We start from the raw sequence: 144179 nt of genomic DNA on the forward strand, positions 1-144179 counted from the left end.
ATGATCAGACTGACTATATGATCAGACTGACATTAAGTCAATGACCTCGCGTTCAGCATTTAAGGTTGTTTTAACGAGCGGTGCGATATATCCAGCAGCAATGCTATTCACGAGTGTAGCACACGGTCATATGTATGTTTACATTTTTTCAAGCGATCATAAAGTCGCGGAAAGTCCATGTAGGACTCCGATGAGAAACCAAAACAAACCCATTTCTCTTTTTAACCCATCATGGAAATTTATAAATAAGGAAGTTGCTCGCGAATTTCTGCTCGGATTACGGTGCGGACGATCAAGCGACAAAGTGAATCGTGATGTCTTCAATTTTTTTTCTTTTCAAATTTGAGTCCTTTCAGAAGTCAGGTAATATCAGTCGCATCTTCACATATACGTAGAACTGTGGACATACAAAGATACCTTCAATCCCACTTACAGAAGAAGAAGAATTTCGGACATGAAAACACACGCCGCACAGCAGTAAATGTTGAAACAATGAAATAAATAAAATTACGGCTTGTTAAAAACTTTAAAGCTATTTATGCTATCATTTTTATGTGTTTTCCAGTAAAGTTAAGCGAACCTATCTTTTGAGTAAGAACCAACGATGGAGTGGCTATGAGTATTGCATTTTTAGGGTTCACTTGATGATATCCTACAGTCCACAAAATCATTGAAACATTTGGTGTTCAGCTTGTAATTGCAGTCTGAATGTCAAATATGTTGTTGTAAAAGGAAATAAATAATTCAGTTGCGACCGGCATTCACAATGTCAACAATAACATGATTGTATAGGTACGCGTATACAACATACATTCACCAGGTATGTCAACATATTTCAAGAAAAAAGGTTTTATATAACAAAGATAGTGAAAGCATCGTAAAACGTTGACAGCTGTTGTCACCTTCCGAGTAATAGTTCTCTTGACGACAGTAAATTGGTTATAAAATCCCTCAAATGTGATTTAATTTTTTTACAAGCAAGACTCAGCCCTGGAGGTCGAAGTTCAACCTTTCAGTAAAAGGCGGCGCTGCAACTACTGTCGACACAGGTGCAATATCACTGACAAAGTCAGCATTTGATCTATCGTAATGTTCAAAAAAAAAACCATTTCGGCAGAATTTTATGTGTCACGGTGCTTAATTCAATAAACGTTGCTCGCTGCAACATCAGTGGAGTTTATAGCGAATGCAAAATTGCGTTGCCTGGCATCATACAGGGACGACTTTTAACAGTTAAAGTTCCACTTCCCTATTCTTCACAATGTACTTAAAATCATATAAAAAAGATCTTCAAGACTTGCCTTGTAACCTAAATACTCTTCTTGAGAAAAACGTCTTGTACGTTCATCGAATCGGCTCACGGAGCATTGATTTTGGACGATCCTTTGGAGGGGATTGCCAAATATAATTGGGAAATCTGCAGTACGCGCGAGAACAGTCGACAAGTTCCACCTTGTTGCTGTTGCAAAAGAAGCGCACCTATCGCTAAAGATACTTTGGAAACTGCTTGCTCTGCCTCACATCTTGAAACATGAATAACAAATTTGGATAACTAATTCTTACCTCACCCTATTTCCCGACTGGTCGCAGGTACCCAGCACTGATGACAAAGCAGAGAGCTGTTGGGTGTGTACTAGCGTTCTGGTTACTCTCAATTATGGCCGGTTTCGCTCCCTTATTCGGATGGCGCAAGTCTGAGACGAGAAATATGGGAGTCTCGTTGGAGAGGACGTGTGGCTATGATATCTATATGACCTTTTCTTATATCATGTTCATGTGTATATTATGGTATGCTATTCCAGGTGAGTATAAAATCATAACGTCTCCATAGTGATAACCCATTGAGACCAGGGCATCCATCACAACTTCGCCCACATCTTACAAAAGCATGCAAGTTTGGCGACACTCAATATTATGGCATACAGCATTATAGTTATGAGCCCATTAAACGCAAATGTGTCCCAGAAACATCGACAAAAAGCGTGACCATTGGACTAATAACACTTCAATAATACTAATAATGAGTACAAAAGACCATTGCAGTCTTCTGCCGTTGCTCTTCGCTTTTGGTTCAGAAGTGTAGGGAAATGTGTCATACATACACATGCAATAATGTAAGTCTTTAGAAAGGATATAATATATATATATATATATATATATATATATATATATATATATATATATATATATATATATATATATATATATATATATATATATATATATATATATATATATATATATATATATATATATATATATAATATATATATATATATATGTACATAATCAATGCAACTCGGGTTTGATAAAGTTTCAATCTTTTTAACTCTTTCAATTTGCAATATGTATGTGAAATTCTCACATTAGGTAAACATGTATGAAGAAGTGCGTTATCAAATATTGCAGAGAAATATTTTGTGTTTATTTTGAATTTTTGCCGGTTATATGCATTAAAAATCTAAGTTTCACTTCCTAAGCTCTAGCGTAATGGACTAATGATATTTTAATAATATTAATAATGATGATTTATAATGAGAATTGTTTTCAGTAATCTACTGGCATAACTTTTTGGCATGTACAGATGTAGTGGGACCGCAGAAGATTATGCGATTGCAAAATGGTGCGAAGCATTTCTGGTTTTCGTATCGCACTTTATTCCACACTGACCCTCGATTTTCTTTTCTTTAACTTTGGATTTGAGAAAAATCTACAAAATAAAAGCTTGATTCAAATATGTTTTTACCACTCATATGTAGCTGCAGAACAGTGTGCAGAATGTAAGCTTTGTAAAATTCGAAAAAACAGAAATTGTGAATTTTTAGAAAGCCAAAGAAAACCTTGCGCGTCGGCACCCTGGCATTCAATAACAAGTTCCGTAGGGACGACGTCAGCTGTTCAAATGTATGATGAAAAGATTTGCAGTTTTAACCAGGTCTGGCCACCAAACAAAAATTAATAAGTGGAAGAACTAATTTTCGAAAAATGGAGTAGAAATGAGGATTTTGTTTAGTGAAAATCATGGACGCATTGAAACGGGGAGTTGTAGCATTTAAGAAATTCATTTTAGTAATGAGATAGCGATAAAATCTGGTCAGAATGAAAGGCAGACTTGTTGAAAAGGGAAAGAGTGTTCAAATTAGCGAGTTATGGAAGAAACATGGGAAAAGAGCAGGAAATGCCGGTAGACTGTTGGAGAATGAAATGGACAGGATAAGGTATTGTACAGCGGAAACGTTCAGCTTGTAATCTCCTCCATGCGTAAAGCATTAGCGACATAGACATAGATAAGTAACTTGACAGACCCACGATGAAATATGACGGGATTAGATTCAGTTTCTAAAAATGTACCACTATATCGCACCTTTATCTAAATCACCTTCTAAAATTAGGTGTTCAATGTTCCTTGAAGGCCCAATTTAAACGCTGGTGATATCTTTAGAGCGGTTTTAAGCATTTCAAAGTGACTGCCGCCGCAATTGACGCAGAAACTTTTACAACGCTTGTTGTGTGTATGTAAATCGAGCACTATTGTTTTGGATTAATTGCATGGAATGAAAAAGAGAAGTAACGTATACATGATTAATTTTGTCGTTGCTTTTTATCGTGTCAAATCCTTTACAACCTTATTTGCCCGAAAGTGACCATTAAATAACCAATGAAACCATTTCTGTGTCACAAGTCTTCTGAATGAAAGAAAGTACCACTTTTCAACTTACTAAACCTCCCCATAAAAGGTCTCAATTGCCAAATAAAGATTTGTTATTTATAAAACACGAGGAAAATAATGTGTTTCTTAAACAAAATCTATTGGACCAACACTAGGTTTGGCAATTATGTCAGTTTAAAGATACAATACTTTCCTGATCCTATGTTTATTTGGATTCATTTTAAAGCCCATGAAGTACATAATGTTTTTACCTTTACTTTTTACTTTTTCTCAAACAGCCCATGAAGTACATAATGTTTTTACCTTTACTTTTTACTTATTCTTGCTGTTCCGCTGTAGCGGCCATATTTGAATCATATATATCAATACATTTCAGATAATTTGTTTCTCTAGTTGCCAAAATTTGCGCCGTAAGGCCTTGTTTGTATTGTTGATTAGGAAAGTGGTTTAAAGTTTCTCTTAGGTTGAGCAAAAGTTAAAATTTTTCGGTTTCTAGGCGCGTGCTATCTTAAAATTGTATACTTCCATGTGTGAACCATATTTGTTTTTTAACCGGAGTTTACGAATTTATTTTTTTACAAGACTTGAATTCGCGATAACCAAGCAGCTCGCATACATGTCTTCATTGTTTTGTTGACGGGCGTCGTGTAGGTTTGGGATGGAACGTCTGGAAGTCATCACGCCACATTTTCAAGACACGCGCCTATTCTACCAGTCGTGGCGATGCTGTGCTGATGTTAAGTCTCTTGATGTGGTCTGGAAGTCTTTCACGACATGCAACAGTACTGGAGATATTCTGGCAAAGAGTTACTGCTTTCTTCTTTTGGGACCTTGAAATATTACACTCCCTCAAACGCCCCCCACCCTCCAAAAAAAAGGAATGTTCCGAGTCGACTTGGGTACAATTCGCTCCAGATAGCATTCGCCGGCCCGTGCTAAATGCAGCGTGTTGTAAAGAAATTTTGTGTATACCTGCCTGGGGCGGGTTTAGTGCATAATACATGTAATTGTGAGACAATGTAAAATTTGATTATATCTTAGAGCAACTATCGACCACACCGTTAGAGGGACCCCCAACAGAACAATATCGTCTTCATCAGTACAGAGGAATGTTTTCAAGCCATAACGTAATAAATGCACATAGATTCGTCTTATTTTTTTCTTTTTATTCTTCTTTATTTCAACTCATCTGTAAAGTTGCTCAATTTAGAATATTGTATATACGTTTTCATGCCAATGCATCATAGACTCTGATTTTTTAAATTATAAAATTGTTCATGTTTGTTCATTTTATCCAGTTACCATAATGTTGGTGCTCTATGGACTGATATTTTGCACGGCCAGCGAACAAGTCAAGAGGATACGCGAGATCCACCGAAGTGTAGAACACTTACACCGAATACCTACCGAGGTGAACAATCTCCCTGGCCAGTCCCTTGGAAAAACAGCGCCGCCGACGACAACGGTCGATCAAAGGAAAGCTGCAAAGGTGTTGTGCGTCACAATGGGATGTTTTCTGGTGTGTACGCTACCCGGACTGGTATGCATTTTCATTGATGATGTGACTGAGATGGGCGTGCCGAATATCGTGTCCAACATCACTATATTGATCGCTTTTCTGAACTCCGCTTTGAACCCGCTCTTGTACGGTATTGGAAACCGCCAAGTGAGGAGATCGATAAAGAAACTGCTATTTCGCAGGGCTAAGACAGCTGTGGCGTCTGCAAATGTGAGATCGTTTGTGCCGACCATTACTGCCGCAAATTGAAATGAATCAACAGTTACTTTGAGTGCAAGCGACAGCAGCTGATAGTGTGAGGCAATCCTAAAACCAGAAAATAAAACAAAATACAACAAAACAGAACAGGTATGTCCAAGTCGACCACAGACGGATTCTGAATAAATGAGAGATCAAATATTGACAGTTATTAAGTACCGTGTTCAGCTATTTTTGCTCGTTGGTAATAACAATATTGTTTGTACAAAATACACAAAAAGTGTGCATGCGCACCTGACCTGTGTACACGTCGACTGGAGACTTGACCAACTTAAATAGGATTCTGTGTACCATAGAAATGAGTTTGTTTGATTTAAACAGAAGCTGAAAGTAAGCTAGCATTTCGCTGGTTTCATAACACGAGTAATGAAGAATGAGAAAATCTCATTAGCTGGCTCCTTAATTTACATACACATAAGCTAAATTGATGATGTTTGGGGGGATGGAGAGAGTGAATGTTTTGGGACATGAAAAATGAAAAATATAATCAACAATTATTGTTATCACTTTACATGCCTCGGGAGTGGCCGAAATCACAACATCGAGCGCGCTCGAGTCACCGGCTTGGCACGCATATAGTAATATCTTTTCTGGTATAGACGGAGACAATACTACTGACACTACTCTATAGGAGAGGCGTGCAAAGTGGATGGATGTCGGACTTCGATGACAAGATGAGGCCACTGCCGATTCATGTCAATTGATAACGAAAAAATGTTGAAACAATTGTTTCATTCTTTATGCTTCTTAAACATTATTTACACTCCTAATATGCTTGTGCTCTCAGGTGATATAATAACTCATAAATCTTTTAATAGACAGACTGCGACGAAATATGCAAATTTACAAAGTGTTATTTATAACTTTGTTTCTGAGAATTTTTTACTCATTTCCTCTTCGACGACAATCTTGTTGAGTGTTGATAAAGTGTTGTCTAATTGACAGTGCAGTGTCGTGGCATGTTCCGCAATCATCGACGGTGAACGAACTCAACTTGAAGTTTGATACGGTTTTCTGTGCATCATTTATATTCTTGGTCTGATGAAGGAAACTACACAGACATATATAGTATACTGATTGATTATATATATATATATATATATATATATTATATATATATATATATATATATATATATATATATATATATATATATATATATATATATATATATATATATACATACATACAGGGTTCGAACTCACAGCGTACGGTACCCAGTCACCTAGCGGAGAAGCCACAGACAAAGTAGAGGGTAAATGGGGAGTCGGGAAATAGCTTACAGCTAGTCTAGCCAAAACTCGTCATGGTAATTTGTGAGATACTCAAAGTTAGTACAAGGAGGGCTCATAATAACAATAACAAATAGTTTTTTTTAAGGAAAAGAAGAAAAAGAGCTGAATTATATTAATTCATAATGTATCTGATATGGGTTCAAACACTACCGTAATACTCGAAGATAGGATGCACCAAAGCCTTGAATAGTTAATGTTACTGCATCCAGAAGACTGAAGGATTTTATTATCCCCTCCCATCTGTTTTACTTGGTTCTGTATGTGGCTATCAAAGTGAAGGTTCTTGTCAATTATTACACCAATGCCTTCCCATTTTTAACAACTTCAAATACAGCATTGGAGCAATCCTGTTCAGCGCATAGTATATGACTGAGGATTGTATACTTGTATCCTTGTTGTGTATCAATAAAACTTTGCATTTATCGTAATGAAATCTAAGTAGTCAGTTATAGCTCTATTGAACTGCAGGGCTGTTGAGGTCACTTTGAATCAAATCTGAACCTGCAGTTCTCTTTATCTCTTGGCAAATTTTTGTATCGTCCTCAAATAACAAGACATTTGATGAGACATAGGCTGGACGATAATTGATGAATACGACAAATAACTTAAGATACGGCCTAAGGTAGAGCCTCGATGAATGCTGCATATAACATCGTAGAGTAGCTTGACGCAGACTCGTTGTTTGCGGTCCTTTAACCCTTTCACCCCCGGTTCCCTGTGTACAGGTCCAACTTTACCATAGAAAACTATGGATTTGGGTCAAACTATGGTGGTGAAAGGGTTAAAATGTCCTCAATTCATGTGCATGTGAGATGACTGATCCCGTTATGGCCAAGTTTGCTGATGGGGACGTCTATTGAGCAACTTTGTCAAATGCCTTTATGAAGTCCATATAAACTTTGTTGATCATTCCTCCGTAATCTAGAATTTTAGTACAGCGATCTAACAGTTTTGACAATGGCAGCGTACGGTTGTAGAACGATTGCTGATAAAACCTAATGGTTGGTCACTGAATAAGTTATATATCCTCATATTGAAAACAATCCTGGTGCGAATCAATTTCTCAATAATCTTGCATACAATACTAGTCAGGCTGACAGGCCGGTAATTTGAAAGTGATTTCTTGTTCCCTTCCTTAAAAATCGCAGAATTTTAGCCTTTTTTCCATTCTCTGGATATTGTATCAGATATAAATGATATGATGAAGATAATATAATAGTGGTAAGTCGTTGACCTGTGCCAATTCACGCAGTACTTTAGGATGTATACCATCTAGCAGCGAGGATTTTGTTACACTGGCATCGAGAGTTAATAAAAGATTCCTCACTTCCTGTTGTGTGAGTCAACATATTCTGGTGCAGTGTCAACTGAAGGGGGAGTACTATCATCTTCAACGGTGAAAACACTACTGCAGACTTGAAGCCAGCCAATCTATCTGCATTGTTCCTGTCCCTATTTCCAATGTACTCACCATTCTCATTGAGTTCGGCAATTCTTTATTTAGCCTTTCTTTTGGAATTTTGTTCTCTACACTCTGTCTGTCTTGAGTGCAATTTTGACTTGCATGTGTATACAGCTCAAAAGTGGAGAAAAGTAGGCTGGAGTAGCGATACCATGTGAGATCCTAGATAAGAATGAAACGTGACATTTTCGGAAATGCCCTTTCGGGAAAGAACAGATTGTGTGTATAGCAGGAAAAGTGTTAAACTTTTACTTTTTTCCGGCCACTGTGATATAATTACCGGAGACGTCGTCTGGTAGTTTCAAATCCTTCTCACTACAGAAAACAAAACAAGAGCCGTGCAAAAATGAGAGTCCACCAAATCGTTTTTCATTGGCAGTTGAGGACTTTTTAAGTCAGTTGCACACGACCCTAAACTGCAAACACGGAGATAATCTTTAGTGTGGGCACATGGAATGTATCAGATCTCTATTAAACTCGACATATCTTTAAATTTCCCCTGATATTCTTTAACCGTACCAATTCAATGATGTCGCTTTTGTGTACTCCACAACAACATTTATTTCTTATGGGAAGACAATGAATTGAAGTTTCCAGTACATTTAAAACTCCTAATATTTTAAAAAATGATATATTACAATAAATACTTAAAATACAATGCCACAATGAGGGACACTTAGTAACACGTGTTCAAATGTACGACAGCGTGTTGAGTCCGTGATAGTTCCAATAAGTATGAACACCATTTCAGTTGTCTTTTGTATAATCGCATAGAGGCGGTCATTTCGCATCATCCACTCGCACGGATCAGTAAATTAATAAATTCAACATAAAAATGCCAAACTTTAAGGTCGATGGTCTTTAAAAACTACTTTCTGTTTGAAAATTACTGGCTGGATATATATATATATATATATATATATATATATATATATATATATATATATATATATTAATAAAGCTACTTAAAGCCCCATGAGCTGTAACTTTTACCTATTTTTACCTATTTTTTTTGTTCAGTAAAACATGTTTAAACGTCAATAAAATATGTTCAGTTCTTCCAAAATTATTTATTTCCGTAAAAATAAATCGTAAATTATCACCCCCACCGATGCACAAACGCTAAAAAATCAGCCGCGCAAAGCGTCAGATGTCAACAACGTTGTATTCCAGTCCGGACCAGAATGGACATTGGCAATATAAAATCGCTTGTTGTCGGCCTACGGTACGTGTTGTGATCCCAAACTCATTTGTGATTCTGTGTTATTTGGTAGGAAAATTAACATAAGTAAGTCATAATTGAAAACAAAAAAAAGAGAAAATGTCGAAAGTTACAGCTTATGGAGCTTTAAAACACAGGGATTCGTGAATGGCAAGAAAAAGACCGACAATCCTTATTTTGATATCAAATGAATTATATAATTAAGATTGCAAAAAACTTGCTGCTTTATCACACTCTCGCTTGGGCTATGCAGCGACCCAGTGGAACCACAGGGAAATCTGACTGAATAACAGTAAATAAGTAAATAAAAGACAGAAAGATAAAAAAAGAGAAAAAATGTCAAAAAAATTTAGGCAGAATAAACACAGACAGACAAGTAAACAAAAACAGACAAGTAAACAAGCAAACAAACAAACAAAACGACTGACAGATCAATTGTGAGAACTTCCATGAGACAGACTAGATTCACCTTGCTATGGACTGGTCCTCCTCTCTGGAGAACACACAGTTCACATGGTTTTATCATACAATGCTTAAGCACTGTGTATTTCCGTTTTCTATCTGGATTGAAAGCGAGGCTGCATCCACCCACGCTCAGTGTTCAGTTTTTGAGGACAGGCTCGTGTAGTGAACAACCACAATACATCGCCAAACCTCGGTGTCGCTGAGGGAATCTATGAAAACAATAGCTGTACTCGTAAAACAGCAAACAAGGAAACAAGCAGAAGGTCAGTATTACAGGATTGATTTACCCAACTTCAGATTATGCTGCCAAAAGATTTCCCAAGACAAAACCGCAATACTAATCTCAAACAACGTCGATGGACATATTTATATTGAAAGTGACGGATCACAGCAGCACCGACATTGAAGATGAAGAATCGAGTTTACTTACATCGGCATTCGAAGCTGACATTCTGGCGGATGGATATATGAATTTTCGACCGCAAACAATTTAAAGTGGAAGTCGATGTGAAGTCACATACCGAGGCGTATTGATACAGGCGTAATGCGAAGATTTCCCTTTTGAAAGAAACAGAGACAGTCCTGACTTTGAACTTTTTATTTGTAGAAGTTAGATAAAAGCCCAGCGTCAATCTACGAGATTTTGGCACCTAACCCACCACAAATTGCAACAGAATTTTTTTCTTCAGAATGCATTTTAGAGAGGTACCCAGAACAACATATTAAAAGTTTACTCGAATCCACCTTGGGGAAATATGCCTAATTTGCATAAATCAAATATGGCGGCCAACTATCCGACAAAATAACATAATTGGCCATATATCACATGTTAAACAAGCTATTTCAGTGATTTCAAAGTCTGACACTAGTTATTTGGCTCAGGGAGTCATTTTGGAGGTATAATGTTTCATATAGGCACTTCATTAATTTGCATAATTTCAATATGGTGGCCAGCATTCCTACAAAAGATATTTTCGGTCATATACCACGTATTAAACCAGCTATTTCAGTGATTTCAAAGTTAAAAGTATATTTGATTGGCATGGACAAACGATTTTTGAGATGCAGTGATTTGCATAGGTACTTCGTTAATTTGCATAAATCCAATATGGTGGTCAACATAACTACAAAGGACATTTTCTGTCATATACCACGTATTAACGCTTTGAGCGCCAGTCTATTTTTTTTAACTTTATAAAATGTACCACAGTCATTTTATCAGCTATTTTGCCAACATTTTGATAAAAAACTGTAGCTGATGAAAATGACATCCATTTGGTCCAAAATTATGAAAAAAAACGTACAGAAAGTTAACAGAAATTGGTAAAATATTGCATAAAATTTTGGTCAAAAAAGTACAGCAGTCAAAGGGTTAAACAAGCCATTTCAGTGATTTCAAAGTCTGACACTAGTTATTTGGCTCAGGGAATCATTTTGGAGGTATAATGTTTCATATAGGCACTTCATTAATTTGCATAATTTCAATATGGCGGCCAGCATTCCTACAAAAGATATTTTCGGTCATATACCATGTATTAAACCAGCTATTTCAGTGATTTCAAAGTTAAAAGTATATTTGTTTGGCATAGACAAAAGATTTTCAAGATTCAATTATTTGCATAGGTACTCCCTAATTTGCATAAATCAAATAGGGTGGCTACCGTACTTACAAAGGACATTTTCTGTCACATACCACGTATTAACCCTTTGAGCGCCTGTCTATTTTTGTTAACTTTATAAAATGTACTACAGTCATTTTTCTGCTATTTGCCAAAATTTTGATAAAACAACTTTAGCTGACGAAAAATGATATCCGTATGGTCCAAAATTATGGAAAAAAACGTACAGAAAAATTCACAGAAATTGGTAAAAATATTGCATTAAAATTTTGATGTAAAAATTACAGCAGTCAAAGGGTTAAACAAGCTTTTTCTATGATTTCAAAGTTAATAGTGTATTGCGTTTGCATGTAAAAACGATTTTTGGCTTGCAATGATTTACGTTTGCACTTTGTTAATTTGCATGAATCAAATAGGGCGGCCAATATACCTACAAAAGACATTTTCTGTCATATATCACATATTAAACAATCTATTTCAGCCGTTTTTTAAGTTTAAATATATTTCTTGAGCATAAAGGTACACATTTAGCGGTTCAATGTTTTTAAGAGACACTTTGATAAATTTCACAAATTAAATATGGCTACCAAATTAATACCCAAATAGCTTCTAATATAAATAGGGTTCTGGTAGAGTTTTTAGCAATAGGAGTATCATGAAAAAAACTGTTAGAAGGTACTGCACCCAAAAAGCGTATTGTGCTTCAAACGAAAATTGCAAATATTCATCCAATTTGATTAATTTGTTAACCCAAGATTAAAAATTGGTCAGGTCTACCTTTTAGCTTGGCAAGCAGTCGTAAGTTGCATGATATAGAAGTGTTAATGTATACAAATGTATTCACCCGATTTCCTGCTTCCCTTTTATCCCAATTTCAAGATTTCCAAAGCATTTAACTCCAGTCTGGCTTGGTCAAACTTTCTGAAATTTTCACATCATGTTCTTTAAGTGCTATATAACAAAACCACTATTTTGTTTTGCCATAAAATTCTTACATTTTGAATAAAGGCATTTTTATTTTGCTAATCATGATTTTAAGCACTTTTTTGAATGTCAGTCTTTCAACCCATGCCATACTAGAATGAGGATAGATAATGAAAAATAAAATTGCCGTTTTTTTCTACATATACTCTTGTTTCAAGTGAAGTATTACATTTTACAAAGTAGTTTCTATGGGTTTCCTTGTCATCTTAGACAAAAATTCCTTTGAAAAAAGTGTGTTGGCAATGTGCAGCTCCATCTTATGTCCTTGAACAATTATTTTTAAAATGTGGAAAATATACTGTAAATTTACTCACAATAACGATCAATTTAAGAATAAAACTTTATTTTACTAGGTGTCTATACCTGAATTTGTTAACATGCTCCATCAATATATTGAACTTTGAAAAGAGTGTTAAAGTGAATTTGGTAAAACTACAAAATTATCTGACATCCGAACGCATTAAAATACGTATATGTTGATGAGCTTTTACTATTGAGACGTAAGAGAGTCATGCAATTTTAATTATTTTGTGATTTTTCTATACATGACAACCGTTAATGATTGTTAGTCATCTAATAATAATCTCTATCTCTCTCTCTGAATATAACATTAGATTCATCTGTGTACGGCATTATTTGTGATTTTTATAGATGTTTTATAGTCTACAGTGTCAAAACATGTAATCTTTAATGGTTACTGTTTTTAAAAAGTCGTGTGCAAAATCCTTAGTTTTTAATTTAGACTGGGCCCCCTTCTTATGGACGAGTGCATCTTTGTACATCCCCTGCAGTAGGCAAGAATTCATCACATATAACAGCAAAATTACAATAAAAATAAACACAACAAAGATAATAAAAATGCAGAAACAAATAATAGTGTGATCAAAAAAAACAAATGACACAATACAGACAAATTAAAACTTAGCGCTGTTGCCAAACAATGTCAGACTCTTAAAAAACTTGATCAGCACACGAACTCACAGAAACTGAAAATTGCATGCTTAGTAAAGGCTTAAAATTAATTCAAACAGCTCATCAGCCCAACAGAATCCAACTTTTACACGATACAAACATAAACATCTGGAAAAATGACACTTGGAAAAACGACTCCTGGTGTACTTGTTTGTATTGTGTAATAGTTGGATTCTGTGTTTGGATTAATTATAAGCCTTTGCTAAAGCATGCAGTATTCAGTTTTTGTGAGTTTGCGTGTCCTTAAAGTTTTTATGAATTTGACATTGTTTGCAATAGTGCTAAGTTTTAATTTGTGCGTATTATGGCATTTTTTTCATGGTCATATAATTTTTCTGTTTTTTTAGCTTTGTTGTGTTTATTGTATTTTTGCTGTTAAATGTAATGACTTCTTGCCTATCATCAAGGGGGTCTTATAAAGATGCGCCAATCCATAAGAAAGGGGTTCAATCTAAATTAAAAACTTAAGATGTTGAACACGTCTTTTTTAACAGTAAACATTACAGATTACATTTTTGACACTGTACAGTGATAAATACCCATACAATTACAAAATGTCGTACACAGATGAACCCAATGTTATATTCAGGAAGAGAATATATTATTTGGAAGACTAACAATCATTAACAGTCATCTTATATAGAAAAATCAAAATTTTAAAATTAAATGTCCAAGGACTTAACAGTTTCTTCTTGATAGATTCCTAGAGCTAAAACCTATATCAAACCCTTATTTATATTAGAAGCTATCAATAAATGGGCATTAATATGGCAGCCATATTTAATTTATGCAAATTATCAAAGGGCCTTTGTGAAAATTGAACCACTGAAAGTGTTTCTTCATGTACAAGAAAATTATTAAAACTTCAAAATCACTGAAATAGCTTGTTTAAAGCGTGGTATATGACCGACAATGTCCTTTGTAGGAATGTTGGCCACCATATTGGATTTATGCAAATTAACAAAGTGCCAATGCAAATCATTGCATCTCAAAAATCGTTTGTTCATGCCATAGAAATATACTTTTAACTTTGGAATCACTGAAATTGCTTGTTTAATACATGGTATATGACCAAAATGTATTTTGTAGGAATGTTGGCCGCAATATTGGAATTATGCAAATTAGTGAAGTGCCTATATGAAACATTATACCTCCAAAATGACTCCCTGAGCCACATTACTAGTGTCAGACGTTGAAATCACTGAAATAGCTTGTTTAACATGTAATATATGGCCAATTATGTTATTTTGTCCGATGGTTGGCCGCCATATTTGATTTATGCAAATTAGGCATATTTCCCCAAGGTTGATTCGAGTAAACTTTAATATGTTGTTCTGGGTACCTCTCTAAAATGCATTCTGAAGAAAAAATTCTGTTGCAATTTGTGGTGGGTCTAACCCTATTTTGACTGGACTAAAAAGCACCCAGCGACAATCGTCGTCATGCACTGATACGATGGCTGTCAACTGGATAAGCCTCGTGGGTCTGGTGATCTCCGCCCCGTGCATCGTACTGAATATAATCGTGATGACAGCTCTATACCGCGACCGACATCTTCACACAATCACGCACATATTCATTTTTTCCCTGGCGATCGCTGACCTACTCGTCGGAGCGGTGAATGTGCCCGTATACGTCGTCGAGCAGAATAACGGCAATGGGACTTTCCTAGATTGCGTTGTCAGTCGTTCCTTCACGATGTTCTTCATTCTAGCATCGGTCGCCCATCTCCTGCTAATCGCCATCGACCGCTACATAGCAATAACTTTTCCCTTGAGGTGAGTAATGTCTCGGTGTTGGGTCGACGAAAAAGTTTTGAGCAGCTTTATTTTTTATGAAAGGTGTGTTTTTCCTCAAGCTTTACGTTAGCTATGTCTCTATACGTTTCTCTCTCATCCCACTCCTACAAAAATGTACGGCGTCATGACTTTATATCATATTTTCGACAATTAACGTCAAACAATCGACATGAAAACGACGCATAACAGAAATGTTTACATGCTTCCGGCCATTCTAACATGCAGCAAGTTTCACAGACGATAACTTCACATTTGAGAACTTCGCAGCTCATATCATTCGATCGACATTACGTGTAATGACAGAAACCAATGCCCTCCCACGCAGCATTTCGAGGAATACCGGTTATTTTACTTGAACTAGTGCATGCGGCATATCCTGCAGCAGTACTATTCACGAGCGTAGCACATGGTTATATGTATGTTTACTTTTTATCAAGCGATCATAGAGTCGAGGCAAGTCCGAGTCGGACCCCGATGAGAAATCGAAAGAAACGCTTTTCTCTTTTTAGCCAATCATTGAAATTTATAAATGAGGAAGTTACTCACGAATTTTGCTCTGATTACGGTGCGGACGATAAAGGGGCAAAGTCAACGTCTTCAATTTTTTTCTTTTCAAATAGTCGTTTCTGAAATCAGGTAATATCAATCGCATCTTAACACATGCTGTAAGAACTGTCGACATGCAAAGATATCTTCAACCCCGCCAACGGAGCGTGAAGAACAACAACAACTTTGGACATTAAACACACGACGCATGAAGTATGTGTTAAATAATGATATACACAAAAATCACGGCTTGTTGAACTCTGAAGCTCATATGCTGTAACTTTTGATGTATTTTCCACTAAACGGACCTATCTGTTGAGTAAGAACCAATGATGGAGCAGCTATGAGTATGACATTTATTTGGTTTTGTTCACAAAACACTTGATGATATTCTAAAGTCCAAAATCATATTGAAACAGCTGGTGTTCGCTTGTCATAACAGCCTGAATGTGGACTATGTCCTATATGTTATTGTTGAAAAAGAAAATCAGTTCGCAACCAGCATTCACAGTGTCAACAAAAACATGATTGCATAAGTACTCGTGTATGACATATGTATCAGCTTGGAGGGCTTAACCAGGTATGCCAACATATTTCAGGAATAAGAGCAAGGGAAAAGTTCCATATAACAAAGACAGTGAAAGTATCGAAAATGTTACTGCTGTTGTCACTTAACGTGTAATACACTAGTTCTCTTGGACGACTGTAAATCGGTTGTAAATCCTTCATGGCTTAGGCCAAAGTAATTAAACTCTTTGTTTTGCGTCCACTCTAAATGGGAAAAGGTACGCGTCTGAGCGGCTGAAAAACACACACGAGAAAATTAACACAATGTAATTTGATTGCAGCTAATAAAAAGTTGTAACAAAATTTTAGTTCAGAAAAGCTAAGCGGTCATGTCCTAAAATTTCCTATTCTAATACACTGTGTGTGTTTTTCATGAAAACCTTAAAAACCTAAGCGGGTGGGGACGCAAAACAAAGAATTTAATTACTTTGGCCTTATTTATTTTTACAAGCAAAATTCGGCCCGCGAGGTCGAACCTTCAGTAAATTGCGGCGCTGCAATTACTGTCATCGTGTTTGGACAACCTATAGTGATACACAGGTGCAAAAACACTGGCTATGTCAGTATTTCATCTTTCTATACTTGTTCAAAAAAAAAACAAAACATTTCGGCTGAATTTGATGTGTTCGTGGTGCTTCATTCAATAAACGTCGCTCGCTGCAACAGAAGCGGAATTAGCGAATGCAAAATTGCGTTGCCGGGAACCTTAAAGGGACGACTCAATAAAAGTACCACTTCCCTATTTTTTACAAAGTCGTTCAAATGAAATATAGAAGATCTTCAAGATTTGCCTTATAACCTAAATACTCTCCTTGAGAGAAACGTTTTATACCGCGTTTATAGGATCGGTTAACAGAGCGTTGATTTTGGAACGGATCATAGATTCTTTGGAGGGGATTGCCAAAATGGTCAAATCTACAGTAGGCGCGAGAAAAGTCGACAAGTTCTGCCTTGTTGCTGTAGCAAAAGAAGCAAATGACCTATAACGCTTAAAAGAAACTGGAAATCCACACAAAAGTATGCGTGCTCTCCCTCACATCTTGAAACATGAATACAAAGTTGGATAACTAATTCTGACCTCACCCCAAAGTCTTATGGTCTCGCCCTTAGTGAGAAACAGCCAACTTCATAACTTTAAAAAAGCAATCCAGTGTGTCGGTCAATTAACATTGAGCAACGTGTCTTTCTCGTTGATATTTCCCGACAGGTACCCAGCACTGGTGACAAAGCAGAGAGCTGTTTGGTGTTTACTAGCGTTCTGGTTACTCTCAATTGTGGCCGGCTTCGCTCCCTTATTCGGATGGCGGAAGTCTGAGACAAGAGATATGGGACTCTCGTTGGAGAGGGCGTGTGGCTACCATATCTATATGGCCTTTTCTTACATCATGTTCATGGGTATATTATGGTACGCTATTCCGGGTGAGTATAAACATTATAACGTCTCCATAGCAGTCAACCATAATATGGCCTACACATCCATCAATCCTTCGCCAACATTTTACACAAACGTGCAAGTCTGGCGACACTCAATATTAAAGCATTCGATATCATAGTTATGATCCCATTAAACGCAAATGTTTCCAAGAAACGTTAACAAAAAGCGTGACCATTGGACTGATAAAAATTCAATAATACTAATAATGAGAGCTAAGAGACTATTATAGTCTTCCGACAATGCTCTTCAGTTTGCTTCAGATGTATAGGGAAATATGTAATACACAATAATTCTTAAGAAATGTTATATATATATATATATATATATATATATATATATATATATATATATATATATATATATAGTCTTTAGAAAGGATATACATACATACATATACATAGTATATATAGTATAGTAAGTATATTTTACAGAGAGAGAGAGAGAGAAGAGAGAGAGAGAGAGAGAGAGAGAGAGAGAATCGCACAACTCGAAAATTGATCAAGCTTGACATCCTTTCATAACTGACTATTAACTTTTCCAATTTGCATATGTATTTGAAATTTTCACATTACACATTAAGTAAACATATAGGTAGAAGTGCGCTATCAAATATTGATGAGAAATATTTTGTGCTTTTTGTTTTTGCATCATTTTGAATTTCTGCCAGTTATATGCGTTAAAACCTGAGTTTCACTCCCGGACAAATGACATCACAATATAATATGAATAATGATGACGACGATTAATAATGAGACAGCTGACAGTAATCTATGTGGCATGGATTTTGGCTTATATATACTGTAAATTCTCTCTGTAAATATACCTTTCCAGAAATATGTTGTTTTGTTGTCAAAGAAGTCTTTGTGTAAGCCCCAAGTTTGTCTCTGTTTATTTTTCCTGTATTGTAAAAAGGCCGGTGGCCTATATTACCGAATAAACTAATATTATATATGGCTTATTCAAATATATTGGGACTGGAAAAGATATGAGAATTTACAAAATTGTACGACACCTCGGACGCTTCCAGTTTTTACATCGCACTTCATCCCGCTGACCCTCGATTTCTTTTCTTCCACCTTGGATTTGGGAGAGGATCTGCAAAATAAAAGCTGGATTCAAATAATATTTTGCCATTCTGGTCTTTGTTAAACACAATATTCACAACTGCATAAATATGTATGTCACTCGGAAAAAATAGAATGTAAGCTTTGCAAAGTCCTAAAAACAGAAATTGTCAGTTTTTAGAAGGCAGAAGTAAGACTTGCGTGTCGGCATCCTCAGGTGCCGCAAACTGGTAGATTTCATCAACTTCGCAAAATCATCACAAAACATAATTTAAAGGCTGATATACCGATTTTACTTATTTTAGACCTTGACCGAAAATTGGGAGGGGACTTTTTAGTCGAGCTGTTCGTAACTGCCCTCCCACTGGCATACACGGAAAATATGCCCTCCCACTGAATGTTGATGTGCACTGCCCTCCAGCATCCATAGTCTGCCCGCTCCCCATTCCCCACAACAATCCAAGTTCCCCTCTCCCCACTACTGGAATTCCCCATGGCCCACTAGATGCCCATTAGGCAACCCAGAGCAACGCAAAACCGTGCGAGCAGCTAGCAGTATACCTTGGTCTCCCCTCAAGTTCTATCAACCACGGCATTCCTCTCCCTCTACATATTTTCCAGTATTCACTCACAGGAGTTTTTTCCCCGCCCACTGAAAATAATGAAACTTCTTCCCCGCCCACAGTAAGCTGAAATATCGATTTTTTTTCTCCCTGTCCGCGGATTAGTTTTGAAATTTGCCCGCCCACTGAAAAATCCGCACGAACACAATTTTGCACAAACAGCTCAATTGGCGGCACCTGCATCCTTGCTTTCAATAATTTAAAATTTATGCAGGAACGACATCAGATGGTCAATATATGATGAAAAGATTTGCAGTTTTAATCGGGGTGATGGTCTGATCATCAAACAAAAATTAATAACAGGAAGAATTAACATTCGAAAATAGAGGTCGGAGTAGAAATGAGGATTACATGAAAATCATGGACGCATTGAAACGGGAACAGTATAGCATTTAAGAAACTTATTGTCAGTTTAGGACTGGTCAGAATGAAGGGCGGACTTGAAAAGGAGAAGAGTTTCCAATTTAACGAGTTCTGGGAAAAAACATGGGAAAGTAACAGGAAAGGGCGGTTCAGATTGTTGGAGAATGAAATGGGACAGGATAAAGCATTATACAGCGGACACGTTCAACTTGCAATCTCCTCCATGCGTAAAACATTAGCGACATAGACATAGATAAGTAACTTGGCAGACCCTCGGTGAAATATGACGGAATTTGATTCAGTTTCTAAAAATGTACCACTATATCGCACCTTTATCTAAATCACCTTCTAAAATTAGGTGTTCATGTTCCGTGAAGGCCCAATTTAACGCTGGTGATATAGTCTAGTCGGAAGGTAGGGTTCCCATGCACCCCATGGATGTATTTTTTTAACCTACATTTTTGTAATCCTTAGGGTCTATATTTAATGAATTTTGATGTTCCCAAAATCAAATAGTGTCCCATGGGGTTCATTTGGCGCCATCTTTGGCGCCATCTTGGCCGCCATCTTGGATTTCAACAATGGGGTAGGGTTCACGTATTTACCGCTCGACGGAAAGAGAAACAATAAATACTATAACGTTACATTTTTAGAAAGCCAAGATCATGGTCTTTTCATTGATATATAACTTATTAGGGATTAATTAATATTCGAACGTCGATTAGACTTTATATCGGCCATTGACCGTAAATCGTAAAATTTGCTAAATTTCACACCCAATAATTAAGTTCCCGTTCCTCCAAACAATTTTTCATAAGGTATTTTTATATTTTTTGGAAGAACTCAGTGCAATAAACAAGAAAAACAACATTAAAAGTATGTGTCTTGAGATTTAGTGGGTGCATGAGCTTGTTTTCTTATTACGTGGTATGCCATATATCCGTGTGTAACATAAGGGTAGGGGTAATGTTTCCCTTTCTGTTTCGAATCATGAATGATGAAACCATATAAATGTTACATTTTTTAAAAGTGCTGCATCAGACCTTTCTAAAAATATATAGATTTATGGGGAAAAGTTGCATATTTAAAAGTTACAAAGCTTAAACCTTTCGGTTTGTGTCGATTTTAAGTGATTTTTTAAGAACGAAATTATAAGAGACGAGATTGATCTAACTTTCGAGCTAGATCAGCCACCAGCAGCTGAGAAAAAAAAGTCAACATAATCATCAGAGTCCAGCGAGCTAGACAACGGCTTCACACATTATAGTCCACAGAGAGGACATTCTTACACAATTCACAAAAGCGTTCAAAAGCTTCGTTAAAGGCATTGTTCGCTATCCCAGGGACAGGCATAGCTGGTTGCGTGGCAAATGCAAAATATTAGTCATGCTGAATCAAGGTGTAATCAAGTAATAGCTTATTTATAGATTGGGAAAATCCTTATCCTGATAGTAATGATGGAATATAAACTTTGTGAAAAGTTGAGAAAATTTGCCACGTCTTTGATTTGTATGTTTTACATTCCACAGTACTGCCTGTACTATACATGAACAGTCAATACATCCGGCAAGTATTCTATGCTGTTATTTTATAGTTTCGGCTACTGACCGCCATGTACATACGGAATATTAGCGCCGTCTAAAGTCGAATAATTATCAAAAAAGTAAAAAGCTTATATCTGGCCTTTCTAAGAATGTATTGTTTATGGTACTTTTTAGCTCCCATAGCCATATGTATATATGGCAATGGAAGCTATTCTTATAGGCTAGGGAAATGTCTGTATGTATGTATGTCTGTATGTCTGTATGTCTGTGTGTCTGTATGTTGTCTGTATGTCTGTATGTCTGTCCGTCAACATCAAAAACTCCAAAACCGCTGCACATTTCATCTTGATATTTGGTGTGTACATGGATGATGGGCTGTAGATGAGATTTTGTTCAAATGAAGTTGTCATTGCCAAAAATATGCAAATTAGTGCCAAAAAAGGCGTTTTGGTAAAAAATCTTCAACTTCATAACCGCTGGTCAGACAGCTTTGATATTTGGTATACAGGTCCCTAGGGATAACCCAACTTGGATTTGCTCAAATTGTGATGAAATATGCAAATCTGTATTTTTAAGGAATTTTTTGTCATTTTTGGTCAAAAATTTATTTCATCAAAACCGCTCGTCTGACAGCTTTGATATTTGGTATACAGGTTCCTACAGATAAACTTAATATGATATATAGAATATATGATGAAATCTGCAATTTTGTATTTTTGGTGCAATTTTTGCCGTTTTGGTCAAAAAATGTGTTTCTCAAAAACTACTTGTCTGATGCCTTTGATATTTGGTATACAGGTTCCTAGGGGTTCTCTTAGTGTGATATAGTGAAATTTGATGAAATCTTCAATTTTTGTATTTTTGAGTCAATTTTTGCCGTTTTTGGTCAAAATATTTGTTTCTCAAAAGTTTAGTCATGTTATAGCTTTGATATTTGGTATACATTTTTATACATAATTATGATGAAATCATCAATTTTGTATTTTTGCAGCTAATTTTGCCATTTTAGGTCAGGCCATCCTGCAATGAGCTATCAAAGATCTCAACCTTCTTCGTCAATACATGTCACGAAAAGTTGCTCTCTACATAACACAGCAGAGCTCTGTCGATTATTGGGTCCTTGTTTTTTTCAAAACTGCTGGTCAGACAGCTTTAATATTTGGCTAACAGGTCCCTAGGATGACCTTAGTGAGATGATTTCATACAGTCAGGAAATACTTAATTTTGTATCCATGTCTATAGTAGCTTCAGGACATTGGCCCTATGTTCAAGATAATGCGGTGATTCAGTAAGCATTTGAAATGGTAAACTGTATTTGGTGTTGAAATGCGGTAAAAATAATGAGAAAACATACTGTAGCTGAGGTGATTTCAGCAGGTTTGGTTTCCAACAATATATTCAAAGTTTTTTTCAATGTTAAAGAGTGATGGGGGGGGGGGGTCCTGGCAGATTTTGAAAAAAATCCAAACAAATGTCAATAAAAAAATCAGCCACAGAAGGTTTGTCAAAAAGAAAAGGTGGGATAGTGGGAAAAAAGAATGTACAATGTATCGGATAAAAAGATAATGTTCCTCATCAATCTTCCAGACAACCCCCTTTTATCAAATGGTACACCCCTGATGTATTTTTGTGTGCAATTAACCATGCAGTGTATTTTAGTTTAAGATGTCAATCAAGTTAGGTAAGGATTTGAAAGGAATAGTTAAGTTCACCACAGTTAAATTTCTTAACTTTATCTCTTGTGTCATCATCCTTGTGTAATTGGTTAAGTTTGTATGTTGCTCCAGATGTGGATGCACCAGCTGTTCTGGAAGAAAACAATGTTTACTTTCCCTGTAGGGTTTCTGAGTTGATGATTATATGTTGAAATCTCTCCATGTATCTGGTGCATGGGCAAAATGTAAATACTGGTTGCATGTTATGTATTTCAGTCTATGTCAAATATTGTAAATGAAAAATCATGAACAGTTTGCTGTGTGCTTGTAAAAGATAACATGTTTGTCAATACATATTAAAACTGCCTTGCAGTTTGATTGTCTTAAAAATTATCACAGAAGTAGAAAACGAAAAGAAACTAATCAAATTGCTGTAACATATTCACCCTCAGTGTCTGTAGGCCTATACTTAACTATTTTATCATTACATTCAGCTTTTTTTTATATCTTTATCACTCTTCATGGGCCAAGGCACACTTGGGGTCAATGTCATCACTCTGTGCCAGTCTGTGAATGTCAGTCTGTCTGTATGTGTATGTCCATGTTTCATACAATTGTTGGTTTGTTTTGATAACTGTATGGGAGCGAACAGTGATTATTGTCACTATTTTTGTTTTTGTTTCCGACTAGTGGTAAATATGTTACCCATTCCTATTTTACTACTGAGGGCGTGACAGCCCTTCACAAACAATCGTTACACTCCCACACACCATCAGTTAAATGGAAAATAAGCAGATTATGACAGCTGAGAATACTAGCTAACAGAAAATCATAGTGGGTAAAATGCCTTAGAGGGGACGATTTCGATACCTGGCCAACGGACTAACTGTGTTGTGCATATTGTTCAAAAAATCACTTAAAATTGACACAAACTGAAAGGCTTAAGCTTTGTAACTTCCAAATATGCATCTTTTCCCAATAAAAATATACATGATTGGAAAGGCCTATTTCAGAGCTTTCAAACAGTATAACATTAATATGGTTTCATAATTCATGGTTCAAGGCAGAACGGGAAACATTACCCCTACCCCTTATATTGTAATTTTGTTTAAAAATCACTTAAAATTGACACAAACTGAAAGGCTTAAGCTTTGTAACTTCCAATATGCATCTTTATCCAATAAAACTATAAATGATTAGAAAGGCCTATTTCAGAGGTTTCAAACAGTATAACATTTATATGGTTTCATAATTCATGGTTCAAGGCAGAACGGGAAACATTACCCCTACCCCTTATATTATAATTTTAAAAAAATCACTTAAAATTGAAACAAACTGAAAGGCATAAGCTTTGTACTGTAAAATAGGGACTTTATCCAATAAAACTATACATGATTGGAAAGGCCTATTTCAGAGCTTTCAAACAGTATAACATTAATATGGTTTCATAATTCATGGTTCAAGGCAGAACGGGAAACATTACCCCTACCCCTTATATTGTAATTTTGTTTAAAAATCACTTAAAATTGACACAAACTGAAAGGCTTAAGCTTTGTAACTTCCAAATATGCATCTTTATCCAATAAAACTATAATGATTAGAAAGGCCTATTTCAGAGGTTTCAAACAGTATAACATTTATATGGTTTCATAATTCATGGTTCAAGGCAGAACGGGAAACATTACCCCTACCCCTTATATTATAATTTTAAAAAAATCACTTAAAATTGAAACAAACTGAAAGGCATAAGCTTTGTACTGTAAAATAGGGACTTTATCCAATAAAAACTATACATGATTGGAAAGGCCAATTTCAGAGCTTTCAAAAAGTATAACATTTATATGGTTTCATAATTCATGGCTCGAGGAAGAAAGGGAAACATTACCCCTACCCCTTATGTTACACACGGATATAAGGCATACCACGTAATAAGAAAACAAGCTCATGCACCCACTAAATCTCAAGACACATACTTTTAATGTTGTTTTTCTTGTTTATTGCACTGAGTTCTTCCAAAAATATAAAATACCTTATGAAAAATTGTTTGGAGGAACGGGAACTTAATTATTGAGTGTGAAATTTAGCAAATTTTACGATTTACGGTCAATGGCCAATATAAAGTCTAATCGACGTTCGAATATTAATTAATCCCCATTAAGTTATATATCAATGAAAAGGCCATGATCTTGGCTTTCTAAAAATGTAACGTTTATAGTATTTTATTGTTTCTCTTTCCGTCGAGCGGTAAATACGTGATCCCTACCCCATTGTTGAAATCCAAGATGGCGGCCAAGATGGCGCCAAAGATGGCGCCAAATGAACCCCATGGGACACTATTTGATTTTGGGAACATCAAAATTCATTAAATATAGACCCTAAGGATTACAAAAATGTAGGTTAAAAAAATACATCCATGGGGTGCATGGGAACCCTACCTTCCGACCCGACTAATAGCTTTAGAACGGTTTTAAGCATTTCAAAGTGATTTCCTCTGCAATTGACGCAGAAACTTTTAGAACGCTCATTGTGTGTATGTATTCGAGCACGATTGTTTTGGATTAATTGCATGGAATGAAAATGAAAAATAACGTATACCTTTTTAATTTTGTCGTTGTTTTTTTTCATTTTCAATCGTTTATATTTGCACCAAAATGACCATTAAATGACCAATGAAACCCTTTTAATGTCACAAGTTATCTGAATGAATTAAAGTACCACTTTTCAACTTACCCAACTCCTCCAAAAGGTCCCAATTGCAAAAGAAAGATTTGTTATTTATAAACCATGGGGAAGCTAATGCGTTTCTTACACAAAATCTATTGGACCTATATTAAACCTTTGACTATTTCAACATTTGGCAATTTTGTCAAAATGCGCCCGCGGGTGGTATGAAAGTGTAGCGGCCATTTTTGAATCTCTTATCAATACACTTTAGCTAATTGGCTTCTCTAGATGCCAAAATTTGCGACATCACCCCTCGTTTGTATTGTTGATTATGAATGTGGTTTAAGGTATACGCAACTCGAGGACAGACATTCGGACTATCAAACTTTTACAATTCTCTTCTGATATACCACATGGTGGGGTTCATTTTAAAGCTCTTGGTAAAAGAAAACTCACCGGCTTAGTTTTTCGAAATTCGAAATTTTTCATTTTTCTCCATAGAGTTTACACAGGGATGGCGGCCATTTTGAATTTCTAATATCGGTAAATCTTGGGTAATTTGTTTCTCTAGTACCACAATTTGCACGGTGACCCCTATTTTTATTCTTGATTTTGAAAGAGAATGTTTGAAAGGTTCCTTGAGGAAGTTAGAGCAAAAGTTTAAGTCTTTCACTTTCGAGGTGCATACTACCTTAAAGTTTCTCTTTAGATTGACCAACAGTTTTAATTTTTTCTGTTTCGAGGTGCTTGCTACCTTAAAATGGTATTTTTTTCACGTGTGAACTATATTTGTTTGTCAATCGGAGTTTACAAATTTAATTTTTGTCTAGACTTGAATTCGACGATAACCAAACAGCTCGCATACATGTTTTCATTATTGTGTTGACGGGCGTCATGTGGGTTTGATCGAACGTCACGCCACATTTTTTGCTCACGTGTTTACGGAGAAAGCCAAATTTAAAAAAAAACACCGAAACATTCGACTTTGTACAATCGAGGTGGCATGCAGTGCGTCGTACCGAAATCTCACGTATACCCGCCTGTGGCGGGGGTTATTTCATAATAGATGTTATTTTCAGACAATATATATCTTCAGAAAGGAAATGCATACAGACACAGATACTGGGGCTTTAAAAAGTGGATCGTCTATCAACCACCTTTGGAGTGACCTCAACAGAATTATAATGTCGTCGTCATCAGTACTCGGAAATGTTTCCCACTCATGATGTTTAATGCTATGTTAAAATAAAAAATAAGTATCCGTGGCAGATTCATAAAGATTCATCTTATTTTTTTCTTTTCATGTTTCTTAATTTAAACTGATCAGAAAAGTTGCTCAGTTTAGGAATATTGCATATATATATATATATATATATATATATATATATATATATATATATATATATATATACATATATGTATGCAAGCGAATGCATTATATTTTTTCAAATTATTAAATTGCTGATTTGTTTCTGTTTGTTCGTTTTATCCAGTAACCATAATGTTGGTGCTCTATGCACTGATATTTTGCACGGCCAGCGAACAAGTCAAGAAGATACGCGAGATCCACCGAAGTATAGAACACTTAAACCAAATTCCTACCGAGGTGAACAATCCCCCTGCGCCGCCGACGGTCGATCAGAGGAAAGCTGCAAGAGTGTTGTGTGCCACGATGGGATGTTTCCTGGTGTGTACGCTACCCGGACTGATAAGCATTTTCATTAGTGTTGTGACCGAGACGGGCGTGTCCTATTTCGTGTGCAACCTAACCCTCTTGATCGTTTTTCTGAACTCCGCTTTGAACCCTCTCTTGTACGGTATTGGAAACCGCCAAGTGAGGAGATCGATAAAGAAATTGCTCAGTGGCAGGGCTAAGACAGCTGTGGCGTCTGCAAATGTGAGATCGTTTGTACCGACCGTTACTGCCGCAAATCGAAATGAATCAACAGTTACTTTGAGTGCAAGCGACAGCAACTGTAACAAAACGAAACAAAACAGAATCGGTATATCCAAGTCGACCACAGACAGATTGGAAATACGTGAGAGATCAAATATTGACAGTTATTAAGTACCGTGTTCAGCTATTTTTGCCAATAACAATATTGTTTGTAAAAAACCTACAAAACGTGTGCATGCGCACCTGACCTGTGTACATGTCAACTGGAGACTTGAACAACTTACGTAGGATTCTATGTGACAATCCTAAAACCAGAAAATAAAGCAAAACAAAACAAAACAGAGTCGGACCGGGTATATCCAAGTCGACCACAGACACATTGGAAATACATGAGAGATCAAACATTGACAGAAGTACCGTGTTCAGCTATTTTAACTGATAACAATATTTTTTGTAGAAAACTTACAAAACGTGTGCATGCGCACCTGACCTGTGTACATGTCAACTGCAGACTTGAACAACCTATACGTAGGATTCTGTGCACCATAGAAATGAGCAATTTAGCTGGTTGCATAACAGGGACAATGAAAACTGAGAAAATCTGAGTTGCTGGCTCCTTAATTACAAACATATTAGCTAAATTAATGAACCACGGGCTGATTTAGGGAGAGACTGGATGTTTTGGGATGTGACAAATGAAAAATAGAATCAACAATAATTGTTATCACTTGACATGTCTCGGGGATGGCCGAAATCGCAACGTCGAGCGCGCTCGAGTCACCGGATTGGCACGCATATTTTACCTTGTCTGTGGCATATAGTACTATCGTTTCTCGTATAGACGGAGATAACACTACACTACTGTACAGGACAGGTGTGCAAAATGGATGGATGCTAAACACGTCGTTGATGACAAGTTTAGGCCACTGCCCATTCATCTTAATTGATAACATGTGTTTCCCTATACTTCTTAAAATTTCATTACAATTACACTCCTAATACGCTTGAGCGCTCAGAAGGTATTACAGCTGATAACTCTTTTAATAAACAGACTGCGGCGAGATATGCAAATTTACAAAGTGTTATTTATAACTTTGTTTCTGAGAATATTTTTACTCATTTCCTCTTCGGCGCCAATCTTGTTGTGTGTTGACATCTAAATAACAGTGCAATGTCGTGGCGTTTTCCTATACCGCGATCATCGACCGTGAACGAACTTAATTTGAAGTTTGATACGGTTTTCTGTGTATCATTTATATTCTTGGTCTGATGAAGGAAAACAACACAGACAGTATACTGCATGCATATCTGCCGCGAGTCTGGTTAATGACTATCAGTAAGAGTACTTGCCAAGTCTTTACACAGTCCAGGGCCGTAGCCTGGCCTTGCCAACACTTTACACAGTCCAGGGCCGCAGCCTGGCCTTGCCAAGTCTTTACACAGTCCAGGGCCGCAGCCTGGCCTTGCCAAGTCTTTACACAGTAAAGGGCAGTAGCCTGACCTAATTGCGAAGGGGAAGAACTTAGCTTACAGCTAGCTAGAATTTGTGTAATTTACGTAAATTTACACAATGACAGTCCCGCTGCGGCCTTGTGTGTATGTGAGTTAAAACCAAGCGTTTTTGGAATGAAATATGATATCCGTGGGGTCATCTTCAAATATTTGCCGGAAATACATCTAGAATCTGCGAGGCGATGATAACAAATGGTTTAATCCGTTACATACGACGCTCGAGAATTTCGAGAAAATAGAAACGAAACATGACACATATGATGAAAGCCCAGTATGTGTTCAACAATGGTTTTATTATTCACTGTGTTAGTGTAAGTAAGACATAATCTGTGAAAAATTTTACAATGCTACCTCCTCTCTAATTAAGCGTAATTTTCAAAATCATCTAAAACAGGAATCGATAAGAATGTATGCTTTAAAAAATGTCTTCAAATTTTTTAACAGCCACTAATGCATGAATTTATCTTCAAATCGGAGACATTGTACAACTTCCCAAGGAATGCCCAATGGTACAAATCATAACTTATGAATTATGGGATAGTACCGTGTAATAGTCCACAGGCTAGAGGGACTCACTGTGCGCCCCTTCAGCCCTTCATTGGTATACTTTTCTCATACTTATGCCTGTTCAGTTTCTGAACACAGGCAGTGGGTGCCTCTATACTCAGCTCTATAGACTCTGTGAACGTGGATTAGTTTATATCCAGTTCTGGTTTTTGTGATAAAATGTTTATTCATTTGTAGTCATATTTCATGGGTTAATCCTGCAGAAAAATTGGTTTTGAATGATTTCACTGAAACGGCTCAAACTGTAGAATCAGGCAATGTGTTCCTTGTGTCAGTGAAGCATTGAGTGGAGAAGTTACGTCTCATCTCTAGCCGGCAGTGGGTGTTTAACTATTTTGAGTGAGTGTCCTCTGCTTTGGTTACAGCAGCTTAAAGTGCAATTCCAGCTGTTACTTTGGTATCATAAAGACCAACCGTAATCTTATACATCCGCCAGGTCAGTCTGCGAAATCTGAGAGTGGGTATATATAGATGTAACTTTCACGACGTTCCTCATTGGATCATTGCGTCAATCCTGGTAACTATAATTTCGGGCTTTACGTAGGACATTTAAAATACAGTCAATGTCTTCTTTCATAATAATAATGATTGGTTTATTAACCCGATTAGGAAAGGTAGATTACATAACACATGAAATCGAGAGAAAGTAACAAAGTGGAGGGTAAACGAGGAGTCGATAAAGTTTACAGCTAGTCCAGCCCAAACCCCGTCATGATAACTTGTGAGAAACTCAAAGTTAACAAAGAGGGCTCATTTAGTAACAAATGGGTATTTTTTAAAGAAAAAGACGAAATTAATTTTTCTTGTACGGGTTCCAAACACTTCATAACTGCAATACTCCTGGATAGGACGCACCAAAGCCTTGAACAGTAAATGTCTCTGCATTCAGAAGACTGAAGGATCTTATCATACGCCCTCTCTCATCTATTTTATTTGCTATATTTTGATAGCCACATTTTTTCTATTTTTTTTTTAAATTTTCTTCTTTTTTTTGCTTTACATGTTTACTGTTATTCAGTCAGAGTTGTCTGTGGTGAAACTCGCCAAATAAAGCCTATGACGTTGAAATTCAAAATGGCCATCATCCCTAGGTTTAATCTATGGTGCAAAATAAAATTTTCGATTTTCGAAACACTGAGACATGATTTTTTTTTCTTTTTCCGACAGCTTTAAAATCAGCCCCCCCCCCCCATACCGAAGAGGTAGATCAAAATAGTACTGTAAAAATTTCAGAGTCAAACAGCATTCCCTGATTTGCATTCTACCTGTAGCAATATATCAGCAAGCACATACAGCCTGTCTTGGCAAGTTTAAAATGATATCATTATGGAAGTATAACAAGGAACTATTTACAGACAGCAAATATAGTGAAAAATAAATCACATTTACAGATAATGGTCCTCGAAAAGTTCTGTCATGTTTCTTAATGTGGGGGGAAATTATGTGTGTACTTCATAAAACAGTATCATTTCCTCGGGGTGCATCAGGCCATTGACCCTACAGGTTTTTTCTCTGGGGTCTATGATTAGACACAGAAGCATCTCAGTGGACTCAAATTGCGAATATCATTCGTTGTGCATTATCGGATATACTATATGGTAGCTCCTGTGTACTGGGCAAAAGTCAGTTTACATCTGGCAACTCTCTGTATACATACCCCCCACACACACTCAGTATGTGATGATGTGTTGAATACGCGTCGTTTCGATATGATTTTTCGGGAAAGGTAGAAGGATGATTCACAAATCTGACTGTAAAAAAAGACATCGAACATTTCAACTAAGGCCTAAAAAAAATTGTGTGTTTCCGGTAACCCGACCTACCCTAGTTCAAACCCCCCGGCCCTAAACTTTTTTTTGACCTTGAAAACAAATCCCGCGAGATTGGCTGGGAAAAGTTTTAAATCACGCGTGATTTCATGACGTCATTAAACAACAATAGCGACTGCTTGTGCAAGCGTGTTTTCCGTAACATGTGAGAAATGCGATCATGTTAAAGGAAAAAAATGTAAAAGGTGTGAGAGGCTCCCCACCTAACTATCCAAAATGTTTTTGTGTCGAGTTTGTGTTTAATTCGTTTCAAAAATGTGTTTCTATATTCTTATCCGATTTTTTGTGTTAATTAAATGTTTGTTTCACCTCGGATATTTATAGGGAAGTTTGGATTAGTGTGTACGGTAATGTTTTGTTTGTGTGGGGAAAGCTTATGGCGATTGTAAAAAGTGTGAAAGAGGCTCCCCACCTAACTATCCAAAATGTTTTTGTGTCGAGTTTGTGTTTGATTCGTTTCAAAAATGTGTTCCTACATTTTTATCCGATTTTTTGTGTTAATGAAAATGTTTGTTTCGCCTCGGATATTTGTAGGGAAGTTTGGATTAGTGTGTACGGTAATGTTTTGTTTGTGTGGGGAAAGCTTATGGCGAGACGCAGCCGGACCTATGGTGTTACAAAGTTGATGAGTGGCCCTTTGACGCTTGCGTTTCGAAACCCGAGTGTGGTTTCTCATCAGTCGCAATGTAGATTCTTTCGTTAGTTTGTGTTTGTTTTTAATGTATTTTAGTGGTCTTGCTCTTCGAATAGCGAGGCAAGAATATCAATGTTTGGGTCTCGTTGTGAGTCCGTTTGGTGGCTGGTTTGTTTGTTTTTGTTTCTTTACTTCTGTAAATTTTGTTTTGACTAGTGTGTCTTTTAGGTTTTTGTTTCTCTTGTACGCAATGATTGGTGATTCTGGGAATAGATTCCTTAGTGTTGAGTCCTTCTCCAGTTCAGCCAATGTTTCAAAAGACTTCCCTTAAGAACTTTTTTTATGTAAGGGCTGTATGTTGTACTGAAGATGAGTTTGTTTGTTGCTTCTTTACGTGTACTTGTACAGTTTGTTAGTGTATTACGAATACTGTGGTTTATTTTTTCTGTTATATTCGTGATTTCATTGTTTTTTGTATTCTCTGTCGAGTAGTTTGTTTCTAAAGAAAGCGACGTTTTTAGTAAAGTCGTCACTGTTGTTTCAAGTGCGAGCGTATCTAAGGATTTCACCTTTGATAAAGCCATTAAATGTTGCTGTCGGGTGACACTATTCTCTATGTAGAAATTGGAATGTGTCTGTTGGTTTAGTATGTGTTTTGATGTCGAGGATATTTTCTTTGTGGTATCTTGCACCTTAGAAAACTACTACATCTAGGAATGTAATTTCTTGTGTTGAGTTTTCGTATGAAAACTTAAACGTTTGGTGCATTGTGTGGATTTTTTGAATGAAGTTAGTGAGTTCGGTTTGTGTTCCAGAAAGATTGCAAAGACACCATCTCTGAATCTTTTCCAGAAGTGAATGTTGTTGTGGTTGTTTACGATTATTTTCTTTTCAAGTTCATGAAAAGCAATGTCCTCTATCTCTGGCGAGGCATTCGATCCCATGCTGCAGCCGCGGGTTTGACGGAAATATTGCTTGTTAAATTCAAAACTGTTGTGTTTTAGAATTAGTGAAAGCATTTCTATTAAGTCTTCCGTGGGTGGTTTTTTGATGCCGTAATTTGTTTGAAGCGAGGTTTGTGAGTTTAATGTTTCACTGACTAGCCGAATCGCTTCGTCGTGAATTGTGTTTGTGTCCATCGACACCACGTCGAGTGTTACAAGAATGCATGTTGGGGAAATGTTTTTTCTATTTCTTGTATGATGTTTGTTGTGTCTTTTATATTTGACGGTTGTTGCTGGACCAGTGGTTTTATGAAGTAATCCAGGAATTCTGAAATTCTGTTAGTGTGACTGGAGCAGCCACTAAATATTGGTCTCCCTGCAAACGTTGAGTTTTCAGGCGGCGGTTTGTGAATTTTAGGCAATAAGTACCAATGCGGGGTACGGATTTTTATGTTTTTTGGATCGAGATACTTATAAGTATCATGGTCGATGTGTTTTTCTCGTACATTTTGTTTAATAGTTCGTGTACTTTGTTTACTGTTTGTTCTGTGTCGTCACTGTCTAGTCGTGTATAATACTGAGTGTTGCGTAATTGTCTTTTGCATTCGTGTATGTAATCTTTTGTGATGTCAGACAATGACGATGCCTTGACCCTTGTCGAAGGGTATTAAAACTTTCACATTTTCTTTTTTGCAGAGAAAAAAAAAATTACCAAAAAAATTTTTTTTCCTACCTACCTACCCTATTTCTGAAGAGCATGTTACAGGAACACACAATTTTTTTTTTTTTGGCCTAATGGGGCCATAATATTCTTTTCTCTGATTGACTAAGTCTCCTACAAATTGTCTGACTGAAAGGCAATCAGCATTATCAACATCCACTATCTTCATTGGATAACTAGAGCACTTGCTGTACATTATATATAGTTACCCCACTCCTCGCCCGTTACCTGTTGCCCCGAACACTTCAGTTAATACTGCAAGCACTCGCAAGTCGCCTGAACCGACAAATTTGCATAAACTTGATCATTATGATTTTTTAGAAATAAGATTAGTAAAATAATCAACAGCGTCGTTATAGTAAATTATTTATAATAGCATAATCAATCAGTCTCGGTCATCTCGCTGTCCGATCATGGTACTTATAGAGCACGCCTTGAAACTTTCGGCAACTGTGGTTGTTTTCGAAATTTAGCGAAAGAATCTCTTTCAGCTCTGGGGTTCACATATTAACCTACAGTGTTTGTAACTGGCGAAGATAATAATTGTAAGATAAAATCTTGAAATCCGTACAACATGCAGAAGACGGCAGCAGTACCACCCTATCACATAGATTCTTTGGTACAACTGTCATGAAATGTCGTCTTCACTTCCAGATGCTGGAGAAACAACAAAGCGCAGTCCGATTTCGTCGATTTTTATCAGTAAACACAATGTACTGGTCCTATTTATAGCCAGGGCACTGACACTTGTCGTAGTGTAGTTATCATTATGGCAATGCTTTCTGCAAGCCGATTCGGAAGAGAATATTAATTCAATATGTGGAACAAATTGTGAACACAAACACACACGCATAGTTCACATAATTTTGCTATCGTGTGATTTAAAACAGTGCTTGAGCACTGTATATAATTCCGCTTTCTGGTATCTGGATTGAAAGCGAGGCTGCATGCACCCTCGCCGAGTGCTCAGCTTTTGAGGACAGACACGGCGAACAATAGTGAACACTCGCGATGCCAACAGCGTTACATCGCGAAAGTTCGGTGTCCCCGAGGTAATCCGTGCATGAAGACAATTAATTGTAATCGTAAAATCGTAAAGCAGCAAACAAGGAAACAAAACAGAAGGTCGGTATTACAGGACTGTTTTGAAAGGCTTCCGCTTTTGCTGGCATAAGCTTTTCCAATACCAAACCACGATATCGATCTCAACCAAGTCGATTGACATATTTATATTGACAGTGACGGATCACAGCAGCACCGTTATTGAAGTTGAAGAATTAAGTTTACTTACATTGGAATTCAAACCTCACATTCTGGCGGATGGATATACAATGAATTTTCGACCGCAACAAATTTAAAGTGGAAGTCGATGTCAAGTCATGCACCGATGCCTATTGGTATAGTTGTACTGTACGCATACCTTTTGACAGAAATAGAGAGAGTCCTCCACGCAGAACTTTTCATTTGCAGGAGTTATACAAAAGCACCAACCGTCAGTTTACCGACCGTCGTCATGCACTGATACGATGCCTGTCAAGTGGATAAGTCTCGTGGGTCTGGTTGTCATCTCCGTCCCGTGCATTATACTGAACTTGATCGTTATGACAGCTCTATACCGCAACCGATATCTTCACACAATCACGCACATATTCATTGTTTCCCTGGCGATCGCTGACTTACTCGTCGGAGCGGTGAATGTTCCCGTATACGTTGCCGAGCAGAATGGCGGCTATGGGACTCTGCTGGATTGCGTGCTCAGTCGTTCCGTCACGATGTTCTTCATTCTAGGATCGGTCGCCCATCTCCTGCTAATCGCCATCGACCGCTACATAGCAATAACTTTTCCCTTAAGGTGAGTAATGTCTCGAGCTTGGGTCAACTTAAAGGTTTTTGATATATTCAATATTGAGCAGCTTCATTTTTCATGAAAATGGTGTTTTTTCTCAAGCTTACTTAGGCTATATCCCTTGTCATTTCGGCAAAAAGTAAAAAATGATTTTATACTTTCATGTTCGTTTCCTTTATGTTCAAAATTGTCTCACAATTAATATCAAACCATCGACATGAGATCAACGTATAACAGAAATGTTTACATCGTGCTTGCGGTCATTCTAAAACGCGGCTAGTTTCACAGACGATACCTCAACTTTTGAAAACTTTGCAGAGTACATATGATCCGACCGTCCGACATTAACCAATGACCTCGCGTGCAGCATTTTGAGGAATACGAGCGGTGCGATATATCGATACTATTCACGAGCGTAGCACACGGTCATATGTATGTTTACTTTTTTCTAGCGATCATAGTCAAGGTCGGACTCCGATGAGAAATCAAAACAAACCCTTTTCTTTATTTAGCCCATTGTGGAAATTTATAAATGAGGAATTTACTCGCGAATTCTTGCTCTGATTACGCTGCGAACGATAAAGGGACAAAGTCAATGTCTTCTTCTTTTCAAATTTGAGTAATTTCAGAAGTCAGGTAATATCAGTCGCATCTTAACACATACTGAAAGAACTGTGGACATGCAAAGATATCTTCAATCCCACTGACAGAAGAAGAAGAACAATTTCGGACATGAAAACATATGCCGCACAGCAGTATGTGTTAAAACAATGAAATACATAGAAATTACGGCTTGTTAAACTTTGAGGGCATTCATGCTATAGTTTTTGATGTGTTTTCCAGTAAAATTCAGCGGACCTATCTTTTGAGTAAGAACCAACGATGGATCGGCCATGAGTATGGCATTTTTGGGGTTCTGTTTACAAAACACTTGATAATATTCGACAGTCCATGAAATCATATTGAAACATTTTGTGTTCAGCTTGTAATTGCAGCCTGATGTGGAATATGTCAAATATGTTGTTGAAAAAGGAAATTCAGTTCGCGACCGTCATTCACAATGTCAACAATAACATGATTGCATATGTACGCGTGTACAACATACATTCACCAGGTATCTCGTCATACTTCAGGAATAAGAGAAAGTAAAAGGTTTTATATAACGAAGATAGTGAAATCATCGTAAAACATTACAGCTGTTGTCACCTTACGTGTATATAGTTCTCTTGACGACAGTAAATTGGTTATAAAATCCCTCAAATGTGATTTAATTTTTTTACAAGCAAGACTCAGCCCTGGAGGTCGAAGTTGAACCTTTCAGTAAAAGGCGGCGCTGCAACTACTGTCACTGTGTTTGTACAACCTAGAGATACACAGGTGCAATATCACTGACAAAGTCAGTATTTGATCTTTCGTAATGGTCAAAAAAAAAACTATTTCGGCGGAATTTGATGTGTCACGGTACTTAATTAAATAAACGTCGATCGCTGCAGAAGCGCAATGAATAGCAAAATAAAAAATTGCGTTGCCTGGCATCATAAAGGGACGACTTTTAACAGTTAAAGTTCCACTTCCCTATTCTTCACCAATGTACTTAAAATCATATACAGAAGATCTTCAAGACTTGCCTTGTAACCTGAATACTCTTCTCGGGAGAAACGTTTATACCATGTTCATCGGATAGGCTTACAGAGCATTGATTTTGGGAGGGATCATGGATTCTTTGCAGTCTTTGGAGGGGATTGCCAAATGGGCAAATCTGCAGTACGCGCGAGAACAGTCAACAAGTTCCACCTTGTTGCTGTTGCAAAAGAAGCGCATGATTTTACGCTAAAAATACTTTGGAAACTACTTGCTCTGCCTCACATCTCGGAACATGGATAACAAAGTTGGATAACTAATTCTGACCTCACCCGAATGGTCTCTTTCTTAGCGAGAAACGCCCAACTTCATAACTTGAAAAATAACCTCGTTTGTCGGTGAATTAACATTGAACGTGTCTTTGCACAGGGGCACAAGGCATTATCAGTAATAGCAAGAGTAAAAAAAATAAATTTATGATTATGAATACTGTTTATAAAATTAAATATTTGTCATTATTGTATACTTACAAAAGTGCCCTACAGCATTTGAATCCTGAATGATGGTCAGTTTTCATGCCAAATTCGCGCAGTTGTACTACAGACCCTATTATTAATAAATTTACGAGTATGAATATTCTTGATAAAAAATCAATATTTCTTTCATTATTGTATACTTATAAAAGTACCCTACAACACTCGAATCCTAAATGATGATAAGTTTTTATGCCAAATTCACACAGTTGTAGCACACACCCTCAAATAATAGTAGCAGCAGCAGAATTGCGCAGTAACTTTATATGCAAGGTCACAGTGCTGCCTCGGCAGACTCTCTAAACATTAAATAATTTACTGCTCAGAGAGTCTGCCCGAGGCAGTACAGTGACCGGGCGCATCAAGTTACCGTACTGCTGGCAGTGCTGCAACTATATTGACCATATTTGTGAGTGTCTGTGCTACAACTGCATGAGTTTGGCATAAACACTGATCATCATTCAGAATTAGAGTGCTGTAGGGTACTTTTGTAACTGTACAATAATGACAGAAACATTATTTTTTAAAGAATATTGTAATCATAAATATATTATAAGAGGGTCTGTAGTATAACTGCGTGAATTTGGCATGAAAGCCAATCATCATTCAGGATTCGAGTGCAGTAGGGTTCTTTTGGAAGTATACAATAATAACAGAAATATATAGTTTTTATGGACAGTATTCATAATGATAAATTTATTAATTTTTTCACACTCTTGCTACGACTGATAACGCCTTATGACCCTATGGTCCTTGTCGTTGATATTTCCCGACTGGTCGCAGGTATCCAGCACTGATGACAAAGCAGAGAGCTGTTGGGTGTGTACTATAGCGTTCTGGTTACTCTCAATTATGGCCGGTTTCGCTCCCTTATTGGGATGGCGCAAGTCTGAGACGAGAGATATGGGAGTCTCATTGGAGAGGACGTGTGGCTATGATATCTATGTGACCTTTTCTTATATCATGTTCATGTGTATATTATGGTACAGTATTCCGGGTGAGTAAAAAAAAAAATTTAATGTCTCCATAAAAGGCAACAATTATGACCTAGACATTTACCAACCCTTCGCCCACATCTTACAAAAACATGCAAGTCTGGCGACACTCAATATTATGACATATGGTATCATAGTTTTAATCCGATTGAACGCAAATCTTTCCAAGAAACATCAACAAAAAGCGTGACCTATGGACTAATAACATTTCAATAATATTAATAACGAGAACAAAAGACTATTGTTATAGTCTTCCGCCGTTACACTTCAGTTTCGGATTCAGATGTGTAGGGAAATGTGTAATGTGTAATACACAATCATGCAACAATGTATAGCTTTTAGAAAGGATATATATATATATATATATATATATATATATATATATATATATATATATATATATATATATATATATATATATATTAAAGAATAGAATCGCAGTAACTCGGATAATAATCCTTGTAACTTTCCAAGTTGCAATATATATGAGAAATTCTCTCATTAGGCTAACATGTTAGTGTGTATGTGTGTGTGTATGTATATATATATATATATATATATATATATATATATATATATATATATATATATATATATATATATATATTGAAGACCAATTGATTGCATTTTGTTTGATGAAAATCGGTTCGATACATGCAGAGATATGTCCTGTTGAATATGAAAAAAAACCGGCTTCCTATTTAGAAATTATGCCATGGTAGACACCTGTAGTATATATATATATATATATAATATATATATATATATATATATATATATATATATATATATATATATATATATATATATATATATATATATATATATATACATATATATATATATATATATATATATATATGTGAGAAATTCTCTTATTAGGCTAACATGTTTAGTGTGTATGTGTGTGTGTGTGTATATATATATATATATATATATATATATATATATATATATATATATATATATATATATATATATATATATTATATATACATACCTAAATAGAATCGCAGCAACTCGGAATTTGATCAAGGTAGGTCAACATAAATGAAGAAGTACGTTATCAAATATTGCGATATTGCGGAGAAATATTGTGTGCTTTTGGTTTTTGCATTATTTTGAATTTTTGCCGCTTATATGCATTAAAAATCTAAGTTTCACTTCACAAAGCTCTAGCCTAATGGACGAATGGACTAAAGGACGACGTCACCTGTGTAACCTCCACAAATGTAATAATCTCCACAAATGTAATATCAACCACAATTGTAATAAAATGCACCCATAAATGTAATATCGCCCATAAATGTAACAAAAATCAACCATAAATGTAATAAAAACACCAACCACGATTGTAATAAATGGTAACCATAAATGTAATAAAAAAATCACCCATAAATGTAATACTTATCAACCATAAATGTAATTAATCTATTTTGTCGTTGCAATTGAGGAATTAGCCCCTAAATATTGATCTATGTAATAAGGGAAGCAACTCCACACATTATTCATTTCTTAATTGTTTGTGTTTAGTGTGTTTTGCATATTTGAAAGTGTATTTTACGTTTCCCTGTTTTGTGTACAGAACTGATTGGCCATGGCTAGACACAGCTGTAATCTGAACGTCAGTGCAGTCTCTACTCCAGAGTGGGGAAGACTGTATAACACTACGATCCTTTAACGCCGTTTTTTCGAAAATTGCCCTACTTTCTTAACCGATCGCCTCAAATTCGTCTTCTGTGGATAAATTGTGTGGAATAATCGATAGATTGTCTGTATTCCTATGTTGTCCCACTTGAAGTTTGTTTCTTCACTAGGGATGCCAGGATGTCTAATTTTGTTCTAGTTTCAGGAAAGTATGCAATAACATCACACTATTCTTATTAAAGTTATTATTTACTCGGGGCATTGATAAACAAATGATCACATATGCAAGTTCAAGTTTATTACATTTATGGTTGAGTTTTCTTTCATTTATGGTTAATTTGTTTATTACATTTGTGGTTGCGGGTTGTTACATTAATGGTTGACTATTTTATTACATTTGTGGTTGATTTTATTACAATTGTGGTTGATATTACATTTGTGGAGATTATTACATTTGTGGAGGTTACACGCTGTACTTGTTCAAATATATATAATGAAAAGATTTGCAGTTTTAATCGGGTGATAGTTTGGCCACCAAGCCAAAATTAATAACTGAAAGAACTAATATTCGAAAAAATGGAGTAGAAATGAGGATTTTGTTTAGTGAAAATCATTGACGCATTGAAACGGGGAGCTGTAGCATTAGAGAAATTTGTGGGTTGAGAAGATAGAAAATCTGGTCAGAATGAAAGGTCTAGCGAGTTCTGGAAGAAACAGGGGAAAAGAACAGGGAAATGCCGGTTAAGATAGTTTGAGAATGAAATGATGATAAGGCATTATACAGCGGACACGTTCAGCTTGTAATCTCACCCATGCGTAAAAACATTAGTGACATAGACATCGATAAGTAACTTGGCAGACCCTCGATGAAATATGTGACGGGATTAGATTCAATTTCTAAAAATGTACCACTATATCGCACCTTTATCTAAATCACCTTCTAAAATTAGGTGTTCAATGTTCCTTGAAGGCCCAATTAAAACGCTGGTGATAGTTTTATAACGGTTTTAAGCTTTTCAAAGTGATTGCCTCCGCAAATGACGCAGAAACTTTTACAACGCTTGTTGTGTGTATGTAAATCGAGCACTATTGTTTTGGATTAATTGCATGGAATGAAAATGAGCAGTAACGTATACATGTGTCTAAACATTTAATTTTTGTCAAGACTTGAATTCACGATTACCAAGCTGCTCGCACACATGTCTTCATTGTTTTGTTGACGGGCGTCGTGTAGGTTTGGGATGGGAACGTCTGGAAGTCATCACGCCACATTTTCAAGATACGCGTAGGCGCATATTGCCTATTCTGCCAGTCGCGGCGATGCTGTGCAGATGTTCAGTCTCTTGACATGGTCTGAAAGTCTGTCATGACATGCAACAGTACTGTTGATATTCTGGCAAAGAGTAACTGCTCTAGCTCTTCTTTTGGGACCTTGAAATATTACACTCCCCCAAACGCCCCCCCCCCCCCCCCCCCCCAAAAAAAAACACAAACGTTCCGAGTCGACTTGGGTACAATTCGCTCCAGATAGCGTCCGCTGCGCCTGGCGGCCCTTGCTACATGCAGCGTGTTGTACAGAGATTTTGTGTATACCCGCCTGGAGCGGGTATACACAAAATAATAATACATGTAATTGTGAGACAATGTAAAATTTGATTATATCTTAGACCGACTATCGACCACACCGTTCGAGTGACCTCAACAGAACAATATCGTCTTCATCAGTACAGAGAAATGTTTCCAAGCCATACGTAATAAATGCACATAGATTCGTCTTATTTTTTTTCTTTTTATGCTTCCTAATTTAAACTCATCTGCAAAGTTGCTCAATTTTAGAATATTGTGTATATGTTTGCATGCGAATGCATCATAGACTCTTATTTCTTTTAAATTATAAAATTCCTATGTTCACGTTTGTTCGTTTTATGCAGTAACCATAATGTTGGTGCTCTATGGACTGATATTTTGCACGGCCAGCGAACAAGTCAAGAGGATACGAGAGATCCACCGAAGTGTAGAACACTTACACCGAACTCCTACCGAGGTGAACAATCCCCCTGGCCAGTCACTTGGGAAAACAGCGCCGCCGACGACGACGGTCGATCAGAGGAAAGCTGCAAAGGTGTTGTGCGTCACAATGGGATGTTTCCTGGTGTGTACGCTACCCGGACTGATATGCATTTTCATTGATGACGTGACTGAGACGGGTGTGCCGAATATCGTGTCTAACTTCACCAATTTTATCGTTTTTCTGAACTCCGCTTTGAACCCTCTCTTGTACGGTATTGGAAACCGCCAAGTGAGGAGATCGATACAGAAATTGCTCAGTCGCAGGGCTAAGACAGCTGTGGTGTCTGCAAATGTGAGATCGTTTGAACCGACCATTACTGCCGCAAATCGCAATGAATCAACAGTTACTTTGAGTGCAAGCGACAGCAACTGACAGTGTGAGACAGTCCTAAAACCAGAAAATAAAGCAAAACAAAACAAAACAGAATAGGTATATCCAAGTCGACCACAGACAGATTGGAAATACATGAGAGATCAAATATTGACAGTTATCATATACCCATGCCCATATTGCTACATCCTAGTGACGTTCAACGTAAAATATCAGCCGTGATATTTCACGGTAAACGTCGAGATATGCACGATGAACGTCATCAGTTTTAGAGTTTTCCCGAACTACATTAGCAGTTTGTTGGTAAACAACGTAAACAACAAAATGGCTGCCGCTCCCCGCCTGCGAAGCGATGTCGCCGACGTAAAAACTTGGAGGGCTTCGAGGAACACGGGTATTTCTGGTTACAAAATACAGAAATATCACCTTGAGTCTTGAAATGTTTTCCCATGGTATTTTTTGGGTCAAGTTCTAGCAAACATTCTGCCGTTCGCACGGCCCCCGAACAGGTAGTGAGCGCGTGGCGTGACAGCAATGTCGCGCGCGCGACGACTGTTGACATGGCAACTCTAAAGGTAAACTAACAAAATGGCGTCCCCTCTCCGCGCGAGCTCCGTGCCGTACGTGACGATCGAAATCAGGATAGATTTAAAGCTGAGCAGTTTTTGATCGGTTACAGTTGTAATAGCATATTGCACCTTAAAATGTTCCTTCTGTATGACGATTTCTGTATCCCGGTGTCTTTCTTCTTGGGTTTCATTGAGATAGGACGACTTGCAGCGATGTACGTCGCGCGTGATGTTGACATCTCCGTCGTATACTTTATGAATGAAGCCTGTTCACATAAACATTCTGATATTTATGCGCAAGGCGTAATAAAGTAAAGCCTCAAAATTTAAGGTTTTTCGTTCTATCAGTAAAAATTCCCTAAAATTATGGGCATGGGTATAATAAATCGGTTATTACCCAATATCGCCTGTTCCTTGTGTCGTATCAGCATTCGTGTCATTTGTGCTGCGTCAGACACTCGACTTCGTCTCGTGTCTGACGCAGCACAAATGACACTCATGCTGATACGACACAGGAACAGGCGATCAGCATGAGTGTCATTTGTGCTGCGTCAGACACGAGACGAAGTCGAGTGTCTGACGCAGCACAAATGACACGAATGCTGATCACGACACAAGGAACAGGCGATATTGGGTAATAACCGATTTATCATATACCCATGCCCATAATTTTAGGGAATTTTTATTAATAGAACGAAAAACCTTAAATTTTGAGGCTTTACTTTATTACGCCTTGCGCATAAATATCAGAATGATTATGTGAACAGGCTTCATTCATAAAGTATTCGACGAAGATGTCAACAATCACGCGCGACATCGCTGCAAGTCGTCCATATCTCAATGAAACCCAAGAAGAAAGACACCGGGATACAAAAATCGTCATACAGCAGGAATATTTTAAGGTGCAATAAGCTATTACAACTGTACCCGATCAAAAACTGCTCAGCTTTTATATCTACCCTGATTTCGATCGTCGTACGGCACGGAGCTCGCGCGGAGAGGACGCCATTTTGTTAGTTTACCCTTCGAGTTGCCATGTCAACAGTCGTCGCGCGCGCGACATCGCTGTCACGCCACGCGCTCACTACCTGTTCGGTGGAGACCGTGCACAGTGCCGGCGCCGTGCGAACGGCAGAATGTTTGCTAGAACTTGACCAAAATAATACCATGGGAAAACATTTCAAGACTCAACGTGATATTCCCGTATTTTGCAACCAGAAATACTAGTGTTCCTCGAAGCCCTTCAAGTTTTTACGTCGGCGACATCACTTCGCAGGCGGGGAGCGGCAGCCATTTTGTTGTTTACGTTGTTTACCAACAAACTGCTAATGTAGTTCGGGAAAACTCTAAAACTGATGACGTTCATCGTGCATATCTCGACGTTTACCGTGAAACATCACGGCTGATATTTTACGGCGAACGTCACTAGGATGTAGCAATATGGGCATGGGTATATGATAATGGGTAATAACCTCTAATTATTAAGTACCGTGTTCAGCGCGCTATTTTGGCTGATAACAATATTGTTTGTAAAAAACTTACAAAACGTGTGCATGCGCACCTGACCTGTGTACATGTCAACTGCAGACTTGAACAACCTACGTAGGATTCTGTGCACCATAGAAATGAGCTTGTTTGATATAGGCCTAAACAGAATCTGAAAGTAAGCTAGCATTTAGCTGGTTTCATAACACGGATAATGAAAACTGAGAAAATCTAAGTTGCTGGCTCCTTAATTTACATACATAAGCTTATTAGCTAAATTAATGAACCGGGGGCTGATTTAGGGAGAGACTGGATATTTTGGGATATGAAAAATGAAAAATAGAATAAACAACTTATTGTTATCACTTGACATGTCTCGGGGATGGCCGAAATCGCAACGTCGAGCGCGCTCGAGTCACCGGATTGGCACGCATATTTTACCTTGTCTGTGGCATATAGTACTATCCTTTCTCGTATAGACGGAGATAATACTACACTACTGTACAGGACAGGTGTGCAAAGTGGATGGATGCCAAGCACGGCGTTTGCTGACAAGTTTAGACCACTGCCGATTCATCTTAATTGATAACAGGTGTTTCTCTATACTTCTTAAAATTTCATTACACTCCTAATACGCTTGGGCGCTCAGAAGATATTATAGCTGATAACTCTTTTAATAAACAGACTGCGGCGAGATATGCAAATTTTGAAAATGTTATTTATAACTTTGTTTCTGAGAATTTTTTTACTCATTTCCTCTTCGGCGCCAATCTTGTTGAGTGTTGACATCTAAATAACGGTGCAGTGTCGTGGCGTTTTCCTATACCGCAATCATCGACCGTGAACGAACTCAACTTGAAGTTTGATACGGTTTTCTGTGCATCATTTATATGTTCTTGGTCTGATATAGGAAAACTACACAGACACAGTATACTGCAGCTGCATACATATCTGCCGCGAGTCTATCAGTATATCAGTAAGAGTTTGCCAAGACTTTACACAGTCCAGGGCCGTAGCCTGGTCTTGCCAAGTCTTTACACAGTAAAGAGCCGTCGCCTAGCTGACCAAATTGCGAAGGGGAAGAAACCTGACTTAGCTAGGATTTGGGTAATTTACGTATATTTACATATCGGCATTTACGTAATTTACATATATTTACAGCCGCGGGGGAGGGGGGGGGCGTACCTGCCCCCTGCAGCTCCAGCCCTGATGTGTGTGTGTGTTTGTCTCTGTGTGTGTGTTCGATATGTCCAATATTGTTAACTTACCGCAGTATTCTAAGCGCGAGTAGAATTCAACAAATGTCAACGATATGAGAGTGTATTTACCGGACACAGCTCCCTATACTGTCAACGATTATACATACATAATGGATAATGCAATTTAATACTGTTTGTATAGTTTATTTCAACATGTTTCATGTAGGAAAATGAGAAAATGTATTCGTTTTCCATGACATTTCCCAGAACGAAATAAATGGAAAAATTCCTGTAAGGTTATGGCTATACCTGTGTCCATTGACACACTATAGTACGACAACTATCTTTTTCGGGCACAGCAGCTGGATTAAGAGATGTAATTCGTAATGCGAGATTTGAACGAACGCTGGTAGCATATTTGATAAATATCGCAAAGGGGTCGTCTCTTGAAAACATATGCAGACAGAGTTGGCTAGGGTTAAAATGAAGCGTTTTTTCCGAGAATGAAATATGATATCCGTGGGGTCATCTTCAAGTATTTGCTACAGATAGTCTGCGAGGAGACGATAACAAATGGTTTAATTCGTTACATACGACGCTCGAGAATTCCAAAAAAAATGATTAGAAACGAAACATGACGCCGATGACGAAAGCCCCATTATGTGTTCGACAATGATTTTATTATTCCAAACTGAATTGTTGTGAATTCATCGTTTATTATCACAGAAACATTTTAATTGACTTAAGTTCAATAAATTGTTTAGAATTCATCCTTTATTATCACAGAAACATTTTAATTGACCTAAGTTCAATAACAATTTTGACATTTAAACATACCATATTCAGGCTTTTCATTACAAGACAGGGAAAGCCCCCATTGACATTTGACATTGACTATCGACAACTTTTTTGATAGCCGACAAACGCCACAATTTCCCATGATACCCACTGTCACATGGCAACTAGTTATTTATAGCCAATGTGTTTGCCAGAGTTAAACTACTGTTAGTTCAATAAATCCTACATTCTGTCTTCTCAACTTTCTCAAGTAAGTTTAACTATGTACTAGTCCAGTTAATCCTAAATGGTAAGTTATAATATTTGAGGACCACAATGGAAAAAAGTTTTTAACTTTTTGTGCAATCCTCGGCAAGTAATATTCAGTGGCGTTTCCTTTAATTGTAACATTGTAATTGTGTTTGGTGTAATTTTATTTGTATTTCTGTGTATTTACTTTAACATTTTGTATTTTTCGTTTTTCTGAATATTTGCCTAATAAATTCAAATCAAATCAAATCAAATCAATATAGCCGTTAAAACTTTCCTGTGTTCATGCACATTGTACAGACGTGTTTGCCTTGAAGTTAAAACTGCGTACTAGTTCAACTTTCTCAATTACTTGTAAGTTCAACTACAATAAAAAGATGCCGCTGTATTAGAATGTGTGAAGGGAGGTATCGAAATGAATACTAGGATAATATTCCCGGCAAAAAAGGGTTTGTAGAATGTGTGAAGTGGGGTGCCAGAATTGCATACTTGTCCGGCTATCTGTAAGATGCGGACAAAGGCATTACGAATAGATAACTTCTTAATCACTCTGAACACATTCCAAAACTATAAAACTTTTGGTTTTATTCTAAATGAAAAATCAATTTAGTTTCAACATGGCATTTATCGGCAGGCTCAAGCCATCGCCGCCCAGGGTATAGATGAAACCATTGCTCTCCATCATTTATTCAGTCCCTCAAACCCTTCGGCCACCCCTAAACAATATTGGTACAGTCCATGGGGGGGGGAGTACTTCCGTGGCAGTATACTTGAGAACGTCCCACAGGTCGTCGAACACTTCATAGGTTTATCACGGCATTTTGAAATCATTAATTTTAAGTGTTGAACACATACAACTCGTCTAATTGATTCTTATTACAACTTACAAAAGTTACATATAAAGTGGATAAGGGACTGGACACAAATTACAGGGGGGGTGGGCCGGTGTTTTTTGGGGTGGGTCGCCATTTTTCGCGCAAGCATTTTTGAAGGGTCATAAAATTTTGTGCAAGCCTATGGGGAGGGTCACCTTTTTTCATGCATCAAAGCTGAAATGCATGTGCACGTTATAGAATACTGAAAAAGAAAAAAATACCTCCTGGCACTTTCATTTTCTGCCATTACCATTTTCGGCGCGCCCTTCGGGCGCAAATTTCAGGTATAATAAACAATGTATTGATGATCCAAGCAGCCACATTGATTTAAGTTGTCATGATTTCTACTTATTCAACACTATTGTGCATAACTGTCCCCTATAATAACTCTTTCAATAACAATTTGGGAGATTACTTATTTGACATCATTCTCCCATTGACAATACATTGGGTATAGGTCGGTGTCAAAAGTTCATGTCGCTGTATGTACATTTTTTAATTTTTTGAGGACATTGACAGAATACAACTGTTCAGAATAGTGCATAGTGTCATCAATAACAACTGGAAGCTTCAGGTCGAACAACTTTTGAATAACAATTTAGGATCAGATAACCTATGAGTTATTTGTAGTTTCCTCATAGCCTAAAATGTATAGTGAATCAACATTTTGGTGAAATTCCAAAATCAAATTTCTTGCACAACCATTGACTTGAAACCACTCTAGTCTAATCATGAATATTATTATTATAATTATTATTATTTATTTCTTAAAAGCGCACTCCACTTCGTCTCAGTGCTCTGTACATTCTACAATAAAGGAGGTAATTAAAATCACATATCACAAAACATACTATAACAATCTCTAAAAAGACAAGTTTTCAAGTATCGTTTAAATGTGTCAATTGAAAACTCTAGGACAGAAAACATCTAAAGACAGATCATTCCATAAAATCGGGGAAGCCACTGAAAAAGCCCTAAGACCATAGTTTGTAGTAGTGTACCTTGTATCATGCCTAGTTAAAAGAACTTTATTCGACGAGCGAAGATTGCGATGAGGTACTTGGATATCTATCAATGACTTAAGGTAATCTGACAGTTGCCAATGAGTATTTTGAAAGTAAGGAGGTTAATTTTGAACTTAATCCTTTCCCTTACTGGCAACCAATGAAGTCTAAATAATACAGGTGTAATATGTTCAAATTTCTTTGTACGAGTAACCAGTCGTGCTGCAGCATTTTGTACAGACTGAATTTTGTCGAGGTGATAATTTTGAATACCATAAAGAAGGCCGTTACAATAGTCTAATTTCGATGTGACAAAAGCATGGACCAATTTCTCTGTCGTATTTGCATCAATCAAGGAACGAATTTTACCTAATTTATACAAGGCAAAAAAGGCCGATTTACATAAGTTATTTACATGACTAGACATAAAACCGTCAGAGTCAAGTAACACTCCTAGGTTTCTAACTGATGTTGATGGAATGATATCACATGAGCCGACGCTCAAAGATTCAAGTTTTGTGCTATCCTTGCGAAAACGTGATGAAAATTGTATGACTTCGGTCTTATTATCATTTAAAAACAACATATTTGACGTCATCCATTGACGAATATTCGCTACACACTGTTCAAGATCTAACCTAACGTCCTCAGGACTCTTACAAACAACATAAATCTGGGAATCGTCTGCGTAAAACATATACTCTAAACCCTGAGCGGAAATAATGTCATCTAAAGGAGTTGTGTACAAAGTGAAAAGGATGGGCCCCAGTACAGAACCTTGGGGAACACCATACCTTAAAACAGCACATTCTGAAATAGTTGAATTAACAGAAATACGCTGAACCCGGTCTGTCAAATATGATCTCAGCCACTGAATCACTAGACCGGATATTCCAAACTGACATTGTAATCTATGGAGCAATATCTCATGGTCTAGAGTATCAAAGGCGGCTGATAGATCTAGCATGACCATAATGACATCCCATTAATACTAATAATTAGGTGTACATAAATGCACAGGTTTACCAAGTTTTGTATTGGAAAAAAATTATCATAGTTTCATCATAGACTGCCATGTATAGTGAATGGACATTTCAGTGAAATTCCAAAATCAAATTTCTTGCACACCCCTTGACTTGAAACTACTCTAGTCTAATCATGAACATTAATACCAATAATCAAGTGTACATAAATGCACAGATTTTCCTATTTTTTTATTGGAAAAAAATTATTCATAGTTTCATCATAGACTGCCATGTATAGTGAATCGACATTTAAGTGATATGGCAAAATTAAATTTCTTGCACAACCATTGACTTGAAAACTACTCTAGTCTATCATGAACATTATTACCAATAATTCAGTGTACATAAATGCACAGATTTACCTATTTTTGTATTGGAAAAAAATTATTCATAGGGTTTCACCATAGACTGACATGTATAGTGAATCAACATTTCGGTGAAATTCCAAAATCAAATTTCTTACACACACATGACTTGTAACCACTCTAGTCTAATCAAGAAAATAAATATCAATAATCAAGCATACATAAATACACAGATTTGCCAAGTTTTGTATTTAAAAAAAATTATTCATAGTTTCTTCATAGACTACAATGTATAATGGATCCACATTTCATGCGAAATTCCAAAAACAAAGTTATTGTACACAGATGCACGTGTTACCACCCTCTTCTAATCAAGCACAATTATGTCAATTATTCAGGGTCATATATACACAAATAGTGCATATTTTTAATTCTGAAAATTTTTTTTTACAGTTTTGTCATAGACTCCCATGTATAGTGGATCAACATTTATGCGAAATTCCAAAAACAAAGTTATTGTACACAGATGCACATTTTACCACCCTCTTCTAATCAAGCACAATTATGTCAATTATTGAGGGTCCATATATGCACAAATAGTGCAAACTTTTAATTCTGAAAATTTTTTGACAGTGTTGTCATAGACTCCCATGTATAGTTTTGTCATAGACTCCCATGTATAGTGGATCAACATTTTGACAGAAATTCCAAAATCAAATATCTTGTTCACATGTGCACTTGTAAACAACCCATGCTAATCAAGTATATCTATATCAGTTATTAAACATCTGTATATGAACAGATATAGCTAGTTTTATACTGGAAAATACACGTCCGTAGTTTTCTTGTAGTCGACTACATGTATAGTGAATCAACATTATCGATAAAATCTAAAAATTACATTTTTGTACAGGCATGCACTTTTTACCTGCCACTTCAAGCAAAGTACATTTACATGAATTATCACACACATATGATTTGATATTTCTGGACAACGCGTTATATCGGCCACATTTTGCCTTCCTTTCGGGAGGGCGACTTAAAAAGTATAGCAAGTCAGAAGGGGGTCTTTAACACATTGCGGGGTTTTTTGGGGGGTATTGAGTAACAGGGGAGGGTCACTTATTTTCATGCACGGATAAGGGGGAGGGTCACTAATTTTTGTGCATGAACTTTTGAAGGGTCACTATTTTTACGCAGCGGTTTTTCGAAAAACACCGGCCCACCCCCCCCTGTAATTTATGTCCAGTCCATAATGCAGAAAATTTCAATGTCGTCATATTTTTACCTTCCGTTGGTCAAAGTCTACGATTGGAAATCCTAAAACTTTCTCCCTTCCGCTTGTTTTCGAATAAAATTTACATATAAGAAACGCTAACTCCTTCGATATTAATGTTTTTAGCATGATTCTGTTCTGCGATATTTTATGTTCAGGGTGCGGTAAGTTCTTATTCAGGTACTGTTTTCAATAATTCCGGGATTTGGTTTTGTTTGTTTGAAAATATTTTCAATAAAGTTCAGTGACCATGTTCTTTGCGATAACCCCTTCTCAGTATTGAATCATCACAAGATTGTAACTTTTTTCGAATATTTTCACTGTCATATTCAATATGTTGAGTGAAGGCGGGTCGGCAACTTATTAGTAATGCCTGACCAATGTCCACACATCTTCTTAGCTTCCCCCCGCCTCTCGGTCTATCCAACATATATACGATCTCACAATGTGCACTCTGTGCTATAAATAATGTTATATCAAGTTGGCATGGGTATGGCTAAATTTTGTTCTGTGTCACAGTGATAAGAATGTCACATCATGTGTTGCAATTTCTAGTGTGACACTGTGACGCAGAACAATCACGTATCTTTTAAAAGGGATCGGAGGGCTCAGTCAAACCGATCAGTTATTAGTCTCAAATAATCCATCAGGGGTAGTTTTGGGCAGTTTTCAGTCTCGACCCTACCTGATTTTCCTTTTATGACTTTTTTTCTTTCATTGATCATTCTTACCATGCCATTGATAAGCCCTTGGACTAGACATCCGACAGCAAACATCTCCATAACATCCACCATGTACCATATTTTTTTCGGGGTAAACAAAATAGTTTAAATTACAGCAAAAAGAAAGTTTTGGCCGACTTTCGTTGTCCCACATATAAATTAAATGTTCACTTGATTTAATGTGGCACTCCCATTTGGTAACATGTTTAAACACATTTTTAATGCCAACGGTCGATATTTGACGTGGCGACTGCGCCCGGATCGCGAGATATCGATAAAAACATGTCCTCAAAAAAGTAAAAGTTTGAATTCCGGTGGCCCACCTAAATACAGCTTTCGAACATCGAACTTTCGGCACTGGGGCCATTGTCAACTAAGCTAGGAAGTTCGAGTCTATGCTGACGCTGCTGCACGCCATGGTACCACTCGCGTCGGTGATCGGTCATGCCCCTTTGAAGAAAGCTGAGTCTTACTGACTCGGCAAAAAAACCCCGAAAAAGTGAGTTTGCTGATTCTACCAGAATTCACACAGGTGACCAGTATAGCCGCTGGGAAAACAATCGGGACGGCCTCGGCATTCTTACCCATTGATAATCGATGCATCGATGGTCTGTGACTCAATTCTGGTCGCACACAGATTAACCCTTTCTACAGGAAAACTGTCGAAATATTTCGAGTACATTTGACTTGAAAAAAAACATTTCATCAAGGAAACACCCTGGATAAGCGCGGTCGGCACACCTTAGTATAACACATCTTTGCCTTGCTATAAAGAGCGCACTGCGATAGCCGACTCGAGTCCGACAATGCAATACAATACAGTGGCAATGGATATTGACAGGATTTCAACAGTTTGAAACTGAATATGGCAAAAAACTACCTTGACGCGGTAGGAGATGATATCAGTGATATAAATCCGAACTGTACATTTTCTTGCATATTCAAATGGATACATTTTCACGAAAAGGAACTTAGTTTCGACCGACAGGCTGTCTCAGCACTGGCAGACGACAAAATGTAGTCATCAGAGTTGGCTAATATTTTACACGTAAAACCCTGATATCTATGTGGTATCAGTTAAAAATATAATACAACTGATTGAGAATAATGAAAACGACAAAAACTAAGGAGAAGTTTTAAAAAAAAACTTACCTGAGGTAAAGGCACAATGGTACGTGTATGTAAAGTATTCGCAGTGGGAGGTAAATAATTTGCGTCGTTCGAACTTATTATGGACTCCCTAGAGTATCGTCAATTAGCACAACAACAAGCCTTCAGGGGATTTCGGGTCATAATCAGAAACGATCGTAAAACTTCGGGATGTGAAAAATACGCTCGGGAAATGACATGTTTTTATCGATATCTCGCGATCCGCGCGCAGTCGCTACGTCAAATATCGACCGTTGGCATTAAAAAAATGTGTTTTCAAAATGTTACCAAGTGGGAGTGCCAAGTTCCACGTCATGAAAGAGTCTGTATGTACTGGAAACTCAGAAATGTTCGGCGCTTACTGTAAACTAATTTCATTTTGCATTGATTTGTCCGTTTTACGACGATATCGGGGTTACCTACATTCCCATATCATTTAGAGTAAATCCAAGTGAAATAACTTTAACTTATTTCGTCAAAAAAAACCCCCGAAAATGTAATTTCTTAGTTGTCTTTATAATCGTTAAACGCATTTAAAAGACGTGAAGAGTTACCACTATTTGTATAAATGTTTATTATCACAGACTATCTCATTATTGTATGTTCTCTGTAAAAATGTGCGATAGGCCGAGGCATTGCATTGAATAAAGATACATACCATGCATGTACCATAAACCTTTTCAAATGATTTCAATAATCCATTTTCCTAGAATCTTTGCTCAGAACTAGATTTCTACGGCCACCGTAATATTAAAATGATGCACCCATTGGCTTACGATGTCGTCACAACCACATTACTTTACACGTAAAAATATAATGTATGCATGTTCCCCTTGTGACTACGTATATCTTCCTCAATTATATAATTATATCATAAATCAGTATTCTTCCTTTATTGAACACTGGATAATTATGAAAGGACTTTTCACATATTAGAAATTAAAGCTGTAGTTTTCTTTCATTGTGACCTACCTTGTTGTTTAGATTCAAATGCCGTAGCCTGCGGGGGGGGGGGGGTTGCCATCTACCCTAGCGGAATTTCCTACAGTCAATATGTAAATTTATGAAAATTACCTTATTTATTTCAGTATCAAGTCAGTAGACGCAACTATTGAGTGTTTCTCCTATTCAACTCGGCACAAATATAGCTCGTATATGCAGACAACATGGTGTCATTTCAATCTAGCAACATTCAGGCTTCCTGCCATTTTTGGGGGCACTCTGGTAGAGTGATTCCAGAATTTGTTCTGTCGCTCAGCCTAAAGGGAAACTGGAGAAACCTTTCCCAACTGTACTGGGTCAGGCCTACTACGCCATGAACTCGGAAAGTCGTAGGTCCAGTGGCGGCGCTGTTTGTTCGAGGGTGAATGAAAGTTCAACAGAAACCTAAAGGGCCCCAAACACCTCAGGTGATTCAAGATGGCGCGTATCTTAAATGGAGTCTTCTTTCTGTACTTCGCATCACATATTCCGATTACGGTTTTAATCGACGCACAGTCCGTTTTACCAAAAGAATGGTACCCTCAGATGGTGAGTAACAAACTGAGTGCAACAATTCGAAAGACAGAGATCCTAACAAGGTATTTTCGTGTCGACAGTTTTTAGATGCCGGGTGCGATCGCGACCCTTGAACTCCTGCAGATATGTAGACCACGTCAGTACATGTATGAATAACTGCAGAGATTGAGTGCAAGGCACTTGGCAAAGTCCAGTTGGACTGCAACGTGTCAGAGCTTTTAATCAAACAAATATATTCCACGTTTGCAAAGTGAGATGATTTTATCATGGAGAGAGAAAAGAGACCTCCATAATTTGAACTTCACATTGCTGTCTAATACAAGAAAGTTTTGGCCTCTGCTCTGAAAGTCCCAGCAAAGAGTACAGTCTTCCTTTCCGCTGCGTGTAACCATGGCTACCTCCGCGGTGTAACACTGTATCTAGGTTCCTACCTCCACATTTTCGATAAATGAGGTCGTGATAAAATTGTTTCAAAAGTGTTTTAGCAAAACAACTGATTCTATAATTTTTTGAATTCATATTATGATTTTTTCATATCAGTTTTGTCAAAATGAATTTCATACAGTTCATATAAGAAAAGTAAATATGTTGATTTAAGACTAGTGTGCCCCATTATTGCAGGAATAATGTGCACATTATAAAAGAATCCCATTAAATACAGGCAAATTAATTTTGCTCGAGATGTTCTGTATCAAACAATTTTCCCACCTACGTTTCCAAATCGTGAGTGGCCACAACACAGATAATTTACTTAGTGTCCCAGCAATTATGAAATGTATACCTTATTACACTAATATCATTGATTTACACACTGACACGGGTTAAGACTGATAATGTTATCTTCAGCAAATCAGATAATCAGATTCTGTGGAAAGGTCAATTTGGAACACAAAGTTTATTCATCCCACATCCAGTACCCTTATTTTTAACAGTTTAAATCAAAATATTTCTTTTGATGATTGTGCCCATGAATTTCTGATGCTATAATCACTATATAATGAGTATTAACTGTACTTATGCACGTACAAAGTTTTTACAATACAATACAAATTATTTAAAATAGCCTATGCAGAGTATTAGGAAAGAATTGACATTAGAGGTCAAAATATCAAAACCTCTTTATTTGTTCAAGCAACAAACACTGTAGTCTTATTAAATAAATAGTTAAATGTTGCTGGTAGTTCTGATGATATTTGAGGTGGAAACAATACATGTCTGATAATGTTGAATTTTCAATATTTTATGTTCAGTACTGGCCATGAACACTTTGCCTGTTTTTCAAAAATGAATAAAATGACCTTTGATGGTTTTTTTTCGAAAATGAATAATTTTACTTTTAATGGTTTTTCAGAAATGAATATAAAATTACTTTTAATGCTTTTTTCAAAAGTGAATACAAAATGACTTAAGATGTCGGAAATACCCGTTATAACCCCGTACATTTGCAACACAAAACTGCAGTTATACCAGGGGAGGGGCTTATACACAAGGGTTATACTCATACGCATATGGCAACCTGCTTTAATTATGATATCTCAATGGTACTGTTTGCTTTTTTTTCTCTCTGACAGTTGAGGGACACACTGGAATGGTATTGCTTGAAATTCAAAGACCCGATGATGATGGACCCCCCAGTTTGGTTCAAATCATTTTGCATCTGTGAAGTGCTCCTCCAATTTCCTTTCTTCTTTGTTGCCACGGCAGCATTCTTTCAGGGTAAGATTTCTTCATCACATCGGCTTAGGCCAACATCAAAGGGCTAAAAGCTGTAACTTTTTGGGATTTCCCCCCCCCCCCCCCCCCCCCCCCCCCCACAATTTTGGTTTCAATGTTTTTTTTTCAAAAACGAATACAAAATGACTTTTGATGTCCTTAAAAAATGTCGAGATACACAGTGTTCAGCTTGTCAGCTCAGCCTGAACATGTGTAAATTGCATTGTTATTGTTGACAAGTGAATTCTGGTCTGGACTAGAATTCAAATGCCAACACTAACGCTGCACTTTACATGTGTACATGCTGTGTTGACAAGCTGAATAGTGGGTGTTTAAACATGCTTTGGTTCCCAATTACACATGAAGTTTTCTTATGCACCCAGAGGGGAACCGTTGTAAAGTGACTGAAGGGAAACCAATTAACAATTTATGAGTTTTCATCACTGCCAGAAATTGTGTTGTGTTGACAAAGGGAATTGAAATCCATAAACATTTCAATTTTCTTAACAGTTTTTTGAGAATTTTCATGAACAAATTCGAGACATTTCATCATGCTTCTTAAACATAGTTCCAGAAACTGAATGGTCAATGAAAAGCATTCGTTGTAGTTTTGGTTTGATAGGTTACTGTCAATCTCCTCTCCCATCAGAACAAAAATTGAAAAATCTCACAGATTTTACCCTCAGGGAAAAAACATTATTTTTTTTATGTGCCATGTGCACCGTAAGAAATGCAGTATGTTAGTCAAGACACGATGTTTGACATACAGGCAACTTCTTCTCAAAGATAAAATTTTCAAACTTGTTTTTTTCCCCAGTCTGACATCTGCCTGTACGTTAAATTGCAGTGTTTGAAAGGGGTCATACTCAAGAATCTACAGATAAAGTAATTTCTGTCATGTACTTGAAGATCTGTTGCTCGAGGGCGCTATGTTCCTCCCTCTTACCCGTAGGGATCGTCCTCGAGCGATGGATCTTTCAGTCTAGGGAGAACCCTGCATGTGTGTAATATTGAACAGGGAAATAAGAAATTTACTATGGTCAACTTATGTCAGGCGTCGAGTTGAATACAATAACAAGTTACAACACTGAGTTTGTGTTTTTGTTTCCATTTTTTCAGGCACAGCCAAACGGTTACGCATTCCTCTACTAGTCTATTCCAGTCATGTGGCAACAACCGTCATAGCCATCCTAGCACACATACTGTTTCATGACTTCTCTGAAAGCCGATATCCGGGACCAGAAACCATGCAGGAGAGGCTCTTCCTAGGGGCGGTGTATTCTCCGTACTTGATTGTACCTCTGCTCTTGCTCTTTACAACACTGTTCAGCGAGGACTTTGTAAGAGACCACAAAAAGTTTCTATGAGACAACTCCGTGTTTAGTTTTGTCATTCTGTACCTATTTTACTTTCTTTGTGGCATTGTAATTTTGCAATATGACAAATCATGATTTTTATAACGTAATTGTTAATGCACAATGCACAATTATACCAATAATGTGTTTATCCATCAGTCTCTCAAATCATTCACGTTTGTACACATTCTCCCACTAGATAGCAATAATTATCAAATTTCTAGTTATTACCATAACTACTGCTCCCAACTACTGCTTACTACCTACTAATGCTGCCATAGTGGTCTGAAAATGGCGTATTTCCATATGAGTTCAGGGCAACCTGAATAAAAGAAGACTCATGTTTGGTGTCCCACACTTATGTAACAAGAAATTCAGAATCTTTGAAAAGGAGGAAGTTTGTAAAGTTTATCAAAATGTGAGTCTACTTTAAGAGTCCATGTATCTTAATGTAATTTTCTGTACTATTTAACAATCATATCTTAGATTAAAAGTATTATATTTCACTTTACCTACATGTGGGTTTGTTGTGCCTTTGTTTTAATGATTAATAATTTCAGTGCCACAAGTCACCATGATCTTCCGTCCTCCAGTGACCAAAACATCAAAAAAAATGTTTGTTGAGAACATATGGCAGTTGTTGAAATTCACTTTTCCTGTTATTTGCTCATGGGAAATTTTCACTCCTCTGGAATCTCTTCAAGTCTGTACATACATTGTCAACAAGCAATTATAGGCCATGGAGCCTTGGGTAATACTGGAGTGAATGCCCTGAAAGGAAATTGAATGAAAAACAGCCAATTCTTGATGACCAAGAACTGGTTAGAACGCTATAACAGTAAGGAGATTGGTTTCATCAAATCACATCTTATAAATTAGCCTGTTGAATGTGCAAATATTCATGTTATTGACATGCGTTTTGCTTATAACTGTGTTGGTCTGATGTCCTGTCTTATGCATTCCTATGAACAGCTTTGAAACCTTTGAATCCCTGATTAGGTACACAGATGTGACCCTATTCAAGGAAACTTTGCAGAGAACTTTGCAAAATTGACCAGAAATTGGCTATATTCTTGTTTGGGATCTCTAATGTGCCAATGATATATTTTCAAGCAGGGTCGACTGCTTGGCAAACTGTCCCTTGTCAGCACATATCAAGTACTGTGCTATACACCGACATGGCCCATCAACAGTTTAGCTAAACAAGGTGATGCTCATGGAGTCGGTGTAATTCTGTTATTCCTCCGACAAAACAAAGTTGTCCTCACTACAGGGTGAAGTGAGGTCACAAGGGGTTACCCAGCAGAGTCCTCAGGACAGGGTGAAGTGGGGTCACAAGGGGTCATCCAGCAGATGTCCTTTAATATTCCAATCTCTCTCATTCATTTGTGAGTGGTTTGTCCAGGGAGTGCTGAATGTGATTTAGGGGCCATGGATAATTCAAACACGCGCACAGTAAACGCAACTTCTGTGTTTAGGGGGGATGGGGTTCGGCTGTATTTCGATTACCGTGAGCAAAAATCGCACTACAAGTTATCCTATCGCAACATCTCGGTACGTTTTTTTTGTATTGCAAAATATCGCTACATTGTTTGGCGTGTACCAAGCCAGTATGGCACCAGCGCTACACCAGCATTCTTCTGACATACTTGTGATGATCAGTGCACGAGTAAAATATCGTAACAATCATTTTGGATACACAGTTTCATTTTATTCTATAGGCTGCGTCATTGTGGAGTTGGTGCTGAACAGAGATTGATTTTAGAGGGGGTATGCAGGGGGGGGGGGGGCGGTCAGTAGAGTATGCGTGATTTCATAGCGACGTAATTACCGATTGTTGGATGCGGATACAGAATGAGGCTTGGTTGGATTTTCGCACTTCCAAACTTTCATTTAGGGGAGGGGGTTGAGGCCAAACGCACTTAGTTTTGTTTACCATGCGCATGTTTTAATTATCCACGGCCCCTTACAAAGACAAGTCAAGAAAGTCTCGCTGTTTTAACATCCACACAGCAATCAGAGCTAAAAGTCTCTTCACGTATACTGCTCTTCAAATTTCAAATTTGTAGAGTGAATGCTAATCAGCGTGTTTCACAGTACAAGAACCTAAAGTCTTGGATATTAAGCTTGCATGATCTTCTCCAACCTTCCTTTTTACAAAAAAAATGGAAGTTTATTCTGCTAGCTTTGGGGTTTGATGACATTTAGTGCACTCAAGATGTCAACAGCAAACTCTCTGTAAAAAATATGCAAATAGCATTTACATTGTCCTCAGGGTGACAATGCAATGATATAGCTCAAAGTTCATGTGTGCGCTCAAGCTCCAAGGCCAAAGAAAATAATAGGTTTGTTTTGCATCTAAGGTCTCATACAACAATGATGTGGAGACGCAGATTTTCATTTTATTATTTTTATTTATTTATATTTTTTTTGAGCTCATAAGATTTAGCTCCCTTCATAAAATATACAAATCAGGAATGTATAATGTTTACATGCAACAGGAATTCTGACATCCAGTACGATGACAATGATGCCTTATCTGTTCAGAACTGTACATTGCATGCATGTGATCCTACAGACAATAAAATGCTATATTTTCTGCAGTGCCTAACACACTGTGACATTTTACGTGCAAGTTTTTCGAGTGAACATGAAAAAAAGGGCTAGCACAGCTTGTCTTGATCAACCCACGCAGGGATGAGAAACAAAACCTTTTCTCTTTTTTTGCCAAAGATTGACATTTCACTATTGCATAACACACTACTCCTGGAAAATATCACTTTTAGTCAAGTAGCTGATACAAAATTTTAACAGTACGCATTTATTCTATGTACAACAGATAAATACAATTTCAAAAATGTACAAAAAAAAATCATGATTTTCTCTTTCTGTGGAACAGTTACTGTACACTGGGAGGACGGATGGCAGCTATCTTCTTTTATTTTTGAAGAATAAATTGCTCGATGAATTCTGTCTGTTCGGCTTCCTCTTTCATCAAGGAATTGTATTGCATTCTGTACCTGCAAGTTAAGACAAGAGATATGCAGTGTCTTAGATGTGAAGGCAAGAGATAGGCAGTGTCTTAGATGTGCATGACTTCTGAAATCTCATACATGCACGTTCAATCAGGAAAAAAAAAAGGTTGAGTATGGCTATGTGATTTCAATGCACGTAGGTGTGGTGAATCTTCTGTCTGAGAGAGACAAATGAAAAATACACAGGTTTGCGTTGAACCATTGGCAATACTGGAACTAGATATACTGTCTAACCTGTGTATAGTGGTCATCCAAGGGTCCAGGATAAAGTGACCACTATATGGAGGTGGCCTTTCCATAGAGGGGGGTGTGGCATTAATTTTAGTGTAGGTGGTGTGGTGAGTAGTGAATTTAGAAACAGATAGCAGCAGTAATGAAGTTCAATATCATAGATCTCTTGAAAATCATGATACATGCATGTAATTTCAGAAAGAATCATTTTGTGACTATATAGACAGTTTAAATAGATCCATTTCTTGCTTTCCATTTAAAGAATTTTTGGCAGAGTTCATTCCAAGTCAGATATGCTGACCATTATACAGAGATTTTGATCCGAATTTGAGCGACTCCATGTGACCACACGAGAGGTGGCTGTTTGTTCTATAGAGGGCCTTAACGGGTAAAATGCCAGGGGATCACTGCAAGGTGACCACTATAAAGACGTGACCACTCTGTAAGGGTGGTCAATAAGACGGGCTTGACAGTACTGTCTAAATTAAAACTTTCAGGTGCAACTAGTGCCTTGCAGTATTATCAGTCAATCACAAAGAAATCAACTCAGCAAAAGTTGAAACAACAGAATCACATGTATTCAAAATATCACCACCACCAGGTCAGCACAACCAACGCTTGCAAATGATGCATTCCCAGATAGTTAGTGGGATGTGTGTGGATGCGTGGTGTTGTTTTGACTTTGCTTGAACTCTTGTTAGCACAGACAGTCACTTGTGGGAGTGTGGCACGGATTAACTTTTGGCTACTAGTATTTACAAAAGTTGGGAAAGACTGTGTGTCAAGAAATTAATTTGGAAAACTGGTAAGGCAGAAAAGGTTAACTTGCAGTGTTTTTGTTAAGGCCAGTACACCGGTAAATGTTACCAGGGTTCCCCAGTCATTCTACTGGGGTTCCCTTTGGTATATCAAATCAATCAGATTAGGGGACAGCAGAAATGTCACCGGGGTTCCCAAATCATTTACCAATATTCCAAAACCTTAGCAAAAACACTGACTTGTCAACGAAGCTAGGTCAGATGATTCTAAAATTTGGTGAAACCTGTGCCAGACCATGTATTCAAACATGTTTTCCTTTTCTGTGAAAGTGACCAATCTGCACAAAGAAAAACCCTACAAGAAACCTGCATTGGTAAAGCAAAATGATGAAATACTATCCACAGTGTACAGCCTACCTTTCTAATTGTGTTTTCTTTTCAGCTATGAGTGCTTGCAGCTGCTGCTGTTGTGCTTCTCTCTGCTTGGCGATGGATTTCAATAAATTCCTGGACCCAATGGCCTGTAAGATGACAGAATTACCTCGTCTGATTAGATGTTCTTGGACTAGTAAAGCTTTGGGTAGTGTTTAGATGGCAAACATTGATAGGCCAAAATGTACAACTCCCATGTAGGGAGACAGAGTTTTATCCAACCATTTTGAGTCGCTCCAGTCTTGGGTTTTTTAACTTTCTTTGAAGACGAATCTTTTGCACAAAAAGATGGAGACTTATTTGGTGATCTCGCTAAACTGATGAAATAAACAGAACCATTGTCACCTTGATGTTTTTCAATAATACACGACATAAATCAGCCTATAAACAGTTGGCCAGCCCAGCCATCAATCTTTGTAAAACAGTACATACCGGTGTAAAGGTGTTGCCCATAAAGACACATTTAAAAGATGAAGGTGTTAAGTAAGCATGGATTGTAATTTAAGGGGGACTGTTATGGTGTCATGCCTAGACTTTTTTATTAATTTTGTTTGATCAAGTGGTATAATCCTTTGGAGAAGTTGAGGTAATTCTACTGGGGCAAAATAATAAACCTGTCAATATTTGACACTCACCATATGTAAATATAAGCTCTTTTTGGTACTTTTATACAAACCAAATATGAGCTAAAAATCACAAGAAAAGAAGGACAGTCCAAGACTTATCATGTAAATCAATGCTTTGAGGGATATCCAAATATCGTTTTTCCAAAATATAAACACATGCATGGCTTTCTTTTTCTTGCTAAAACAAATGTTCAAGCATGGAGGTAACACACAGAGTGATAAGCGTCCTCAGTCAGTGGTCAGTTTCTGTGTCTATTTTCACATCAGACACATCATAACAAACAGGCCAATAGTAATATGAAGATGTTAACTAGTGAAGGGCAAGACACAAGTTCATGAAGGAAGACTTACCTTCATTTTTTCTTTTTCAACTTCTTTTGCGACCTTGTCTACAACATCAATGAAACTCCCCACAATCTTCTGAAATTCAGCAATTTCTGTTCAGCAAAATCAGAAAACGTTACCTAAGCAAACTTAATCTTTCTAAACTCGGTGATTTTGGTTAGTTTTGTGTCATGAACCAAACATTTTTTACAGCAGTCACGACACCTTCAACAAGTGGTGTACCGTCTCCATGGTTACAATGATACCTTTGCAGGTGCGTCCCGAGATACCACAGCTAGATCGAAGATACAGGTAATTACCGTCAAATTCTTTTTCGTTCACCACGTCATTTCACTAAGGAGATGTCATTTTCGACGACGCAAATACTGAACATCGTTCACGCTGTGATTGTGAACAAAGATACACTGGTCGCTTCGCGAATCCACGACCAGCCACACTGTTATATCCGTGGGCAGAGTCAGAAAAGACAGTGATCTATATGGTAATACTTACTCTCAACGAACTCCTTACATTCTTCTTTTAGCTCTGTTGTTTGCCCAGCTATTTCTGGTTCAAGAACTCGCACTTTGTTCAGTTCATCAAAATGTAAGCCAGCTTTCGCAAGTGCCTCGTCAGCCATTTTGTCTGTTTTGAGGAATGTGCCTCGTTTTCGTTCACAGCAATCATACTTACCTGTGAGGGCGCTATGTCATGCAGAGATACAAACCGAGGTGGTATATCGTGTATTCCTTCCGTGCTTGTCGCCAACCAACTAATCTACTTGTAGTCCTGAGCCTCGAAACATCAAGTTCTCCGAGTAAAGTGACCTTCAGCTGTTTCACATACGCAGACATTTTTAAGTGAGATGATATGTCAATATACATGAAAAGGTTAACATAAATCTGTCCTTACAAAAATTTAACCCATCTTTGCAGAATTTATGACCTTGTGATGATCTTGGATCGGACATATCTCAACATCCTCCTGCACACGCTGTGTAGTGAATGCGCCCCTACCTCCTTGAAGGCATAAATGTTAAAGTTTATAAGAACACCATACAGTTTGCGATAAGACAGAAAAATCATAAGATTATATTGTGCCGCAGTTATGTTTTTATGTCATAATTATCTAATTCATTCATTCGTGTGCATGTAAACATATTCTCTCGAAATCTTCTCTCTCTCTCTCTCTCTCTCTCTCTCTCTCTCTCTCTCTCTCTCTCTCTCTCTCTCCGTTTAGTTTCGAACACATGTGCGGAAAATCAAATTGGTTTGGCGACGACTTCGCACAAAGCGTCCGTTAACCAAAGGTCTCAGTCAACACGAGTGCATTGCTTTCCCGAGTGGCTTTCCTTCCCTCAGCAAATATTTTGATAGGGCAGTACTTTTTTAACGACACTAAATACACTCAGTGTGACAGTTTTCGGACGACCTCAGTTTTCGGACATTTAGTGACATGCTGTTAGTTACACTAACTTCGCTCCGTATCGACAGCGTTTTACAGGTCATGTGACCTCATATTAAGTCAGGTAACACTGTTGTCCCGTTTTCGATAGTTTTTTTGGTAGAAGCTATTGAGTTCGCTACGAGCGGCGGTCACAAATTGTCGTCTGACACCGCGTCAGTGATACTGTCAACATATTGCCGTCAGGTCACAGTAACTGAAATTTGAATAAAGTCCTTATTTAACATTGAATTTCCAATGTGGGGGAGAATAATGATTTTAAAATATTCTTTCCATTGTTCGCTACGATTGCATGTAGTTTTAACGAAAACTGCGCAGTGTTGTTTCTAGAAAAAAAGTACATTTAATGAACGTATGAAGTGTACAAGTTTTCGGACAGACAATATTTAGCATAATCGTGTAAACGTAATTAGTGGCTTACCGCGTAAAAACTTGACAGGTAAATAATGTCGTACGATGAAATATACTCGCTATTTGTATTAAATAATGCCTGTGCGATTCTAATACAAACAAAATATGCAATGGAAACAATTATAAGTAATACTAACTGAACAAACTTAGCGAAGTTAGCCACACCGTACGATACAAGGTGCCGAAAGCAACACACACAGAGGCAGCCCGTGTCCGATATCTAGCGCTATACACGTCGAAATATAGTTGAGTCGTCCATGGATTAAACATAACTAATTATCATGAAATATTCTTATATACAGTTTTCTAAACACATCGAAATTAAAATTGGTGGTTTGAAGTTTCAAATTATCAATACTTAGCTCCTAATCACATTCCAAACACGACGTCCGATTTCTGGGATTGCAGTCCGATTACTGCGCCATCGACATGGGGTCAAAACTTTGGCAACTTTGACCCCGAAATATCACTCCCGTCGTATCAACTGAGTTTGAGAATAACCACGATAAAGTTTCGAAAGGTATGGTAATAATATTTCGTATTGCTGGTCATTTACGAAACGACTTTAGGCGAAATTTACTACCCTGTCCGAATTCTGTCACACTGCACTGAGTGTAGAAATATGAATATTTGCGATAAATTCACATATTGATAGTGGGGTATTCCCTTCCAATCCATTTATCTATATTCGACGTCGACATTTTTTCGTTATTACCTGACGAGAAAATATACCACAACTACTACATAGTTTTCATAGGAAATAACCCATCATAAAGCAAATTTTTACTCAATATTCACGTTTATTGGGAAGAATTTCCCAACACAGTAACGGAAGCGCAGCACTGTGCGGAAGACATGCAGTGATCGGCAGCAAAATATATACATATCGTCAAAAGTGTCATATAAATTTGTACTGTTGTGTACGTATTATATATGTTGTACTGGTGGAGTTGGCACAACCACAGGGTCCTTGTCTGTGGCATAACATTGGCGCTTTTGGTCGAATACATTATACAGTACTGGCATAAAAACGCGAAATATCTTGTTCGAATACATTGAGTTAAAGGGCAACAGTCGTCTGAACTGCGCTTGTACGAGTTTCTTGTTTACAAACAATGTATTTCGTGCATGCACGATATCTAGATGCACCTCATCATCATAGCTGCAACATAAGAAGCAGTTTACAAAAACTGAAAAAATACTGTAAAATGCGTCAAATTTTACAAATGGAATTTTAACTGAAGGAGGACCTATAATCGTCAATGTAAATACGTCAGTTTCCTAAAATCTCCAGAAAGAGGGCTACAGACTTCATAATACCCTTTCCAAATATTTTTAAAGAGACTAGATATCATACCATGCGAAGTCAATGGTACATTTCTTAAAGCATTATAAAAATCATGATTGAGAAAATGTCGTTGAAGGTTTTAAGTGTAAATTCTCACCTTTCCATTATGATCGTTGGTCAAATAAATTTCGGCTGTGCCCTTGATAAACATGATATTGCCCGTATCTAACTCAGCTAGGCTTTGGAGGGCAATATCGTATTTGTTGGTCGATATTATGGGACCGACCTGACGAAGTTGCTACTCAACGAGCTTTCGCAGCACAAAAGACTAGTGAATTACATGTACTTTTATTCCAGTAACTCAGTGTAGCTGAATCATGAGTTCCAGGACCTCAGTATTCCATAAAGTTCTTCTTAGTTTATTTTATTTCCCGCGCATAAAATCCACGCCCCTGAAAATCCCCTATTGCAACATGAGCTCTTATACAAAACTGGATCCTAACTGTCAATTAATAACAGTTTATTTTGTGTTTATTTACTCCGGGACATTTTCCATGGTGTCTGCGTCAGCCTTCAGAAACCATTCCATCCATGCGCCGTCGTAGATGGGAACGTCAACTTTTGCGATGTAGTGCGCCGCCAACGCCAGGATACTTGCCGTGAGACCGGTACCGCAGACGAAAGTGACGGGTTTGCTCAGATCGACGTCATTTTCCTTGAAGATTGCCCTCAGCTGGTCAGGCTCCTTTAGTAGTTTGGTGTCCGGATTGAGAGTCTTCGTGAAGGGGATGTTAACACTGCCTTTGATATGACCAGGTTTGATGTCTATGGGGAGAAATAAACAGAGATAGGTCTAATATTTCCTAAATTCATGACAGCGCATGTGTACGCAGCCCTGACCAACATTAGCTAGTACAGATATTCGGTTTTTAGCTTCGTGCACTATTTTCTATTCTATGTATATATATATATATATATATATATATATATATATATATATAAACAGATTACTTCAAGTACAAAGTAATGAATCTATTACTTAAGTTTCATGCATCTTGCAATCCTCAGATAGAGTGAGGATTGCAAGATGCATGAAATTTAAGTAATAGATTTCATTACTTTGTACTTGAAGTAATCTGTTTATTTATAACGCTCTGGTTTTTTGCATTGAGCACTGTAATTTCCCTCGAGGACATCTATATACTTCGATATATATATATATATATATATTATATATATATATATATATATATATATGTATATATATAGAGGGGAAAACGGCACGAGAAGAATAGTGTGCACAGAGCGATTGATGATTGAGATCAGATTGTCGGCTCACTTGCACGCGCGCATCGACTGTTATGTTGGACCATGATGGCCTTAATCTCTTTTATTAGTACTGTCGTTGCTAACCACGGGCGTCCTGGAACAATAAAAGCAAAAGCAAAAAGATGGCATATGCGACGCCCTCAACGACCATCTGAAGTGTACGTTTCGTTCGACGAAGATCTGAGAGTGTTTCGTCTTTAGGTGTAACTATGGTCGCGTGCGCGCGCGCGTTCGTTCGACTTGTCTCACGTAAGCGAGTGAGAAGGTTTTAGATATACCAGGGTATGAAACACATTTTCAGCCTTCTCCCATATAGCCTATATAGACCTCGAAATACGCCACCCCAATCACAGTTTACGTTTTAGAACACAAAGAAAACTAACGTGCAGCTGTTTATTTTTCACTAGTTAGGCGAACATTCGAGAGAATGGTGAAATAATGTGAGTCACTTTTTCTCGGTACGTGCGTTACCAAACTTCGTTTTACGGTAAATCGGACTGTCGCAAAATTAACCGCAAAACGTCATCTTGAAGAACGGCGTCGTTCAATTTCGCGCGACTGCATCAGTGTGTGGCATGGTGGCAGCATGACACACAGCACAGGGGTGTCGGATCGTCTACCGTTTTCGTCCGGTACTCGGAATATACAGCTAAGTAGATTTATTGTTAGTCTATTAGATAATGTACCATTGTTATTTATCAAGTTTCTGGTAGGTGGATTAGGTTTTTCAGTCATTTTTATCGCATTTTTTCAACTTCGATTTTTAGTTGGGTGATGAACAGTCTCATGCGATGGCATGGTTCTGCTCACAGGCTCTAGAGTCAATGCAGGCGAACCGCTAGCCGCCACTGATACAATTTTTTATTGTATCAGTGGCGGCTGGCGGTTCGCCTGCATTGACTCTAGAGCCTGTGGTTCTGCTGACTGCTGTGTACAGTGTCGATGTGTCATTTTCCCTTTGGTATTGTAACCGAGCACTTTTTTTTAATGCCGGGTAACCTTATTCGTTAGGGTTTCCATTGTATCTAAGCTTCTGGATTTTTATATTTTCTTTCATCCTGTCAACACACGTTGCATAGTATTTGGTCTGTCCATTTTCTATCAGCTGGTTTTTCTCCTTCAATGCCTGCATCAACTGTTTTCTGGTCATGTAGGTCCACCTGACACTGGATGTTGTTGGTTGGCCAGATGCATCTGTCTCGCAGTTGATACGTCTCCTATACCGTGCTGACTTCAGACAGTTGTACAGTGTTCTGCAAGCCTCGCATCTGTTCGAGAAATTTTGGACCATACGTACTGCAACAACTTTTTTGAGTATAAGTGACAGTCGTCTATGCCGTGTTTTTCAACCTTGCATATTGCATCATTTCTCAATTGTATAGCGTTACACGATTCTGCAAATATCCCTTTACAGGGCTGTGAATCAAGGTCTCTGAATCCTCCCTCACCATTCGGTGTGATTTCATCACTTTCTCTAAGTGACAGATTGAGGTAACAGTATGTGATATAAGTAAGGGAACTGTACAACTTTCTGATGTATACCAGTTTTACCCTTAAAGGTGTATGAATTGTGAGTTTTTGTATTCAATTAAAGTAGAGAATTTTCTATTCAACAGTAACACTATTGTGTGTTATATACGGATCACCAGGTTTTATTAACATAGAAGGCACACTGTTACAAACATTATCAAAGTCTGTTGTAGACATGTAGTAAAATTGATCTGTATTCAGCAATCTGTAGGTAAGTGAAGTGCTGCTATATACATGTATAGTGTCCATTGAAAGGCACAAGCTATGTGATTTATTTACACACATTTTACGATAATTTGATAATCAAACAGTATTGTCAATGTCATAGTGCAGCTATGACTAGGGCACTTTACAGACTAGGCCATGTATTTTGTAGAAATTTTTCCATTGTTGGTTAAATTTTGCTTTACAAAATATGTTAATCTAAGAGTTAATCTAATAACTTTCATTTTAGGGGGGAGTTCCTTCGGGTATTCTCATTTTACCAAGTAAAATTTAAAATTACTATTTACATGTACATGCTGTTAAAACAATAGTTACCGCTACCGGTAATATTTAACCAGGTGGCCAGCTGTGATCTTTGTTTACACAATTCCTGCACAATGACCTGAGATATAATGTAAACATAAATTATTGTTTCATTTTTGATGAAGAAAATCTTGAAAGATGTCATTGCTCTACTTAAAAAGTAGTATACAGAGTTGATATTGAAATTTGCAGTCATTAGCTGGAACAGATAATTGGCACCAAGCAAAATTTAGCATAACTTGGGAATAAGTTTTGTTCTGCACACTAAAATGGGTAAAACCTCCAACACAGCTGAACCTTGCACCATGTACATAGAGAAAATTCATGATTGGTTCCATCCAGCTTTTGGTTCATAACAAAAATGGTGCTATAGGAGAATTCATGCTCTATGAAATTCCTTCACCTGCACTGCACTGCACTGCACTGACACTTTTATAAACATAAATCCTTCATTTTAAATAAAGACAATCTTGGGGAAAATCTTTTAATTGCTTTACTTGAAAAGGAGTTCATGTTGCAAGTTTAGTGAGATATACAGTCATAAGCTGGGTCAGCTCAACTCACCTAGCAAAATTTAGCATTAGACGGGAATACTTCACTGTGCAAATTTTAAGGTAGTGTAAAGGGTATTTTTTGGACCAAAACTTAATTCAGATTCAAAAACAAGTTAGAATCAAGACTTTGCCAAAAATTACACTTTGTGGACCTTTGGTGAGCTAAACACCATAAAAATGTATTTTGATTCAAATGAAAATCATCACAATACCATGAAAAACAAAAAATGCAGAACTTTTGTACCTTTAATAAGCCTGTATTTTCAAAAGAACCACCCAAGACTGGGTTAAGTTGAACAAATTGATTGTTACTAGAGTTTGACTCTTGCTTTTATGACTTTGTACTTTTTTGTATGAATTTTTTCAATATTCTTAATGTTAAACATGTTTCACAGATTATCTACAACTCGAATACTGCACATGTGTGTGTTATACCTTTATGCCATTAGAGAGTTTACGTTATCAAGATAACTGCAAATAATGGGGGAGGTACTGGTTATACAGACAATTCCTTGCTACATCATTTATTGATATATTTTAACACTGATATAACATGTAAGGAAATAGGATTTTTCTGTTCCTGTTATTCATAAAATGGCCTCTGTGAATGCCAGATTTCTATGTCTGGTTCTGGAACTGACAATGAACATAATGTACAAGTTTTTACTTAACTGTTTCTTTGATTTCCTGAAATATTCATCTCATGTCATAATTGTTTAATTTTACATTGTCTTTCATCCTGTCAACACAAGTGGCATAATATTTGCTCTATGCAATTGTCTGGAGATTTTACTGCCTGTGAAGCTTCACAAAAATGACTGTTTAAATAATTGATTTTTCTCTGTTTGATAATTAATTTTCAATTGCATATAGCCTGACAAAAATTGTTATGAATGTAATCAAACTGATTGTCCTCTTGTGACCTAGTGTAATGTATAGACTGGTAGCTACAGAATTCAGTCATTCCTATTTGTGTTGGACACAATTAATTCAGTATGTTTGCAACAAAAACAGAAAAAAAGGCATGTACAAGCATTATACGGGTGGAATTTATCCTTTCCCATAGGTTTACATTGAGAATCGCTGGAAAAGCAGTTCCAATTGCCATTTTCATGAAAATTTGCACATTGCTAAGTCAAAAGAAACACATAATAGTGATAAAATGATATTAAATGGTCACAATGGATAATGTGGAGATAAATGGCATTAGAAGATTTCACCCATAGAAACGGCATTGGTAAAAAATTCATGGTCTTGTCTCTCACAACTGAGCGCAGTGACCCCCATATTTTAAAATTACACATTTAATACAGTAAAGAATCCAAAAATCGACAATTTAGGGAAATGACAATACTATCAGTTTTATTGCTTGTACATCCTTAATATGTCCTGTGTATGTACATCAAATTTTCATTATGCCATGTGACAAGGACTCGCTCAATATTGTTTTATGAACAAAACAGAATACCGTCGTGAACCATCAAATCTTCTTTGTATCCTTTGCACTTGTGGGAAGGTAGACATTATGCACCTGCCAAACTGATCTTTTGTGATGCCATGATTATGGCTGCAGCAGTAGACATTGTATGCCTCTGATACTACTGTGACCATTATACCTGACACTACTGCAAATGTTTAATGAAATCTGAGATGAAAATAAAGTCAATACATGTAATTTGTCATAGCAATATTTTTTGTCTCCACAAACACTCACACCAACATATGGAAGCTGTATTAAAAATTTCCATTAGGAAAAAATAACCTGTTCCTCAGATCCACCCCTTCTCCCTCCCTTATCTGATATAGAATTTTACAGTACATTTTCTAGAAATTAAAGAGACAAAGTTGCTCATTTCCAAGTTTTAGTTGATTTCTAAATATTGCTTTTCTTGTTCAGAACAGTGAAATGGCCCAATCACTAGTTGTCACAGCTCAACCCTGTAAATAGACATAATGCATGATTTCTTCCATCATTTAATTTTTGGTATGTAATAAAAAATGTAGCATAGAAGAAGAATTCATGTGTTATAACCATGTACAGGGTGAGAGTTTACTTGTATCATCTGGTGATTTGGCATATTTCAGTCAAAGAATTGAGTAAATGATGTTTCAAGAGAAACTAAACTAAAATAATATAAAAAATGAGTGACTTTGTCCTTTTAAACTGGATATTGTTAAAACTGTTCTTTAGGTTTTCCTTCAAACTAAATATTTAAACTATTACTTTGCTTCAATAATGGTTCAGTGGTTTTGCATTATCAAATTTATAAAAGCCTCAAAATATTGTGCTTGCCTGTAGCTTGTTCTAAGAGTTTTGAGTCCTTTATAATAAAATTATTTGGTATTCCAAGTATGTTGGAAGGAAAAAAATCAGTCCTTGATTTCACTGCCAAAAAAAAAATCAGGATCAGTTACAATTTTTTTTTTCTTGATAATCAAAAATGACTGTACATCAGCAGAACTTTATGCATGAACTGCAAGTGTTCCACTATGATTTTGTAAGCCTAAAAATGCACAATGTATATCCGAACTGTATATAAACAAGACAATAAAAAACTAAAGGTGAATCATGTTTAGTAGTCTTGCTCTTGTGATGACGTAATTGTATATGCAAATGAGTGTGCCATCGAATTTTTCATCTTTTTCAATTTTTTTTCCTTGTTTGAGCTTACAGTGTTCAAAACATTTGTTAAATTAAAAAAATGGAGTTTTACTAATCTTTTGGTGACGGTGACTGCCCCGGAAAAAAGTGTCCCCTGTCCCCCTTTTTGGTAACGCACGTCCTGAGAACTCATATGAGCGGTTGCATACCCATCCTAATACATACAGTGTACAAACGCGTCTTGGCCCTAGTAACCAGAGATCGTCTGCTGGTCCGTCGCGTGCCCGTCGCGTGCGGCGGCGGCGCGGTGTGTGTTCAGTTGTGGTTGAAATTACGTCATTTCAGCTCGGGTGTAGTCGATCAACCCCGGCAGAGACGTACGTGGGCAAATGCATGCTTGTGCGGATGTACACAAGCAAGGATCGTGTTTACGTACTGACTAAAGAAGAGATTATTATGCTAACTTTATTTTGGGTTTCTTTAGGAAAGACGTCTGCGTTCCGGAAACTTCCTTCTCGACGGGAGGTCAGGGTTCACGGGATAAAACGAATGTATAACGCAAATTTGGTCGGTGAGGGCGTACTGCTAAATTCGCTTCATTGTGCCATGAAGCCCATGTTCTAACTGGCCCTAGTTGCTTGGCTTTTCTTGGCAGCAGTTAGTGGCCATCGCGTTCACCTCGTCAGTGAACCAACTGTCTTGTTGACGTTTTATTCCTTCAATTTATATTACCCTGTTTTCATAATTATATGCCCACAGACTTGGGGCAAGTCAATATTTTGCTTCTCATGTCGCTATTGTTTCGATACGTCGATCAAAACATGTGGGAAGTAAAACTAATAAAAACTTAACGCAGAGCAGAATCAAATGATGCACCGTGTGAGACTTGATACAGAGATTATCATACAATTGACGTACGTTAACCGAAAGTCAGAGAGAAAATAAAGTATTCTTGGATTCTGGGTACTCGTCATATTAGGTACACATGTGCTGTATCAATACAACCATAGTTTTTTTTCTCGAGGGTCCATGGTCGATGGTCTTTTTAGTTGGACTTCAATTATATCATTCTTCACTTACATTAAAGTAAATGCCACTCATATTGCACGTGAGATTATAACGTTTGACTGCAAGTCTATGGTATGTACACGCATACTCCACCGACTACTACTTTATTCTTGTATTATTATCCATGGAGATGCGTCGAATTTCACCCGAGGCAGCGCCTCGTGGGGGTGGGAGAGAGAGAGGCACCTGTTCGGACCTTCAAAAACTTTTTTATATTCTTTGGTTTTCTGTACAGCTAGTGTGGTGGTAAAATGGAATCGAAATTTATTTTTCCCAGTTGAATTTACCAGAAATGCTGCTAATTCCGATGTCAAATATTAGTAAAATTAGTAAAATTGATGTTGTACAGTAAGTACTCTGGCCCTAAATTTATTGTGTGGCATCTGATTTTGATGTTTAAAAAAAACAAACAAAAGTTTTGGTTTGCCTCCTGCAAAGAATATCATGCAAGCATATCAAATTTTCATGTTGACAATACCTCTAAGCTATGAGTCTTTCATTCAGATCTTTATTTCAGAATTCAAGGGAAAGAATTTCAAGATACTTTGATTTGTCTTTTGGAAAGCATTAGGATTTCTTACTTGGCACCGGCTCTGGATCCTCTCCCTTGAATCTACCAGGAGGGCGTGCATCAACTAGGGTGTACCTTTTCTCCGATATATTACTTTCAACATCTTCTCTGTCCTTCACGAGGTCTTTGCGCATCGCCGGAGTGTACGTGATCGACTCCACTTCCTGAATTTCGTCAGTTGTCGGCTGGTCTTCGGCAATCCATTTCGGCAGCCCGCCATTTAGAATGGACACCTTGGCATGTCCAAACACACGAAATGTGTACCAGGCCCTTGGGGCTGAAAACATGCCTAGTTTATCGTTGTTGTCGTACAGAACGACATGCGTGTCATTGGTGACGCCCAGCTTGCCGACAGAATCAGCAAACGTATCCGCTGACGGTAGCATCATCTCCAACTCAGAGGAGGTATCTCTGCAGGTGTTCAGATCTAGGAAGAGCGCCCCCGGGATGTGCTTGTCCTTGTATTCGGCCGCAGCGTCCCTCTGCGTCTGTGGCATGTGCCAGGAAACGTCAAGAATGCGAATATCGCCGACAGTGCCATCGTTGAACTTTTCAGCCAGCCAGTTGGCGCTCACCAACAACGGAGTACTCCCTTGTTTATCGGACATTCTGTAAGGAAGAATGAAAAGCGGTCAGTGAACGTCCACACACATGCGCTCCACGCGCGAGCGTCCTAGCTACAAGGGGCCAATGAAACAAATCGTTCTTCGTTGCCAGGCAACAGCGTTCTGGGCACAACCCTCGCGTTCTTGTCCTGTGTGAGAAAGATACTTGATTCCTGATGATGTCTCGGTTCTATTGCTTATGTTCAAAATATTTTAGCCAGCATTTTCACATGATATTCGAAAATTACGTGCACAATTACACGTATATAGTCGTCCCAGGAGCATAGATGGTATATCCCTAGTTAATATTAAACATACAAAGATAAAATTGCACTGCTGTCGGATGAGCAGAATTTCTACATCATTAGGCATTCCGACTTTGTAAGTTCTAATTTTGTCGTGATACGAACACTCAGTCTATGCAAATCTCACTCAAACTATTTCCAGCCCGATAAAATCAAGCCCAGAACACTGCGCTTAGGAGCGTAAAATGCTCGTCTTTCGTAACAGAAATGCTTTAAATAACACTTAGTTTCCTTTGCCAACGTATTTCGCGATTTTGAAAGATGTCAAGTTGCGGCTTTTATTATCTTCATGCTCTTTTTTTTCAAGTTCTAAGCATTCTCATGAGACTAACTTCGGGTTTTGCAGCTTTTTGATGTGGCTACCGTAACAAATAAACAGGTCGTGCGCAAAGAATGATGAGGTTTGCAACTGCATGTTACTGTGGCTGACCTACTGAAGCTAGGAGCGTGTAAAGGCTAATCTCTATAATACCACACACAGTCTGACCCTGGCATTTTGATCGTGTGTGTATGACAGATACTTGCCGGTCAAACGGCCACCACACGTAAATTCTTTTAATTTCCGGGCCGAAACAATCGTCCACGTTAATCACAATTCAACCGTCGCTATAAAATATGCATGGAGGTTGAGACATCGTGGAACGTTATGACCCAACACTGACGGATCGCCTGCTCTAGATTTGATGACACATGTCGTGTTGATGGTCGTATAAGTGACGTATAAGTGATCCCGTACATATGACACCCACTTCAACTGCTTTGTGAGCACTAAGTATGGCTTAAAAACAGCACTCAACGCCCGTGCTATAGACAACCCCATTCCAGCCGGTTTTAATGCAATAGAATGTCCAGCGCCGTGAAATCTCCGTACCACAAAACTCATGGTTTAACAAGTATAACTCTTATTATACAGTACAATGTAAATTAAGTTCGCAATGGTTCACAATGTAGCTTTCCCAGTAAAACTGTAAAGTCGTATCTTAAAAGAGAGTTAATTATTAGTTCACAGAATTGCATAAGATGATATGGCTATTAGGTCTACCAAGGACCAGGCGCCTGGCAGGTAGACTGTATTTTAAAACTCTTGCTCGACAAACTGTTAGTGTTAGTTCATCAACCTTTGATATAATTTAGTATCATGACGCCACTCTTAGCTTATAAAATATATCTCTCTGTTGACAACTTGAACGTACAGGTATCTGTAAGTGTGGCTGGCGTGCATGGCCTAGTGTATGATGACGCTTGAGTTGGATCAGAGAATTACATACATGTATATCTTTTCTGGAAGGCTTACCTTAATGCAGCTATTCTCGGTGCACACCGACTAACGAGTGAAATACGACTTTGTCTACCTACGGTTTTGTTGTATATATGGACTAGTGAGCACGGCTCTCTGTTTATGTTATGGCAGAGGGCACGCGTACTTCTCCACTCTAGTCCAAGGTTGTCCTATATAATGGACACTGCGCGCATCTATGTTCCCGAAACAAGGACGAATATTTTTCATTGGGTAGAAAAAATAGATATTACATCATTGATCACATAGTTTTTTTAGGAAAGCAGATTCACAGCTTGGTCATACGGGACGCAGCTGCGCAGATGAAACCGAAAGTTATCAAACTGCCAGTGGTTTATAGATAACGCAGAAATGTTTTCTTACTGGTTCCTGTTCGCTCAAGTATCGCGCATGTGTACCTGTCGATCAAGTGGTTTTAATCGCAGAGTGCGGGTATCTCGGGAGAGGCGGTCAGAAAATAGCTGAGTAATCATGAAAATTCGCATTTCTTTCACCCTTGCTCTACATTCAATGAAACCACTCACTCATTTGAAGTGAGTCGAAAATGCCATTATTGCTAGGAAGAGAGATCTACTTGCGTGGGGAAACAAGTCATTCTTGGTAGACAGAAAAAGTTTATCTTCTCACCTTACCCCACCCTTTCCATGCATCAACACCCCCACCACACCCCCACCAACACCCATCGCCGTCGCAGGAACTCTAGTGGGCCATCCAGCGGATATCGCTTTTTTTTCACAGGCTTTTAAAGGAAATTAAGGGAATTTCTTAAAGCCTTGTTTCTGACAGAAAAACGATACATGATGATAACTTACAGTTTCATAAGATCATATATAAGAATCTTTACACATGGTGAAGCCACTCAGCCTAAGCCACTCAGAGCTGTGCTCTAACACCCTTAGTCATTGATGCCCCTGGCATTACAACATCTTGGCTCAATAGAAGGCTGGACCCCCTATACAGACTTAACCAACTTTAATTCACAACTGATACTTCATAGGCTTACGAGAACCGTTGGAGGATACCATCAGTAAAGAAGCTTACCTTTGGTGGTTGTCTTTATTTGACGTGTCTTTGACCTCAGCTGTTTTGCTGCCGTTGCAGCCCATAGTGTTGTTTTGTGTGTTGAAGTGAATCGGAGCAAGTTGTTGAAGTACCCAGCTTGGGCGTCCCAGGGATTGATTCACCCTGACTGATCGCATAAAACGATGATTTATCTGATAACGATGAAACAGCTATGATTTCAAGGTTTGCTGGATATCATTGGCTATCATTGGGAGTTTTTATTGTCTGTAAGAAACGGATGAATGCGATATGTATTCAATAAATGTATTCATGTAAGTCAATCACATGATATTTTATATATATCTTCAAAATGGTTCTAAAATGAGGTTCTTGCGGATTATTGCGCTCGCATGAAATTTATTCGCGTGAGTCAATTCGGCGGAATTTAAAATTATGCTGCTTTAAAGCGTCTATTCGCAACGGTCCAATGCTTGAACTAGCGTAATCTGGTTAGCCTATACTGACTGTTCTACGTTCATATTCTTAAAAACTAAAGGATATTTGCGATTTAAAACACCTTACATCCCCTTACATAAAAATACAGTTAGTTTGGCTCATGTCGATCTGAAACTGAAGTCATTTACAAATTTTAACTTCCACGCATGTCTCGTTGGAAACTGCGAATGTTCAAAGCGGTAAAATTTTGTATTGCGTGTAGTGTTCTGCGCACATGCTCCGTTGTATAGCGTCATATTACAGTATTAAGTCCACTTTCACCATCCCGGCATCCTCTCTTATGTTCAAGCACGCTCTTTAAGGTAGTATCGCCTCGAAAGTGAAAGACTGAAACTTTTCCTCAAACTTTCCTCATTGACAATTTTAACCATTCCCCTACCAAATCAAGAATAAAAATCAGGGGTCACCGAGCAAAGTTTGGTACTAGAGAAACCCATTGCCTAGCATTTACCGATGTTTGAAAATCAAAATGGCCGCCATCACTATGTTAAATCTATGGGGAAATACAATTTTCAATTCTCGAAAAACCAAGACGCTGAAAAAAGTTTTCTTGCTCCAAGGGCTTTAAAATGAGCCCCCTCCTCTCTCTCAACAAGTGATAGATCAGAAAAGAATTGTAAAGTTTGACAGTCTGAGTATCTGTCCCCGAGGTTCATTTAGCTTTCAAATATGGTAGAAACCTAATTGTTCAGAGTCCTTGGGAGAACCACGACCGTTGGAGAACCGTATTAGTTTGGCTAATGCGTCGATGTTTCTTACCATAATGACAGCACATGTTTTAATTTCCAAAGATTGTTACCAATGTATTTTCCGTTCAACCAAATATGATGCAACCAAGACATGTTTGTCCCCTTTGGTCGCTTTTGATGATCATTGTGATATGAAATATCGATTTGATGACAGCTGAAAATTTGGAGTCTTTCTAAGGTTGTAAATTTTTGTTTCATTTCATCAGGACTATTAGTTCTTTTCCAGTTGAAGAGCGCCGAGAAGCAAGATTTGGAAAATTTACATCCAGCGATTGAAATTTGAAGCTTTTTTACAGAAAACCCGAAGGAGTCAAAGTTCACACGGGCAAGAGGCGAACGATACAGGTTTGCGATTCGGAAAGCTCTATTATTTCATGCCCTATATATCGAAAGTCGCCTTATTCTAGGATTTACTTTTTGATGACGTAACGGGCTGTATAGTCATCATTTGACTGAAAACGACCCGGAACTATTTTAAACTTGACTCTGGGTTTAAAAAATGATAAAATTACATGTTTAACATAGAAAATACGGTTTTTAGACAATTTATGTATGACTTATCGATGAACCACATAACTTTGATTTAAATGCACAGTTTGATGATGAAAATCGTTGTATTTCTCAGCGGATTTGCATATATTAGGGAAATGAAGCATATGATTGTCATTTGCAAATAAACCAAAACATTTTGAGAGAAAACTATGTAAGAGAGGCATATAATAAAAACACCATAGCCCAATCAACGGACTATGTACCCTCGGGGCAGGAGACCATTTGGCTTCCTCAGCCTGGCGTCAGGGAAATAGTCACCTGCCCTCGGGCAAATAGTCCCTTGCCTTGTTTGGACTACAGTGTAGAATATGTAACACTCCGCAGGTACTGTTATGACGCTTGACAGGCGACATAAAATTAACCTTTGACCTTTAGCTCGGCACCCAGTTGTTTCGACTGATAAGGTTACGGTAACGTTAGTGTGGTGACCCATATATCGGGCCATAAAGGTCCGGTTGCCATGGCGATTGTGTACAAACTCCCGATGTAGTATCTTTTATACTGTTCAAAATACATGTACAATGATAAAAAAGCTGCCTGTCGTGTACTCTTATTTTTTTTTCTTAAATTTGCTCGTTATTGTTAAACGCCATGGAGAAGATGTGTAAGGCCAATGGCCCACAAATTTGTAAATGCAATAATTTTCCATTAATCAAACTTAAGTACAAAAAAATGACATTGTAGTTAAAGTTAAAACGTGATTTAGCGATAGCTCTTCTGTATCCCATCAGGCGAGGTAAGAGAAGCCGTTTGTCTATGAATGCAAAAAAAAACGACATATTTGGCGGATAATATCAAGTTCAAAGTTATTATCTTTACTAATTTGTAAGGCTGGTCTTTTGCCTGAAGCCAGGTGGCGTAAAATTGGCAGAAAAAACCTGTATGAGCTGATCTCCTTATTAATATTTCGATGACTGACTTACTTGACTTACAGCGAAATAAAAGGTTCTTGGTCTCTGTGTTGTCACCGCTGACTGTGGCACAGTCCCGTCTGATCAAAATACACCCGTTGATCGCCTCAGGTTTACATGTGTAGTTCTGCCGAAAAGAACAGAAACTGTCCTACATGCAGGGCGCCTAATTTAAATATTAATCGCTATCCGCTGCCCTGCCTACCTCAGGTGAGCATTTACAGACGCGTCCGGCGCTCGCTCGACAACCGCAAGGACAATAAAATTGTCCATGTTATTGTGTTACCTTGACAATTGACCCTGTTTGACCCGCCTATTCGGATAAACCTCAGCGCGACTGTAATTTATGGCCGGGGTCAACGCTTTGCAGCAGTGGGAACACGTGGGAAAGGAGCCGCTCTGTTATCATATATATGGCGGTTTGAATGGGAACGGCTTCAGCTGCCTAAAGAGCTTCCCTGCACTAGAAAACACGACACAGTGATTCGTCAGTGCTAGAAACACTTCGCTATTGTAAGGCTTTCGAGCAGTTTCCAATTTCCAATTTCTATCACATGCATTCATTATATATCCCGATAGAGAGATATATATGCCCCGGTTTCATTTCTCATAGTCAAAATGTAAATCTAGAAATCGTGATATGTTACTGGTTCAAGTCTGGGATAGTGTGCTAGGCGGGCGTTGCTGTACGGTACTTCGAGAAATCACATACTCTGCCGTACTCTGTTCTAATTCTAATACTGTTAACTGGGGTATTCAATATGAGCTCACCATTTTTATATGTTACCAGCGATTATTGCCCTCCCAAGAACCAGTTTGTCGTTACGGACGGAAATGACACTCGGTCATTTTCTCAGGCACATCGTCAAAAGTTCAGTTTGTCAATGAGAGAAATTGCAATTTTACCCCAAACTTCGAACTATTTATTGGTACAGTATATTGTTCATAAGAATCGTCTTGCTCCATATATGGGACATCGTTATCGTAAAATCTTTGAACTAACTTTGAATAATTTACAATTCATATGGGCGCTATCAAAGAACATTAACAGCCTGATAACTTGATTTTTTTCTTTAGTCGTGATGTGCGACATTTAGTAATCGAGTTTTGTTCTGCATTTGTGACACCTGCAATGTGGGTCACATGTTCTTGCTGGCAGCCGTACGGTACATATCCTGTGGAACGCCCTCATCGTTGTGAAGTCAAATGACTCATCTCTCCCGTTTAGAGCTATAACTTATTCACTGCTTCTTTGCGAAGCTGAGATCGAAACAACTTAAAGTTCATGTCGAACGAAAAGTTGACGTCGAAGGAAACCCATCATGATAATTTTTTATCAATATCAAATGTTGACAATAAGCATAAGCTTACATAATAAGGCCTCGTCTCTGTCATTGTACATTTGTGTCCAAGATCTTTATTCCCGCTCATTGTAACATAACTATTCCAACCTTTAACCTCTGTGGCAAGGGACTGACAATACAAATGGTTTTGAATTGCTCTGAGTCTTTCCATTTTAACCAATCGAAAGTACGGATCGCCGATATTATTATAACTATGACTAGAATGATCTTCGGAGGAAGATATTCGGACTCTTAAACATTTACAATACGTTTTTGGTCGGTCTGTAAATGGGAGATAAGTTTTAAGCTCATGCATATGAATAAAGTTTTCACGGGCTATTTTTGTGAAAATTTCTCACATAGTTATCTCTTGGATGGCGGCCATTATGAATGTCTAGTGTCGGAAAATATAGCATAATTTGTACGTACTAGTTTCTGTAGTACCAAATTTTGCTCGTTGACCTCTGACTTGGCTTGAGGTTCTTTCCGGGAAATTTTAACAGAAGTTAAAATTTTGATCGAGGTGCGAACTGCCTTAAAATTGACGCGCCCCAGCATCAAAAAGACAAATGGTTAATAATTTGTTACAGTAAACCGTCGAGGGCAGTATTCAGTAATATCGACCCAAGGAATATGCAGCCGACTCAAACAAAAATGTATGAATTTTGAGGCTGAATATTTACGCCCAGTCATATTTGAATGTCACAGCTATACGATGAAATCACAGATACCTTTTCTCTCATTTGTTATAGAAACGCAGAAATAGTATATCGTTTGCTTTATTCTACATAGGTTAAATTTTTCTTGTATGATTGTTTTCGTGTTGACGATCTCTTCTTTGCCATAAGTGTTTGCTCTATGAGTAGACTTTGAACTCTTACATGCGCAGTGGCAAAGTTCAAGACACTGTTGTACATTTATTGAATAGCAATATATAGTAATATAGCAATATGGAAATATATGGGAAATTATAACTTCAATATTTACATATCTGTTCTGATCTACATATATTCATACTCTATGTAGTTTCAATGATAGTAAGACCGTGCGATTGGCTGTGTGGCTGTCAGTTGGAGGGTTGTTTGTTCACTCTGTATACCAAACACACAATTGTCAACTTACGTCACACAGGCTACACACAACGACACCCACGCGCATACATACATACATACATACATACATACATACATACATACATACATACATACATACACATGAACACGCTGTATGCATTATTATTAATGTATTTATTATTCTTGGGCCTCAGCCCAAGTACATTTGTTTTCATTCCGTGGGAAAAAACTCTGTAAGGTATAACCATTTCTGGCTGAGACCAGGGAGGGCAAAATGTCTTGGCTTCATCTTTCTTGGCATAATAAATGGCGTAATGATGCTAACTTAAAAAAGTGCTGCTCTCAGCCAGTCATGAATAAGTGAGATGTGAATATAAATGCTTCTCTATCTGAGTTTTTGCCACAAAATCTTCTGAATATAATCAAAATGTGCATCGAAATGCAACAATTAATGCACCCTCCGTTTCCTAAGCGATGGCACGACCCTTGCTACACCCACTGGACGAGCCAAAGTGGGAGGGGTAATTTCAGTTTGGTCGAACAGGAGGGCTCGAGACCAGAATTTAACATTTAAACTTGAAACATGTTTAATCACTGACAAGATGTGGACTAGTGTTAATCACAGTGAAAGTTTGAAAAGGAAAGGTTTTATACCCCGGACACAATGAAAAACATTACGACTGGAAACTGTACCCCAGTTGAGAATAGTAATGCCCACAGCGATGGAGAACACTTATCCTTGAGCTGAGAAAACCAGACCATCATTTCGAAATAGAGCTGCAGATTCGAGAAGCTCGTTCAAAATAGCTAGGTACACCCCATAAAGGGGTGGTTTCGAGTTTTGAGGGCAAATTTCGCCTCCTTCATATAGAAATCGTACGTTTGTTTTTCCAGGAGAACACACCATTTGACACAAAATTTGCATGTAAAGGGGTCGCCAGTAAGCACGTGGTCAAATCTGGCATAAGAAACAATATGAAATGTTGGGTAAAGCCAGTCCAAAATAAACTGATTTGAACTTTTGTGTTTTGTAATTTATACCACTGCAGTAACATTACCTTTTTTTGACAACATCACACAATGTAATACGTTTTGAAACTGAATACTCCGACGTATTCTGTGTCTCCTTTGCTAAAAAATACGGTATGCCGATTACCATGTAAGGAGATGATGACGTCAAGACAGATTTGTGGTGCGTTTGGTCCTGGATGGTGCACGAAGTTTTGTCGAGGTAGCTTGTGTATTTATTTCCTAAATGGGAGAGATTAGGGTCGATCTAAACGAAGGCCGAAGAATGTTATGATACTCTAAGCGAGCTGAACTCTAACGCGAATGGTTGGATAATTTGGAGGATGTCTAGAACCGGGGTCTAGAATGATCTCGTCTCATTAAGATTATTTGGCGGTCAGTATTGAATTTCAACTGCGTCACAAGTTTGCAAAATGAGTATTCCGTCGAACGGTCAACGAACGATGTTTTAGAAATCTGGAGACATGGCACATCGCATTTTTATTTTAGTATTTTATATTTTACAAAAGATTTAAGAAGCAATGATTTTGTCGAAAATTCTGAAAAAATATAGGAAGATTTGATCGCGAACACATTTCACTTGGGGTCAACTAGCCCTGCTTACGATGCTGTGTTCCGCTACAGCTAATCGCCCCGCACACCACAGCCCAAAGACCCGTACGTAGGGTCGGTGACTTCAAATCCATTTTGGGACTTCACGTAAAAAGCCAAATTACTGCCGAAATTCAGCGTTCTTGGGCCCAAGTCGTATCCCAGCCTACCTCAGCTACTCGATCGCTTCCAAAAATGACAGTCTTTTATTCACTTCTCGTAAATAACCGTCGATGTCGGCAACTCTCTCGCTAGCCCTGCGTACGATGCTGTGTATTAGCTGTAGCACATAGCATCGTACGCAGGGCTAGGGGTCAACCGGATGCGCTATTTTGCGGGTTGCGGGTTGCGGGCTGCGGGTTGCGGGCATGAAAAAATGTGTGTTTTTTGATATCATTTTCGCCCTTCTCACACTTCAGATTAGTTCAACCGCCGATAAAAGCACAATATTCAAAATCGTTTTCAACGCCGTTTCAGATAATTTTATTGTGGTGAACACGATTATAGTCCTAGGAAACTTTTCAAAGTCACGCTGGATCAAATGCTTGAAGGGGGCATACCGGCATGGAGCGACTATCATACTGCAGGTGCAAGTCATACGTTCATGATATTAGGAGATAAATTATTGAGAGCTGCAGAACACAAACTCATCCAAAAATATTCCTATTAGATCGATTCCTGAAAATAAGGCAACGCACCGGCGTGTTTTTCCCACTGAAATTCTCGCGTAAAATGTTAGCAGAATGTCGTTCTCTGAGGTCGCGACCTCGCTTGAACCGAAACGGCAAAGTAAACTAAGTCCTTTGTTGTACGTCTTTTCTTTTAAAGATTTCATGAAAAATACACGGCATTTACAATACACATCACTTCTACGCTTTTTTAAGTCAAATCTTTCCTTATGCATTGCATTTAACTAGGCATTGTTTAATTTTCTGTATGAGTTGCCCTGGAACCGAATTGTGAATGGATGCATTACAAAGAATTTACTTCCTATGGCCTGATACTAGAAATGTAACAATTTTCATTCCGCGATAAGTGGCGACATTTCCGAGGCGCGATTTTTTTTTGTCAGTCTGGTATTACGTATATTTCTCACTCACATCCATGGCAAGAAAGAAAAGTGATTCAGATCCCTAATTATTTGTAATGGCCAGGCAGCTCGGAATAAATGAATTGGTCCTCGGAATCGCCGCTTTTAGTTTAGCAGATTTTGATTTTTTTCAGAAACGACGTATTTTCACCCATTTGGTTTGGTCTGTTATAGCATCTTCAGTCCAAAAAATCAAGTTTACAGCATTGATGTTTTCAACAGCCTTCAAATATACAGTATTACGTTAAAATACACCATATAGTAGTGTTTCATTAATTTTAACCATCTTGACCTGATGGTGAAATATGGACTCCGCAGGAAAAGGGATACTGTACGATAGACCTGATCATGATTATTGATAATAGACACCTTCTAAAGGTTTTATTTCTTATATACTATATGCCATATTACATATATTAGAAATCTAGCCATAATTCTAAAAACCCGCAGCCCGCAGCCCGCAACCCGCACTTTAGCAGATACCGGGGTCAACATGGGGTCGCAGCCATGTTGCCTCAAAGCTTATTTCTGTCTGCACTCAAAAATGTCGGATATGAACCTGAAAAATCGATGCAATTTCGTCAAAATTCGGCGATATTTCAGCCTATAGACAAAATTTTATCTAGGTAAGGTAAATTTACTGAAATTTGATCGACAAATAATCCTGAGCTTGAACGTGACAGCTCGCCTTCTCCGGGAAGTCAAGTATCCAGCTGCCCATACACAGTTGCCCATATGGCCAGGTTTATGAGATTGTTTTCAAGCGAGCGAGCCAATAGAGCTAGAGGTCTGATTTTTGGTATATAGGAATAACTTAGCAATACAATTATTTTGACAAAATGTCACGTGACCTCAAATGACCTTTGACCTCAAATAGATATATTTGTCCACAACTCAGTAACCACAAGTGCTACACTCTTCATATTTGGTATGATGGGACACCTTATGACACCACATATTGTACCTCATTAATTATGCGCATATCTAATTCTGAGCAAGCCAATAGAGCTGGATGTCCGATTTTTGGTATATAGGGATAACTATAGGGTAGAAATCTAAATATGCCCATCTAAATATTAGACATCTACCATCGAGAACAAAAGAAATTTGCTGTAATTTGAATATTTAAGGAGTTTAAGCAATTTTCACAATAAATAAAGAACCCGTGCCTCAAACTCCACAAAAGTTGCTAGACATATTTTGCCGTTGTCATGCCATTGCTTCGTTTAATAACCAGTTAATCAAATGCCTAATTGACAGGAGGAAATTCAAGACCATATTTGAATAGTAGTATATATTATCCTCAAAATTACTCTATCACGGCCCAAGTACTCATTGCCTTCAGCAATACTGCCTTATTAATGTATTTATTATTATTAATGCAGTATTTGGCCGACTTAAAAATTTCGAAATACCTGAAACCACATCAACTCATTGATGCACACGCATGCAGAATCGTTTTGGAAGGCATTCACCTTGGAGACGAATACGATAAAGGAGACTGCTGATTAATACTCAGTGGGATAAATGCATGGTCGGTAAGCACAAGAATTCTCCCTTTTGAAGCAGCAAGGCAGGAATCATTCAAAAAGTCACTCGTTGCCATGGAAACGCCACTGAAGACGTCGACACCACCGTCTTATTGACAAGCCTCTCTATACTATTCAATGCCATGTAGCTCTGAACCAAACAAGAAAATCGCGCTCTCTATACCGTTTCTTATCATTCATAACGATCGCGCGAGAGAAGCAACATGGCTGGTTGGTCATGAACTCGCCCAAGTTTGATTGTAGTCTGTTGATGGAAATTATCGATCTTGACACACTTCTGTAGGTGGGTATAATATGTTCTGTTCACAACTTCACAACTGAAGAGTCGATAAATCGGTTGGTTGCCCTCGTTGTAAAAGGGGAGACTTGTAACTTTTTTCCGTTTAATAATTCCCTCGCCATTCCTGTTGCTTCGTACGCAATGCCATTTAGTACTTGTCCGTTCTACTCTGAGTCGCCCAGTCACCGGAGCGCTGTGCCAGCTGATTCTGTGATTGGCGTTATTTGGCAGCACTACTCTATAATTACCATGGAGACTGGCAATATTTACAAATGGCTCGCTGTCTCGCTACGTAAAGTGCGCTAAGCCTCCTTTCACGACCTGTCTTTTTCGCTAACATGAAGAGAAACGTAAATGCTCGTCACGTCCATTTTCCGATGAATTGATCAGCTAACATCTCTTATGGTTTCAAGTCCATAATATACATATTTCAAATTTGTCTGTAAGATCAACTATTACACTCTTCAACCAGAACGCAGGGCGCTTTTGAAAGTCTTAATATTCATTTCAAAAATCGAGATAAAAAACCATACTTTTTATTATTAACTCGTATTTATCACATGTAAAATATAACTTTTACTGTCGCCTTTAAGGCAAATAGTGCATCCCTTTCTCCTCTCCTCTTCCTCCTTATCATCATCGATTCGTCGTCGTCGTACTCATCGTCATCGTAATTTTGTTCATTGCTACTTCCCTATAAAAGCAATCTCAGCAAAATAGAGGCCAGTCGTGGCGGTGAGTGAGTTAGTCTGAACCATGTGCCGGCAATCTTGATATCCTGCCGTTTCCAAGGCTGTTGACAGAACAGAACTTATTCAACGCACGCGAGCGTTAAGTATGTCTGAGGCACTTACATCCAGAGTACTATCCTTTGTAACATGTCTCGATGCAAAATACTCGGCGGGTTGCCTGGTTACACCGGTGCTCTCATTCGATTCTAAATTGCAGGTCTTTTTAACACGGCGGCTTCATGAAACCAATAATGAAATACTTCTATTTCGGTAGAGTGACGTTTTATGAGTAACGAGACAATCAAGATGGTGAAATTTCAAACCGCTCTTCCCAGCAGAGTTGTCCGGAGGAGCGGTTCTTTTCATGGTGAACTTATGCTCGGGTTAACGGTTGTGAACGTCAGGTCTTTAATTTTGCATACCGAAAAAGCAGATGCGCTATAGGCGGTGTTGCAGATGTGTTACACAATGGCAGAAGTTGAATTATACTGCGTTGCGATTTTTTTGTAATTCATGAAATCCACAATTGGTTTCAACTGATTCTGGTTTCATGCGCGCTTCACCGTATTTCTGGCTGTCTCGGTGTCAGATCATTTTTTCTCGTTTCCATAGCAACAAAAGCAGAATTTCACAACGCACCATACATACTCAGCGTAAACTCTCTATTAGCATTTAACGCCTGTAAGCTGACGTAGTGCGGGTATTTGATTGACCCGATTCCTGACCAGTCCGATCAAATTTGTAGCCGCGTAGATGACCTTACGACCCGACTATGAAAAAAAATGAATAAAATCATCACACCGTTTACGATTTTGTCACACAGACCGAGGGAAGTAGGCAAATCGAAATAAGTGCAAAGAACCGGCATTGTGGGGGGGGGGGGGGGGTGACTCTCAATTTTTTGCGTCATCATTTTAACTCGCCTGTTTCATTAACTTTTCAATAAACCCATAACAAGGCTTCTCCATGCAGTGTGGTTGCTCGCCGACCGGCGCGCTGGAGAACTCCTTCCTCAGAATGATATCAGGTTCGTAACCAGCCAAGGGGAGTACATTGATCATTTGCATGTATTGAATCTTCTTCTCATATACGGCTTTGTGCAGCGGCGCCGCCGCTACGAAGCTCGGAGACCAGAAAACGTATGAATGAAAGATTGGAATTTCAATCCCAAATTTTTTTGAATTATTCTGAAAAATACAGAGCTCTCTCCAGTCTCTTTGTCTGTTATTGTTTGTCAGCCTCAAGTCTCCGTCTTCAGTTTTTTCTGTCTTTCTCTCCGGCTATGTCTTCCTTTCAGAGGGTTCTACTCTTATGTATTTATAGGCATTCTTCACTCGTTTTGAAACAGAGGATTTTTCATCTCAAATCTAAAATCTAGAACAGTCATTATCTCCTGAGTTAGGGATGTCTATTGAGAAAGAGAAAGTAGCTAAAACTTTAAAATCATTAAATGTGAACAAAAGTCCAGGTCCTGATTGTATTTGTGGTCGCACCTTGAAGTTCTGTGCTGATCAGCTTAGTGTAGTCTTACAACACCTTTTCCAAGTTTCTCTTGATACAGTTAGTATTCCTGCCATGTGGAAAAATTCTATAGTAGTACCAGTCCCAAAGAAAGCTAGCCCTAAAGAACCCAATGATTTTCGACCTGTTGCTCTTACATCCCTGGTAATGAAAGCATTTGAGAAAATAATTAAGTCCATTATTTTGACAATAGTTGGCAACAAACTTGACCCTCTACAATTTGCATATCGACCGGGAAAAGGTGTTGAAGATGCTAAGCTTTTCATTCTCAATACACTGTACAAACGCTTAGAAAAAACAGGTGCTCATGCAAGAATCCTTTTCGCAGATTTCTCCAGTGCCTTCAACACAATCCAACCCCACATCCTTGCAGAAACTCATAAAATTTAATTTTAGCAATCAACTTGTTCTTTGGATCATTGAATTTCTTACAAATAGATCACAAAGGGTGTTTGTCAATGGTGTTTTGTCAAGTTTCATTCAAACAAATACAGGTTCTCCTCAGGGTTGCGTTCTGTCTCCTCTGTTGTACATCCTTTATACTGGCGATTGTAGAAGTACACATGAAGGTAGCCATCTTGTTAAGTTTGCTGACGATAGTGCTCTGCTTTCACTTCTAAAGGGATCAGAATGTCATCATGGTCCCGCTCTTTGCGAGTTTGTTGAGTGGTGTGATAATTCGTATCTAAACTTAAATGTTAAGAAAACTAAGGAAATGATAATTGATTTTAGGAGGCAAGAACGCAACCCTCCTACGTCCATTGTTCACGATCAAGAAGTCGAGATTGTTTCGAAGTATACATACCTTGGTTCAATATTTGACAACAAATTGAAATGGGATCATAACACCGATGCTATCTTGAAGAAGGGTCAGCAAAGATTGTACTTTTTAAGGAAACTGCGTTCATTCATGGTTGATAGACAAATTTTATCTCTTTTTTATAAATCTTACTTTGAAAGTGTTATTTCATTTTCATTAATTTGTTGGTATCAAAATCTGTCTGTTAAAAACAAAACTTCACTTGATAGAATTGTTTCACTTGGCTCAAAACTAATTGGTATACCCCAGAGAAGTCTTTCTACGTTTCATAATCAGCAAGTAATCAGGAAAGCCCGCTCAATTCTTTTGTCTAGTGATCATATTTTATCAGCAGAGTTCTACACACTTCCCTCTGGTCGGCGTTTTAGATACCCGGCTTGCAGGTCAAACCGGCGCAAGTTGTCATTTATTCCAACCGCTGTGCGGCTTTTAAATGATTCCTAAACTTTTTTTTTTAAATAGTCCTGCGTCTCCTTCCATTTTGTAAATTATTTTATTTATATTTTTGATGTTGTATTTGAGCCACGCTTTTAATTGCCCGTGTTTGGGATAAATAAAGTTCTATTGAATTAAATTGAATTGAATTGAATTGAATTTGGACCAATACTGTCACACTCGTCTCTGCTTTTCTCTACCTATCAGTCTTTCGGTCTCTTTGTTTATCGCATTCTCAGTTCCAAGTCGTCTGTCGGGCTGTATGTCTTTGTCTGTCTGCATGTCTCCCCTTTCTGTCTCCGTTATTTTTCTCTCATATCCGTACCGACACAAAATGTTCACGCATTTAATTACATAATTGATTATTTTTCTGCATTTTTATCTCACTGTCCTAACATCATTTGTCACTTAATAGGCTGAGTTCAGTGACTTTTCCCCTATCTCGTTGAAGAGTTTGAATATCCCGTTGTCGGTTTCATGAAAAAAAAATCAAGTCGTACAGTTTGCAATACAATATCTGAGAGACTGACAGTAATCCGCTGAAATGAACCATGTAGACGTCGGTGTAACTTCGTGACAAGTGCCATGGCACGTTGTGCTAGCGGTCCTGATATTCGTTACAGCAGATGTATTGTATGTATAACTAAGTGACCTTGCTCATCATGGATGCAGACCACAATTCCTTGGATCTCCATCACCAGCATTAGTATAACCAGCTGAAAGCCGTAAAATGTCATTTTCGATTAATGGCAGACACGTCACACGTCTCTATCATTGAGACTGAAATATTCCAAGGTACAAATTGGCGTTTAAATGAAGTGCGAAAACGTGACGGGTGTCCTAATTCAAATACGATGAAAGTGCGCCATGACATTGAGAGCGCCGGTAATGAATTACTTTGACACGAAATCCTGACACCTGTGTAACGAACATGATGATTGAGTGGTCATTAAAACCGAGAGGTGCTCCCAGTGCAGTGTGGGAAATATATGCGATTTGAATTAAAACTGATCATCTGTTAGGGAAAGATTAGATGGTTTCACACAGCCAAGCTGAAACAGCTTCGTGGACAGACTGACGCTGATACGCTGAAGGTAGAGACAGAAGACCCGAGGATCTAGATTAAGACAGACGGGTAAATGGTGTATGAATAGAAAGAAACAAACAGGCTTGAAGTTGGGAGAAAAGGGAAGCCAGGAAATCGGGTGATTTGCATACATTTGCAATAATTAACACCTCTTTATCTCGCAACTTACGACTGCTTGACAACCTAAAAGGTGAACATAACCAGTATTTTAATCTTGGCTAACAAATTAATGAAAATTGAATGATTATTTGCAAAAAAAGTGATTTTGAGCAAAATACCCTGTGCTGGGTGTAGCACCTCCTTATGTTCAAATTACAGACTCACATCATTTTTGTTCAAAAATACTCTACTCTACTCACTGGTGACGATAGTCAAAGCCTTTAGCTCCTGCAGGGCGTAGGGAAATAAAATTACAGAAAAGTGTCCCTAGTTCGCTGAGGGCTATAAAATAATGGTCTTGCCAGCCAGGTCCAGGACCTATCGTCATTTTATCAAGAGACGGTCGCTGAAGCTAAATTGCCCGTGATTCCTCCTAAAATAGATAGAGAAACTGATTTAATATATGTCAAGGTGTGGGGATAATTGGGGACGAGGCATGGATGGACGAACCGATAGCTTATCCTGCTGCAAGGAGATAGGCTGTAACAGACAGGCGGTGCCTTGGCAAGCAGACAGTCCGACAGCTTTAGATATAGATTGCGTATTTAAGGTCTACCTTGAAACGGGAGGACACGTGATAAAAAAAGAAGAGAAAAATACGGTTTAAGAGAAGCTACAAAGGGTTGTATGTGTGTGCATTGAACTTCAAGATAAGTGCGTCATCTAGAACATGCAAACACGTATCACTATTATATTACTTGAAGGCCATTCTCGCAAGGAACATCTTCAAATGAAAATAATCTACCTTCTTCATCTATGAAGATTAACTTGACCCTGGGATGAATTCCAGCTTGGTTGCTGAGGGGCCGATTTGAATTTGTTTTTGTAGCATGTGTTGAGCCGATATGAAGGTGATGTTGTGATGTCACATCACAGCGTGTTCATTTCATCTTCAATTTTATGATGTTTTCACGAGAGTCGAGAGGAATGCCTAGCGGGATGATATCAGGTAATCTTATTTTTCATATCCTGACGCACGTCTACACAGTGAAAGTTTACAAGCCACAGCCGTAAAAATGAAATCTCGCAGCGTCGGAATTACGCTCAGTGCTCCAATTTACAAAGATCAATTTACCCTTGTTAAGGAAATGAAGTCCCATTTTACAATATCTTGGCGTCATAACGTTCGAACCAATGCCTTTGGTTTGCCTTTCACTCGAGCAAAAACATTACAAACACCTTTCCACATTTTTACGCTACGGATTAGCGTCTCATTGTATCATATATATGTGTCAACTCGGCACATGGGGGCGCAAGTGTCAAAAAAGGCGGGAAAGTTGTAAAAAAGGGAGTTTTGCAATTTGCCAGCGCGAGCATTGCCGATAATGGGCGGTCCTATTACGCAAATGATGATTTCGTGTCTCGAAGGTTTAGGTCTCCCACTACGAGTCCTAGTTTTATTCGTTAACACCATTTCACTTGCAAGGAAGTTGATCGATAATTTTAGCGGCGAATCACACAAAAGAATTAACGATTTGACACCTTATTACAAATCAAAAGGAAGCTTTTGTGATTGTGTCATGAAATTTTGCGATGCGTCAAGGACTCACTCTATCTCATTGATTTCAAAAAATATCGAACAAAGAATGGGAATTGCCGAGAAGTGGCGATTTATGTGACCCATTAGAAGCCCCATCTATGATGACGCATTTAATAAAAAAGATCGCAGCAAATAAAATCGAATCCCATGTTTAAAATAACCAAATCACTAAATTAAAAATAGAAACTGCAAAATATCTCTGAATTTATAACATTATAATTGTTTCAACAGCGCCATCCATTTTGATGATGAAAGCACGGAACCGGCTTACAGTCGCGGAATGACGCATTTAGCCGTTGTTGCCATGCCACCAGTCATGCAAACAAAGGAAGTACAAGCAATTAATCATAACTTGATATGTTATCAAGGTGGGTAAAGCAAAAGACCTGTTGCAAAATTCTATCTACAAATTTCAATCATAAACTTTGTACAAAGTATACTTCGGTCGATATCATATATCATATATACGATGTCTCTTTCCATGGTTATTTAATACACTATAGTGAGATGTTAGGGGGATTCGCTAACGTTAAGATGCAAACAAATTTTTTCTCCAGTTTTACTACCATAGGTACTCCGGAAGATGATTTTTAAGAGATGGGCTACCACAATCTCTTTCGAGCAAGCCATTCATGTGTTGAAAGCAATACAAAAAAAACGATACACGTATTTTCACAACAGAAGAACATGCAAATTATGCTGTGATATGTAAAGTGGTCGCCCCTCTCTTTTTCCGTGATGCGGAGAACATTGGTATAGGAGTCTTCTCATCGATCCACCAGCCGGTTTTGATAAGTGAAGGGTCTGATCGTGGTGGAGTAGTTTCAATCACCGGTGGTGGCAGTCCCCGGGTTGGTGGGTACCCATGCGCGTTACCAAATTCACGGAAAAGGGGGTGTTTTTCTTCAGTCATCTCGGAGATTCTAGGTCCGTGAAATCGAGAAAAAGGGGTACTTTTTCAGAGTAACCTCCGAGATTAGGGGTAGTCCTTTCATAATCTCCCTAGGACACTAAATCTGGTCTAGTCTCACTCACAAAGAAAATGAAAAACAGTACCGTACGTTTGTATGTACATATGACGTATACATGCCCAGATCCAAACTCCAGATCCAAACGGATAAGGAAGATGATTGTGTATGAATGTGACTAAAATCAGGTGAGGACAAACATTTGTGATGTATGTACATGTATACAAAGTCAACCTCCAGGGTCAACCCTGGAAGTCAACATACTAACCTCCTAGATTTCGAAAATAAGGGTATGTTTTTTTACAGCTAATTTCTCCCAGATTTGCCACAAATAGGGGGTGTTTTTCTCAGAAATATTCTAGGAAAGGGGGTACTTTTCAAACTTGGGTAACAAGCATGAGTACCCACCAACCCGGGGACTGCCACCGCCGGGTTTCAATCACCGAGTTCATTTCATCCTGTATACTGGCACCAGAGGTTGCCAGAATGTGCCAGAATGTATCGAAGACTTGCTTTTTTTTAAAACTAGATCAAAGTCTTTCGGACTATAGTCCTGCATCATGTTCGTTGAACCGATGCCACATTCCTTTTATCTGAAGTTTGATGAATGCCTGCGTTGCGTTTAATCAGTGTACGTGCATTGCTTTTTCAATCGTTGGTTTACTTATTAAATCAATTTCCCGGGATATGAAACCGAATAATAAATTTACATTGAATGGCCGTCTTGCAAAACGAGAGTCATTTAGGTTAGCTTGGGTCAAAGCGAAAATGATCAACACTGCGAGGTAGAGAAGAAAAAACATTCCCAACTGTAGCTTTTTTCTCATTTTTGCGTGATCGGGTTGCAGCGTAAACAGTGAAAGGGCGCGACGTCTTTGTTTCCATGGTCACACCGCGTGTTAAAACCGAGACATGAACTCCACCTTGATTTATGGTGAATGCCATAGCATATATCACGGTACATTTACTAAAAGGTCTTTCTATACTTCCGTGAAAACCCATAGTGCGTGCGTGACGCTAGATTCTCGGATCAATACGAGCAGATCGCCAGCTATAAAACAGTGGTCCACACAGTACAATAAATTACCCACAATTCTCTTTGATTTGTATCCATGAAGGTTACTTTTCTAAAAACTTTTTCGGTTCTGCATGTAAGCACTAGTGTGCAGCATCAGAATAATTGATAAATAATATCAAGTAAAAGTACGTTTAGAAATTTCAGCAAAAGTTTCAAAATAACCATTAAACAACCATGGAAGTCATGTTCTGTAGGTACTACAAATGCCATACTTTTTAGGCAGCAAGTTATGACGAACTGAAGGGGTCATTCTCTGAGAAAACTCAGAATGCAAATTTCTTTTGTCATTTCGATTGGAAAAAATCAATATCCTTTTGTTTCAAAAAACAGGTGCAACTGGTCTCCCTACTTTCCACCACATTATTCTGTATGGCTGAAGACACAATCAGTGGAAAATTTTACAAAAATGCTATCTCCTCTCTCAATCTTGCTTAATTTTCCAAATCATTTAAAATGAGAATTGAGAAGAATGGTGTTCTTAAAAGTACGTCTTCAGAATTTTTACAACTAGTCTATGAATTTGTCTACACATGGGAGACCTGGTAGACCTCTCTGGGGAATCTCTTAGGATACAAATCGCAATGAATTATGGGAAATTTACAGTACTGTGGTCCATTCTACTTGTAAATGGGCGCTCGGCTGCAACCAAAAGGACTGTAGGGGGCGCACGGCTAATAAAATGTGGCCTTCGTGCATATAATAATAAGAAAGTACAGCTTCCTCTGGGTCATACTTCTTATTTACGGCAATTGCATAACAAGTGCCGCACCTGTACAGTTGCGATAAACTGCTTCACACGATAAGAGTACAGTGTTAACACCTACGCAGGTCGGCGTAAACGGTCATGCATCGCCCCGAACAGGATGAGGGAAAATCGATATTCAGCCTATACAGTCGTATACCTGTTGAACCGATAAATATCTTTCCCGAAGGAATTCCTGCAAACAAAACCTCTAAAAATGAAACATTTGAATCCCGCTAAACCTGACATTCACGCAGCTTGCTTTACCCGGCCACCCTTGGGTCCCTGAACAATCGAATGATCCAGAGGTTTTTTGAATTGTAATTGTAATATGATAATGATATTTCCTCGGCAATCCAGCTCCCGGCGGTGCATGTGCGATAAGCGTATCGACTTACGCATAATTGATATGCAAAATGTTGCGATCTGACATATAGGAACGCTTCTGGTAATGATAATCAGAATGATTTGCCGTGCTATTGCGCGTACGACAGCTTAATGAAGTGAGTGAATGTTAACGCCCGCATCGCCGCTTTACTGCGTTTTGTTCCAGCCTACTCTCACCGAGCTGAGAAATTAATGCGAGTATACACGATGTAGTGGATGCGGCGTCGGCGATGTTGTTTGGTTACTGTCGTTCCTCGTCTTCGTCAGTGCGTTGGCGGCCAACCGTCCCGTGTTTGTATTTCCCGGGCAGCTCCACCACTTTACGCCAATATCGTGTCGGCGTTTGAAAACATCCTGAAAACAGTAAGTTGCCAATTTCCTCATAAGCGCGGAGTTTATTCCTACACACAAATCATGGAGCGAATATGGCATGACTGAATTTGTGCCGTTACAGTATATTGCAGTGCTGCTAAAAGCGTATGTCAGGGTGGTATAATATAGTTGCAGTGAAAACGGTCGATGTGCAAACTGGCGGGCTGCCTCTCCGAAGATTTCGCCTCCACTTGAACGTCGGTGGAACGGAGCACTTGCGCATCCTCCCCCCTCCCTCCCTCCCTCCCTCCCTCTCTCCTCTCTCTCTCTCTCTCTCTCTCTCTCTCTCTCTCTCTCTCTCTCAATGTAAACATGTGCATATCTGTGTTTTTTTTTAACTTTGCCATACCTCTTTTATCTTACCTATATTGCTCAATCGTTTTATTTTACCCGTCTAGTAACATTAAGTTGTGTCAATATCCCTCGTATACAGCCTCCATTCAATATTATACCTTCCATTAGCGATGTGTCGTTCCCGCCACTGTCTGTTTCTTGTACTCTCGACTGTAGCTCGCTAAGCCGGGGACAATCGTTTTCCCGGCCGGCAAAGTTCAGCGACAGTCACTATCAAGACCGCTATCATTCGTTAGTCGTGACTGTTCATTTTACCGCAATACCGTTGACCTTTTGTCAGGTCACGTCATGTCGGTTTCAAAGGGGCCACTCAACGATAACGATTCACAATGATATCAGAGTGTGTGACGAACAGCCGCCGAGAGTGCGAGCGGCCGCATTGTGTCGCAACTCCGACGAAATGCGCCCACACGAAGAGACAGCCCAAACCTCCGTGAAGTGTCAAGTATAGATATGCGTCCTGATGTATTTCATCATGATCGATGTTACATGCATAATACTTCAGCTCCATAGCCGAGCAACAAGACTATACGCTGCCTTTGGCTATACAATGCGACGTCTAACTCCTCGAAATTTAATAACGATTGTGTTGAATGAATAAATGCGAGTTCAAGGACTTAACAGTGCATGTCTACGCGCATTGTTATTGTAGGTCAATCTAAATGCAACGGAAATAATATTCTGGAATAGAATTGCCGTCGAAAGATTTAATCTGATATTACATTCTGTATTAAAAATACAAATCTCTTTGTAATAGTCAACAGGTGAACTGAACATGTCTAATCCGTTTAAAGTACTGTTATTTTTCAAGTCTTAGAAAATACGTTTTTCGGGTTGTTCGGTAAAAAACAAGTTTAGTGCTGGGAAGGCAAAGTTCAACATCACAGAAATGACACCTGTTATCTGTATCTTTCGCATTTACTAAAAAATACCATTCAATCTTCTGAGACGTGTTTCAGATACCCCGTTATTACCCCTGCCTGTTTTTGAAAATGTCACTACTGCAAGCTTACGCGTATATTTGCGGCGGCCAAATTTTAGCAGCAACTTCCAAATTATTTCCTCGAATTTGAGTTGTGTGTTCTATGCCAATGCTTGAAAACGGTCCTGTGGTCACGGTTCGGTAAGCGATCTTGTATAAGTCGCAGCATTTGATTTTGAACATCTTTTTTAAAAAAGGAAAAAAAAAGACGAGTGAATGATGATTTAAACGTCAATATGCCAAGTATCCAGCAACTGTGTCCAGTCGAAAAATGGGGCATACATTACAAAGCATCGTATATATAACCGTGAATTTCGGCTTGGTTCGATAATTTTCGGCATGTTCCGACACCCAAGATGTAAAGTTCCTACGTGACCAGTAAGCGGAAATGTGTTACTTCTGTTTCAACTCAGATGACGTGTGCTAGGACTCGAACATACATGTTTGAGGTCAAGGACATGTTTGAGCTCTGAACAGACGTGTTATGCATCGGTTTCTGTGAATGGAGTATGCTTGGCGCCTTTATATGATCCACAAACCACATGACGTTCACATTGTTATGAAAACCTAGTCGTTTTGAATTTTATTCGCTTTACTTTTTTGCTTAGTTTAACAGTTGAATCACCCTTAAAAACCGCAGGCGCCATATTTACTTTGAATTCAGGGAAAAATAGTCCGCATGTGTGTATTTGAGATCCGAATACTAAATTTCCTAAAACAGGAAAACATTATGACGTTGTAGTTAAAATGCGCTCTATATATTTGGAAGAATTTTTCATTGACAATGAACTTTAAAGATCCATCTACAGTCGGCTTTAACGGGATTTGACATCGTTGGACTTATTTTTATGAGTAGTGACGTTTTACAGGAAAACGTCTTATTTTTCAACATTTAGGGAAATATTTTGTGTGACAGTCACAACACACACCAAAATTCTCAAACTGATACCAATCATATGTGGATTGATTCACGGAACGTAAGGTTTAATTCGAAGCCGAAACTGAAAATTTTGGCGCCGACAGCCTTTGCTCAGTTCTGCATCTTTTGGGAAAGCTTTGGGACCTCAGCGTGAATGATAATGTCAATCATTGCTAACGGCTGCTTTCATTTCATGATATCATAAAGCTGTATCGATGACGAGGCAGAATAATATAGTTATTCATCAAACATTAATGCTGACCAACAATACAAAACCTTCAACTCCACCGACGCCGGCCTGCGTTCTTGCTCAGAATAGTCACCATGGTAACAGACTCAATTGCGATCCGGCTTCTTGTCGAGCAATAAAGTTCTTTAAATATGCAGGCTTTCTTGCACCTATAACTAGATGAACCCACTATGTTAGCATCTACCGACGGTTTATCTACACGCGCCCATGCATGCATATGTATATAAATAAAAGATGTTGTGCAAGTGTCCATATAATATGTTTCGTCTGCAAATTCAATTATCCATTAAATCTTTGCACTTTGGGTGTACAGAATGCGCTCAGTATAAAATAAACGCGCGACAGACACGAAAAACAAATATATGCAAACATTTGCAAATAAATATTTAAACTGTTATGTAAACTATTAATAAAAACCTAGGAATGCTTTCTCGCTCATCAAATATTTTTAATAATTATATATATATATATATATATATATATATATATATATATATATATATATATATATATATATATATATATATATATATATATATATATATATATATGCTATGTTCATAACTATTTAAAGAAGACCATCTCCATGAATAGTCCTTCTCACATAAATCATGAACCATGGAAATATGATTGAGGTGGAAAATGGTTTAGTGAATGTTAAGATCTATTAATATCTCAGCAAGCCCCTGACATCCGTAATGTTTTTATTTTATTTGTCGTTTTTAAAGCCATTTCAACTATTCGAATAGATTTTTCAGCGTCTGAAGGGGAACTACGTTTTCCTGAGTACGTGTGTGATGAATGCTGTGTTGCAGTCAGTTACACGGACTTAGGCAGTCTACGTGCATCAAATTCTGTTCTGGTTGTGCTGTTAACCCGGTTTGGCACACAATAAAATAAATGTGTATACTCACGTATATTGCTCTACGTTACTGGCTATGTCCATGACTATTTAAAGAAGACCATCTCCAATGAATTGCCCATGCAATTTGTCAGCACCGGGCCGGTTTTCTAATTCCATGAGAAGGCCATATAATTTCGAGTCAATTGAGAAGAGTATGAGGACGATGAAGTGACACTCGCAACGGGATTATAGAAATCCTTGGTAGCAATTTCAGACCATTTTAATTTCCTCCGATGTAGAATAGTAATTGCCTGCTGATGGCTGCTTCTACGTCTCTTGCGAGATAGCTTTTATAACAATTATTTTCTGAAAATAGCTTTTAAAAATTACTCAGCGCCGATTACAGTCCTGATTTATCAATATTACTAGCCAAAGTCAGATTTTTTCTATAATTGTTGTAGAATGATTTTATAAACTTCAGACGCAAGGGAAATAAGAAGCATTTCGGTGGTTTGAATAAGTCTTTGTGCGAACACTTCTATCACACTTATGTACGACCTCCAAGAGCAAAACGCAGTGCATTGTGGATGGCTTTGGTTTTTCATTTGCATTCCCAAGAATATAGATTTATTTGAATTCATCGGGGCAAAGTGATAGAAATTTTTTCGGTGAACTTGGACTGTAAAATGTTTAGCTCTGCAAGGAAAGTGTTAAAACGAGAAGTCCCTTTTATATTAATATTCATGAGACCACAAATGTACTACTAAATCCTAGTTGCTTCAAGATAGGATGAGCAGGAATGTGATAAGCTATCTTTCATTGTCATAATTTCATTATAAATTAAAGAATGTTGTACCTTCTATCGCAAGATGATATTTGACACAAGCTACAAATCATGGAAATATATCAAGTTGGTGAAAATTTAATCGACAGTGAAGAATTAGATGGTATCCACAGACGCCAATCACCTAAATCGATGACGGAGAGCTATTTCTGAGCCTAAAAAGAAAGTGCCTATTACCTGGTACATCAGATTAGACCATAGGGGATTCAATCTCCGATGATGACGATGATGATGATAAAATATTTAAAAATGAAGATAAATAAACATATATTTGGACTCAGTAAATTTGTTGTTATTGTTGTTGTTATTGTTGTTGTCGTTGTTGATACTATTTGCAGAAAAGAACAAAGTATGCGCTGCAAATTTCAACACAGCCTAACTATACATGTGCGTCGCAAATTCAATACAGCCTAACTATACATGTGCGTTGCAAATTCAATACAGCCTAACTATACATGTGCGTTGCTGCCTAACTATACATGTGCGTTGCAAATTCAATACAGCCTAACATTACCCAAGGGGTGTCACTTCATTGCCACACACTTTTTTTCGATCGCCAAAAATGCACCTAGCATGCATCGAAATCGGTAAAATTCGACGTAGGGTCAAAGCACATTAGTCCTTCTCAATAATACTCCAACATTTTTACCTCTTACCGATGAAAAGTCGAGAAATCAGCAAGTTTTTCAGCGTATCTGGACGTCTCTTACATTTCAGATTTAAAAGGCGCCGCAGTGTATTGAGTCACGTGGGCGCTTTTCAAATCGAACCAATAGCAGAGCTCGCCAAAATGCACCCAGCAAGCATCAAGAGCGGTAAAATTCGATGTAGGGTCAGAGCCCGTACTTAACGAATGGGCCCAGCGTGAAAACCCGGCAGTAACGTAAGTTTCTCACGTCTTTGGAAGACTATGGGTGACACTGTCTGCGTGCGTCTGCATACGAAATTCTGGTAACTTTAACAGTTCCAGTTCACCCGCAGCAAGAGATCGTTCTTTCCAAAGATGTGAGAAACTTACGTTGCCTCCGGGTTTTCACGCTGGTCCATTCAGCTCTGCTATTGGTTCGATTTGAAAAGCGCCCACGTGACTCAATACACTGCCGCGCCTTTTAAATCTGAAATGTAAGAGACGTCCAGATACGCTGAAAAACTTGCTGATTTCTCGACTTTTCATCGGTAAGAGGTAAAAATGTTGGAGTATTATTGAGAAGGACTAATGTGCTTTGACCCTACGTCGAATTTTACCGATTTCGATGCATGCTAGGGCATTTTTGGCGATCGAAAAAAAGTGTGTGGCAATGAAGTGACACCCCTTGGGTAATGTTAGACTGTATTGAATTTGCAACGCACATGTATAGTTAGGCAGCAACGCACATGTATAGTTAGGCTGTATTGAATTTGCAACGCACATGTATAGTTAGGCAGCAACGCACATGTATAGTTAGGCTGTATTGAATTTGCGACGCACATGTATAGTTAGGCTGTGTTGAAATTTGCAGCGCATACTTTGTTCTTTTCTGCAAATAGTATCAACAACGACAACAACAATAACAACAACAATAACAACAAATTTACTGAGTCCAAATATATGTTTATTTATCTTCATTTTTAAATATTTAATCATCATCATCGTCATCATCGGAGATTGAACCCCCTATGATTAGACGGGTGTGTCCGGAACGACTTTGGACCTGTTGCTTTAAAAAAAAGACACGTACACGCAACTCAATTTGTTCGTATAGTCGTGTAACAAAAAACCATGAAATGGATAAGGCAATTGAGCGACAAAGTCTATCAAGTGAAAAAAGCAACTAAACAAACACACGGTGATCTGTTAATGGTAGCAAATATGTTCTAGAAATGCTTTGACAATCACAAGAAATGCAACTCTGACGTCAGTTCTTCACTGAGAAAGAACACCCGTATCGACCAGGCGCGCTTCGAGTTTCACCGCCGCGTTTTATTCTTCCACGGTTTTTATATCCGACAAGTGATTGTCAAGCCCCGTGAAAATGAACTCTGAGGAGAAACCTTAATAAAGAACTCCAAGATCGGCCATTATAACAAGTAACTGTGTTGCATATATTAAGGTAGTGTACGCGCTTCGAATTCGAAAGGCTCAAACTTTTGCTCAAACTTCCCTGGAAACCAATCTCTTTCAATATCAGGAACAAAAAAGGGGGCTCACGGTGCAAATTTTGGCAATGTGGGAACTGATTGCCTTGAGTTAATAGCGATATTTGCAATTCAAAATGGTGGCCATCCTTGTGTTAACTCTGTTAACTCTATGGGAAAACCTAACATTTTTGATTTTTAACACAAGAAGCCGGTGGAAACTTTATTTTCTCCATAAGCTTCAAAATGAGTCCCCAAAAGTGGTAAGCCAAAAAAGCGTAGTTCCAATATCTGTCCCCGAGGCGCATTCTACCCTAGCTATTTGCCATATCCCCTGTTAAATGACAATTTGCTTCACTTTAATCCGCCACGTCATCGATTCAACTCAGACAATGCAAGTTATTTTCGTAATCGACAAATGGAAATGTTACATTACTCTGATTTTCTAGGCGACTATATATTACAAGGATATCCAAACCATCAGACCACATGCTGACATAAATGTATTGACGTCACCGTGTATCTGATATCATAAACGTTCCTTTCTTCGTTGAACACTGTTTCAATAAAATGGAGAGACTCCGTGATAATTTACTTCGTGGTGATTTATATTGTGTTTTTTAAATTATGCGAGAGTAGATGGAATCGAAAATGGGAACTAGGATATGCGGAAAAGGCTGAATTTATTTTCGTTCGTGTTGTTATACCGCAAGACGCAATAACATGCGCTTTCTCGGTTGATGCTCAACACAGATGTCCCTAGGACAAATAGCAATACACGTTTCACATCTAGGTCAGGTCTGCCAAAAATTGCTGCTCTCGCTTTCCTGATATTTCCATCGGCAGAAGTGACCCCACTCAGAATAGAACATGATCGATCGCTTCATGCAGTGACATCAACAAGGCCATCCATCAAGTTTACGATCTAATTTCCAGAATTGACTCCCCCTATCAGAGTATAAAGAGGTGGTTTGTTGAAATAACCATTTATACACATCACCTATCTAACTTAATTATAACCTACATATATCATGAACCCGACTTTACCGATTTTGTGACACGGAAGGTCAAAATAGGTTACGTCACTGCGCGGGTATGATATCAACATCATTTCATGCACACTTGTTATGAGATCATCTTCTACGTTCTATGTAAACCCACTTTTTCGAAGCGTGCTTTTATGCTCCGGTTGAAAGCGCTCTCTCTCTCTCTCTCTCTCTCTCTCTCTCTCTCTCTCTCTCTCTCTCGCACTGAAACAAAACAGATCCGTAAATATCAACCAGTAGCAGTATGTTAATTTAATTGTAGAAGGAAACATTACATATATATATATATATATATATATATATATATATACATACACACACACACACACACACACACACACACACACACACATACATACATACATACATACATACATACATACATACATACATACATACATACATACATACATACATACATACATACATACATACATACATACATACATACATACATACAGGGGTCGAAATTAGCGGTAGTCCCACGTCCACAGACAACCAACTTTTCCCTGGGGCTACTAAAATCCCTGAAATGGTAGCCCACATGGACTTCCAAGGACCGGGACATAAAATGCAGTCAGTACTTGGCGTGCCATGTCCGGTCTTTCAATTTTGGACGAGCTAAATGCAGTCAATCCCAGCTTGACAGAGTAAGGTCAGACTAACTTTATTTTGCAAATTACAAAGACAACCTTGCGATGGAACTTTGCAACAAAGTTTGGATGATAGGCACAGAAAATGATGGCCAGTGAAAATGTATTTTCATTGCATTTTTCATCAAAATGTATCAATCACAAACTCCTTTCTACTACAGAAAGACCATGGTCTGTTTTCAGCCCTGCTGAGAAGGTAGTGATCATTGCCATGATGACTATCAAAGTTGGCATGCAACTCTGAGAATGAAACGGGTTGTCAATACAATGATTGGTCACCAAACTTTTTAGTGTTATTGTCGACAGTTATACCTGTTTCCTTTGGGTTATAAAGGTGTGCAAGTGGTCACATCAATGACTAACAAATTCACTTCATGGGCAAAATTTTGAAAAATAGCTTTTTCTTCTCTTGTTAATGAAAACAAATCCCTAAATTAAAATATGCATGGGCTATCAGCCATTGTCACTTGGCTACCAACTTCACAAAATGGTAGCCCCAAGTGGACTGCCAGGGAAAAAAGTCGAGCCCTCATATACATACATACATATAATATATATAATATATATATATATATATATATATATATATATATATATATATATATATATATATATATATATATATATATATGTATATATATAGTGAGAGGGGCAGAATGGGAAGAAACTGAGATGCAAAGGGACGAGAGAAATATGAAAGACAGACATATAGACAGAGAAAGAGAAAAAGGCTCTCGAAGTCTTGGGGAGAATGACGGGCGGAAATGGAGATTATATAATATTGATAGATTATAAGATTGAAAACTTGTGTCACCATTGAAAGTTGAGGATCAGTGATTTCCCAGTGTACATTGCAAGGAAATGGTCACAGGTCAGGCAGCTGTATTATGCTGTTGGATTCAGATGCAGTGTGCAGTGGGTTTCGGAAAGAAATCTGATCCTTGCGCAACGGGAATTCAATAATACTGGAACTATGATAATCATAGTTGTTATGCAAGCATAAACGGCTGAATTTGGAAAACCGTTTGTCTTGTTTTCGCTGGCTGGTTTCGGTGCTCTTTTAGCCGCGAAGATGAACGTCAAAAATGCTTGAAGGGCGAATTCATACGATAATGTAATCGATGAGAATTTATCATTATTCTGTTTACCTGATTCCTGGCCATCTTGATGGACAAGGAACAGTTTGAAAAACAGCGCGGGATTGTAAGCGTTAGACTAAAATGTACAAACAATTTTTTTGCTTTGATTCCCTTGAGAATCTACGGTTTCTGGACCAGTCGTGAAGGGATAGATCCTAGTCTTGTAGAATTATCGACTTCGGGAAATCATGTACACGCCCTAAGCTTGACCATGTACAAAATATAATGCAGAATGTTTCATTGCGATTAGCGTCAACTGTAACCTCGCCACTGTCTTGAATGCAATGTTCGTGGTATTTTACTGTTAGTTGGCCGTCAGCTCGTGTAGAGGACGCTAGAAAAGAGAACTTGTGAGGAGAGTTTCGTCCTTGTGACCACTTAGCCCGAAGTGCTGAACGTATATGTTGTAAGGTCGACCAATCTTTCTGCGTTTTTGTTGTTGTTGTTTGGGTTTTTTTTGAGCTGCCGAACAGTGAAATTTGCAACTGACCTGCGATAGGCCCAGTAACTGTAACCTTCGACAATGTCAGAATTTTTCTTGCATATGTTAACTAAAGTTTCTTGGTCGACTGTAGCATGTTGAAATACCCAGTATTTCGCTCGTAAACATATACTCTATGCGTATGACACCCATTGTTATTGTCGTTAATTCGGGTCCGGACTTGAATTCAACTGTCATAGCAATGCAAGTCATGCACATATACACGCTACATTGGCAAACCTAATACTGGGTATTTCAATATGCCGTGAGATTTTGACCAAGTAACTGTAGTTTACATGTGGAACAAAAATACTGAAAAAAATTTCAAGCATTTCAGTTTCTGAACCTTTGAAATGATTAAAAAATTCAAGTAATGCTCAAAATGACCACTTTGTAAACTTGAACTTTCCATTTCTATTTCTAAGCCTCTGATTATTGTAAATTTTCCTACATTTTATAATTTTAATCAATTTCATTCAGTTACTCAGGCTGGAAACATTGTTTAGTGTTTGATTGTGTAAAGAAAAATGGGACCAGCATAATGCAGTGCCAATACTGTCTTTGCCGTCCGGTAGCTAGATTTTGTGTTCCGCAATTTCATCATAAAATCCTATTAATCTTTGTGGTAATCAAAATAAAATTAATTGATCACCGTCAAAAGAAACCCATGACAACAGAACCGGATACAAAAATTTAATGGCTTCTTCCGAACTGTTTTCTTAACGCAAATGATAACACACTTCCTTTTAACAAGATGAATCGTTTTGGTTGAAAGTTGGTATACAATTTTGCCTTTCAAATACGATTCCATCAGTAAGACGCGAACGGACCGTCAGTTATAGTCTATCGAACATAAACAAGCTTTCTGAATGACTCGATTCAAAAAATCGAGGGTTTTTTTACTGCATTTTATTGACATGATCAAGACTGAAAAAAAGACTTGTATCAGCAACATTCAGAAAGTTATTGCTGTAGCAAGCTATATTCGATATAACAAGCGAAAGCAAACAGAATGAAAAATGGCCAGGGGTTTTTGTGCCGAGATTACGAATGACTTCTATGCCTATTGAAGAACTAAGAAATTAGTAAGAATGCGAGTTGAGTGAGGTTTTGCATTCGGATTTACGTAGTCCGTTTTTTGCAAAGGCCTATATTGACTTCTAAGAAATGATATTTTGCTCAAGGCTGAATCAATTCGTTATTTCTTTACATCAATCATCTGGTGTCTATGCTTCAATTGATTCCTGGCGCGAAAATCAAGGCTTGCACACGGTTTCAAAACAATGAGAGAGAGAGAGAGAGAGAGAGAGAGAGAGAGAGAGAGAGAGAGAGAGAGAGATACGCCGCGTTCCTTAATAATACTGGACCAAATGCTCTTCATCACGGTTTTCCTTTCGTATATTAAGACTCCATCAAATGTATTGCTTGATATACTTTCAAATATTTTTTATACGTTTAAAGGAATAGTTCTTCCAATATCGTCAAAATATCTTGAGATTATAAGAAGCACAGTCTGTAAATTTGTGATGACCAACAGATTTCATTGTTGACAGCTGAATAATTTTGTCCACTGGAGAATTCATATTCAACAATTGTACATTGCCTCACGGCGCGTTATCCTGGTAAGGTTTTACGTTGTATTTGAACACAGGGAGCTGTTTTCCTTATAAATCACATTTTTATAATTTATAGATTGGAAAAGCAAAACTATAATGCTGGATTTTACACGGCTTAGCGGGATGTTATACAAAGCAGACAAAATTGTAGGTGTGGGGTTTTTTTGAGATGATCATGAATTATTGCATGGATAACATTTCTTCTAATCAATATTAAATTGAGAACTTTATTCTGTCTTCCGGTTACCATTAATATTTTGAATACATTACATCGAAATTAATGGCCCCTTTTCTCTAAACAATGTTTTATTTGTTGAGTTCCGAAATAAAATGGCGACTTGATACGTAGAATGGTATTAGGGACAACAAACCGGTGTCGGCCAAATATTTGCTAATTAGCCTTAATGTCATCTGCGTGTTTATTTCGGACATGGTGTTGATTTCCTCAGGGAGTCTTCGACAGTTTTTTGTGTGCGTTTCAGACTACAAATTAGCGAAACAAATAATTCGATCACATGACAGTGTATCAATTTCTAGTGTCAGTTTATTTCACAAAGAACAACGGGGACAAAATTATTCTGAAAACTCGCGAGGGAAGGCTTAATTTCAAGTCGGTTGCCATAAAGATGGGAATAAAAATTGATTATATGGTCTCCCAATAGAATTCCCGTAAACAACTCTTGATTGTATAGGATCCCTGTGGAAATCCCTCAAATATGCGTGCGCATGATTTATTGTGTCGTACTCAGTAAATTTCGTTCCACTCAGGTTATTTTAGCCCGTCAAAACAAGCTTTAGTATCGATCTACACCCAGTACTGTTGCTAATTATTTTCACCGTCACGTATACCTACTTCTTCAAATTAAATTGACTGGAGACATATAGATTTTAAGTGACCATTATAAAGGCTGTATTTCGTCGGCTGTTTTTCAGACGCTGAACAATGGTAAAAGAAATTTATCGTCTATAAGTACTCTTTCGACCAAATCGTCCCTCGTTGAGACGGCTCTAACATTGAACCCCATCAGTTGGCGGTTTCCATGGAGTTTTTATACCTGTAGGAATGTGAATATTTTTTGCAGGTGCATCCTGGCAGGTTTTTTTTGAAAGTTTACCAGTCTAAACTGAAATGTCGCATCGATTCCCTATAAGTGTTAAAAAGCGGTTTCGTTTTGGTCGCGTGATATGAAAAGCCTATACATTCCTTCATTTGCAACTGAATATATGGGATCAACAAAATAGTTTAATTTGCACTGGAGAGGTTAACTGATAAACAAATAACGGCAAAAAGGGAAAGTAATATCTGCAAATGGCGAACTTGCCACCTACCGGTACATCATTATTCGACATATTGATAATCTTCACAATTTGATGAGAATAGGCAGGACTACATAAAAAAAATGGTAGCAATTTAATACCGTCCTGTAATTATGGGCGACGCTGTGAGCAGCGTTAATACTTGTAGGAAACGTCTATCCGAGATGGGATTTGCTACTAGTTATCATGATCTCAGCTGGTACACAGCCTGAATGAGGCGACTGCCACGAACGACAGATATGGAGTCGTGAACTCCATTAGAATCACGAGTTCCAAGGCCCAGGGCTGCGCAGTTGCTTTAGATTTCTTGGAGAAGCGAGTGTCAAAGATGTCACAAATTCAATGGAAGATGTGAATAAGACAGGCTGATGGTTAACGGTATGACAATCAAGTGGATCGTGACATGGTCGGCTATAAAATATATAATAATTGTAACTTTTGATTATTCTTTCAAAATTATTTCTGTTCTATGAGGCAAATGCTTTTTTCCTATTAGTCTGTCTACAGTACATTGAAAATGCAGGGTATTAACCTTGTCAACATTGAACATTATGTCCACTCTGCGAGGTCATTTTCGACAGCTTAAGTCTAGTCTTGACTGAAATTCAGTTGCCAACGATAAAAAGTATATATTACAAAGTGCACATACAGTCTGTGCCGACAAGGTGAACATTGGGTCTTTCGATATGCGTGAGGTTTTGATATAAGATAATGGATTTTAAGAATGGCAGGACGAAATTACTGGACAATGCACCTTAGGGTTCCAGTTAATGCAGCTCTGATAGAGTTCATGGTGGTTACAAATCCATCAGGTTTTGTTTATGCTGACCGCTGTCTTTTCATCCACCGATAACATTTGCAATCGAACGAATGGACACACAGACATTTCCGACCGTTATGAGCCAATTAGCATACATTGATTCAACGCGCTATGCGTGACAAAGAGCGATACAGTCAGACTGACAGACAGACAAAAATCTATACAGTTCTACATCGTAAGGCACTCTTGCTGTCAACAGATTTATTGCAACTGGCGTATCAGATGCGCCAACCTGTTATCATGGTAACGGACTGATTCGTGGCTATCCCGACAGACATGTGCACTTGTTGATATATCATCAGACTACATTAATTTTGCAACGCTTACCTGTCCGTCAATAAAAATCTGTAATTTTTAAGTAGGTATAACTGTTGTCTCCCGAAAAGTTGCATAATAAGTTACACGCACTTGTCATTAAAATTCGCATGAGAAACATTGCTGGTAGATTCCAACCGGCCTATGCTTGAGGTAATAATTAATATTAATACCTCCATTTTTGTGTAGACATTATGTCAAGGGGCAAGACACATGGTTGGAGAAGACCCTAATAAGGGTTATAATAGGTCTGCATAACGACATGCTAATGAACTTTCACTACAAAAATTTTATGTATCTGGTCGGTCAGAACCTAGCGGCGTCTCTTGTTTTGTTTATGCGCCCAATAAAATGTCAAAAAAGAGAGGCCTATAGTTGACAATTGATCAAAGGGCAAATATATTCTATGATCACAGTCTTACCTGGGCATAATATTGAAAATTCAAATTATTAGTTTGGGAGAACAAATGCGCAACTTTCTACGCCTTTGAATGCAACTGGTTGATAATAAAAAGTTGAATGACATGTAGAAACTGGAAATAAAGGAACTAATGGCTTGAAATTTTATCGCACGTGAAGTGAAAGAAAATACTGACAAAAAAGAAGCCCTTGCCAAAAGGGAAGAAAGCGAAACGCTACACTCGATCGTTAGAGAGAGCGTGAAGCAAAGACGTTGCCATGGTGATGGTCTCACTGAAATGAGAAATCTATCATTCAGACGGCGCTCTTTGTGATCTTTGATTTGCATCGATTGTGTAAATCGCAATTATTTTCAATAAAAAAGGCGAGAAGTAAATCTAGGAAAATAGGAATGTAATGAAAAGCGAAATGCGCTTTCTGTCCAACACGTCGCCAAGCTCTGAATTAGGTACTTTAATAAGTATCTTCTTGGAGGAGCGCGTTGTTTGTGTCTGTGTGGTTCGCCGAAATGACAATGCTGCTCTGTGTAGCATGAATCCAACTGTCAATGGTGGATGAAAACGTCGCCCTGTTTTGTAAAAGTCGCATCAAACTGCATCAACTGACGGCTCCAAAAGCGCACCGACACGATGCGAACGCCAGTTAGAGGACTTTTGAACCTCGTTCCCAGCAACGAATAAAAATAGAGGTGAATAAACTTCCGAAGTCGTGTCATATTTACGATTATGACCTTCAAATTACGACATTGCCGTTTTACAGTTTCCTGAAACATTATTAGTCACATTTCAACATTTTTCTCTAAAAAGGACGTAAAATAGCAATACAACAAAAAAAAAAACCCGGACAGACAAACAAACAAACAGTCACAAATTGACTGCCATGACTGAAAGTGGTTGAATTTAAAATGGCCTCCGAAATCGCCCCTCCCCCTCTCCATAAGGAAAGTGTCGATTTGCAAATTTCTCGAAACGAGATTACAGACATGCGCACTCGTGTCCATACCGTTTGAAAAATTCATTCAACATGCATTTATTGTCCATCCTTCCGAACTACTTTCAGAAGTCGCGCATGAGAAAAATGTCTTCTGATTAGGTTCAACTTTGCATCTCAGCGTGACGTCTTTGCCAAAAAGAAGCGTATTTTCTGAATACTGCTACAACACCGACTGTAGTGTAATGAGAAGGAAGCGGCACAGGATCTAATTGGAAAATTGGAATTACATTCCGCTTCGATTTACTGCCGATCTGGACTTTGTTTTTCATTGCTCCCATGAGCCTCATTGACACGGGACTTTGGGAAATAAATCCTGCTGAAAAGTTGTACTGCCTAGTCAACTAGTCAACGAGGAATTTCGATGGCAAATTCCTAAACCTTCACTGGAAAATAGGTGAAGTTGGCCCATATTTAGACTTCAAGGCTCTGAGAGATAATGGCGTTAATGTAATATATTAAATGCGATAAGCTTTTCAGAGATATTTCTTTTATGCATTGAAAACATTGTACTTCCGCTGTCACAGGTTGGCCTACGTGTAACACTCGCATTGATTGGTGGAAAACGATTAATTGTGGCTACTCAACTATCTTCGACGAAATGACGTTTCTTTTGTCCGCCATAACTGAGTAGAGCTAATTTTGCTTTGAAGATTATAATTAATCTCTCTATGAGAAACTATGTAAACCCTTTCGCATCAATCCCAAATTAACATCCAATCTACATTTCGCACATGATTTCACAAAAGGATCATGGTACTGCACATCGACAGTAACCCTCTCTACTGTCTGTATATCTGTGTATCATGATTGTTGGGAGGGTGATTATGAGCACGATCAAGTTCGATCGGGTACTATTATCCTTACTTATAGATTGTATTATCGACATACAGAATCTTGAAATGAGTGTCGTATCAGCTGAAATAAGATGAGTTGCACTTTTCTTGAGAGGAAAAACATGCACTTTAATTTGAAAAGCAATCGTCGCATGATTAAAGAGAGTTTAATGTCTGTCATTTGGTTTATCAGTCAGCAATGTATCATACATTTATACTGCCATCAGTCTAAATGATATACCCTATTTGCATATGAAACTGAAAATTAATTTTGAAGTTAAGTTGTCAGGGCGATGTACATGTGACCGTTGAGATATTTTTGCAAAATTTCTTTTAAAGGTTTTACCTCATTTTGTAATTTTATCATCTAACATTATAGTAGGACTAAAATGTGTCGTAGCGTCCTGAGACTTATCAAAATCAGAATTTCCGCGTCATGATGTTTGTTGTGAAGCAAGAAATTCCGATCGCAATTCATAATAGAAATAATATGTGTAAAAAGCGTTTTACAGTGACTGTTTTATATATTTGTTTGAGCTTGGTAGATGCAGACAGAAGCTCTTAGTGATTTACTTTGGTAGTAGTGGAAAAAAGAAACACTCTGCATTCGAAGGAATATCAAAGATTTTTGTAATAATTCGTAGGACTGTCTTTGTAGCTGCAGGGGGTTGCTGAAAATAACCGGTAATTCCAATCTGAAATATCATGATCATAATACCGCTGTTCAACAAAGCCTATAGGAAGAATGTTCCCTACAGCGGGTCTAACAAGCAGTAAGTTATTTCTGTCAGATAATGGAAAATCTTTATGCTCTAAGACATGCAGCAACGTTGATTTTAACAAGTCATTACGTCACTGATTCTGTTTCGATTTCCTGCGATAATTTGCTACAAAATGCTGTGCTGTACTCATAACAGCGTGATGAAAAAAATTCCAAACACGTTACGGATCGGTGTAATAATATGTTTTGATGCAAATCCCGCATAATCGAATCCGCTGGGTTTCTACCAATGATGGTTTAGCCTCTAGTTTCTTAACTAGAGCACGCTTTTCTGGTCATTTGTGAGAATTGCAACCGCGGTGGGTACCTGGAACATCTGCAGGCGTTCTTTGGCCGCGCCGTCGGCTAATCGCGACTCATCTGTCACGCACGGTGTGGCGATATGAACTTACAGATGCAGACATTATGAAGGCCCTCGCCTCCCCGACAAACGGAGCTACTGATTATATGCCTAATTCGCCATTGAAATAAAGAAATACTAGTAAACGAATGCACACCTGCGTCACGAGTATGCAAAGCCATAGGTTTAGTGTACCCCACCGCAGAGTTTGAACTGTACGTTGTTCAATAATACTAGCCATTCAAATTTACAGATATTTTCGTTGTGATAACAATAATGGAAAAATTGAATCCATGACGGACTCGATATATGCTATTATATCCAAAACTCGTGTGGCCTTCACGGGATCACTCGCTAAACGAGATGAAAATTGTGTTTGATTGCGAGTGGATTGTCTGTATAAAATGATCATCGGCTGCAGCTTTTCAGTGATTTCCAAGATGTAGTTTATGAAATGCAATGTTTTCATGGGTTTACTAGAAAGTGCGTGTTAACTAAACACTCCTCCACAGTCATATATGTTGCATGATTCCAGTATTTATGATAAACATATCTCACTGTTTGCATATTGAATACTGATCGATTATGAGATTAACATATTATTGCGTTTATTGACACTTTTTTGTAGAATGACAAACGTTTTGCTAGTGTGTACCAATCAAGGTACATTAATTTATAAAACCCATTAGGTCTGCGTTAAAAACTGATAAAAAGTTTGCAACAGGTGTAAATCTGTCAAAATCAGCGTATGGCTGACCTCGAATAAAGTGATTCAGTTAAATTATCCTTTGATAGTTGAGGGAGATATGATGATTAAAACTGATAATATTTGGCGACAAGTGTAAAGACTATGTATCCTGTCCAGATGAGCGAGTGGCAGATTGTGTATGAAGGTGTGCTGATCCGCGGTTGTTTTGTGATTTCTGGATAAATATTACTGGACAGGTCCAACATTAGAGCTCTGTCGTGACAAAGAGACGGGTCAGGCACAATGACATAGGCATGCAATGTCTACGGCATATGCAAATTGGGGCAATCAATTTTCCAGTATTATGGAAAAAACATCTGTTGTTGGCCATTGATTAATTCACGAAAAACCTTCACGATGTTTGGAATAACTCGATTTAATAACCACCCTGAAAGGGTACAAAATCCATGTAGTTATGGATATTTATAGGTTTTTATGGCCCACGAAATAATGTTTACATCGGTTATCGTCCGGAGGATTTTACATATTCTGGTAACGTATGACGATAACCGACTTTCCTTTCAAAGCCCGATCATGTCGTTCTATTGTTATGCAAAGCATAATGATCACCGTTATATGAAACATAATCACCAGGATGGTGACCTCGTTTGAAAGCAGTATTTGTCATTTAGATGAAAAGATCGACCCTTAGAAAAGATGTGAAATATTATTCATATGCATGTACCTTTGAAAAATTGATCGGTGTGTTTCGACAGCGACGATCTGTTCCGATGTTTAATTCACAGAATAATCAACATAATTACTCCATACTTCGTCCCAGATATGATATACTAAACCTCTGAGATGGCATTTTAAGTAGTGCATTGACAGTTATTCAAAAAAATAAAATAAAAAATAACATCAGGCATGCATAAATTACTTCAACCAGTTTCCCCCCCCCCCAAGACAGATGACCCTTGAACTCGTCGAATCTCGCACAATAATTTAAAGCTAACTTGATTTCATAAGGTTTATCATAGGTGATTCAAATCCTAATAATCGTACGAAATAAAATCCATGGCACAGCATACACGCAAGTAAATGAACCCATCTTTGAACAGCCACCAAAAAGAGTATTATGAAGTACAAATGGTGATTGGCAATCGCTTTGGAAGTCCTTACAATCCTACAATCACTTTCTTCACACAGTCACATTAAAGTAAACCTATTGACATACTTAATGATGCAAAAAATGAAGTAAATAGACACGATAACAAAAATCTAAACATGTAAAATTGGGACAAAACAAGTGTTATCGTAACGCTATGTACAGACGATACCTAATGCGCCTTTCAATTAGGAAAAATAAATTAACGATTTAGTGAATTGTCCATCATCATGTCAAATAAATTCCTCCTTGTTTCAAGGTATGGGAATGACAGGTTATCTGCGGGTAGAATGTAGGTTTCCGTGTCCTCGCATGGTGCATTGAACTCCTGACCTCAAACACGTACAGAAATTGCCATGTGCCTTTCTTTGACAAACAACGTCGCGTTAGGATGCTAATCACAAAACTCTTGAATAGAAAGTATATTAAAGTCTGATAGTCGTCACTGTCAGTGAGAGCTGATTTCGTCCGGGCGCCCTTGTATTTCCTGTTTCTGGCAAGTAACTTGTGCGTAATGCACTCAAAATAATAAATCCACAAAAAAGATGATCAAGAAGTATCATGAAAATTTATATCACCGTGGCCTCTCGCCCTTCCTACCCGTAACCTTGACTTTAGTAGTGTATGTTACCGATTGCACGGATGACATTGGCGGGAAATTGTGTCCGTGAAGGTGCCACTGATTGAAACAAGGAAATCACCATCTGTCTTGTCTTAGAAGGAGGTCTTATATCAACAACACAGAAGTCGAAGGCCATGTGAAGACGTGTGCCCTGGCGATGGCCGTCATGCAAAGGCGGGGGAGCCACTTTAATCTTAGAGGTGACTCGAAAAAAATTGGATCTTGATGAGAAATGTGTTATTGCTCTCAGCTTAGTGATCTGTGTGTTTTGGTATTCATGAAAGTATTGTCTCATCAAGCGTGCACGCGGTAGTGTACGAATTTCCAAACGTTATTCGCTTTCCATTCTTTTGAGCTAACAGCAAATTGGACGAAAAGCGAAGCAGCTTTTTCATCGGGTCATTTAATTACACCATATTTAAACAAGTCCTAATGAGTAATAATTCAGCGCTTTATTAGCTTGAACTTGCCTTTTGTTACGTCGTCTAACGTGTATTTGACAACCAAACAAAAAACGATCAAACGACTATATTGATGAAACTCATTTGCATATTAACAGTGCAATGTGCGACAAGCCTCAACAGAATTAACACATTCCCGCTTTATGCTACCGTCAATGTACAGCTCTTACATCGATTTCGTTTTAATGGTTGGTGATTTTGTGCCGCAAGCAATGCATACTATAGAATTCTTTCACTGCCAAATGTGTAAGTATGTTTTAAAATTGGCATTTTTATATCTATTTTCGTTGCATCGGCAATCCAGTAAATATCGCCGTTGTCTGACATGGTTAGAAACCTAAGCCCCCAGTGGAATCAAGCGAAAGGCGATGGCCGATGTGTAATATCACTGGTGTGTCACCGAAGTGCCGCAGTTGTGAAGCAATTTAGTCATATCAAGTCGTCTCACTGCAAAATCTCCAGTCATCCGCCAATATTTTGGCGGTATGTCTTTATGCAGATCTTGCTTGACTGCAGTCATCGTAAAAGTTGGGTTATTTAAAATGATTAAAAAGATTTGGTTATTTGACAGGCAGTTCTGGTTCTGTCAGCTCGACATTTTCAAACGCGTACAGTTGCCAATATGCCTGTTTTGACACAGGAAAATACAATTCTCAAGCATAATCTAGCTTTATCTTTCGGTCGTTATGAACGAGGTTCTCCTTTGAGGGTCAGATTCCGCTGTGTATTTTGCAGTTGTAGACTTTTTTAAGAGCATTTGTCTTGACAAAGAGTAGTTTAACAATGGGTGTTTGTATCCATGGGTACAGGTATGTAAGAACATTTTTATCTTCGGGTTTTTATATCTGTGTATTGCACTTTTTAACTTGTCAAAATCATTTTTTCTATAAAACATGGTCGTTGTTCTCCGGTGTACTCTCAGACGAAACAGTCAGGGAATGGGTATGAGGGTCGGTCAGGTTGCCGGAAACAAATATTATTCTTTTAAGGATGTCATAGACTTAGAGTGTAACATTGAGGGCAAGGATAGCGATGACGTATGGAAGACAACTGTAAAAATGTTCGCAAGAGTCTGCGGGCAATAACGTCATATAAACATAATAACTTCTTACGAAAAATACAGCAGGGGTTGATAGTGAAGTGAAGAGAGTGAGTTTCTTTGAATGTAGAGCTGCCATTCTGGTAAACTGTCGGGCTCAAGTACGGTGCAACGCTGAATACCTGAATTTCAGTTAATGAAAGCTTTTCTTTACTCCTATTATACGGAAAATTTGTTGGACATTGCGACAGTGCAACAAATCTTAGATATTTACATAAAATCTTGTCAAGTGACGATTTTAGCTCAGTAGGTTTTTTTAAACGCCAAGGGCAAATTAGTACAAAAACAAATGACACGGTCTACGGATCGAGGTTTCTTATGGGAAAGCAATTGCATAACACTTGATTAACAACCAGTTGAACTCAGAGATGTCTTATATGAAACTCCTTTGAACCTTCTGTTTTCCAAAATAGTAAATTTAGTACAATTAAGCAGTGTATTTCACGATGAATATCTTTCGAATTAGTTGCCAAATTTTAGGATTGAAGGAAAAAATTTATGCACGTCTTTCAGATCTAGTAAAGAGAAATAATGATTTTACATGGATATTGCTGGATGGATATTGCTTTTGTAAGCGTACCCTTTTCATTTACGTAGAATAATGAAATAATAGTATAACTTGAGACTTTTACGCATAACATATTTACTTTCTTTGTCATATTATATATTCAGAAATTATTTAGTCTGGTACCCTAATTTTCCCATATTCCCTCACAATGGATCACACATTCTCCAGATGGTACATGTACCGGTCCTGCCCAGACTGTGTTGGAGAAGTTATACACTGTAGAAATGTCACTTTTTTTTAAATATCTCGATGGAAAATGTTTGCTTTCATCGACCCTTCTTCGACGTAAAACTGTTCACACGATGCTATAATAATATTGACAGGTATTAGGTAACAGATTGGAAATACATCGTTGGGGAGAGAATGTGTACAACTACGTGATTTGGTGTTGACGTCATCACTAAATTGGCGTGGGCTGGTAAATAAAAGTACAAATACTTCACACTAAACGTCGATATATTACTTTTCGGACAGTCACCCCGCCCACAGGTGCTTCGCGCAAGATATCAATTCCCTACAATTTGCGATCAAACGATACACATTATCGATTACGTTACCGTGTCATAACTAATAATCATAATTCAATTCTTGTTGCGGGGAGATTCTATGCAGCTTTAGTGACGCAGAAAGATCTTGTAACAATTATTGATTTGTCTGACTTTTCTCCAAAGTCACGCTTTCTTATGAACGTTGCGGAACACAATTGATTTTTATATTTACTGGCTGTGGTGTGTGACTGTTTCATTCATTAATCACGAATAAGCGGCTGCCTGTATAGACTGGACGAACCATACTAAATTTATTCAATAATGTATACATCATTAGAAAATAATGAACGATTAGGTCGTTTGTGAAATTAACAATTCAATGGTCTGGTCGTGACGTTGTCTTGTCATATGAATATTTGATATTAACAGAAGACCTGTCTGTGGTATTTCGCGCACAACACGCGCGCACATAAACCGAAGTAAAAACACCTGGGTCATTATACTTTCTTATCAAGATTGTCATATACGGACAAAATGCTATCTTTTATTTGTAAACTTTCGAATGCACGCTCAGTTGCTCATGGTACTGCTTAATGTGATTTGAATGAATATGCACTTATTGATTCTGAATTTTGGCATTAATTATTTCATCATGTCGTGCATACAATGACGCCAAACGGTTTGTTCCACTAACGAGATGAGATATTTTGCAAATACATCGCACCTAGACGGTAAGCCTCAATTAATATTTCAGCGAAATAACTAAGCAGCCAAGCATTTTGTTGATCAGAATGGAATGACTTAGTGTGACACATATGGCAGTTTGCTAAAATTGGCAAAATTCAAAGATGTTTACATCATTACCCATTGTGAATTTATAACGTTAAGCTATCAGGCAGAATGACAAATGGGTAGTCAGCCATAGGTCGTGATACTCTTGACGTGTTTTGACAACACGTTGCAAGTGGGTGTTTTGTGAGTCCGTTTAATGGAGATATATTGTTATCGCATATCAGAGTATCGTGGACGCGTTCATCGACTCTTAAAACGGACGTGCTGATCAGGAAAATAACAGTCGCTTCCAACAGGTAGTAAAATACGCAGGTACAGCATAATATGCAAGTCGCGTTCGCTGACCTGTTCGCTAAAGTGTGCGATTGTTAGCATGAATGCCTTGACTATTTCCGGCCTAATTTCGCGTCGACCATATGCGAAGGGGTTGAGCACTTACGCGGAGTGAATAATTTCAAGATCGTCGTTCCTGTTGCCTCAAAATATCAGGGGAAAATATATCGTTCATGTCCAAATTTCACAATGACGCGTGCACCGTTATTGTTTTTTTCAAAAAAAAAATGCAATTTTCATGGCAACGACACCAATTGTAACGCAGTGTTATAACAAGAGGGCAACGTTTGCGGCTGCTTCAAGTAAACGAAAATAACTGCCGCCAAGCAATGACAGACTATATCCATTGACTTTGTTTGTCTTTTTTGTTTCCCAGGATTACTCCGAGATCTGGAGAGACAGCTGCTGTAACAGTCGATTATTGGTGCCGAGATGTAACATGTCACTCCTCCTGTGACTGGGAACGAGGACGGAATCGACTTGGCTGCTATCTGCTCTGCCGCTGCGATTGATAATTTCTCATACACAGGAGGTGATTCTACTACTTTCAATGAGAATTGTTGAAGATGTTGAAGAAGCAATCCCGGGAGAGAATCTCGCAGCCCTTGCACAGGTTTTAACAGTCGTTATTGTGGAAGCAGATAAAAAGGATACCGGCGGCAAACATTTCAGGGTGTCCCTGTATCTCTTAGGTCGGTACTCTGCTTTCAGTATTAGTCTGCTTTCAGTAATAATATCAGTCGATGTTTGTGCCATCGGACTGAAACTGAAGAGGTGCTAGCCACCTTTCGTTTGTTAGTTTGTTTTTAGTTTGCACAGCTTAACAGCCGCTTAACGGCACGTTCTTATGTAACGGAGTAATACGGGGAAAGACACTTGCAACCGTTACGTTTCTGTGCAGTGTCCGTGGTCAGTAGCACCCGTTCGCGGATCATCATAATAGCTATTGTAGAAAGAATACATAAACGGTAAAAATGGCAAAGGATCTCAAATGTGACATCAAAATGATGAATCAGCGATGCAAAGTTGAGGAAAATGCCAAAATCAAACTGCCGTCCAAGGAGAATTCCGTCCTCGAACTGGCATCGATGGAGGAAAGGAGGCTTGCTTTGCGTTTGGAAAGATTAAATCTGGAAAACAAATCTCAACTGAAGCACCTGGCCAGGGAGACCAGGGAGGTGCGCGAGATGATTCGCAAGCAACAGGTGCTGGACACAGTTGGGGTGAGTCCTCGCGGATCGATGGACCGACTGAATTTACCGCCCATTCACAGTCTGGACTCCCAGTTCAGAAAACGGTCGACCAGCAATCCAACATCGCCGCGCCGAGCAAGGCGACCCAGTCGGATGGACACCCCTGGTAGCGCGTTGAGGCGGTCAAGCCTGGCCACAACACCGCCGGCAGTTACCGATTCCCGCAGTGGTAGCAGAAGCCCCGGTACCATCTCGGTGAACGACCTGGGCAAACTGACCCCAATCATTCGGAGGGCAGCCTCTGGGCACAGCTTATCTGTAGCATCGCTGGACTCGCCAGACTCCGACTTGAGCGACAGTTTCAACGGGGGCTCGACTCCTCCAATTATAAGCGTCGAAGGGTGCACACATTCCCCGACGCCGCCTCCCGAAGGCGGGTCGCGCATTTCACCAAGAAGGCTCGATCGATTAGACTTTGCCTCTGCCTCGCCCCGTACATCACCAGTCGATTTGCCGATCGCAGAAAAAGACAACGGTTCTTCTTCGGCAAGCTTCGACGGACCATCCTTGGCACCGATTCGACAAACGTCGTCCGATTCCAACTTAGTCCTGCAGAGAGAAAGGTCCGAAGTCTGCTTGGACCCACGTTTCAAACGATTAGAATCCGTCCTCATACCGGGGAAATGCAAAGCCGATGAGGAAGATGGCGACCAAAGCGAAAATCCGTCCGATGGAAGAGCTTCGTCAGCAACAGGCGACGACAAAGTACACAAGGAGAGTTTTCCAGACGTATCTCGCAGTGGTCAAAAGCCTGTCAGACTTGTGCCTATAAGATATGACAGCAATCTAACGACAAGGGAAAAGACATGAAGAGACCGTTTATCACAAACATAACTACTTCACTTGGGTATATCTTCTGTACGTGCAATACATTAAGTCATTTTAGGTTTATATCTCTTTCAAAGAATAGCTTACTTTAATGTGGGAAATCGAGAAATATATGTACAAAATATATGTAAAATTTAATATATTTACAGTTATTTTAAAAATAATACCTCAATTACATAATTGTTTACACTAGCTAATTTGATATGCTAGTCGACACACTCATCGAAGCCATCCAAATGTGACGCGCTGTACGCATTATGCAAATTGTGTGTAATGCATTGCGCTGCATATTGTTACAACGCCTACAGCCTGCTTTACATAACAAAGTATGAATGACATTTACTCGAACTTCTTGGTTGACATGGGGCTAGTCAGTTTGAAGATTTAATTTCCGGAGTTCAGAGGGGTAATTGACCTGCGACCATGTCTTCATGAGATCAAAAATTATTTAAATGGGTAGTTTCGATGTTGAAGTCGCGGGTGACGATATTGGAATTTCTTATTAAGCTACCTTTCGTTTTACTATATTACAAATAAAGTTTCCAGCTTTTCGGTCTTGCCACAATTGCGGCCTAAAAAGGTATACGGCTGGCCAGGATATTTTAAATTCTACGTATATATATGATATACTAGAGGTATGTGTATGGCCGTCCATAATATTTACTCTGTTCCATTTATCCAATAGACAAGGACCACAGCGTGAATTCCCCCTGGAAAGCTATATTGCTCTGTTGAGATGGAAATTGCATCCGCTGTGTTTATACGTACAATAACAGCCATGGGAGTTAATTGACAAGCGTCCAGGTGTTTACATTTTCATCGGCAATCTTACGGTTATTGCCATCCTATTAAGCGGAAGTAACAAACTCCATCCGAGCACCCCTAACGTGAGTAACATGAAGAAGTGGGCCGGCAACAAATGTAAATCATTTAGTCTTACAGTTGCCTTTGTTCATTTTTATGTCACTCGAAATTGAGACATAGACATAAATTCGATCGGCACTACGTATTGCAACAATTTGAGCATCCACGTCCGAGAGAGAGAGAGAGTCAGAGAGAGAGAGAGAGAGAGAGAGAGAGAGAGAGAGAGAGAGAGAGAGAGAGTTTATCAAAAAATGAAATAAAGAAAATAATGATTATCACAGTCCTTGTCAATTTAGCAACTATTCCATATGTGACGGTTCAAAACTCGCAGTTAGCTTGGTAAGCCTTTTAACGATACGTGAAAATCATGAAAGTATTGAAGCAGTTTTTAGTAGCTTTGTCGATTATGGCAGGTTTTTCGGGGTTCTGGACCAACGAAAGGCATAATTCTGTTTGTTTGCGGGAGATGCAGTCTTTTCCAATGTTAACATTTCCTTGGCACTCCAGACTTCTTACAAATGTGATTTTGATAATAACATTGCCAGATGGCCACGCTTATGGTCAGTGTCCGAGCTTGTTACTGCCGCTTAATAAGATTGCAATTACTTTAAGATTGCCGATGTCAGTGTGGTTTAGGAAGTAGATTTGAATGAGTATGGGATCGCCCTCTCTAAAAACAAAGAACGGGTATGTTCTGAAAGGCAAGACTTTGAAGAGAAAATATATGTAATTCTGATAAGACTGGTTATTTTGTTTTGTTCTGAAAGGGCGTAATTTTTTATTCTTCCTGAGTTTTCTCAAAGTATGGTGAAATACCAAGTATTGGCCTTACCGACTCCGTGCGTTTGTATAATGCAATTTTATCGTCGGCAAATCAAATCAAATCCGGACTAAATTCAGTGACAGAACCTATACATCCTGTATTGAGGAGCAACACTTGGCATTTTCGCCTTGATTTGGGTAGCCAAACGAGAAACAGTATTTCACATATAGAACACAAATGCTAGAAAATATGAAATGTTATTGGTTGTACCTGGAGGAGCTTTAAGCAGACTTTGAGGACAAAAATAGTCAGATTCAAAATAAATTATCGTCGTCCAATTACACAGAAATAGATTGAATATTAACATTGTCCTAAGTTTACTATGCCGTCCAAAAGCAACTTCGGAACACCAAATTCAGCTGCCTTACAATTCAGCCAACTAGATAATAGAAATGTTATTGCATACCATTATAAGTATTTTGTAATTAGGGGTTCAAAGGGCCAAATATCTCAACTGGTGACAGTTTTCTAAGTGTGCCATGTACACAATGATCACAGGACTCGCTACAGTTTGCTCTTTGCTGAAATGATCATTGGAGAGAGGATGCCATCGCAATCAGCAGTGTGTGAGAGGGTTAAAGGTCACTTCATCATATCTCTATATTTTGACTATTCACTTTCGATCGCGTAATAAAATTATCATCATTTAACTGACTATTCAGTTTCCATCGCGTAATAAAATTATCATCATTTAACAAGTCTACATGAGTTTGCCTAGTGATTTATAAGTGTGTGTGCAAACTGGCATACAGGTCACTCATCTTGTCAGTACAGAACATAATGAACAGTCATGAACACATCAAAACATTTTGTACTAGGGCCGCACATATTGCCCTTAGGCTGCGTTCATAAAAAATGGTTGGGGCTGGAGGGATTTAGAGGGGAATTCGAAAATTTTGGGGGTAGTAGAGGGGGGACTTGAAAATTTTGCTCTGCCTGTAGGGGGCACTTGAAATTTTTTTTGTTCCCTTTTATGTTTTACATTTTCCAATTCCAAGTTTTTGTAGGTATACCATTTTTACGTCATCTAATTGTTGTAATGTTAGTGATCATTTAACAAAATCTAGAACCATTTTGTCACATTTCATGACTATTATCTCGAAAAAATCTAAATATGTGTTTGTTATAAAAAAAAACCAACGAGCCTAGTATTAACAGGGCAGAAGCTGCAACTGTTGATGATTTTTGCAATATTTCTATGTAATATATCAACTACAGTTTCTTGCTGTCTTCCTACAGGATAATCAAACACACAATATTAGTTTGTCGACAAAGCCTGTATGTATAAATATGTATTTGGTGATAATTCAATCAGTGACAGTCAAGTGTTAGTGATACAAATGCATAGTACATATACACAGGCTGTGATAGCAAGCTGAATACTGGACAGTTCAACATACTGTAGGGAGTAGAACAAGAACGCGGTGGTATAAACTGAACAAAAATATTGTCAAAATTATCAAAGTTAATACAGCTACTGCCTACGGGCATCGTCACTATCAGATACTGCCCTGCTACTGCAGTGTCACTGTCACTGCATACCTTGGCAGTGATAGAGATAGCTCTGACTCTGATGTACATGGTAGTTGAAGAAGAGTTTGTGTCAAATGACGCTCATGAGTGTGAAACATACTTGTACACAAGATTAGGCCAGAGAGCAACACATGGAAGACCAGGAGACTTTCTGGCATATGAGAATAAAATTAAAGAAAGAAGATGGGGTCACCATGTTCAATTTTCTAAATTTTCATATTCACGTCATAAAATAATACAAAAGTAAAACTTTGAACAGTAAAGACTAACTGAAAAACTATGTGACTAAATGGAATTATTTATTTTGTAACCAAATTTGCCATTATTACATCCAAAATTTCAGAGATTAAAACACTTATTTGATGGAATATTTTAACCTTCCAATGTTGTCAATTTTAAGTAGCATCTAATTCATATATGTCTTGTACTTTTGAACAAATTTTTGGTGGGTCACTGTGCTCGGTTTTTTACAATATGGCAATTATCCAGAATTCACAATTTGTATACTCACTCATGATCTTTATTTTGTGTGCTCTTCGGCAGGAGCAATTGACCTTGCCAGATTTGGATTAGCTAAATTAAGTTGGCTTGGACTGATAAATCCAAAAAGTACACTGATGCGTTTATAAATGAATCAATTTAAAAACTTGTCTTAGAAATATGACTTTACAAAGTACTAATAACAAGCAATGTTGAACATCTGCGAGCGGAATGGCGCAATACGTGTTTATTTTGTCTGCGCACACATCCTTTACACATATGCGTGCTTGTGATAGTTGGGGGACTTGAAAAATTAAGATCATATAGAGGGGGGCATTTAAAATTTTTTTAAGGTATTGAGTGGGGGATCTGAAAAAAAATAAGATTTCAATCGCGATTCCTCCAGCCCCACCCCACCCAATCGTTATTTGTGAACTCAGCCTTAGCGAACAAGAGGAGTTCAAAGATGTCGCTTGGTTGAACACATGGAAATGTAAAAAATATCTTTTAAATTTCTCTATGCATACCTACCTATACCCACCTACCTACCTACTTATGCTTACTAACCACCAGTTCAATTAAAACTACGATCCGACAAATATACAGTCTTAAAATGAAGTCATATAATTTATGGGTGTGTTTTTTTCGGAGTGCCAGTGCTAAAATTTAACGACGTTGATGGGAATACGTTTACTCGAATGAATCCGCATCGTTTATCAACAGGTTGAGTCAACAAAATAAATCCAAATTACCGCAAGCATATGGTTTAATTCCCTTCGGAAATACTGGACACATGGGGAGCGATGTTGAGTTTGCAGTTTGTCACCCATCTTGTTGTGACAGATCCGGTAAATCGAATTGATGAATAGTGCTTTCGACAAGATGGCGCTAGTGAGCTGATCGAATGCTTGCACGCGGCACATTTCAGGCAGTGTCACCAAACTGGATTGATGCTTATTAGCAAGTATCCAGCTCAATGACGCCCGTAGTCACGACTGACTTTCATTACAAAACGACAGGGGCCATGACGAACTTATTCGCTAAAAGCGCTTTTATCCACTGATATTGAATTCATAAAAACCACTATGCGCATTTCAATTCCGTGAATAAATGTGTGGCCACGATTCATTATATTCAGATATGCAACTTGCTATTTACTGAAAAATAAGGTATCACAAAGCGATTACATTCAATCAAAGACGTAATCCAGTAAGTATCCTTGGCGTATGTTTTCCTCAATGCCCTTCTTCTATGACGTAAATATTTGTGTGGCTGATGATATGGTAATGTGTTGATGACAATGATTTGCTTTTCAAAAGTTTCACAGTTGGAAAGACGGTGGGTTTCACCCACTTAAGTCTCTTGACTAGCATGTTTGTTCCACATTTCCCAGCACTCTTTCCAGGTTGGTATCTTGCGGCATATTACTGTACGGCTACGGGCAACGACCTCCAAACTCACATATGCCGAAATAGGAGAAAAGCCAGCTACACCTCAATTAGACGTCAAAAATGCCATGCTGAATCAAATCTTGATTTTTTTCTGCGATGGCTTCAACCCAAATCAAAAGTCAAGCGGTTTGTGAACGTGATATGTTATTAAATCCGTGAGTATTTGAGAATAAAATCCAAGGGTGGAAATTTGTCTTAATATTCCAAAAGCCCGGTGTCTTTGACGTATGCATGCTTTCAAGTAAAATGTACAAGGTGATATTATGGCGGAATCCATTCATGGCCAACTCCATTTCTATGCAAAGGGCATCAGTTTGCGGATGAAGGCCACGGAGCGTTTAACTCATATTCACGAAAAGATACGCTCTCCTTGACTTCCTCTGACGATTCTTACTGAGCACGTACAGCAACATAGGCTGTCCAATACATATCAATACGGTACAGAAATTCCATCACATATTCCCATATATTTTCTCTCGATGACAATAACATTTTTTGCATTGAAATTTCCAGTATTCGATGTCTCTACGTGATTCGGAAAAAAACACCCCATGTGTATTGACATACCACGATGAAGTGTCTATACATTTCGATGATTATTTGGCGTAAAATGAAGATGCCCTTCTTTATCAGTTTCGTAACAATGGTCATTGACAATCGAAAATCAAAATAACTGAAGTTTCCTTTTTGATTTGTTCATGTGTGCATGTATAAATTGTGGTAATCTTTCCACATCTATGACGCGTACAGAAAATCATAGAGCAGTTATACGCCAAAGTATGTGCAGCATGCAATTTGTCGGCACAGAGAGGCCCTCCCTGTGGAATGTTTAGCCTAAGAAAGCAGTCCACGATAGAAGTGTTCTGCACGGTCAAGGGAAAATAACAAAATCGCCCCTCATAAGAAGATCGATATTCGCAAATCATCACGGGATACATCGCACCACCGCACCACAATAAACACCGGAAGGAAGGCCACGATGTCTCTCCCCGTCAGATTTTTTTTTTCATCAAGGCGCTGATTGAAACGATGACCCCCACACTAACCTCTCTCAAAGCTGTTTCGTCGTGAGTTAAATTGCCAGTATGTGTGTGTATTCCTCGCATGCTAATAGCTGCTTTGCGAGTCTTCTGATCAAGTTTCTTGTAATCTGCGATTTCGTTAGCGTTTCTCAAACACTCTGTACTGCGAAAACGTAAAACGTAATCGAAATCGGACATTGTGAGACTCAATGTAAAGCTTGAGATAAAGAAACGAAAATCAAATTTACCGCTGTTATGAAGATTGGCAGCCGTGAAAATCCAATTCTCCAAGTTTGCTTGCCTACTGCAATTGTAATTTTTCTCACAGAGGGAAATATTTTGAATCGGTATTTCACATACGAGAGCTCTTATTTCCAGGGGGTGTGCAACATTGCAGAAGTTTGTTCCATTGTTTTAAATTAAACGAATTTATCATATTTGCTGGCTATATTAGTTTCTCTACAGGGATTGAGGAACACTCGCTCATTTTTTTTTTTTATTTCAAAAGGTTTGTTTTCGATCGGTTGTAAACAATGATTTCATCTGGAGACAAAGCACGCCTAGTTTGTCGTAAGTGACCTCCGAGCGTACGGGCCCTCTACAATATCTAGATGCACCTCATCGTCATAGCTGCAACATTTAAATTATACGATGTAGATTATAACAGACATGTTTTAACTTTCATCAGTCACCATGGTACCTTGAATACAGTGTTTACTTTGGTCGTATGGGTCCCATACGGGCGCAGTTCCGACGACTGTATCCCTTTAAGTTCCAGCTCTATCCGAAACGAAGTCAATTGAAACACACACAACCGGTACCTATGTCAACGTATGTAAGGCTAGAGGGAAATAAATAGTGTTCCTCGAACTTTTGTCGCAAAGCTACACAAGCGGCTGCGATATATTTTTTCGAACGAGCAAAATCTCCCACTAGTTATATTGTTGCTGATGACTTGGAGTGTAGATTTTACAAACTGTCCACAATAATAGAGGCATTACAGATACAGGCAGTGTTGACAGAACAAATTCTGAACATTTCCACATGCTCCTAGAAGAATTAAAAAACTGTAAAAAAAATGCAAAACAAAAATGCCCTAATAGTAAAACGTCCTCCAGGTTGGGGTCTAACATTGGTACCTTTCCATAAGTGTATATTCGCCTCAATTTCTAAAGCAAAAAATCCGAATTGGTCAAAGTAGAAGCATCGACGATCGAGGAATAATTATTCCTCCTGTCCTAATAATGTATGTATGTATGTATGTATGTATGTATGTATGTATGTATGTGTGTATGTATGTGTGTATCTGTGTATCTATGTATGTATCTATGTATACTTTTTTAGTAAACACAAGTATGCAAGTATGTTTACATATTTTTATATGCATATATGAGAGAGAGAGAGAGAGAGAGAGAGAGAGAGAGAGAGAGAGAGAGAGAGAGAGAGAGAGAGAGAGAGAGAGAGAGAGGAGAGAGAGAGAGAGAGAGAGAGAGAGAGAAAGAGAGAGAGAGAGAGAGAGAGAGAGAGAGAGAGAGAGAGAGAGAGCGCGCAAAAAGGGCTTATTGTTTTCAGGGACATCTTGGTGCTGCTTGCAGGGCACATCATGCGGTGTTTGAACTCTACTCTCCGAACAGCATGACCTGAGATTAGCAAACCGTCTTTGCGGCTCACGGGTACAGGTTTGATTTTATTGTCAGTCTGTGCACTGCGGGAAAGCCACGAGGCAATCACTGATGTCTATAAAGGCCGTGTACACTTCATACAGTCGTTCATCAAACACAATACATGAAAGCTTTAATACTCTGTGAAATGGCATATAAGCTTAGGTTTCGCATATCTTATTTATCATGTATGACTATTTCGGATGGAGATTTGGTTCATATATCAAAAATAGATAATTCACCTCGCAGATTAGGTTTATCACAAAATTCAAACCCGGGGAACACCAATATGCATACCTGAATACATTGCTGAGTCCTGTGAAATATGCTGTATTTACATTGCTTTGTCTTATGCATGAATTATATGAACCAGATAAATGCTGGGCCTGGGAAAAGATAGTAACAAGATAAGAACAAACTTGGTCTGCCATCAAATTATTTGAGCCACTTATCGAACTCGCTCTGGACCGCCTGTTTGGGCGTCAACACACAAGTTTGATCTGGTGTAAAACCTCGGCCAGCTCTGAATCAACCTCCTGACCCGACTTATATTTGGCCTGCCCAGGGCCTGTACCCAGAACGTTCACATTGTTTTGTTTTGTTTGTCAAACCTCAGCCGCCCCAGATTCAGGCGACCTTTGAAGTATGAATGTAGTAACGGTTTCTCTACAGCTTGTATGAAACTGCCATCGATCGCGCACTAGATGTCGTCCTTCGATAACTAGATAATGCTGGGTAAGCACGGTATAATATAATTTGAGTAATTGTCCAATATACGGTACTTGTGGCATCGTATATCATTTTTTCACCAAGCCTTGAATATTTGCACTCTAGTATGCCAGCCACGTCAGCTGGTTAACGACATTTTGTTGTGAAAAAATTAAATAAAAAACACGACGGCCTTGTATTGAAATGAGAATATTTACGACCAGATTAATACCCTTGCACTGACACCCACGCAGTGGATATCATCAACACTTCAAAATCGAATCATCTATCTACATTACCATAGATCCAGCAGAAGCTCTCAGAACTGCTATATAGCCGCAGGGTCGCCAACGTGGCCTTTCATCCTACCCTTATTCTTGCACGTGAATTAGCGCTTGGTCTTGGCGAAGTCTGTTTTCACCTTAGGCGGATTATGACAGCGGCAGTATTGATGAAAGTTGAAACAAGTCAAGTTTCACATTCACGTACAACACACACCTGTAAGCTGTAGGGATGAAGAATTCGATTAGAATCGATTTCAGATTTGAGATTCAGGTCTAGCTTTCGCTCAACTAATACAAGTCGCTAAAGACGAGAGGTACACACATACAAACACATATACGAGTGACACACACTCACATAATATATTACATATTTTATATAATATATATTTTATATATATGTTTGTGTGCGTGTGTGTGTGTGTGTCCTTGTGAGAAGTTATGGTGCTCGATGCAAAACGTAGAACGTTAGATAAAAACACAAATTACTTCAAATGCAGAGTAAAAACACAAATTACTTCAAATTTCTCTCTCTCTCTCTCTCTCTCTCTCTCTCTCTCTCTCTCTCTCTCACACACGCACACACACACACACACACAGATGTCCCATTTCAAATGAACAGCTGTACATTTCTCAATGAAGAAACCATATTTTACAAAGAAATGCATTTTCACGCATTATTCGGTTGATTTTAACGTTGCGTATCACATCCGTGCGGGTGGTGTGGATGACGCGTTAACGGACGATTAAACGCGGTTTCACGCGTGAACTGCGTATACAATGGACACGATCGCAACGCTGATTGAAGTCACAGAACTTGAAAGGATGAAGGACGTGGTGTGGAATGTGAATAGTGTACACAGGTGACCAGACTGCCATGGTTGACTGGATGTTCACGGTTCAATACGTGTACTTTTGAAAACAGTAAAGTAGCGTCGATGGTTGAGGCTGACAACACAATGACAAACACAGAAAACTCTGACTGAATAACAGTAAATAATAAATAGAAAAAATAAAAGAATAAAACGGTCATAAAAGAAAAAGAAGACTGAATAAACATAAATATTATAAGTAAACAAAAAGAAAACAAGCAAACAAACAACTGACGGATCAATTGTGAGACTAAAAACGGCCGGAAAATAAAAAAATAGACAATAGAAAAAAAGCCAAACAGGTAAACAAAAAAAAACAAGTAAACAAATACACGAATAAACGACTGGAGGATCGTTAGACTTCCATGCGACAGACTAGATTCGTATCCGTATACTAGATTCACCTTGCTATGGGCATGGTCCTTCTCTCTACATACTCTGAGAGAGGTGGATTTTTGCTCCGATTCGGGAGCTCAATTTTTGACAAGAATTTACTTATCGAGTTGAATTCTGATTGTGGGCTATTTTTCATGCTGCAAAGTTGTGAGTACGAAAATATCGGCGATTACCTTTCGTTAGTTGTGCGGAAGCGCGCACCCCCGAGCGCGCGTGTGAAATCAGGAAGGCATTATTCCCCTGAGAGTTCACATAGGACAACCGTCGATTTGTATATAGTTACAATGACGTCATCATTATGTTCACGGGGGCCATCCAATGCAAAGAAACCTTATTTTTGCTCACAGTTTTACATAGCACATGGTCAAATGACCAGAATTAAGATGTTCAACATTTCCAATCACAAATGGATAGTATCACAGCCGGGCGCGTAATGTTGTGAAAAAATTTATAGTGTCTTCTTATACTCTTGAAGTTTGATTTATCAGTGAGAGTAAGAATGGGAAGGGGCGAACAAAGAAAGCAATGTCAAGACAATAAAAGGAATAAAAGGAAATGTGACGAAGGCTGTTAAGTTTTATCATGTGGTTACACGTACGCCAGAAATGCTTTAAAACTGAGTACCAATCACAGGGCAAAAGTTTCATTTTTTCGAACCGATTCAAATTCCTGAAACCATTCTTTGCCAGCATGGTATAAAATGGTCCACACTTGTAACGATTAGAGTCAGGAACATCACTTTTGAACAAATGGAACGCCCCTCGGAGACAGATATTCGGAATCTCAAACTTTTACAATACTTTTTGTTTACAACTTGTGGGGGCTCATTTTGAAGCTCATGGAGTAAGTGTCAAATTTTTCATAGTGACCGCTGATTGTTATTCTTAATTTCGAAAGGGCCCGGGGTGGTTTAAAGTTTCCTTACGGAAAATCTGAGCAAAAGTTGAAGTCTTTCAATTTCGAGGTACAGGTAGTCTGCACCTAGAAAGTGAAAGACTTTTCCTCAAACTTTCCCCAAGGTAACTCTCAATCATTCTTCAAAAATCAAGAATAATTAAAGCTGCAAGCAGCGTTGGCGGGGCCCAAGCGGTTAACATGGTTGAAAAATCTTGCACTTATGATATTATGTGCAAAATTCGAGCTTGAAAAAGTAGGATTTTGAACATCATCTACAGGTTACTGTATGTTTCACTTGGAATTTTATATTTTACGGAAAATCCAATATGGCGGCCAAACCACGTGACCGATCAAAACGCCTTTCGCAAACTTGAAAGAGATCACACTTAAGATGTTACATGTCAAATTTCAGTCGAATCGGGGTGTTGGTTCTGGAGAAGAAGATTTTTGAAGATTAAATCACGATTTTCGCAAAAATCCAATATGGCGGCCAGACCACGTGACCGATCAAAACGCCTTTCGCAAACTTGAAAGAGATCACACTTAAGATGTTACATGTCAAATTTCAGTCGAATCGGTGTGTTGGTTCTGGAGGAGAAGATTCTTAGAGATTAAATCACGATTTTCGCAAAATGCAATATGGCGGCCAAATCACGCGACCGATCGAAATCTTTTTCACAAACTTCAAAGAGATCAATCTAAGGATGAAATGAGTTAAAATTTCAGCTCAAACGGTATTTGGTTCTTGAGAAGAAGATTTTGAATGATTAAATTGCAATTTTTGCAAAATCCAATATGGCGGCCAAATCACGTGACCGATCCAAATGTTTTTCGCAAACTTGAAAGAGATCACTCTAAGGATGACATGAGTAAAATTTCAGGTCAAACAGTGTTTTGGTTCATGAGAAGAAGATGTTTGAAGATTAAATTGTGATTTTCGCAAAATCCAATATGACGGCCAAATCACGTGACCGATCGAAATGTTATTCACAAACTTGAAAGAGATCACTCTAAGGATGACAATGAGTAAAATTTCAGCTAAAACGATGTTTTGGTTCTTGAGAAGAAGATTTTTAATGATTAAATGGGTACTTTAAAAAATCCAATATGGCGGCTAAATCACGTGACCGATCAAAATCTTTTACGCAAACTTGAAAGAGATAACTCTAAGGATGACATGAGTAAAATTTCAGCTCAAACAGTGTTTTGGTTCTTGAGTAGAAGATTTTTGAAGATTAAATTGCGATTTTCGCAAAATCCAATATGGCGACCAAATCACGTGATCGATCGAAATGTTATTTGCAAACATGAAAGAGATCACTCTAAGGATGACATGAGTAAAATTTCAGCTCAAACGGTGTTTTGGTTCATGAGGAGAAGATTTTTGAATATTAAATTGCGATTTTCGCAAAATCCAATATGGCGGCCAAATCACGAGATCGATCGAAATGTTATTTGCAAACATGAAAGAGATCACTCTGAGGATGACATGAGTAAAATTTCAGTTCAAACGGTGTTTTGGTTCTTGAGAAGAAGATTTTTGAAGATTAAATTGCGATTTTCGCAAAATCCAAGATGGCGGCCAAATCACATGACCGATCAAAATGTTATTCGCAAACTTGAAAGAGATCACTCTAAGGATGACAAGAGTAAAATTTCAGCTCAAACGGTGTTTTGGTTCTTGAGAAGAAGATTTTTAAAGATTAAATGGGTATTTTTCAAAAATCCAATATGGCGGCCAAAGTCACGTGACCGCACGCCATTTTATTTACAAAATCTGAAGACCTTAGGTCATGCTTCCTTCAGAAAAAAATTCAAATTTACCAGACCCCTAGATCATCAGGAGAAGCCGTTTTTAGGTTTTTGAAAAATCCAATATGGCTGCCATGTCACGTGACCAATCGAAATTTGCATACCCAGGTGCACGAGACCTTATAGGTACCTATTAGCCCTGCAAGTTTTAGAAGTCTGCGGTGAGCGGTGTTTGAGTTCTAGGTCACCAAAAAAGGAGCGGAAGAACGAAAAGAAGAAGAAGAAGAAGAAGAAGAAGAATATTGAACTCCAGTAAAACCAATAGGGGCCCAGCCGGTAGGCTTGGGCCCCTAATTAAAGCTGCAAGCAGCGTTTGCGAGGCCCAAGCGGATAACATGGTTGAAAGATGTTGCACTAATGATATTATGTGCAAAATTCGATCTTGGAAAAGTGTGATTTTGAACATCATCTCATAGTTACTGTACGTGTCAGTGGGAATTGCATGTTTTACGTAAAATCCAATATGGCGGCGAAATATGAAGGATGTAGCACTTGTGGTTACTGAGTTATGGACATATACTCATATTCAAGGTCAAAGGTCATCGAGGTCACAGGACATTTTGTCAAAAAAATTGTAAAGCTTAGTTATCCCTATATACCAAAAATCAGACCTCTAGCTCTATTGGCTGGCCCAGAATTAGATATGCGCATAATTAATGAGGCACAGGATGTGGTGTCATAAGGTCTCCCATCATACCAAATATGAAGGCTGTAGCACTTGTGGTTACTGAGTTATGGACATATACGTATATTCAAGGTCAAAGGTCATCGAGGTCACGTGATATTTTGTCAAAAAAATTGTATTGCTAAGTTATCCCTATATACCAAAAATCAGACCTCTAGCTCTATTGGCTGGTTCGGAATTAGATATGCGCATAATTAATGAGGTACAGGATGTGGTGTCATAAGGTCTTCAATCATACCAAATATGAAGGGTGTAGCACTTGTGGTTACTGAGTTATGGACATATACGTATATTCAAGGTCAAAAAGGTCATCGAGGTCACGTGATATTTTGTCAAAAAAATTGTATTGCTAAGTTATCCATATATACAAAAAATCAGACCTCTAGCTCTATTGGCTGGCTCAGAATTAGATATGTGCATAATTAATGAGGTACAGGATGTGGTGTCATAAGGTCTCCCATCATACCAAATATGAAGGCTGTAGCACTTGTGGTTACTGAGTTATTGACATATACATATATTCAAGGTCAAAGGTCATCGAGGTCACGTGACATTATGTCAAAAAAATTGTATTGCTAAGTTATCCCTATATACCAAAAATCAGACCTCTAGCTCTATTGGCTGGCTGAGAATTAGATATGCGCATAATTAATGAGGTACAGGATGTGGTGTCATAAGGTCTCCCATCATACCAAATATGAAGGCTGTAGCACTTGTGGTTACTGAGTTATGGACATATACGTACATTCAAGGTCAAAGGTCATCGAGGTCACGTGACATTATGTCAAAAAAATTGTATTGCTAAGTTATCCCTATATACCAAAAATCAGACCTTTAGCTCTATTGGCTGGCTCAGAATTAGATATGCGCATAATTAATGAGGTACAGGATGTGGTGTCATAAGGTCTCCCATCATACCAAATATGAAGGCTGTAGCACTTGTGGTTACTGAGTTATGGACATATACGTATATTCAAGGTCAAAGGTCATCGAGGTCACGTGATATTTTGTCAAAAAAATTGTATTGCTAAGTTATCCCTATATACCAAAAATCAGACCTCTAGCTCTATTGGCTGGCTCAGAATTAGATATGCGCATAATTAATGAGGTACAGGGTGTGGTGTCATAAGGTCTCCCATCATACCAAATATGAAGGGTGTAGCACTTGTGGTTACTTAGTTATGAACATATACGTATATTTAAGGTCAAAGGGCATTGAGGTCACATGACAATTTGTCAAAAAAATTGTATTGCTAAGTTATGCCTATATACCAAAAATCGGACCTCTAGCTCTATTGGCTTGCCCAAAATTAGATATGTGCATATTTAATGAGGTACCGGATATGGCACCATGAGGTCTCCCATCCTACCAAATATGAAGGATGTAGAACTTGTGGTTCTAAAGTTATGGACGTATATGTATATTTGAGGTCAAATGTCATCGAAGTCATGTGACATTTTGTAAATTGTTTTTCGTAGTTATCCCTATATACCAAAAATCTGACCTCTTGCTCTATTAGATTGCCCAGAATTAGATATGACTCTTACATAGGCCAGAATAAGCCATTTGTATAGCTTAGCTGCAGAGGTATAGGGGAGGTCAAAGGTCATTGAAAAATCAGAAAAATAATACTTTAAAAATTTTCTTCTCAAAAACTGCCTGGTTAATTTCCTTGAAATTTATTATATAGCATCTAGTAGTGTGGCCTATAAAGTTTGCGAAAAGATTTTGGTGTTAGTTCTTGAGAAGAAGTTTTTGAATGATTAAATTGCGATTTTTCGAAAATCCAATGTGGCGGCCAAATCATGTGACCGATCCAAATGTCTTTCGCAAACTTAAAAGAGATCACTCTAAGGATGACATGAGTAAAATTTCAGTTAAATCGGTGTGTTTGTTCTGGAGAAGAAGATTTTTAATGATTAAATTGCGATTTTCGTAAAATCCAAGATGGCGGCCAAATCATGTGACCAATCCAAATGTCTTTCGCAAACTTGAAACAGATCACTGTAAGGATGACATGAGTAAAATTTCAGTTAAATCTGTGTGTTTGTTCTGGAGAAGAAGATTTTTAATGATTAAATTGCGATTTTCGTAAAATCCAAGATGGCGGCCAAATCACGTGACCGATCCAAACGTCTTTCGCAAACTTGAAAGAGATCACTCTAAGGACGACATGAGCAAAATTTCAGTTAAATCAGTGTTTTGGTTCTGGAGAAGAAGATTTTTAATGATTAAATTGCGATTTACATAAAATCCAAGATGGCGGCCAAATCACGTGACCGATCCAAACGTCTTTCGCAAACTTAAAAGAGATCACTCTAAGGATGACATGAGTAAAATTTCAGTTTAATTGGTGTGTTGGTTCTGGAGAAGGAGATTTTTAATGATTAAATTGCGATTTTAGTAAAATCCAAGATGGCGGCCAAATCACGTTACCGATCTAAACGTTTTTCGCAAACTTGAAACAGATCACTGTAAGGATGACATGAGTAAAATTTCAGTTAAATCTGAGTGTTTGTTCTGGAGAAGAAGATTTTTAATGATTAAATTGCGATTTTCGTAAAATCCAAGATGGCGGCCAAATCACGTGACCGATCCAAACGTCTTTCGCAAACTTGAAAGAGATCACTCTAAGGACGACATGAGCAAAATTTCAGTTAAATCAGTGTTTTGGTTCTGGAGAAGAAGATTTTTAATGATTAAATTGCGATTTTCGTAAAATCCAAGATGGCGGCCAAATCACGTGACCGATCCAATTGTCTTTCGCAAACTTGAAAGAGATCACTCTAAGGATGACATGAGTAAAATTTCATTTAAATCGGTGTGTTGGTTCTGGAGAAGAAGATTTTTAATGATTAAATTGCGATTTTCGTAAAATCCAAGATGGCGGCCAAATCATGTGACCGATCCAAACGTCTTTCGCAAACTTGAAAGAGATCACTCTAAGGATGACATGACTTAAATTTCAGCTAAATCTGTATGTTGGTTCTGGAGAAGAAGATTTTTAATGATTAAATTGCGATTTTCGTAAAATCCAAGATGGCGGCCAAATCACGTGACCGATCCAAACGTCTTTCGCAAACTTGAAAGAGATCACTATAAGGATGACATGAGTAAAATTTCAGCTAAATCTGTATGTTGGTTCTGGAGAAGAAGATTTTTAAAATTAAATCGGTATTTTACGAAAATCCAATATGGCGGCCAGGTTGCGCGACTATTCGAAATTTGTATACCCAGGTGCACGAGATCTCATAGGTACCTATTAACCCTGCAAGTTTCAGAAGTTTGCGGTAAGCGGTGTTTGAGTTCTAGGTCGACAAAAAAAGAGCGGAAGAAGAAGAAGAAGAAGATTAAAGCTGCAAGCAGCGTTGGCGGGGCCCAAGCGGTGAACATGGTTGAAAAATCTTGCAATAATGATATTATGTGCAAAATTCGATCTTGAAAAAGTAGGATTTTGAACATCATCTAATAGTTACTGTACGTTTCACTTGGAATTTAATATTTCACGGAAAATCAAATATGGCGGCCAAACCACGAGACCGATCAAAACCTATTTCACAAACTTGAAACACATCACTTTAAAGATGGTATATGCAAAATTTCAGTCAATTCGATGTCTGTTCGGGAGAAAGAGATTTTTAAAGATTAAATCACGATTTTCGAAAAATCCAATATGGCGGCCAAACCACGTGACCGATCAAAAGGCCTTTCGCAAACTTGAAAGAGATCACACTAAAGATGTTACATGTCAAATTTCAATCGAATCTGTGTATTGGTTCTGGAGTAGAAGATTTTTAAAGATTAAATCACGATTTTCGCAAAATCCAATATGGCGGCCAAACCATGTGACCGATCAAAACGCCTTTCGCAAACTCGAAAGAGATTACACTTAAGATGTTACATGTCAAATTTCAGTCGAATCGGTGTGTTGGTTCTGGAGAAGAAGATTTTCAACATTAAATCAGATTTTTCGCAAAATCCAATATGGCGGCCAGACCAAGTGACCGATCAAAACGTGTTTCGCAAACTTGAAAGAGATCACACTTAAGATGTTATATGTCAAATTTCAGTCGAATCGGTGTGTTGGTTCTGGAGAAGAAGATTTTTAAAGATTAAATCACGATTTTTGCAAAAATCCAATATGGCGGCCAGACCACGTGACCGATTAAAACGCCTTTCGCAAACTTGAAAGAGATCACACTTAAGATGCTACATGTCAAATTTCAGTTGAATCGGTGTGTTTGTTCTGGAGAAGAAGATTTTTGAAGATTAAATCACGATTTTTGCAAAATCCAATATGGCGGCCAAACCACGTGACCGATCAAAACGCCTTTCGCAAACTTGAAAGAGATCACACTTAAGATGTTACATGTGAAATTTCAGTCAAATCGGTGTTTTGGTTCTGGAGAAGAAGATTTTTAAAGATTAAATCACGATTTTCGCAAAATCCAATATGGCGGCCAAGGTCACGTGACCGCATGCGATTTTATTGGCAAATTCTTAAGACCTTAGGCCATGCTTGCTATACAAAAAATTTCAAATCGACTAGACCCCTGGGTCTTCTGGAGAAGCCATTTTTAGGTTTTTGGAAAATCCAATATGGCCGCCAGGTCACGTGACCAATCGAAATTTGTATACCCAGGTGCACGAGATCTCATAGGTACCTATTAGCCCTGCAAGTTTCAGAAGTTTGCGGTAAGCGGTGGTTGAGTTCTAGGTCGACAAAAAAAGAGCGGAAGAGAAGAAAAGTAGAAGAAGAAAGTTGAACTCCTATAAAACCAATAGGGCCCAGCCGGTCGGCTTGGCCCCTAAAGAAGTAGAATTAAAGCTGCAAGCAGCGTTGGCGGGGCCCAAGCCGTTAACATGGTTGAAAAATCTTGCACTAATGATATTATGTGCAAAATTCGAGCTTGCAAAAGTAGGATTTTGAACATCTACTAGTTACTGTACTTTGCACTTGGAATTAAATATTTTACGGAAAATCCAATATGGCGGCAAAACCACGTGACCGATCAAAATGCCTTTCGCAAACTTGAAAGAGATCACACTTAAGATGTTACACATAAAATTTCAGCTCAATCGGTGTGTTGGTTGTTGGGAGGAAAATTTTTAAAGATTAAATCATGATTTTCTCAAAATCAAATATGGCGGCCAAACCACGTGACCGATCAAAACACCTTATGTAAACTTGAAAGAGATCACACTTTTTATGTTACATGTGAAATTTCAGTCGAATCGGTGTGTTGGTTCTTGAGAAGAAGATTTTTAAAGATTTAATCACGATTTTTGCAAAATCCAATATGGCGGCCAAACCACGTGACCGATCAAAACGCCTTTCGCAAACTTGAAAGAGACAACACTTAAGATGTTACATGTCAAATTTAAGTCAAATCGGTGAGTTGGTTCTGGAGAAGAAGATTTTTAAAGATTAAATCATGATTTTCGCAAAAATCCAATATGGCGGCCAGACCACGTGACCGATCAAAACGCCTTCCGCAAACTTGAAAGAGATCACACTTAAGATGTTACTTATCAATTTCAGTAGAATCGGTGTGTTGGTTCTGGAGAAGAAGATTTTTAAAGATTAAATCACGATTTTTGCAAAATCCAATATGGCGGCCAAACCACGTGACCGATCAAAACGCCTTTCGCAAACTTGAAAGAGATCACACTTAAGATGTTACATGTGAAATTTTAGTCGAATCGGTGTTTTGGTTCTGGAGAAGAAGATTTTTAAAGATTAAATTGGTATTTTTCAAAAATCCAAAATGGCGGCCAAGGTCACGTGACCGCATGCGATTTTATTGGCAAATTTTTAAGACCTTAGGCCATGCTTGCTATACAAAAAAATTCAAATCACTAGACCCCTAGGTTATTCTGGAGAAGCCATTTTTAGATTTTTGGAAAATCCAAAATGGCCGCCAGGTCACGTGACCAATCAAAATTTGTATACCCAGGTGCACGAGATCTCATAGGTACCTATTAGCCCTGCAAGTTTCAGAAGTTTGTGGTAAGCGGTGTTTGAGTTCTAGGTCGACAAAAAAAGAGCGGAAGAAAAAGAAGAAGAAGAAGAAAGTTGAATTCCTACGAAAACAATAGGGGCCCAGCCGGTAGGCTTGGGCCCCTAATTAAAGCTGCAAGCAGCGTTGGCGGGGCCCAAGCGGTGAACATGGTTGAAAAATCTTGCAATAATGATATTATGTGCAAAATTCGAGCTTGAAAAAGTAGGATTTTGAACATCATCTAATAGTTACTGTACGTTTCACTTGGAATTTAATATTTTACGGAAAATCCAATATGGCGGCCAAACCACGAGACCGATCAAAACCTTGTTTCACAAACTTGAACCACATCACTTTAAAGATGGTATATGCAAAATTTCAGTCAATTCGATGTTTGTTCGGGAGAAGAAGATTTTTAAAGATTAAATCACGATTTTCGAAAAATCCAATATGGCGGCCAAACCACGTGACCGATCAAAAGGCCTTTCGCAAACTTGAAAGAGATCACACTAAAGATGTTACATGTCAAATTTCAATCGAATCTGTGTATTGGTTCTGGAGAAGAAGATTTTTAAAGATTAAATCACGATTTTCGCAAAATCCAATATGGCGGCCAAACCATGTGACCGATCAAAACGCCTTTCGCAAACTTGAAAGAGATCACACTTAAGATGTTATATGTCAAATTTCAGTCGAATCGGTGTGTTGGTTCAGGAGAAGAAGATTTTTAAAGATTAAATGAGGATTTTCGCAAAAATCCAATATGGCGGCCAGACCACGTGACCGATTAAAACGCCTTTCGCAAACTTGAAAGAGATCACACTTAAGATGCTACATGTCAAATTTCAGTTGAATCGGTGTGTTTGTTCTGGAGAAGAAGATTTTTAAAGATTAAATCACGATTTTTGCAAAATCCAATATGGCGGCCAAACCACGTGACCGATCAAACGCCTTTCGCAAACTTGAAAGAGATCACACTTAAGATGTTACATGTGAAATTTCAGTCAAATCGGTGTTTTGGTTCTGGAGAAGAAGATTTTTAAAGAATAAATCACGATTTTTGCAAAATCCAATATGGCGGCCAAGGTCACGTGACCGCATGCGATTTTATTAGCAAATTCTAAAGACCTTAGGCCATGCTTGCTATACAAAAAATTTCAAATCTACTAGACCCCTGGGTCTTCTGGAGAAGCCATTTTTAGGTTTTTGGAAAATCCAATATGGCCGCCAGGTCACGTGACCAATCGAAATTTGTATACCCAGGTGCACGAGATCTCATAAGTACCTATTAGCCCTGCAAGTTTCAGAAGTTTGCGGTAAGCGGTGTTGAGTTCTAGGTCGACAAAAAAAGAGCGAAGGAGAAGAAGAAGAAAAGTAGAAGAAGTTGAATTCCTACGAAACCATAGGGGCCCAGCCGGTAGGCTTGGGCCCCTAATTAAAGCTGCAAGCAGCATTGGCGGGGCCCAAGCGGTTAACAAGGTTGAAAAATCTTGCACTAATGATATTATGTGCAAAATTCGAGCTTTAAAAAGTAGGATTTTGAACATCATCTAATAGTTACTGTACGTTTCACTTGGAATTTAATATTTTACGGAAAATCCAATATGGCAGCCAAACCACGTGACCGATCCAAACGCCTTTCACTTTTGCAAACTTGAAAGAGATCACACTTAAGATGTTACACATAAAATTCAGCTCAATCAGTGTGTTTGTTGTGGAGAAGAAAATTTTTATAGATTAAATCAAGATTTTCCTAAAATCCAATATGGC

The 144179-nt window shown here is 38.2% G+C and overlaps 6 protein-coding genes and 1 long non-coding RNA gene across 12 annotated transcripts in view; 5 read left to right on the forward strand and 2 right to left on the reverse strand.

The window, feature by feature from the left end:
• The window catches only part of LOC139146118 (alpha-1A adrenergic receptor-like), a 6760-nt gene extending 853 nt beyond the window's left edge, over nucleotides 1-5907 (forward strand). Inside the window, exons 2-3 of the mRNA XM_070717549.1 lie at nucleotides 1591-1802; nucleotides 4969-5907. Of these exons, the coding sequence (XP_070573650.1) occupies nucleotides 1591-1802; nucleotides 4969-5438 (682 nt within the window). The 3' untranslated portion in view covers nucleotides 5439-5907. The remainder of the gene's footprint in view (nucleotides 1-1590; nucleotides 1803-4968) is intronic.
• Nucleotides 5908-14888: 8981 nt separating this feature from the next.
• Nucleotides 14889-28696, forward strand: LOC139145473 (alpha-1A adrenergic receptor-like). The gene is made up of 3 exons (XM_070716672.1): nucleotides 14889-15244; nucleotides 17586-17797; nucleotides 27220-28696. The coding sequence occupies exons 1-3, from the start codon at nucleotides 14922-14924 to the stop codon at nucleotides 27792-27794; spliced, it is 1110 nt and encodes a 369-aa protein (XP_070572773.1). The 5' UTR covers nucleotides 14889-14921; the 3' UTR covers nucleotides 27795-28696.
• A 6239-nt stretch (nucleotides 28697-34935) lies between these two features.
• On the forward strand, nucleotides 34936-43287 carry LOC139146119 (uncharacterized). The gene is made up of 3 exons (XR_011555086.1): nucleotides 34936-35682; nucleotides 38574-38787; nucleotides 42364-43287. It is a non-coding gene; the product is annotated as an uncharacterized lncRNA (long non-coding RNA).
• Nucleotides 43288-54859: 11572 nt separating this feature from the next.
• On the forward strand, nucleotides 54860-58586 carry LOC139145474 (sigma intracellular receptor 2-like). The gene is made up of 3 exons (XM_070716673.1): nucleotides 54860-55019; nucleotides 56579-56723; nucleotides 57840-58586. The coding sequence occupies exons 1-3, from the start codon at nucleotides 54909-54911 to the stop codon at nucleotides 58085-58087; spliced, it is 504 nt and encodes a 167-aa protein (XP_070572774.1). The 5' UTR covers nucleotides 54860-54908; the 3' UTR covers nucleotides 58088-58586.
• Nucleotides 58587-60469: 1883 nt separating this feature from the next.
• On the reverse strand, nucleotides 60470-64164 carry LOC139145475 (intraflagellar transport protein 20 homolog). Its single transcript, XM_070716674.1, has 4 exons — nucleotides 63995-64164; nucleotides 63509-63594; nucleotides 62517-62620; nucleotides 60470-61095 (listed from the first exon to the last, which is right to left on the reverse strand). Exons 1-4 carry the CDS (start codon nucleotides 64119-64121, stop codon nucleotides 61014-61016), a joined length of 399 nt encoding a protein of 132 aa, XP_070572775.1. The 5' UTR covers nucleotides 64122-64164; the 3' UTR covers nucleotides 60470-61013.
• A 1972-nt stretch (nucleotides 64165-66136) lies between these two features.
• Nucleotides 66137-80911, reverse strand: LOC139145476 (thiosulfate sulfurtransferase-like). 3 transcript variants are annotated; one of them, XM_070716676.1, is made up of 4 exons: nucleotides 80776-80911; nucleotides 78075-78320; nucleotides 74837-75435; nucleotides 66137-67469 (listed from the first exon to the last, which is right to left on the reverse strand). In XM_070716676.1, exons 2-4 carry the CDS (start codon nucleotides 78230-78232, stop codon nucleotides 67180-67182), a joined length of 1047 nt encoding a protein of 348 aa, XP_070572777.1. In that variant the 5' UTR covers nucleotides 78233-78320; nucleotides 80776-80911; the 3' UTR covers nucleotides 66137-67179. The 3 variants fall into 3 exon arrangements, with proteins under 3 accessions (XP_070572777.1, XP_070572776.1, XP_070572778.1); XM_070716675.1 differs by having other exon boundaries at nucleotides 80785-80881; XM_070716677.1 differs by lacking the exons at nucleotides 78075-78320; nucleotides 80776-80911 and adding an exon at nucleotides 77031-77421.
• A 6722-nt stretch (nucleotides 80912-87633) lies between these two features.
• On the forward strand, nucleotides 87634-125310 carry LOC139145477 (uncharacterized). Of its 4 annotated transcripts, none has more exons than XM_070716681.1 (2): nucleotides 87634-87722; nucleotides 121217-125304. In XM_070716681.1, the coding sequence occupies exon 2, from the start codon at nucleotides 121815-121817 to the stop codon at nucleotides 122901-122903; it is 1089 nt and encodes a 362-aa protein (XP_070572782.1). In that variant the 5' UTR covers nucleotides 87634-87722; nucleotides 121217-121814; the 3' UTR covers nucleotides 122904-125304. The 4 variants fall into 4 exon arrangements, with proteins under 4 accessions (XP_070572782.1, XP_070572779.1, XP_070572780.1 ...); XM_070716678.1 differs by lacking the exon at nucleotides 87634-87722 and adding an exon at nucleotides 97183-97550 and having other exon boundaries at nucleotides 121217-125310; XM_070716679.1 differs by lacking the exon at nucleotides 87634-87722 and adding an exon at nucleotides 117689-117806.
• Nucleotides 125311-144179: the final 18869 nt, after the last annotated feature.

This window comes from Ptychodera flava, chromosome 12, assembly GCF_041260155.1.
Source record: "Ptychodera flava strain L36383 chromosome 12, AS_Pfla_20210202, whole genome shotgun sequence".
Lineage (NCBI taxonomy): Eukaryota > Metazoa > Hemichordata > Enteropneusta > Ptychoderidae > Ptychodera > Ptychodera flava.

What these genes read in the sequence shown, in the direction of transcription:
- LOC139145473 (XM_070716672.1), top strand. Translation starts at nt 14,922, where the DNA reads ATGGCTGTCAACTGGATAAGCCTCGTGGGTCTGGTGATCTCCGCCCCG. An exon ending in GCAATAACTTTTCCCTTGAG is followed by an intron (nt 15,245 to 17,585) that starts GTGAGTAATGTC and finishes ATTTCCCGACAG; the next exon opens with GTACCCAGCACTGGTGACAA. An exon ending in ATTATGGTACGCTATTCCGG is followed by an intron (nt 17,798 to 27,219) that starts GTGAGTATAAAC and finishes CGTTTTATCCAG; the next exon opens with TAACCATAATGTTGGTGCTC.
- LOC139145474 (XM_070716673.1), top strand. Translation starts at nt 54,909, where the DNA reads ATGGCGCGTATCTTAAATGGAGTCTTCTTTCTGTACTTCGCATCACAT. An exon ending in AAGAATGGTACCCTCAGATG is followed by an intron (nt 55,020 to 56,578) that starts GTGAGTAACAAA and finishes TCTCTCTGACAG; the next exon opens with TTGAGGGACACACTGGAATG. An exon ending in CACGGCAGCATTCTTTCAGG is followed by an intron (nt 56,724 to 57,839) that starts GTAAGATTTCTT and finishes CCATTTTTTCAG; the next exon opens with GCACAGCCAAACGGTTACGC.
- LOC139145475 (XM_070716674.1), bottom strand. Translation starts at nt 64,121, where the DNA reads ATGGCTGACGAGGCACTTGCGAAAGCTGGCTTACATTTTGATGAACTG. An exon ending in TTGAAAAAGAAAAAATGAAG is followed by an intron (nt 62,621 to 63,508) that starts GTAAGTCTTCCT and finishes GTCATCTTACAG; the next exon opens with GCCATTGGGTCCAGGAATTT. An exon ending in AAGAAAACACAATTAGAAAG is followed by an intron (nt 61,096 to 62,516) that starts GTAGGCTGTACA and finishes CTTAACTTGCAG; the next exon opens with GTACAGAATGCAATACAATT.
- LOC139145476 (XM_070716676.1), bottom strand. Translation starts at nt 78,232, where the DNA reads ATGCGATCAGTCAGGGTGAATCAATCCCTGGGACGCCCAAGCTGGGTA. An exon ending in AATAAAGACAACCACCAAAG is followed by an intron (nt 75,436 to 78,074) that starts GTAAGCTTCTTT and finishes TCTTCCTTACAG; the next exon opens with AATGTCCGATAAACAAGGGA. An exon ending in GGATCCAGAGCCGGTGCCAA is followed by an intron (nt 67,470 to 74,836) that starts GTAAGAAATCCT and finishes TTCTCCCCATAG; the next exon opens with ACATCAAACCTGGTCATATC.
- LOC139145477 (XM_070716681.1), top strand. Translation starts at nt 121,815, where the DNA reads ATGGCAAAGGATCTCAAATGTGACATCAAAATGATGAATCAGCGATGC.